This window comes from Chinchilla lanigera, unplaced genomic scaffold (assembly GCF_000276665.1).
Source record: "Chinchilla lanigera isolate Chin_1 unplaced genomic scaffold, ChiLan1.0 scaffold00148, whole genome shotgun sequence".
Lineage (NCBI taxonomy): Eukaryota > Metazoa > Chordata > Mammalia > Rodentia > Chinchillidae > Chinchilla > Chinchilla lanigera.
This window is the reverse complement of record NW_004955549.1, coordinates 821,941-966,119: the sequence shown is the minus strand read 5'-3', so window position 1 is coordinate 966,119 and position 144,179 is coordinate 821,941. Positions and strand designations below refer to the sequence as shown.

Genomic DNA, 144,179 nt, shown 5'->3' with positions numbered 1-144,179 from the left:
ATGTGGCAAATTCTTAGTAACCTGAGAGTGAGTGAGTGAGTGTGACAGAGAGAGGCAGAGAGAGGGAGAGGAGGAAGGGAAGAAAAAAGAGAGGAGGAAGGGAAGGGATGGGAGGAGTAGGGAGAGGAGAAGAGAGGCCAGGAGAGGGAATATTGTAGAGAGAATGGCTGGAAATTCACTTGATGAAGAGAACAGCGTGGGTGTGACTCCTGAGTCCAATCAGGCATCTATTTCTTCAGTAGCCAGGAATTGATACTGGGTTCTGGGAGCAGAAATACTATTACTTTGAACTGAAGATAACATGACTGGACAAAATGAAAGATTATCAGATCAGTGTGATTCTACAAAATTGGCCAGTAAAGATATCTAGCTTCAAACACATTACCCCTTGTGACCATTAATCATGAATCTTGATGTGTCGACTAGACTTGAGGAAGAAATGTCTAGTAGATCACAAAGCACACTTCTGGGTGTATTTGTGGGTGTTTCCAGAGATGCTTGGCATACAGGCCAGCAAGCCAGGAGGGAGATGATCCATGCTGATTATGGGTGTCGCCATTCAAGGGGCATCCTGAATAGAATGAGGAAGTCTGCTGAGTTTTTGAGAGCTCTGCTCTGATTGAGCAGGCATGTGTTTGTTTTTGCTTCCTGTAGATATCTGATTCCATTTTCTTCAGCCTTCCAACATATTTCAGTGACTCTGCAGGGAGCTTACAGGTCCTCTAATCTCAAATAGTGCTGCATCTTTGAACTTTCTTATTCTGCCACTTTAGTCTCTTGTACTAAGCAGTAACCAAGTCCTCTGCCTCTCCAGCCTGCAGATAGTCAAGGTGGACTCTTCTACCTCTGATTCTACCTCATAACTTTACCTAGTCTGTAGATGTTCCTCTAGAGAACCTCAAACCCCTAACCAACTTGGGACACTTTTTGTATTAACCATCATTCCCAGTGGTGGGACAAATTACCCCACATCCATAAATTAATAGACAAGTTTATTTCACTCATGGTTTCAGAGCATTCAGTCCATGGCTGTCTGGTTTCAAGGAAGGCGTATCATAGTGAAGGGATGTGGTACAGCAATGATGCTATGCTCACTGTGACCAGAAGGAGAGTAGAGAAGTGGAGGCAGAGTGGAAGTGCTGTAATTCAGATATAGATACCAAGGCCACATGACCCCCCCAGAGACAACCAGATGTATGCTTTACTAGTCCTCTAGTCAGCTCCAAAGTCAATCCAGTTGACAATCTAGCTTAACCTCTGCACATTATGAGAAGGGCAAAAATAATCTCATGAACAGAGCTATTTCTTCTCTTTTCCAGAAGTGAGATATCTTTTCTTTGGAAACTTGCAGCCTCTAAAACTAATGATACTGTTGAAGCCACTCAGTCTCTTCTGCTATTTTGCTATGGCAATCCCCCAAATCTAATAGATTAAATTGTGCTTTCAAGAACAGTTTTTCCAAGTCCAATCCCAGGATCTGTTAATGTGACTTTATATGGAAATCAGTCTTCACAGAGTGGGTTAAAGAACATAGTGGGGTAATATCATACTGAGTAGACCTTAAGCTCATTGAAACAAAGTAAGAGAAGACTCAGAGAGACAGGGCAAAGGATGAATGATAACAGAAAACAGTTGTGTTCCCACAGGCAAGGAGAGCCAAACACAGCCAAAAGCTGTAAGACTCAGGAGGCATTGTCTCCTAGAGAACTTGTACAGACTATGTCCTTACCTGTTCTTGATTTTGTACTTCTGACCTCCAGTTCTACAACACAATAGATTTCTGTTGTTTTTAATTTGTCCCTTTTGTAGTAATTTGTCACGGCCACCCTGGGAAACTAAGACAAGTGGTCTGAGGTTGCACAAACATCTGTGCAAATGCAAATCTAAGTCCTAGTCTATTTGAAATTAAAACCTCCTTCTCATCACTGCATGCCATAGCCTTAGGCTTGGCTTTTGTAACACAGATCCAGGTGGCAATCCTTTAGCTTTCCTGGAGGGAAAGAACGTGGACAACATGAGATAAAGTCCCATTTTTACCTTTATTTTTGGTCAGTCTCACTGCTAAACGTGTGAACAAACAAAAGAAAAAGGTAGATTGTATTATCCTGGAGCTGCCAATCTGGTAGTGAACAAAATATAAGTAAAATTTGATAAATATGCAATTATTAATAGTGATAATTACATTGTTGATAATTGTTCATTGTAAAATATAAGAATGTAAAATAATAATGATAGAATACATCAGGCTATTGATGGAAAATTTACATGTAAGTAAGGTTTTTTCCTATATCATCCAGATTTTTAGATTCATCTTTCAGTCCAAAATTAGCCTTTGAGCAGAAGCTGGCTAGACTTAATAGTTAAAATTGAGATTGGTTTGTACAGCAGGAGTGCTGGAGGCACAGGTTAAGAACCATTTATATTTTATTTTATTAGGGACTAGAAAGAAGGAAATCAAATAGCCCGCACTTAAAATATGTAGGCGTTTCCAGCTGGGAATTGTTTAAACTGTGGATGAGTGAAGCTTAATGATATTCAACTGGGCAGTGCTTCAAAATGAGGATCTGATGTAGAGGACAACAGAAACACATGCTGTCAGAGCTCTAAGATGCCCTCGGGTTGTCCCCAGGGTAGGCAAGATTTTGCTGCTCTCAGATCTCTGTTCTTCATGATTTCCAGAGTGATCGTTCTATAGCAGAAATGTCAGAAGATTTCACCACTGATTAAAACTTTTGGCAGTCTACCTGCTGTCTCTGAGGCAGAGTCCAGTTCTTCTGCTTGAACATGAAGCAGCCTTGTGAGTTTGAATTTTCTCCAGCTGCATTTCCTGCTGAAGCTCCCATGATCATTTTTCCTAAAGGAATGCCCTCCCAAATCATATGAGAACCTGTGATTTTCTCACTGTGTCCTTACATGAATTCCACATGCTGTTATCCCCCAAATTTTCCTACTTCATATCCAGACTCACTGCACTGTTACTTTTCATCCTATGTATTCTCCCCTCAGACTACAACATCTCCAGTATTTGACTTCATATTCTATCAACTACTTCTGTGGGTGACTATGTGATATTTCACTTAAAAGAAGTGACCTGAAGAGTCCTGGAGTTGTGGGCTCCTGGAGTTCGAGTCAAGAGCCCCAAATAACCAGGCAGGTGTATGAGATCATTTTGTGTCATCCATTTGGAACCCAAACCCCAGATGATGGCAGCCCCAGGGGTGACCCAAAGGAAAGTTCATCAGAAGAACTTTCTTTCTGTTTTTTTTTTTTTTTGGTTTTTCTCCGGTACCGGGAACCGAACTCACGACCTTGCGCTTGCCAGGCAGGCACTTTTGCCGCTGAGCTAAATCCCCAGCCCAGAACTTTCTTTCTGAATGCAGCCTGGGTTGCTGTTCATTTTAAAACAACGAGGTGTTGAATTCTGTATTTTTATTTCATATAAAGTCACCAATCCATTATTCTAGTCTGGTTTTTTGGTTTTGGTTTTTTTTTTTTTTTTTTTTTTTTTGGTGCCGGGAATCAAACTCATGATGTGGTGCTTGCCAGGCAGGCACTGTGCCGCTGAGCTAAATCCCAGCCCTTCATTATTCTAGTTTGAAAGACAATATTGCACAGTGGTTATCTCCAGAATCTCTAGTGTATGAATCCAGCAATTTAAGTCTAAATTCTTCTTCCCACAAGGTTATGTGACTTTGCGTAAGTTGTTTCATCTTTCCATGTGTTAGATTTATTCATTTCATCCATAGATGTAGATTAATATCACAAATAAACACTCATAGGGGTGTATTATACACACACAGACATACATGTCCCCCAAAACATATACATACATGCACACACATGTACTCATATATTTGAGGTTATGTTACATGTAAGCACTATGTCTTATAGTGTTTACTATTACTATCACATATTATTATCTATAAATTCTAAAATTTCTGAGATTTTAGAAGGAAGCACTAAAGTACAGTGACTTGATTATGACGGAAAAGAGGTTACTTATATTGAAACAGTAATCTGACTTGCATTATCTTTTGGACAAATTTCTCTTCTCTGTAAAATATACTTTCAGACGGTGAAGCAAATATGGTATTTTCTACTGTTATAAGCCTGATCCATAATAAGTAATCAACCCACGCAAGGGTGGAACAGTTCTCCTAGCATCTGTGGATTCACATAGTTCTCCCCCTTTCCTTGGTTACAGTTCTCAAGAGTAAGTGCAAGATGTCCTGGGAATCCACATTCCTAAGGTAGGGAGGAAAGAACTGCCTAGAACCGCCAAGGCCTTACTCCTTTCCCGCCTGGAGAAGTTGGTATTTTGAGATAGACCAGGATTACTCAGCAGGGCTTGGGCTATGTTCCTCTCTTCCCTCGAAGTAGGAAAGCCTTCAGAGTTTTGCACTGAGGGGTGCTGAACACAGGGTGGGCTGCCCCTCACCGGGTCCTTTAGTGGAGTGAGTGAAGTGGTACAATTAGGGCTCCATTCACTTTGAAGAATGACCCTGAGTCCACCTTACAGTGAGTGCCTGGTGGTTGCCCATCTGTAAGTAATAAACTCATTTCATATAACTTGTGGCATATAAGTACTCTGTCACACTGGACACAAAAATGTACATAACTAGTTATGGTGACTCTGCTTAGCAGTGTTATAGTCAAATATACTCATAACATTATGTTTATGTACTGGGAATACCAGTTCCCAGTCCATATATAAAAGGCACGTGATCACAACCTCTTTTTATTTTCCAACCTATGTCATTTGATTCTGTCTATATCTCTCTAAAGGAAAAAGTGCATGAAACCATTAACTCATTATACAAATAAGAAAAATACAGATGAGGCAGTAGAAGGACATTTGGATGGTCACTGTCTTAGTTACTCTTCCTTAAATAAAATGCCTAACACCCAAAATGCCCAACTAAGGGAAGAAAGGTTTGTTTAGCTCACATTTTGTTTTGTTTTTTGTTTTTTGTTTTTTTTTTTTCCAGTACCGGGAATCAAACTCGCAACCTTGCGCTTGCCAGGCAGGCACTGTGCCGCTGAGTTAAATCCCCAGCCCCTTAGGTCACATTTTGTTGAGGTTCCAGTCCATCATTGGTTGGTTCCAAGGCAGGGTGGCAAAAAAACAATGTCAGGGTGGAAGGCAGAGGGGCATTACAGAGGAGAAACACACCATGGTGGGCAGAAGATAGCAAAGCAGCTGAAGGAGGTCTGTAGCTCTTTTTATCCCTCAGATCTTATCTAGGCTACTTGTGGCAGGTAGCACTCACACCCTTAATTCTAGTGCTCTTGATCCTAGCACTCCACCATGAATCAATCCCAGTATCACACACTTTAGATCCAGCCACTCCTGAAAAAGCTCCACCTCTGGCAACATGAGGCTTCTCTGGGACATCTAAAGACATGTCATAGCAGTCAGAGAGTATGACAATGGTAAAGCTATAGTCAAAATGTCAATTACAAGACTGCTCAGTAGAAGAGAGCTTCACTAGCTTGTGTAAGGCCCTGGGTTTGATCTTCACCATCACGAAAAAATAAAAAGTAAAATGTAGCTCTTTTTTTTATTTTAAAGAAAATAGTACAAAAAAAGAACAATAGCAAAATACAAGCAACAGAAAGCAAAAACATTAAAAATGATACAGGGTTTCAAACCAAATGATAGAGATTAACAGTGGTTGTTATATGACATATAGTTATCTTCAATGAAGTTACTCAGATTACCGATGTAAGAAAGAAGATTGATCAAATCATTGAATGGAATATGAAAATAATAATTTAAAAGAACATTAAAGACAATACATAGTGTCACTCGGCAGAATTGTAGGAATTCACCAATGAATATTGTACTGAAAATTGTTGTCATATCAGTTGCTCAGATTACCAGATACAAGAATACAAAGTTGGTGGCATAACTATACTGCTGGTGTCTGATGGTTTGTTGAGGGAAACAGTTAATGTTTAAAAGATGCTTTTTTTAATTGTAGCTCTTTTCACCCCTAAGGTATATTCCTCTTTGTACCACCAGTTTGCTAAAGTAAACTTCTGCTTCCTGTGACACTGCAGAAATTTAGAACCTAGGGTCTAATGCCTGCATTTATCAATTACTGATTTGGTATCTGAGTTGACATTGTTTAGAATGAAAATTACATGTCATGCAATCAAAGTAGCATTCAGGACCAAAAATCAAAGGATATTATCATGATAACAACTCAAAGTCCAGACATTTAAGAGCTTTAATAAAATTTAGAGCAATGGCCTCAAACTCTGTACATCACTATCTCCTGAGGAATGTTTAAACGCACAATCTGGGGTTCAGTTTCCCAAGATTCTAGTTCAAGACACCTAAGCTGTAATCATCAGATAAAACTACTTCTACTAGTCTCAGTACCATACTTTGAGAATCACTGCCTTAGAAGCAATGAGGTCAATTCAATCCCTTCAAAAATTAAAAAAAAAAAAGTAAAAAAAAGGGATTAAAATAAAAAGTATTGGAAGTTACCTGAAATACTATAACATTAGACTTTGTACATAAGAAGCTTGCAAAGGACTCTTAACAAATACATTAACCTCAAGGAAGTGAAGCAATGGGTCTGAGCAGACCAAAACCTTGAACATAGTGACATGGCAGCAAATGTTTTAGCCCTTTCTTAGCCTAGCTTGGACCTTTAGTGTAGTCTCCCACTGATGAAAAGAGCTATAATTTTGTACAGCCTTTCTTTTCCTCACATGGGCTACTCTTCATGAGGAGATTATCCCCAAAATGCATTCAGAACATCTGGGCACATGGGTGTTTGTATTCAGAGAGACCCTGGAAAAGCAGAGCATGTCAGATAATGCATCTCAGGCTCCAGTGCAGGCAGAAAATTGCCCCATTTCTCCTTCTGGCAGGATTCCAAGAAGAACACAGGAGCTGCATCTGGACATTTGGGCAGGCAGCTTGTTCCTCTGTGTGAGCTACTGGAACTGAGCTCTGAACAGTGAATCTCTAAACAAAATTTAGTGGAACAATAACTGATTTTGATAATCTCTAGTTCTAGATCTGAATTCTCACTCTACCATGTATAAACTCCGTAGCAACAGAGCTCTCAAAGAACCTCACTGTTCTTTTCTAATTTGCCAATGATGAGTATATATTGGTTCCTTTTCTGTCTGGGACACAATACCCCACACTCACTATTTAAAGAACTGATTTATTTTATCTGTGGTTTAGTCTACTGCTGGCTGGCTCCAAGGCCGGAAGTACATGATGGAAGGACATGCTGAGGACAAGTGCACAACCCATGGCAGCCAGGAGGCCGACAGCACAGAGAAGACAGGGACATAAATATTATCCTTCCAGTCACACCCCTAGGGACACAGCTCCTCCACCCAGGCCCTCCTCTTTACAGCACATTCACTTATGAAGTCATCAGTGGATTAATCCACTCTTAAGTGCAGTGTCCTCATGAGCCAATCACTGTCAAAAAGCCCATTGCTGAACATGTGAGACTTTTGACAGTCATCTTACATATAAATAATAACAGGGTAATAAATAATAACAGTTATGGGTTTTTTATGCAAAAGGAGCAGGGTTTAACATTTATTTAGCAAGCAAGCAGAGGTGTTATGTAAATGGCTGTGTTATCTCTAACATCTGTTGCCTAGTGATAAATAAAAAATTATCCTAAGTTTAGTGGCTTTGAAGACATATATTTGTTGTGTCATAATTTCTGACAGTCAGGAATCCATGAGAAGCTTAACTTAGTACTTCTGTCTTAGGTACATGCATGTTATTGCTGTCAAGATGGTGACCAGGTCTGTGGTTACTGAAAAACTTGACCGGAACTGGAGGATCCATACCTAAGATGATTCATTCATATTTCCATAGGGAAGGGACTGTATTTCTTTACCTTAGAAGACATGGCACTGTTCTGGTGTTTCTATGACATGGTGCTTGGTCTTTCCCCTGGAGAGGGAACCAAAAGAACAAGAAATAAGCTGCACTGTTTTTCATGCGCCAGCCTTTAAAATCGTATTCCAGGGGCTGGGGATTTAGCTCAGCGGCAAAAGCGCCTGCCTGGCAAGCGCAGGGTCGTGAGTTTGGTTCCCGGTACCGGAGAAAAACCAAAAAATAAAAATAAAATAAAATAAAATAAAATAAAATAAAATAAAATCGTATTCCATCATGTTTCCAGTCTCTCAAAGGTTACATGGCTCATCCCTCTCCAAAAGGGAAAAGGATTACCAGGAGGTGGGCTAGAAAGCCTCCATGAAGGCAGACTAATAATAGTGCTTAGGATGGGAACATCTTTTTCTCTCTAGGATAATTTACTCCTTCTCTAGATCATCTGTATGTTGATGGGAGGAAAGGAATCTTAGACCGCAGAGTCAGCCATCAGTATACAGTGAGGAAGTAACGCAGAGGGAGCCACTGGCAATAAAAGAATTTTGCCTCAACTGAACAGAGAATTTAGACTGTTGGGGACAGTATCAATTCATACTGGACCTGCCATTCTATAGAATTTTAAATTAAACAGGAAGTCCTTTTTTCTCTCTTCCATTTTACTGCTTATTTATTTTTTTAAGGCAAACCTGAGTCATATATATTTTTGGATATGTTTACTAGTTGAAAATCTTCTCAGAGTGAAAGAGGATTAACTTTATGTGTTGCTGGGTTCACAAGAAAATTTTCTACAAGTCTCAGATGTCATCAGCATCTAAGATCATACCTTGTTAAACACACTTGTTTGGTCTTTTTGGTCAAATCAAGGAGTTTCCTTTAATTTACATCAAAGTCTCCATTTCTACAAGAGATGTGATTTCAGAAGAGGAAAACCTATATAAAAATGCTATTTACCTCATTAATCATTTTTATTAAGAATCTTCTTGTTCCAAAAGGAACGCCTGTGATGTGAGCAAAGGCTAAATGTCTACATCCAGCTTTAATGGTGATAAAACATATTATTCATGTCACCAGCTCTAAATTTGTCCTCTATGTGCATATAATGGTTGTGCTGATCTGCTTTCAAGACATAATAGTCCAGATTTTCCACTCAGCAAGACATCTTATTCATTTAAATTTACTGCATGCATTTAGAAATATGTATCAGCAGTGAATACAGCCTGAACTGCCAGGTTCAATACCAAAAACATCTACCTAAATTAGAAGGGAGGCTAAATGTAAAAGTGGCTGGAATGAATGTGTCCTCCTGCTGTGGCAGAGTAGCAAGCAGAGACCAGGCTTCAATTCAGATGTTCTGAGTTCTGGTTTTAGTCATTTTTTTCATTAAGTGTGTGACAGTAGCTTTGGGGAAAACATTCTATCTCCCTTGATAAATTGCAGACATCTCTTTTAAAAGTAGAATTCTTATGTTTACTAATCCACCTATATTGTCACTACCTGTGGAAGTTCAATGTTTTAGAGCATATAAATATGTGAGCAAATTATTGCATTCAAGATATAAGTAAATAATTTATTCATGGCATTCACAATTTCTTCATTGAAATCTGATCAGCATCCACCATCTTGGATTTAAGATCATAAGAGTAAACAAAACAATCTCTAGTGAACATCATATAACCTATAGAGGACAGTGGAAAAATTAGAGAAGTAATCCAGAGTTCTAAGCAAAATGTGAATGACATGGCATGACTGGGCAACTGCAGGATCAATGAAATATAGGTAGGGTTCAGAGGGATCAAAGTATGTGTAACAGAAAGAGGGAAGACATAAGACTTGGCTGTGAAGGATAGGTTAAGTCAGCAGTGGTACATATAAAACAATCTTTCTTGTCAGACTGGGAAGAATTATTCAAGTATCTGATTATGAAAAGCTCTCCTTGTAAAAATGAGAAGAAACATATCCAAGAAAGAATTAGTAGTCTTTAGATACCCAAGATTAAAGGGCACGAAAACAGAACATGAACCCGTAATTCATCAAGAAAGGCGAAACTATGTAAATTACACAATGTGTGAGAAGAAATAAACCTAAAGGAAGGGTTCAGGTATATATTGTGGACACTTTCCACTTTCACACCACCTCCTGCGGTGTGTGTTGCTATCCATCTTCCCCTTAAATGCTTAGCAATAAAATTAATGGCAGTTAGCTTCATGATCATTAAATGAGGATTTTTTTAAAAATCCTGAAAGTAAACATTTATAGAATATAAGAAATCAGAATTTCTTAAGCAAAAAATTGTGCTCAATTTTGAAACTACATATATATATGTATATATATATTTAAATATTTTGCTTTATTTTGTAAGTAGATAAAACTAGGGACAATATCATTCTTAAATTCAATGGCTATCCTTGATCTTGGTTCCCATTCAAGGTTATTTCCAGTCAAGATTCATCTCCTATAATAGGTGATACTTCAATAGAGTAAACTAATAATGTGCTGCTTATGCTCTGTGATAATCTGACAATGATAATTATGCAACTACATCCTATACGTGAATGAGATACAAAGCTTATAACGTGGTAGCCTACTTATTCATTAAAATTATGCAGTTATTATTATTCTCAATTCATAGATGAGAACATATAAGGAGGCCCAAGGAAACTAAAATGATCTATTTGAGATCTTGGGACCACATTTTGTGTATATGCTTGTATGCATCCATATTCTGAATAGTTAACAATGATGTAGGGATTTTAGTTCAAGGTTTTTTTAAACTATAATTGTTATGATTGTCTAAGTACTTAGTGTGAGAAAATAGAAGGCATAAGAATTATACAATCAAGAATACTTTAATTGAAGTTTTAACACAATTACTTACTAACTGGGTGATTATGGGCCCATCTATTTGCTTTCCTGGGCTTCATACCAACTTCGGTATTTATTTTAAGGATTAAATAGGATAAAGAATATAAATTATCTAGCATACGGCATGAGCACTGGGGTGCAATCAAGGGTAACTGTTAATTTTCAAAGTACATATGCGTTTATAATTTTTAAAAATTCTGTCTCTACTTTTCAGGTGTGTGCTGGGAAGCATATCACAATAAATCAGTGAGGCACCTAACTTTAAGGGTGCACAAGTTTTATTTAAACCCTTTCACTGTGTACTATTTGAATGAACTTGAACTCCAGTTCACATTTATAAATTTGGGTTAGTAATAATTTCTCATTTACAAGTTCATTTTATTATTGAATAAGGCAGCACAGGGAAACTACATGGCACTGTATCTTGAATAGATAAAGTTTTCACTAAATTTCAATATGCTAATCTCATCTTATAGTTGGAGGAGGTATAATTTGCTAAATAAGACTAAATGAGACAGTTTAGAGCTTGAAAGTATCTTTTGGAGACTAGAGTCTAGAATTACAGTTGGATGCATTGCTAGACATCACATAGAAGGCAAAATATTCCTTTCAAACACTTGTCTCTTCACAGAAAAATCAACTATTTGCATAACTATCCATGAAGAAAATACCTTCACAAGAGAAAAGGAATTCAAATAGGGGATTATAGTGTCTGGGTGAAGCTACTTTAAAGAAGGAAGGACATTTTTCTCCTTCATTCTAGCTCAGTCAGGACTGTATAGAAAGATAACTTCCATGGGGAAAGGAGGGTGAAGCAAACACCAGACCTTGATGGAGGCCACCGCCCCAGGCCCGCTTCACAAAACCTTGTCATCAGGCCAGCCTCCCAGTTGTAGGGAGCACTTCTGACCAAGCATCACATCAGGCCTTTTGGTCCCAGGATATGAGCTCTCTTTTGTGATCCTTAGATCCAAACCAGCCCCACAGACTAAGGCGCCAAGCCAGCTTCAATGCCAGCATGTTCTTGTAGACCTAAGCATAGGACCATCCCAGGACCAGACCACTTTCCATGCAAGACCCCGCTCCAGGTTCATCCTTATACTAGGTTAGCTCCTGTGGTCCGTGGTTTCAGAGTGGATTCAGTGGACCAACATTCTATATCTACACATGTGTATCCAATTATCAGGCCCACCTAGTGCACCCTGTTGATAGGTCAGCACCTGAAAACTCAGCCTGCAGGTTTGTGGCTACAGATCCAATTAGAAAGCAGGCAACATGTACCCCAGTGGACTCGGACTCAAAGCCTGACCTGGCTGTGAACTCCAATAACAAGCCCACCAGGGATGAACTATCCCTGCCAAAGTCAGGGTGCAAAAACTAATAGGTGCCTGCTTCATCAGATGTTATGTTATGTCAACATAAACGTAATGTTACAAAGATCACAAATAAAAAGGTTAATATGACCAAAAATGAAAGAGAATGGGACACCAATAACCAACCCCACAGAAATGGAAATTTGAAAACTGCATGGCAGGGTTCAAAATAATTTGCTTGAAGCAGCTTAGTGAGCTAAAAATCAACAGATCTCTATATTTTTTATATCTAACTAAAATAATTAGGAGAATAATATTTAAAAAATAGCAGTCCAACATATAAGCAGAAACCATAAAAAGAGCCTATTGGAAATTCTGTTCTGGACTGGTACACAGTTACTAAGCAGAACAACTCCTTAGATACATTTAACAACAGGATCAATCAAGCAGGAAAAAGACTCAGTCTGAAAAGGTATCATTGGAAATTATCCAGGTAAAGGAGCACAGAGATAAAATATTGACATCTAGTGATGAAAGCTTTTGTGACTTGTGGGAAAAAAAGTGACTTTGTGAACTATTTTATACATTATGGTAGTTTGACAATACACAGAGAAATAAAAAGGGGGCAAAAATTTACTGCAAGAAATACTGATACAGAACTCAACGTATCAGGAAAAAGGATTCAATATATAGATCCATGAAGCTCCACAATGACAAATAGACTAATATGTAGAGATTTTCACTGAAACACGTTGTAGTTCAAGTCCTCAAAAGTAAAAACCAAAAATCAAAAACAAAGTGAGATTTTTAAAAACACAAGAGAAAAACAACCTATCTCGTATAAAGGAGCACTTCTAAGGCTACCGGTCTCTTTGTTAGCAGAAACCTTGGAGGCTAGTAGACAGAATGATGACCAGTTGAAAGCCTTTCCAATATTTTATTTTATTTTTTTTTATTTTAGAAATAAAAGGAGGAAAATACTAACAGACAGACAACATTTTACAAAATAGCAAAGGATCAGTACAGACATTACAGAGTTACAAACAGAGTGGTAGGGAATTAACAATGCTTGTTGTATTACATGTTGATATCTTCAAAGTAGTTTCTCATGAAAACAGATATAGACATTTTAATTAAAGAAGAGCCCCATATCCAGTAAAGCTGTCCTTCATAACTGAAGACATAAAAATATCCTCAAAGGAAAATCATAAAATTTCTTCAGCACTGGAGCTAACTTCCAAGATATTCTACATAAAGTTCTTTAATTGGAAACAAAGTACACTAAGTGAAAACTTGAAAACTTATCAAATAATAGAGCTATAAATGTAATAATGAACTCATATTCAGAATACTGTAATGCTAGTGTATAAATCGCTTCTAAATATAGTATAAAAGTTAAAATGCAAAAATATTAAATATCTATAATAATTTTAAACACATATATAACATTTAAATGGCATAAATTATGTCATAAATGATTTTAAAAGGCACAGAAAAAAGAACTTAGTGTGTAGTATTCAGTTGCACATAAAGTTATTACCAATTTAAACTAGGAGCTTATAACTATTAGATATTTTCTTTAAGTCTCATGGTGACTCAAAAGAAGAAACCTTCAGTAGACACATAAAACATAAAGAGATAGGAATAAAAGCACATTATGGCATAAACTTCTCAATTCCCCTTGATGACAAACAGAAAGAAACTATAAAAAGGTTGTAGGTCAGGAATATAGCTCAGCATGAGGCCCTGAGTTCAATTCCTGGTTCCAATAATAGATACATAATTTAAAAATTTCAAGAATAATAAAGAGGTCATAAGTGGCTACTTATCAATAATCACTTTAAAGGTGAGGGTAATAAAATCCCCAACAACAGATCAATAACAGTTGAAATAATAATAAGACCCAATTATAGAATGCATGTAGAACACTCACTATGAAGTGAAATGGAAAAAAAGATATTTTTATCACAAGAACTGAAGGAGATTAAGATTGCCTATCAGAATCAAATAGACAGCATCACATGTTATCACAAGGGACAAAGGTCATTATATAATTGTAGACTACTGAATTCATTAAAATGCTATAATAATGATACATAAGCAATCAGTGTTGCAGTATCTAAAATTTATACTAAATATTAATGGAACTAAAAAAGAAATATCAATAAAAATATTAGATGGCCTAAAAACTTCACTTTCAATAATGGAGAGATAATTTAGACAGAATCATAAAGGAAACTGGGGACTGGGGATTTATCACAGTGGCCCAGCGCTTGCCTGGCAAGTGCACGGTCATGAGTTCGATTCCCGGTACCAGAGAAAAACAAAACCACACACACAAAAGGAAACTGACTTCAACTACACTATAGAATAAATGGACTCAACGGATATACACAGAGCAGTCCATTTAACAAAAAGAGAAAACTCATTCTTCTCACATATGCACAGAATTTTCTCATACATGGACACTATTTTAGAGTACAAAACCAGTTTAATACAACTGAAAAGATTCTAATTACATAAAGTATTTCATACCAAAAGTATAAAACTACAAAAACTTAAGAGTTTCACAAATATTTAGCAATTTAGTAATGCACCTTTGAACAAATAATGGGATAAAGAAGAAATCAATAGAGAATGATTTAAATTTTTTAGACAAATGAAAATAGAAATAATACATGTCAAACCAATGAGACGTAGCCATGAAATTCTAAGAGGAAAATTTATAGCAATAAATACAAGCATTAAGCAAAAGAAATCTAAATATACCAGCTTACACTACAGCTGAAAGAAATTGAAAAAATTCCCAAAATGCTAGAAAGAAGAATAGTAAAGAAAGAAGCACCAATAAATAAAGTAGACATTAGAATAAAAATCAAAACATTAACAGAACAGATCAATTACACTGAGTTGGCCTACTGTAATGATTCACAGAATATCAAATGCTTAGCTAGACTAAAGAAATAAAAAGACTGAAATCACAATATAAACATAAGATTAGGCATCAACGCTGGAAATGCAAAAGATCATAAGAGACTGTTATGAACAATTATCTACCAATAAACTGGATAAACTAGGAATATTTCTTAGAAGTGTACAACCTAGTAAGCAAGTATAAGACAAAACAGAAAATTGAAGCAAACCACTACTGAATGAGATCATAACAGTACTGAAATACATCTAAAGGAAAAAAAGTTCAGAATGTGATGGATTCATTGGTGAATTCTACCAAGCATTTACATGAAGAAAAGCTGACACAAACTTCTACAAAATCTTCCAAATTTGAAGAGGTGAACAATTCCAAGCTCATTTACAAGAACCACATTACTGTGATATTAAAGGCTATCAAAGACAAAATGAAGCCGGGTGTGGTGGCACACACCTGCAATACCAGCACTCAGGGAGCTGAGGCAGGAGGATCACTGCAAGTTCAAGACAGCCTGTGCTACAAAGTGAGCTCAAGGCCAGCCTGAACTGCATTGGGAGTTCTTGTCTCAAAACAAAACAAAAAAAGACAAAATGAGATAGAAATTTACAGGTCAATATCCTAAATAGTATAGTTTAAAACTTCTCCATGAAATTCTAATAAACTCCTACCTGAAATTCTAATAAATTTTAATAAATCAAGTAGGATTTATTGCCATGTTGCCTCAACATATGTAAATCAAATGAATTATAAAAAATGGAATGAACATTACCAGAAGTAACATTAAAATAATTAGCAATTTTAAAACTTTAAAGGATCATTTCAATAGGGTAAGAGAGAAAAGAAAAACTTCACAGCTACTCAGATAAAAATATGAAAAACATAAATTTATAAGAAATGTACTTCAATTTAATATAACCACATGAGACAAACCCTCAACACACTCAATTAGAATAGCATTATATAGGACAGTGAGAAATTGTATCAAAAACATTAAAATAAGGCTTTCATGGGATGCAGCAAATTTACCTACTGAGTATATATCCAAAGCAAATGAAATCAGTAACTTGAAGAAGTATCTGTGCTCACACATGTTCATAGCAATACTACTTACATTAGTCAATGTATGGAATCAGCCTGAATATCCTTAAGAGATTAATAGATTAGGACAATGTCCATTGATGAATTCCTACCATCTTGTTGAGTGAAACTCTGTATTTCTCTAATGTTTTCTCTATTAATTTTTTAATTCTCTTTAATGGTTTGAACAAACTTCCATTCTTACACCTGGTAATCTGAGCAATGTAGTTGAAGATAACAATATGCAATATAGCAACCACTGTTAATTCCTATCATTTTTGTTTTTAAATGCTGTATTACTTTGAATGTTCTTGCTTTGTTTTGATAATGTTTGCGATGTTGGTATGCTGCTATTGTTCTTTTTTCTTTTTCTTTCTTTTACTACTCTCTTTAAAATAAAATAAGTAAAAAATAAAGACTGGCATATTATTAAGAACTCAAGAAGAAGAAAATCCTGTCATTTGTAACAACATGAATGTACATAGAGGACATTATGCCATACAAAATAGCACAAATTATTGAGCCACTTGTAAGTAATAGTGAAACAGTCAAACGCTTAGAATCAGAGAGTAGAATCGTGGGTACAAGGACCTGGGGGATGGGTCAGACTGGGAAATGTTAGGTCAAGGGTTCAACGGGACGGGAAGTGTGATTGACAGGGGAAAGAGATGATTGTGAAGTGCTATGTTCATGCACCGAGCCCTATGAGGAATGTCATCATCGTCTACTTCATATATATGTGGAGGGATACAAGACATGAAGGAAGAGGGGAAGGTAAGATGTTAAAAGATTAAGAAATGGCATGTATAGGTACTGGCAATGAATGTGATCATTATGTACTACAAATGTGCCAATAAAATTTTTCTAAAAATTTCAGCTCAATATGATAAATAATGCCTAACAATAGAACATACTACATAATGACTATAATACTGACTTGTATACATGAAATTAACTGAGAATGGATTTTAAATATTATTATCAGATTAATGACTGTTATGGTTGATGGCTTGTGGGAAGAGTTCTGAAATGTTCGGAGATGTCACCTGAAAGAGTCGAGCTGAAATGCCTTCAGCTTTTCTGTTTGGGAGATTCAGGTCAGAGCTCAAAAAAGCAGAAGGCTGATAGAAATTCTGCTGGTAGAGACCATGTTCAGGAAGTTTCTGCTGGGAAGAAGGACTGCGTTGGGTGCTGGACTCCAAATGATGTATGTTATGGCTGGACAAAAAGTTTGTCTGCATTTTTCTTGTGTCCAGAGACTTTGCCTAAGACTAAAATTAAGGGCAATAGACTAATCTGGCATAAAAGAATTTCAAGACAGTCGAATGTTGGGGAAGTGGCATGGCTACTGTTGGGAGCTTTTAGCCAGTTTTCTGCTGAGAATCAAGAACAAAGAGCCCAGCAGGATAATTTAAAATATTGTGAGGTTGGCCAGAAAGAAAGCTTCAGTAAAACTGTGGACTACAAAGGTAGACCTGAGGAGACTTTGTTTGCTGAAGAAAAACAAGAAAATAAAAATGATGACCTGAGGATATCAAAAGAAGCAAGTCTCCACCATCTGCAGCCTCAAAACTGCAAAGGTGAAAGACCTTGCCTGGAGAAAAAAGCCACAGAACACGGCAGAGAATGGCAGCAGCAGCTGCACCAGGTTCCAGAATGGCTGCAGCATAGAGAATTTATTCCTCAGAGTTGGATTCAGAATGCCCACTGATCCAGGCACTTGACCCCTATAGCCAAAAGAGAGGAAAGCCTGGCAACTGCTCCAGGTGGCAGCAGACCTTGACATCATCCACATGGCCCTGGCTTTAGGTGCCTGGAGAATTCAAGAGTTCTGAGGTTAAAGAGGCTTCCACCTGGATATCAAAAAATGGCCTGGAAGGCCAGACAATATGCCCCTGAGAGGACACTATGTAAATCTGTGAGGAAGAAACCAGAGGTTCAGTGGAGACTTTAGAAGTTTAAAAAAGCCAGGACCAAGGATCATCTGAGGAAGGCTGCAAGGAGGGAACAAAATGGACCTAAGAGAGAAGCCGTGGGAGCTATAACCACCAGAAGTGAGGTAGGGGTGGACGCATGCAAGCCCTTTGGAGCTCACAATGTGCCACAACTTGCTTCAGAGGCTAGATGTAAAATTATAGGACATAATGTTAGCTCTGCTGGATTTTGAACTTGCTTTGTCCCAGTGGTCTGTATTCCCATTTGTACCTTTTGGAATGGTAATGTTTATTTTGTGCCATTAAATGTTGGAAGTGTTTAGCTTTTCATTGGTATGGAGGCTTGTAACTAAAGAGTTTGCCTTACATCTTGGAGGATATTTGGGCCTTGGACTTTTCAGCAATGCTAAAATTGTTAGGACTTTGACAACTCTTACAGATGGACTAAATGCCTTTTACATAAAGGGCTGTACATGAGTCTTTAGGGGGCAAAATCTTGTGGTTCTAATGTAATATAATGTCTGTATCTGGAAACTGGTTTTAAAAATATGTTTGGTTGCCAAGTTGACAAGGGGTGAATTGCTATGATTGATACATTGTGTCAACTTGAGAAGTCTATGGGTTTGGTTAAGTGACTCAGCAGGGAGCCAGGGTGCTTACTTTGTATTCATCCTGAGCCTGTGCAAGAGGAGGGCATGGAGATTATGTGAGTGCTACATGCCCCCTGGGTGGGGGTAACCTGTTTACAATGTAAGGGAGAGAAAGAGGCTTGCTTTTACCCCCTTTTTGCTCTTGTTGCTTTACTGTGTTCTGCCACCCTCTGCCATGTGCCACTCTGCCTTGGAACCAGCTCAGTATGGACTAAAACCTTCACAAACTGTAAGCCAAATAAACCTTTCCTTCCTTAAATTTGGGCGTTGGGTATTTTGCCCCAGCAAGGAGAAAAAAGTAACCAAGACAATGACAGTACAAATTACTAAGATGATTTTGAATAGGATTATGATAAATAACTTGATTTTCAAAATCATTCCACAATAAAAGAGATATATCAAAATGATATATTGTGCACATAAATTGTATACATAAATGTATACAATTTTTGTTTGACAATTTTGCGTTAGTAAATCTGCAATAAAAGAAAGAGGTTCTATTAAACCTAAGTCTTGCCTCATGAAACAACTTAGTTACCATTCTGATGGTCCCTGCCTCTTCTAAAGCCAAGAATGATGTGTGGGTGGTCTTACATGGAGCACAGGAACTTGTTAAGGGAGAGTTCCTCTCTCACCTGCTAGGATTTGTGAGCAGCTGTTAGGTGCCAAGTACTGAACTTGGAGACTTGTGTGCCAAACAGAGTGAAATACATTTTCCATTTTCAAGAGTTCACAATTCAGTACTGGGAGGAACAGGAAAGAAAAAAACCATGAAGCTATGCAACATACGCTTTCCAGGCATCATGAAAACTGCTACTTTTGTATGTCAAGGAAAGCTGATCACAGGCAACTTCAGGATCTCAACCCAATCTATGAAATGTAAACTGTAGTTGACAGAGCAAACTGTCACAAATTACAAACAATACAGATTTCTTAGCATATTTTTATAGAAAATATATGCTAGGAAACCATAGAAGTGGGTTAGAGTTAACCAGACATCAGGAAAGCTAGAGTTGTTGGACTGAATTCTAGTCCAAATTTGTAGTACATTTGCAAAGGCATCAATCAGAGCTAGTCTTACTCAGCTAATCTTGGACACACGAAGAGCAGGAAAATATACACAACATAGTGGTGTACGTGTGTGTGTGTGTGTGTGTGTGTGTGTGTGTGTGTATGCTGAGTTTGAAACAGGGGAGGAGAGAAGTAGAGGGGATTAGGGCTGCAGTTTCTGCAGTGCTGGTGAGAGATCAGAATGTGGACTTTCTGTTTGACGTTATTTCTAGTGAGAACTGCTTGTTTTTTATTTCTTTATTTTTTTTTTTACAAAGGAGCTATTTTTGAAAATTGCTTGAGGATTCAAAGAAAATGCAACTGAGTAGTTCAAAAAAATCTGAGTGCCCAGGGAGAGGAAAGGTGGAAATGGTACCATTCTCCTTTATGAGTATGGATACGAATGCCAGGTGCTCTCTTGCTCCTGATAGCCTACAGCCTTAAGGGTTTGTAAACAGCTTTCAAACGAGTTATTTTCACATCAATATGATACTGAGGAAGTTTTATTCGTTAAATGTTTATTTATTCCATATTAGAATCTATGGGGAAGTAATACATATGACTACATAGGAGGGTATATTATGGACCCTTAGCTCCTCAGGCAGAAAAAAAATGTTTGTATAAAGAAGATAGTATTTTATATCTATAGAACGCTGGGCACATCACCAGGATGTGTAGACTTTAGCCATTAACATTAATTAAGGGACAGTAACTACCAGTTGGCAAACATCTATATCTCATGTCAGACACAGTATTAAGAGACTTATGTCACTCATGAGCTCACATCAACTCTCTAAAATATGATCACTGTTTTTTTATAAAGGAATTCAGATTCAGCTTCTGTTGATGGCTTAAACCTATGGCATAACATAGGGCCTTTTGCTAACTATTAGTTCAGCAACTGAGTAAATGAATGAATGGGTTAGTAAAAATTAACATTGTTGGTGGTTTAGAAACAACAGAAGCTGGAAAAAAGGTTTGTTAAATGTCACACTTGTCATAAGTGCCTTAGAACTTCTGTAACAAGAGCCCCATAGACAGAGTGGTTTGTAAACAACAGAAAATTGTTTCTCAGAGTTCTGGCAGCAGGGAAGTCCAAGATCAAGACTGGAGAGTCCAGTGAGGACACTCTTCCTGTGTCATAGATGGCCATCTTTTTCAGTGTCCAGTCAATAAATTTTCAAACAAAAATTTCATAAGGCTAAAATTTTCAATTTCCTCAGTCAAGTGAGGTACAAAAAGGCTTCATGACTCTCTGAAGGACATGCAGCTAGCTTGTAATTACCTAATTGGCAATAATATGCTAATGATATTCATTAAATTGAATGTCTGTGTCAAAATGAAGCTTCAGATCCTTGTGTGTTTATGGCAAATTTACTTACATAGATTTATGAGACTTTTATGGATCATGATGATAGATCTAACAGTGAAAGAAATAAAAAAGCTAGGAAAATGTTTTAAATGGCATGCCTAGGAGGGGAGGTAGGTTATCTTTTCTGTAAATGGAACACATGGACATAGAAGAATTTCAGGAAGACATTTATGAGTCCAATTTTAGGCAGCTCAAGTTTGAAACACTGATGAGCTATGCAGGTGTTGATGCTTAGGAGGAAGGCAGTCCGTGAGATTAGTGGAAAAAGAAAAAAATTAGACAGTAATAATCTCAGTGACAAAACAAGAATTCTCATGGAAAATCACATTAAATTTCTAAGAGAGAACATATAGAAAAGTAAATTTTATAATTTACTGTGTTTATTTATTGTACTACTATTACTTGTACTATTTTATTGTGTCTATTACTTGTACTATCATTTCTACTCAGCATGCTGATATTGTTAAAGGAAAGAAGTTAAACACACCACACCGATAAACCTTTGTGTGTGCATGCATGGGTATACATGCATCTGTATTTACATATATGTATCATAGGACAAAGAACACTATATTCAGTGTGATGAGTAACAGTGTATGGTATAAGTGGCTTGTTCATATCAAAATTGGTTTTCCCGAAGAAGGTGAAATACTGCTTTACACAAACGTAGAGATTTAAAGCTACCTACTTAATTTACTTCCAAGCTTTAAAAATTGTCTCTTCCAGTGATAAATATCCCTCTGACATCCGCAGGTAACAGTGGGAATCTGCAGTAAGTTTGCAAAGAAGTTTTCAATAAGCACTCATAGAGTAATAGATGACTCAAAGGGTTTACAATTGGCAGTCCCTTGCTCTGTGAAGTCCATGGCCCTAATTTGCCCCTAGGTTGATTTATATGCAATTAGTCTTTTAGCCTTACCCGCACTGGCATTTTAAACAAAGCTCAATTCTGAGTTGAAAAATACTGCTACCAGTGCCTTAAAAGAGGCAGCGGTACCCTCACAGAAGAGTGGTGCATGGTACTTAAAAGAGTATATTTCAGCAAATCTTGTGTGGTAGCTCCAGAGCTGGCAAAACAACCAAAGTCTTCACATATTCATCAGTAGATAAAAGGGAGATAATGTGATATTAAGACGTTATATTATGTGAAACAAACCAGGCACAGAGAGGTAAGTGACAGTATGACTTCTTATAGCTGAGCAACTCTTAAATTGGTTAGATCATGGAATGCACTTCTGTCCTATTCCTTAATAGCACATGGAGCTCTAATATGTCCCAAACCATAATTTGAGAAACACGATCAAACGCTAGGCTGTGAGCCTTTTCAGGATAGATTACATATTATTTTGCTTTCATCTCCAGAATTTGGTAGTACCCCTTTTAAAATACATACATTTCCAACCCATGAAAAGAACTAGGGAGTGAGGGGTTTTGTAAATCTACCAATGATGTTTCTGTTGTGGTTTGATTAATGGGAAATGTGAATAAGTCGGCAATTAATGCAAACTTTACTTTAAAGCAGGTTTCGAAGTTTCTGGAAAATAAACAATCTGCTTGCGCAGTGAAAGAAGTCGGAAACACAAAGATGAGAAATTTTATTAAGAAGATGTTTGGAGTCGTCCTGCAGAGCAGAACCGGGGGTGGGAGAAGATGGTTAAAGAATGCAGGTTAATGAGCAAAAGGAGGCACAGCGCATAGCAGGCAGATGAATTGTGATTTGGAATCAATTTACATCTCCTTCTCCTTCCACATGCGGTTTCCAAGGTGAAAACACATATTTAGAAAGTATTTTTAGCAATTGTCGCCACTTACCAGTGGACACCTTTCAAACACATTAAGTTCACTTTACACAGCAGCAGTGACTGCTTATCTAATGCAAGCACAACATGCTTTTTGTTGAAAAATCTATTTTTTTTTTTTCTGGAATTGGGAATTGAACTCACGACCTCACTTTTGCCTAATTGAAAGACTTACACTGAATGAATTTTTCTTCAGTTCAGAGAGCCATCTCTGGTGTAATGTACATGAAGTATAAGATAAGAGGGAGATAATGTATTATTTGAACACCAGTATTTCTATCACCATTTATGTTTACATTTCCTCTTGAAGTATCCTAGGTATGTGAGCTTTGAAAAATAGAGAAGCATACTTGGGTGCCACGGATTTTGAAGTACAAAAGGACACAATTAACATAGCACAGGTACTTATCATTATCAATGACGTTCACCCAACAACATATTTCCCAGCGTTCTTTCAATGCAATTTTTCATGCAGATAGTCTCTGACATTCACATCACTGTTGCTTTATATTGTGATTCAGTGGGTTCATGTATCCATTCCCACCATTGTCCACCCTCTTATTTTTTACTTACTTTTTGTTTTAAAAATGTATGACATTTAAAAATATGCACTGGAAATGTCTTAAGGAAATTAATATTTATTGAATTTTGTATATTTTAAGTGCTTTATTCAAAGTGTCTCATTTAATCATCAGAAAACACTATAAAGAACTTTTCAAAGGGTTACTATAAGTTTATCATGACTTTCTTAGAGAAAACTGTTCATCTTCCATTCTTGGCAATGTGGATTCAGGCAGGTGCTAGGGAACTGTTGCTCATCTCCCTGAACCAGAAATATTTCTTTTCTTGGTGAAGAGTGTGGTTCAAGTTGGGACACATGGACTAAACCTAGTGAATTGGAATCTACTTTTGAACAGCTGAAGTGGGGAGAATGTCTTCATTTTCTCTGGAATGAGGACCTGTTATTTTACAACAGAACTGGGGATAAGTGAGAACTTCTTGCCATGGTTATTTAAAAACACTGTCTAAAATGAGAAAAAAAATACAGACAGGAAAATGAAGAAAATATGAAAATTTCATGTCAGTATTGGAAAACATGAATAAAAATATGTCTGTGATGGACTTTGGCCTTCTGTTTTCACAGTTACATTAAATCAACATTTTCGTCTTTTGTTTGAACTAATTTGAGCTGGGTTTCCTCCTGTGAGATGCAAAATATTCTGGTTACTACAGATTATAAAACTCTAGATTCCTCTTCTGTTAATTTCAATGACTGGTGCAGCTAATGTAATAAAAGCATACGTTAGTAAAATCCTATAATGTAGAATTGAGGACATAGAGGCAATTGAGGAGGTACAGAAATGATTAATAACATCATCCCTACTACTTGGCAATTTAAAACTCACTTGTGAAAGAGAAATAAATATAAAGACAAACACTGATGATATGAAGCAAAATGCAGTAAGCCTATACCAGTAATTTGCTCTGCACAACATTTTTCTTATATATTTCATATATTCAAGAATGTTTTCTAAACAAATTAGTGATGTTACTAGGGCTTGGTAGAATGCATATGACTTAAATAGACCGAGATTGTGAAGGAGTATTTTTGATGGTTGAAGGTATGTGACTGGAAGCATACTAGAGCACCTTAAGGCAATGTTTAGTAGGTTAATATCAAATGAATTAAAATGAGGGTAGTACGGGAATTTCAGAGGAGCTTGGGAAAACCACTTGGCGTTTCCACATATTATGAATAGCTGAGCCCATGTATTCAAGTAATTCTACCTTCATTAAAATATAGTATTATAGACAAATTCATAAGGAATATAAATGTAGGACTTTAAAACACAATTGGATGAAATTATGAGCATCTTATTCTCAGATGTATGTTGTGGAAGTTCTGATGGGAGATTGTTTTCCTATGTTGATATTTCCTTCATGTCAGGTAGATCTCCCAGCAGCCCTCCCAGCTTTCTGTAAGTCTAAACTCCTTCTAAAGGCAGATAGATTAACTGTGACTTTCAGGAGAATAACTGTGCATACTCAAGTTCGTCTGTTCCCATTTTTAGAAGTGAGTTACCTTCTGAGAAAGGAATTCTCTGACTATGGGTGCTCCACCATTTTCCTAGACAAGCCTCTGATCTTTGGGTACAGGTCACCTCCAGTTTTTCCTGTGACTGGAAGAAAATTCTGGACTCTGTTGATATAGCTTGACTTGCTATGGACATGCCTACTTCAAGACTGCTTTCGTATAGCTTTTATGGTAGTAAAGGTGTTATTTTACTTCTGTCATTTCTTTGTTGTGTTTCATACCATTTTTCCAATCAAGCAGAGAGGACCAGGTCTGCTCATTGCACTACTTAAAATTCCAGATAGTGGGTGAATAGAAACAATGTGGAAACAAACAAAGGATGAATGAAAGACTGGAATGAGGTGTTTAGCTGTTTAAACTTTGGAATTCAGTGACTTTGCTGGACACCTTAACCTGGGTGATTTGTACAAACACATGTTAGACTAGGGAGATTAGTATAGTTATACTTTAAATGCAAAATGTACCTAAGAGTTATTAGTTAGGTTTAGGCTGCTTTGATTTGGTGGTGCCTGGAATCGTAAATGGCTTCATCTAAAAAAGATGGCTGTTTCCCTGGAGGCAGGTCAGTACCTGGTTGAACTCTGTACCTCCATCTCAGAAATACCTGTGGGCTCTATGACGTCTCCAGCAGACAGAGTGGGTGTAGATGATAAACACTGATTACTATGGCCATGGTAAAATGTAAGATAGTAGATAGGTTACCTAAGATTAATCAGAGTTTATTGTACTGAGGCTGCCTTTGAACTACACTTAGCTTACATGGGTAGGCAGTGGTGATCTCAGCAAGGGTAAACCTAAGCAACAGCTATAGCAGCAGCAAGCTTGGTGTGGGGGTGGTGCTGGTGCTGGTAGGGGTGGTGCTGGTGCTGGCAGTGGTGGTGGTGCTGGTGGGGCTTTTGATCAAGGTATACAGCACGGGACAAGTCTTTTCTAAACATTGTCACAAAAACAGTGATTCCACCATAGGGGTGGGAATCTTTCTAAATGCAAGACTTGCTGCTTTAAACTTCAACACAATTTCTGAGGCTTTAGCAATACACTAAGTCACATCACAAAGTGTCCAGGTGAGGCCTAGGTAGACAGTGAATGACAATTACATTAAAATGAAAAGGGTCTGAGCACTTTAAAGTGGCACATTTTATACTTACAGAGAGTTCATATTCATCTCAGTGCTGAGGTGTCTGAAACCTAGTGCACAAAAGAGAAAATTTGATGTTAAAAAGAGTGTACGTGTACAGACCCCTCCCCAAACCACCTGATGCCATGTGAGATGGCTCATGGTTAGAGTGCAATGCAGACACCCATTGGGGATCGACCTCAACTGACCTCAGGTGTGTTTGCTCTGGACTGTACACGCTGGCGGAGATTGGCAATATCCTTGTGCTCTGAGATGTGGTTTGAGAGTTTCCCTCAAAGGCTCACGCACTGGAAGCATGATCCACATGTGGTGGTGTTGAGAGGGTTGAACCATGAAGAGTGGGGCCTGATAGAGGTGGTTACGTCACGGGGTCACCACCTGTGGAGGTGAAGAATACTGGTCTGACAGGTGGCTTAATTCTTACAAGTGTGAGGTGTTATAAAGCAAGGCCACTCCAGGTGCCTTCGTTGCTTTCCTCTCATTGCTGAGACAAAATACCTGGCGCCCAAAGATAAAAGGGGCAAGATTTATTTAGCTCACAGGTTGTAGAGATTTCAGTCCCTTGTTGGATGGCTCCAAGGCAGGGTGTCATGGCAGACAGGATCACAGAGGAGAAACAGCTCATGGTGAGAAGAAGGTAGCAAAGCAAACAAGAGAGATTAGCAGCTTTTTTTCTGCCCCGTTTGTACTCTATCTGGGCTCCTGGTGGTGCCCAAGCAATCAGTGGAGTGATTTAGCAATCACACACCCTAATCCCAGCATCGTATACTCTAGACTCACCCACCTCTGCAAAAGCCCCACCTATGACCACATGAAGCTTTGCGGGCACCTAGCCACAAACCCCTACACTGTGTGTTTGTTAGCTAGCTCCCTTTTAGTTGATTTACTACTTGGCAATAGAATCCAGGGACTTTTGTGAAGGTGCTAGTAACATACAGTTTTGACCCATGTACACCAGAATCATGAACCAAATAAATCTTTTTTTTACTTTATAAAATATATAGTATCAAATACTTTGTTACAACAGCACAGATGGGACTAAAATCCCAGGTGAGGACAGAAGTAAGAAAACTTCCCTCCCTAATCATCTTTCTTTTTTCAGATACCACTGAGGCTCTGTTACAGTTTTGTTCAGCTAAATACAGGTTTGCTTCTAAAAGGACAATTTTTTCTTAATAGCTGTTTTCAGAATTGACCATTGTTTTCTAAAGTTGGTGGATGTGGAGCCAATACTTGTGTCTTCATTGGTACCCATTTCACTCCTACAGCTTATTGAAAGTGATGTTCCTGACAGCTTGATGCTAATCTGATCACTGGAGCTGGGAATATCAATCTGGAAAGAGAGAGAGCTCAGGTGCTATTCACAAGGAATCCAAACTATCCAGGTATTGGCCACCCTTCTAGAGGAAGCTGAAGAGAATAAGAAATTGAAGAAAACTCCAATTTAGACTTCTTTAAATTTTAAAAAAAGACAATCTGATATTAGGCTTTAATGCCTTTACACATGGATGATTTTGGATTTCAAGTACAATGAGAAATAATCTCTGAACTTTAGTTTTTTGGGGATTTTGTCATTACAGGCAGTTTATATTAAAAATTGAGTATGCTGTTACTTAGCATTTTATTATTTCAGTATCATTATGAATTTTTATGGTAGAACTTTAAATTTTCAGTTTAATTTTAGGAAGATCTACTGAAATACTATTTTAAATAAAGTGACTAGAATAAGTGAGGATTGGAAATAGAATAAGGAATGCTTCTTAGATATGTGCAAAGTGACTGTGAGTAGTGTAATGAGTTTTCTGTCTGGCGTATATGAGAGTTTTGGGGAAGGGTGGCAATGTCTAGGCAAGTATTCCAAGAAAGGGGATTTCTAAGGTGAAGTGACTGTCATTATATTTAATACTCAGTGATAAAAATATGTTGTTGGTCCAGCAACATATGTTATGTAAGTGGGAATGATTTCCCTGACAATTCTACCTCTGTGATTTCTTTGTCTTAATGCTCATCTTTTTTTACAACTTGAAGAAGAATGTAAGCCATTTCATTGATGCTTCAGGTTCAGACCCCAATATTATTATTCAAATGACAGTGACATTCAGAATCAAATTCAAGAAAGCTATACTAAAGTAAACACTTTGAAATTGTGAAATCAGGTAAAAGAAGTTACTCTAGGAAAATTAGTAGAAAATGGTAGAACTATGATGTTGAACAGTTGTAAGTTGAATGTAAACAATGACATTTATGAAGTACGTCATAATAACGAAGCTGAGTTGCAGACATTTTCTACAAGTTCCATGCGAATGCAGCTATTCTATTATCTCACGGATACCTGGTCCCTACTGTGGCAATAAAAATGGGTGACTGGACTGGGTTTGGAGATTTGTGTTAGATGGTCGTTTCAGTTACTTCAAACTAACTGCATACAGGTAGAAATTTGTGTGTGTGTGTGTGTGTGTGTGTATGCCCTTTCACACACACATTGTACACATGTTTATGTGAAGGAAAGAACTACCTGATGGTTTTAAATCTCTTTCTCTTTCATCACAAGGGAATTTAATTTTTTATAATTTATTTTAAAATTAAAAGAAGGAAAAACATATTAACAAATAGACATCCATTTACAAAATAGCATAAGAACAGGGTCAGGCTGACTTTTGCATGTAATTAGGTACTTTGGGTTCTTATCTTGTCATTAAATCAATTGAGTCACGATTTAGCTTAATTTTTAGAAAGTTTTGTATTCATGTCAAAGTCAAAACAAATTTTAAAAGTATCAGAAATAATCTGAGTCTAGGTAAACAAAAAGAAACAACAGCAAAAAAACTAACTGCAGTCTGATTGCATACATGATGCAAACATTAGTGTTAATCCAAGCGTGTATATATATATATAATATATATGTTTTATATATATCAGTAACTTATTTACTTTTTTACATATACATATATAACTGTTATGTAGAACAGTGTTGTCTAATATAAGTAGGATGTCTACTTTAAATCTTTTTAGAAGCTACACTAAAAAATGAAATAAATATATGACCCAGCACATGTAAAGTATAACCTTTGCAATATACAATTAATGTAAAATCTTTTAGCCTCACTTTTAAGTAAGTCTTCAGAATATGACATATATTTTCTAGAGCATCTACATGTACTTGGGGTATTCCCATGCCTCCTGTGGCTGGTAGCTTTTCTATTAGACAGTGCAGATAGAAAAATACAGAGAAACAAAAGGAGCTGTCTAAGGAAATAAGTACTATCTGCAGTGACTTAGGAATAGTCTCTAGTTTCCACCATGGTTCACAATTCCTATATTCAGTTGTGAGAAGCTCAAATCACACAACGCTCACAAAAGTTTAGGCCTTGGAGAGACAGGGGTGGCACCTAATGTTAATCTTTTTGTTTCGGTAGCAGAAACTGGGCTAAGGTTATATGGAGAGTTGACAACAGGGCTGGAACCCAAATGGAGACAGTTGCTGTCCAGCTGAGGCCACGGCTTCCAAAATGCCACCAGCCTGCCTCTGTTCCTCGACCCTCACACAGGCTCACTACTGAGTGACAAGGAGGACTGTTGTGTGTATCTGATATACAAAGGATGGAAAAACGTGGTTAATGTTTTCTTTAAACAATCTTATTGCAGTAAAGTAAACATTGCTAAGAATGATGGTATTACTGTGTGTGATCCAAGGTAGAATGTTTTGAAGGGGATTAATAACAATGTGTTTTTTACTGCAATACGTTTTTACAAAATTGAATCACATATAATATTTTTATCACACTGCATGTACTCATACAGCTTAGTATTTTATACCTGGTTTAATAATATATTAAGCCCTCCAGAAAGGGTAAAACTTAGATCTTTCCTTTACAGTGTGTTATTCACAACGTCTAGGTTATAGCAATGATGGCTTACCCTTATCATTCATCCTGGAAGTCAAACAGGATAAATATCACACTTGTATATTTGAGTAAAACATCTTTCCATTTCCAGATTTTTAAAGTCTTCTACTTGACAGCCTCAGTGTTCTGTTACCACCGACCTTTGTACTTCCTTTATGCTACAGAGTAGGTTTGCAAATACGACTTGTGGATTCCGTCTTCACTCTAAACCATGGCTCCCTCATACTGCATTATGTTCCTCTGCACCAAGTTTTAAAACGTGGAAATTAAAACTCAGGGAGGGAAAGTCATAAACACTGTCTTTAACCTCAAGAATTATAGTAATATAACTCACTCACTAGGTAAATTGTCAACATTGACAGAAAGTTGTAAGGCAGATTACAGTGTGAAATGTCTGATAAAATGGAGGGGTGTGTGAATATAATGAGTGTTTTTGGGAATGTCTAGAAGCTTTGAGGTGTAACGGAGGATTTAAAAGCCTCAAATGACCAGAATCCTCTTTCTGGCAATGCCATAGTCTTAATGTGTGACCTTAGGCAAGTCACTTACCCATATGGTACCCATTTTCCTAGCTTAAAAATGATGCTCATAATCTACATTCAACTCCACAGTGTTTACAGAAAGCTTTGGGATACACGGATGAGAGGCAGCATTTACATGGAAAGTAGTGTTATTATTCAAATCCCCCTCTGCTAATTACTCTGCAGCAGGTGTATTGAAGGAGAGCAAATGAGCAAAGGAAAAAGAAAAATCGGCTCTGTAAGTGATGAAAATCTGATTATGCTAAATCGGTTCATTCTAAGATAGGGTGGGGTACGCTGTGCTGTATGTATATGCTGTATCCCTCCAAACCTCTTTTTTGGATGAGCAAACAAGCAGAACATGCCCAATCTAGACTCTTTGCAGTCACGAGGGAAAAAATCTGCGCTAAGAATAAACATCAGATTTGAAGCTTATTACCCAGAACTCCCCACTGCATCAATGTAGATTGCATAAATTTTCAGCACTACAAAATTTAGAAGATACTTGTTTTACCATTTTCATCTCAACTTAAGATGTATTCACATATATGTATATGCATCCATGTAATTAAATTAGCAATGATGTTATTGTTTTGATGAATTGAACATTGGTGGGTTCTATGACCCCTCCCCAGTTTTTAGCACTATTGATTCATAATGATACACAGCCTTTTAACAAAATCATCTGTGAAATAAATTATAAGTTTTGGGATGTCTTTTTAAAAACCTAATAAAGATGACTTGCTTGGAGAGAATAAGCATACCTTTGGTATCCTAAAGTATTATACTTTGTGTCCTGCAGAATTTGCTGGTAAAGCACAAAAGGTTTGAGACATTGTCATAGTCAATCTGTTACCTCTAAAATAATGGATTTTTACCCAATCTTCTAGGATTCTTTTCATGACTTACATTCTGTAATTATTTGTTTTTTAACATACTCTTTGCTGTTACTGTTAGTGTGTAACCTTTCCTTATATCTATTTATGCAGATCTGTGAATTGACTGCTGAAAATCTTGCAGGAACTCTATTATGTAGGTGTTACTTTCTCTGGTACTGCAGATGTAGATTATGAGCCGGGCAAGGTTATGTTACCTGGTCAAGGTCACACTAGGTAAGTGGTAGAGAAATGAATTTTAATTTGCTGTAAATGACTCCTCGGCATACAATTTTCTCACTCTACTAGGCTCATCTTGAAATCTGTAGCCCCTCAGGTTTCTCTCCTTGTGCGCACTTATTTGTCATCTCTCACCTTGCCACTTTCTTTTAGCTGTTCCAAAACAACAAAACATGTGCGTATAAAATTTACTAGCGTCGAAATAACTTCTTTGAAGAGCTTGCTGAAAAGATCTTGGCCTGCCTGAATAATTACTGCTGAAATTAATGTCATCCTGCTAACCCCTAAAAGTGCCTGACATTCTTTCTTTGTGACTAATTATTTTACAGACGGTGCTTTAATTGCAGGATGTAGGAGGCACTTTCTGTAAATGCTTAACATTAAGAGGGGACATGATCTGCAGTCCTCAGATCATTAAACCTGGTACTAGGAATAAGCACACTTTGGGGACCAGTGACATTTGTCAAAAGAAGCCCATGTGTTCCATGGAGGGCAGGAGGCCGGGCTCAGGAAAGACAGACTCATAATCATCCTGTGCTGGGTGCATTTAATTATTTACTTGTAGGACGATATGGGCGATCGGGGCCTTCTCCAGAGAAATGGCTATTCGAAGAACAGGATGCATAAAATCACTGACTGAACTGAAATCAATGTCTAAAATAAATTCCCCAGGACAATTTATACATGGTTGGCAACCATCACAAAATAGAAGCTGAGGAAGCTGGCTGAAGATCTGTGAAGGAAACTGCAGGCTGGGTCCCTGTCCCTCAGCTCCCGTCTGTCTCTCCCACACTAACAAAAGCTCTGTGAGAGACGTCCACTACCCCCTTGCACTGTTCTGAGATGTATTCCGGCTCCTGGGATGTAGTCTCCCACGTTGCATGTCTTTATTTTTTTTCCCTTTTATAATGTTTATTTTTAGGACATGTTTGCAGTGCATAGCAATTGCATTCATCATGGAGGGTTGATTCATGGAATTATTTTTTCATCCACTCTCCCTTCCCTCCCTCCAGCTCTTACTCCCCTTCTCTTTTCAAATGATCTCTCTGTTTCCAGTTATTTTTACTTTGCTTTTTCCTTTGCTTATATTTTAAGAAACAAAGATCATAGAGATTAAGAGACAGAAAATCTTGTTTTTACATACACACCCAAAAATTTCCTTGGTAGGTAGTTATAGGAAGTTTTTATGCAACCAGTAGAGCCCTGAGTGAGAACATCGGTATTTTCAAAATATGGTCTGTGGCCTGCATCCTCCTACCAAGGAGGGTAATCAGTAACACACACATTTTTACACAGTGAACTCAGGATAACTGCAGATGAAGTCTTAGGATCTCAGCCATAGATTCTTAAACAGACTCAGTTTCAAAACTAACCACTGAACTCATCCTATTTCTTCAGTTGACACAATTTTACTCTCTTATCTATCCAAATTTACCATTACTGACTATGTTTCAGGGACTCCCATGAAGACTGTAATATCCAAACTAAAAAACCCCTCCATAAAAAGGCCCAGATCATACAGAATTGTGTTTCTCTTAAATAGATACAAAAGGCATCCACACACAGACTGAAGAAATAGGTATTCCACGCTCAGTGTTGACATGTTTGTAGAAAAGGAAAATTTATAGAGATAAAATTGCATCAGTCTATTTTCTGTACTAAAAATATGATGCTACACACTTGATAAATTATAACAAATTATGTTTTATTTTGTCTCACCTTTCTGGAGGTCCAAGGTTGAGAGGTCTCACCTGGCTATGGCCTGGGTGAGGGCAGCATCCTGAGATGGCCTGGGTCGTTACACAAGAAGGAGGCAGGGCCTCCCCTCAAGTCTCTCTCCTGGGTTGATTTCGTTTCATTTTGTTTTTTGAGGGCAATGGGATTCAGTAATGGGTATTTCTCTCTGATGAACTTAACTATTCCTGATCAGTTCCTGAAAGCGTCATTTCCAAACACATAGTGGAGTAAATCCCAACTTCTTGATATATCAATGTGTAATACAACAAGCATCGTTAATTCCCTACCACTCTGTTTGTAACTCTGTACTGTCTGTACTGTTCCTTTGCTATTTTATAAAGTGTTGACTGTCTGTTAATATTTTCCTTCTTTTATTTTTAAAATAAAAAATAAAATAAAATAAAATAAAATAAAATGAAATAATAAAATAAAATAAAAAATATATGGGTGTTGATTTCAGCTCATGAAGCCTTGGGAGACCAAGAAAACCAATTCCAGACCATGGGACAGTTTTTCTTGACTTTCCCTTGATACCTGGTGTTCTGTTTGATGAGATGACATTTGAGGAGAAATAATTATCTATGAAGATATGTAATCAATCACTATAGGCAAAGAGAGTAGAAAATGCAGAGACCCAGAGAGAAGCAGGCTTGACATGCGTGAGGAGCAGCAAAGAACCCAGGAGATCTGGTGAGAAATGAAGGAGTGGAGAGAAGAGGGCAATGGGGCGTGAGAGGTAAAGAGGAAGGAATAGGTAGGGTCAGAGTGGCAATTTGTATTCTTCTCTGAGTGAAAAACCATGGTGGGTGAAAAATGACACAAAGATACCAAAATAGCTATGGAAAAATATTCCTCCCTGAATACAACCATGGCCTCTGAATATGGCAGGCAGTCACTACTACAGATGGGTAACATTTTGTGGCATAGACAATTTTTTAAAAGGGAGATTATGCTTAATGGGCCTCCATAATCAGCAAGCTGGTAGGAGGGGTAGGCTGCTCAACAGATTTGAAAAGTGAAAAAAATATTCTATCTTGGAATCAGATTGAAGATGCAGTGACTTCTACAGAGGTACTGAGGGGAATTCTGCCAACCAGTTGAGTGCGTTTGGAAGGGACACTGAGCCTCAAATGAAACCAGAGACCTGGCTATAGTCTTCATATCAGCCTGAGAGACATCTAATCTAAAGCTCTTGGTTATACAGATCCTGGATTTCTGACCTATAAAACTGTTAGTTAATAAATGGGTGATTTTTAAGCCATTGAGATTGCAGTGATCTGTTATGCAAGGAAACAAAATTAATACAAAAGGTGAACTTTGACACGTTGAGTTTTGCATAGAGGCATGGCAAAGTTTGTCTTTTTGGCAGAAGATAATGTAGTCTCCCTTGAGGGAACCCCCTGTGGATCAACAAGGTGGAAACGGGAAACCCCATGCAGGCAACTGTAATACCAGGGAGAGAGATGGTGTTTTGGCTGGAGTGGCATTTGCTGAAGGTCTGTGAAGTAGAAAGGTTATTCTGACCTTAGAAACAATTGTGTTAGCTGATTGGCTGATGTGAGTATGAGCAAAAGGAAAACTGAAAGTGTCTCACCACGGATGAAGGCTGAAGGAATGGAAAAGTGATGGATGGGCTGTTGTCCAAGAAGACACTACAGGAGTCAGGATGAGAAGAAAATCAAATGCTCATTTTGGGATATGATGAATATGATTAGAGTGAGGTGCTCATACTAACATACAAAAAGTGGTGGCAAAAAGATCAATGGAGGTAAGAATTTAGAGTTCAGGGAAAATATATGAGCTCTAAAAACTTATGAGGCATCAGCATAAAACTTATCCAATGACATGGAATAAAAATCACTGAGCACTGCATCAACACAGAAGTGTGATTAGATCTTGTGTTTGATGCCTAGTGAACACCCACTTACTCCAATCTAGATACAACTGGCACCTTCACTTTGAGATTCTGGTGATTCTCTATCAAATCTCTCAAGATGACTGAGAAAAAATTCCAAAGAGATAGGATTATGCCAGCAAAACAACTGACCACAGAATCAAGGAAAGGGCCATGTTAATGGACAAAGTGGTGGAAATCTACATATAGTTCAACATACATCAACTGAGAAGTGACCCCAAGACCCAGCTCATGGGAGATTAGTGAGGTCACTTTCATAGGCATTCTGAAAGTAAAATTTGAAACACAGCGGATGCAGGGTGAAATGGAGATGGGAACTTACATACACCAATGTAAAACTGGCAAAAGCTAAGATGTGAGAGATCAAACAGAGAGAGTTGTTGACTGGGGAATGATGTGGAGATAAAGTATTTCAACCTACTGTAAATATTACTGATGCATCTATGTCATTCCCACCCATGGCATAGACCAACCTACAAAGAGAGACCTCCACCCATGGTCCTTGCTCTGCCTGCACAGCTACCATTCCAATCCCACTTAGATGTCCACTATTTGGCTTCCTTACAAACTTTCCTCTCTACCTGTACATACTCAACCAAAAATTATAAGTTCTCATAGCTTTACTGGAGTCTAAAATGAAGTTTTCTTATTTGTAGAAGTCTGTGTTTTGGGTTTTTTTCTTGCTTTTTTAATATTCCAAATAGATCTTAGAAATATTACCGAAATCAGCTCATAGAGTATTGCTTTTTTGTGTTTTCCCTTTTTTTTTTTTTTTTTGTGTGTGTGTGTGTGTGTGTGTGTGTGTGTTTCCTGGTACTGGGAATTGAACTCACGATCTCGTGCTTGCCTGGCAGGTGCTGTGCCACTGAGCTAAATCCCTAGCCCTCCCTTCATGTTATCTCACTGTATCATCTATTATTTAACTAGCTCTTTATTGATAGGTTTTCAACTTGCTCCCTATCTTTTTCTATCGCCAACAGGGTTAAGAAGGACAACTTTCTTCATGCATCATTTCCCACCAGTTTATGTGTATAATAAATTCCCGAAGTGGATTCCTGGAACATTGTGTTGTAGCTGCTGTTATAGTTTATTTTGTCGATGGCCTTTTTGTTTGTTTCTTCGGACATTAAACCCAAACCAAACAAAATCAAGTTGAGTGAGCTAATTACAAAAGGGAGGGAAATAGGAGTAAATGACAGATTGAAGGTAGTTTCAGAAACAAACCTCAAATGTCTAGTAAAGACTCAGCTCTCTCAAAAGAAAGGTGTGGTAGGAACACAGAAGAAATAATTCCAATAAATAAGCAATCCTTCCATCTCCTTGGCAAGAACTTGACTGAGTTCTTTTCCAATACTTTTTTCTGTCTCTATGGATCTCGAGGTTAGTTCTCCTGTTAAGAATGAGGGTTTTACAGTTAATAAGGGAAGCGTGAGCTGCGTGGAAGAATGTTGATCTAGAAACTGTGGAGAAATGGAAATAGAAGGTTATGGAAACAGAAGAATTGCTGGGCAGTGCTTTGGGGCTAATCGATCTCAAAGAGTGTTGTTGATAACCATATAGAAGACATCATTATAAATTCAAGTTTTGAAAATGTAGGAGAACTATGGTTAATTGAAATAAAATGAAATTTAAAAAAAATAAGGACAAAACTCTCAGAACTTCAGCTCACTTGCTTTTCCATTAACTAGAAGGAGCTTGATGCTGTGGTTTATATTAAAATGTTCCCCCAAAGGCTCATGTACTTACAGGATGGACTTCCATGAAATGATTGGATCATTCAGGATCTAACTGCATCAATGCATGAACCTATTGAAGAAAGCATGATTCATTACTGGGAGGTGAAGGAAGCGGGAAACAGGATCTGACTGAGCAGAGTAAATCACGGGACCTTGTCCTAAGGGACAGTGTCTGCGCCCTGGCCCCTTCTTCTTTACATCATTTTCCATCTTTCTGCTTCCCAGTCAGCACAATGCCCGCCGGTTTCCTCATCCAGGCCCTTCTACCCAGATGATTCGGCCCTGCCTCAAGCTCATACCAACTGGTGAGCCAGCTATAAGGCAGAAACTCTGAAATTATGACCAAAAATAAACATTTTGTCCTTGAAGTGCTTGTTCTCAGGCATTTATTCCGAGTTTAGGAAAGCCCAGCCTGTTTGTAATGCAAGTAATCTTCATGGACTCCATCACTGTCCATAGGGAATTTGTTCATCAGCAGTTTGGGGTGACTTTTGTAAAAGTTCGAGTATATACAAAATTTAAATAAGATATGAGCCAGTGGTACTCATCTTTTGAAGAGTCAGTACAACACTATATAGAAAAACGCTCTTAGAAATTTAGAGACATAACATGCTACGTCTACATTGCGATCATCACCTCAGAATAATTACTTCATGTCTGAAGTTATGCAGTTCACTTGTGCAACATATAAACAGTTTGTTCTCCTGTATGTGCACAAAATTTCTGATGATATCGTAAATTATAACTATCAGAACAGCATTTGAAAAACTATATACTTCTATTTTATTATGACTATTTGGGGAGATAAATAAATGTATCTTATCATATTTCTAAAGAGAATAACCATTTATAGAGAAAATATTTTAATTTTTCCTTAAGATATACATTTTTTTCAATTTTGAAACAACTGTTTACCATCCAATAATCTATTATTTTCTATTTTTCTCACACTCATGGTAAGATAGGACTTCAGGAAATGTATCTGGATGCAGTTATTTTTGGTGAAAAAATACGATGAGTACCGTTATTAGTACTAGTTAGTGTCAGCTATCTGTCCCTGGCCCTTCCTGGTCTTAGTCTTGAAAGTTCCATGTCCAAGGAAATGCAAGGCTCCAGCAAACTAGAACAGATTATCACACTGTCATGACTCAATCTTAGGTACAATTTAATTCAGTGAACAGATATTTGATAAAACCATGTTTCATGTTAGTCACTGAAGATGCTATAAAATGCACTAGTGAAGAGTAGAATAGAAGTATCTAGTGAAACAAAATTAATGATTCAAAAAACTCAGGTCTTACCACTCCAGTTTGATAATTTGCTGTGAATCCTTGGTCTCGGGAAATATTTGAATTTCTCACTCATTCGAGATATGGAGAGTCAGGTGTGGTGATGCATGCCTGCAATCCCAGCATTCAGGAGCATGAGGCAGGAGGATCGCTGTGAGTTTGAGGCCAGCCTGGGCTACATAGTTAGTTCAGGGGCATCTGAGCTGCACAGTGAGACTCTGTCTCAAAAAAAAAAAGAAAAGCTAAACAAACAAAAAAAGAAATATGGAGAAAATTACAGTATTTCTTTAAAAGTCTCCTATGACTACTAAATAATGTTACATATATTTATATTCATACATACATCTAGAACATAGACTGGAAATTAGCCTATCACTTCCCAGTCTTTTTCTACCAAGACCACAAACTGACCATAGAAGTAGTAAATTGGTAGGAGAGTGAGAAAAAGGCAGGAGAATTGTACCTGGAAAGGACTTGAAGGTAAAGACCACTGAGAAAAGATTCAGAGATAACTTTGTATGTTGGACCAGCTCTACTTACTACAAGCTCATGATTGATAAGTAATTACAATATGATCAGATTGGGTTAAGTATAATACATGAGAGTACTGCAAAGGAGACGGGTCCTACCATATAGTCATATCAAAAAGGCAGGAAAATAGTAAGAATGTGATTCAACATGTTTACCAGCCAAGAATAGCGTGATGTGTTTTAATGTACTTGTATTTGTATGTGTACATGTGTGTGTTTTCAGCCAATTTAATGACCTCTCATAACTTTAACTCAGGTACTGAACAAGTTACTGAAGAAGGAATGGTGCAAGCAGCGTTCTTTAGAAATTCTGGTAAAGTCTCTGCCAATTGAAATGACATATCTCAAAGGCAAGAATCAGCTTGTGAGCCGGGCTGTACTGGATAGTAGCAATATAGAGACTGCTGATGAATACTGAGAAGTCAATTTCAGAATATTTGATTTTATAAGCAGCACATAAGATGTAATTAAACAAATCCCAAGGGTGACTGAGGGTAGCTTTGATGCTTTTGAAGAGTATGCATCATCTCACAATGCTAAATACATCCAGCCAGGCTCTGGGTAGGCAAAAGACTAATATATTGATTAGAAAGCAGAAGTCTGAAAGCTTCTGATAGCCCTTCTTTTAAACAGAAGGGTTAAAGTATCAGAGCTGGTTTTATACTTTTTCAAAAATAGGAAAAGTTCAGGGATATATTTTAATTGGAACCTTCTGCCAAAATGAATTATAATGAAATACATTTTTAAAGTTCAGTAAAAAAAAAAAATCCATGGTTTTAAAGCCCCTCAGAAAAGATTCTGAATATTTCTAAAAGCATAGGTCATTTTTCTTTTGCTTTGTCTACACTGAGGATGTTGACGGATAGGATCTGGAGATGCAGTGATGAAGAAGATAGAACCATCTCACTAGGAAGAGAGAAATAATGAATGCCAATCACAACATAAGAAATACATGATAAATGTTGCAGATAACACATAAATATGTGCAAAGTGGAATCAGGGGACAGAGGTAAGGGTAGGGATAAGGACCAAAACATATATTGATGAAAAACACTGTGACTTTGGATTTCTTTCCCAGTAGGAGTGCTATCATTGTTCAGAAATATCAACATCCTAAGAATTTCATGGTCAACTACTAGAAGGTCCAGTACTCTTTCACTGTAGCCAAAGCCACAGGTTGGTCCCATCCTGTTTTTTATCATGGCAAGGGGGTGAGTTTAGATATGGTAAGCTTTGCATGATGTGCATTTGTACAAATTTTCACAGGCTTTTCCCCAAACCATGTTAAGCCACAAATATCTCAGTGGATGGAAATAATTTTAATACAGAAGTCACAGAGCTAAACATAACTATCCTATTTATCTTTTGAACATTCTATAGCTATCATTTCCTGGGACCCTGTCTGAGTGCCCATCTTTCAAGTGAATTTTTTTTTCACTACATTGCATCTAATAAAGCAAGATATTTTCCTACTTCAGAAACTGTGCTTAAATATAGCCCTCAATTTGTAAGTGGCTTTGGGAATTTGTAGCTATATAGTTTTAGGAAAATCACATATCCACTAGGGGCTTCATCTTCATTTCTTGCAAAATAGGGAGAAAAAGCACTATTATATGCACTTGCCTCATAGAAATGACTTTCTCTCCTTCTTCTCCTGAGAGTTACTGACCACTTCTTACTGGTCAGGTACATTTTTAGCCACTGGAGATACAGCAGCCAACAAAGAAAATCAAGGGCTCTACTTTGATTGGACCGATAATCTCGGGATCAGAAATTTAAAATAAAAATTTAATTAGGAAGCATGCTAGAAAGTGCAGGTGAAGTAGGAAAAGCATAGAGAAAGACAAGAAATTGTCATAAACATCAAGTTGACGTTAAAGTGAAAGTAAATTGCAAATAGTATATAAATAGAATAATAGGACCTACTTTTGTGGTGCCCAGGTAACGCCGGAACATGGTAAATGATACATGAAGCACTTTTGGTGAATTATCTTTCTTCTTTCTCCTTGTAAAGCTAATAAATCCTACTGTGTTTATAACTACTGGATAGAAATAATAAAGATATGCAAAATTAATAGTATTATACTATTTGTCAAAGGAAAATTCTATGCTAGTGGAAAAGAAATCATCAGCTATATCCTCCCAAACTTAAACATACAAACCTGGACACACACATATACCCAAAGGTGAAGTACACAAACAACCACAAATCCTCCTTTAGCAGTTAAAGCATCAGATTAGAACATACTTGACATCTCCTGAACTCATTCGGGAATTGTTCTTTGCCTTACTGGATTTTAGTAGGTAAATTAAGAGTAGAGAAAAAGGTGATTTTAAATAGCATTGGATGCTGGGCATATAGCTCAGTGGCACAAACACCTTTCTGGCAAGTGCAAGGTCCAGAATTCGATTCCTGGTACAAAAAAAATAAGTAAATAAATAAATAAAATAGCTTTGGAGAGAAGGAAGGGGGAAGCCAGCACTGTAGAGATACTCTTTTTCTCATCCTGATTATTACTGTGGCAGACAGACTAAGGAGTCAAAGTGGGACAGCTGAGATCTGGGTCCATCATTCTGGTCCACCTAGCTCAAATAATATGGGGTCTGTGGTTCCATCTCCTATGTCTGAACTCAGTGCATTAGTAGCAGGGACCAAAGAAAGAAATGGTGGAGGAGGAAATAATGTGGGAAAGAATGAGTTGTAATAACCCTAAGCATGTTTACAAAGATGGCCATATTAAGAGTGTTGAAGGTGAGCTTTACTGGGGCTTTTGGTAGCCTTCATCTAATTTATGTTGTGACTGGAGACCTCAGTTCCAATTTAAAAGGACATTTGCAGGAGGACATTGCCTGGAGTAGCTGGCTAGTCATCAGGGAGATCTGCCAATGCAGCTAGTAATCTGGAAATGTCACCGATTTCCAGGGAATAGTTATCAATGCAGTAGGCTGAAAAAGTTGACACATTTTCAGGTGTCAGTAGTGCACTTGAAAAGGAATGGCCTTCAGAGGTGTAACACACTAAATTCTTACAGGAGAATCTTGTATGAAAACCAGAATTGCCATTTCTAAATCAGTATTTGTATTGAAAATTAAAATGGATAAAGTGGATCATGAAATATGGTACTGTTTGCTAGTCAGCGGATTTATTCTCTGTCAGAAAATCCATAGCAGAAATAAAATTATAATCAGAAAGATTTTTTTTTTTAACATGAGCCTTGACCCAGAGCAGAAGGAATTATTTCCATCAAATCTGTGGATATTGTTGAGACGTGCTGGTTTCCTGTGACCATCTCAACCACATGCACAGACTTGCTGTCGTAGGGGGAGTATTTATTTTCAAAGGATATGATATGACACTGTCTTCCTGACAGTGTCAAAAACGAATGGGAACATTTGTCTCGGTGGCTGTCCTTCCGTGGGTTTTTAATTGTTGTGACTAATTGTACTTCTTAGGCTGAGGGGCTGCGTAAGTAGTATGAATGCTAACACAGCTGAAGTATATAAAGATCACACAGATTTACAAGTCAGAAATGCACATTTTAGGTATAAATGAAGGTTTTGGCAGATATTTTAAATAAATAGGTCACACAAAATATAATACTACCTATAAGTGAAAGCACAATTTTTTTCCATTCACTTTAATTGCTATAATAGCTTGAGAAGTAATAGTCATCATGGTATGCTTTGGATCTGAGTAAATTAATGGGAGAAATATTGATAAAAGGCTCTGGAACCCTTGTCCTTAGTTATGGGGACTGCCTGTGAGTGTGTGTCCCCTCATTCTAACTGTGACAGACCAATCCTTTCTGCAGCTGGTGTCATGTTGCATTTATTTGGTTTATTACTATAAGACAAAAAAAAAAAGAAACATAAACCAGTGTCACTTTTTCCTCTAGCTCAAAATCAGGGGGTGGTGTTGGAATTGTCTTTTCATTAATGCATGTCATTTTCAATAAGCATCTGCCAACCTTTCTCACAATTTGGAAGAGCCATTTCTCCCCTAGTCTAGTCAGTACAACTGTACATTATGTAACCCATATGATCAGGAAACAATCATTTCAGTTGCTGTGATAGAAACAAATTAAAGTCATTAGTATATCCTCCTCATCTCAGCACCTAACTTCCTCAGAGACTATAGTCAGATAGGCAGGTGGTTGCTGACTTAGGTTTTCTGAAATCCTCCTAAGACAGTTGGGTCAGGATGATTCTAGACATGTAGATCATCAGGCTCCCAGAAAAACTGCCTTCGGAGGGCATTTCTCATCACTTCTTCTCTCTTGAATACTTATCTCTTCCTTCCATTTAATAGCTAGTGCAGAGTTTTACTACATTAGTGTTCCAGTGACTATCTCTTTAACTCTTCCTTTGTTTACATGAGCAATATATTAACCTATGTAGTAGCCTCTTTGCCCTGATAATCCTATCTTAATAAAAAAACACAATTGGATAGGTAGGATGAAAACTTGGTCTCTTTTTATCCAACTATAAAACATCAAATTTTGAAATTGCAAAATTTTACAGTTGGAAAATAATTTAAACAAAGTTCCTTTTCTAACAGATGAAGAAAATGAAGTTCTAGGGCACAGTGTTTTGTCCAACATATCTCAATAAGTAAATGACAGAGCTCAAATTCAAATCAAGAGTATTAAATACCTGACCAAGAGTTTTCCTTGTTTGCATTCATGGCTAGGGATCAGATCCATGCTTTTGGGGCCTTACACATGTTAGAAAAACACTCTACAACTGATATACATCTGCATCCTCTTCAATCAAAGCCAATCAGTGTAAGTAGTGAACTCTTACTGGTGTTTTTGTGGAAAATTGTTTCACTACTTTTATCTGGAAGCCTTCATAAATTGTGTGTAAGTTTTGACATCTGTTCACAGCCTGCTTACAAACATGGCCCATTTTTCAAAGGAACAGAAAAAAATACTGTTTATCAATTTACTGAATTCTGAGATTTATGTTTTTGTGCGGGTTGTCATATTGATCATAAACTCTGATTTCCACAGGGAAGTTTCAGAATTCCAGGTTATTTCACTTCACAGTGCCTTCAGGGAAAATTATTTTGAAAAGGTTTAAGAGCAACATGAAACCCTAAAGAACACAGGAAAGCTACACTGTGGTGCAGCTTTAGGTCGGCAGGATGAAGATCAGAGAGGCTTTCTGAACTCTGGGATTTACTTCCATTCATTACCAGGAAGCTGGTAAAGGAAACAATCTGGGACTCTGGAAACGCATGCCAACTGGGATGTGCTTCTGCCTTCATGGAGCCAAATTGTGCAAAGTAAAGTTCAGGAAAAAAAAGAAAAAGAGGTCATGCCCTGGGTGTGTTGAGCCACTTCTGCTACCAGAGCATTTTGTCCCAATTCCTTCCTTACTTCCAGGACTTGACAGAATGGTGGACACTGCACAGTTTCTGCCTCCAGGTTCCCCTCTTTAGATTCTCCTTTCAGTCAAACCTGGCTTCCATCCTTTGCACTCCCCTGAACTTCCATTTGTCAGGGCCTCTAATACTGTAATTCGCACACCGCTAATCAAAGAACCCCCATTGGCACCCATTCGTGTTGGCCCTGCTTGGGGGTTTTACGCCTGTGGCAGGTACTCCTTCATGAATGTTCTCTCTCTAGCTTTACAGCCTCTTTGTTTTTCTCTTTTATTTACCAACTATCCTCATTGTTCTTTACTAATTCATCGTTCTTCATTTCCTATTAAATAAGTGATTGCCTTAGGCTTATCTTAGACACCTCTCTCATGCAGTAGTCTTCTTTGGAAAATTTTCCTCTTATCTCAAGTGTTTTAATCTACATATTTTTATTATGTTGATTCTCAAATGTATATCCTCTGTCCAGACTTTTCACCTGAGCTCTGTGTGTCTGATTTTTCCTTGAATTACACATTTGTGTGACTGAGGATGAGGAAGTAATATGTCTATAGATGAAATTAGTATATTTCTCAAAGAAAAACTTTTTCCATCTGTCATGTTTATTTCCTATCCTGGTCCATAACTTCGTGGCAGCAGAAAGACAGGATTCATCCTACCCAGCTCCTTTCTCTCTCTCTCCCTCTCTCTCTCTCCCTCTCTCTTGTCATATTGATCATAAACTCTGATTTCCACAGGGAAGTTTCAGAATTCCAGGTTATTTCACTTCACAGTGCTTTCAGTGAAAATTATTTTGAAAAGGGTTAAGAGCAGCAAGAAACCCTAAAGAATATAGGAAAGCTTCTACACTGGGGTGCAGCTTTCTCTTAATTTCCTATTAATCAGCTTCATAAATATGTTTTAGAAATATGTATTTTTCTCTATTACAAGAGCAGGGCAGTTTGGAAGGACCCGAGTATGGAGACTAAAATAGGAGAGCAGTAGAAGATCTCACAAATAGTTCCCGATGTTGAAAGACCCAACTAAAATTTTACCCCTTCTCTTTTGATGGTATCTTCATCATAACATTTAATTTTCTTATAAATCATTGAACACACTTACTTACGTGTCCATCATCATTATGAAAATAAGAGTTGCTGTAGAAGTAAAAGGGGATTTATTCACATCTTGTTTTAGGAGAAGTCCCAATGCACCTACAGTTATGACCATGTCAACTGTGAATTGAACAGGTGACAGATACTAAAGGAGCTGGTGTCCTTCATCCCATCAAGGTCTAGTACAAGAATAGGATACAAAGTTATACATTTTTAGATTAGGAATCTTCATCCTAAACTAAAATTCAAGGAAAAGTCTGTTCCAAAAGTGATTATGTATGTGAGCACCTAGAAGCATTCCTGTAGATTATCCATCTTATGCAGTTGGTAGAGGCTTGGGTAGATTAGGTGACTCAGGCTGAATTTGATTCTGAACAGCTCTCATGCTCAAGCCCCTTGCACTCTGTGTGCTCATCACTCAGGATAGGTTCACCTTCTTCTAGGGTAACCAGTGTAACACAGAAGTTGCTTTATATGCATGCTAAATTGATGTGGGCTGAGCAACTCTCCCTCGTATCTGTTTTCAGGCTGATGACTTTCCTGGGAACTCTTCTTTTATTTGTGTACCACCTCAGCATATAGCCTCTGGTCAGTTGATTCCCAAAATGAAGAAAGAAATAGAAGCCTAGTGAGATGCATTGCCCTGACTCACCCCAAACTGATGCAGATCACTTCTTTTCATAGCCTGTAAGCCAGAACATGTCATATAACACTGCCACCCTACCAAGGTCTGGTCAGTGCATCTTATGTGCTTCATGAATGACTATCAAATGAGATTGTGTAAGCCCACATATCCTAGGTCTCCCATACCCAACTGGCTTGCTAGGGATAAGAGCATTGGAGAAGAAAATGTTAACTTTAATTAAAGAATAAACAAATATTTACTGACTTGCTATCACTTGTCAGCCTCCGTTGTATATTCTGGAGGCATAGTGGTAAATAAATCATAAAAAATTTTTCAGTGCTAATGAAGTTATATGTTAAGAAGAAGGGAAAAACAAAAGCCCTAAAAGATAATAATTTTAAAAATTTAATAATTATGTATACTGCCCATATAGAATTATTTATACAGCACAAATTTCTCAGTGGCTAACTTAGGTTAAGCAGTCAGCAAATACATTTTCATTTAAACAGATATTTAAACAGAAACCTGAATGACATGTAGAAACAGCCACATAACATCAGGAGAAAAAACACTCTTGACAGCAAATAGCTCAGTTCTGCAGCTGAAATAAGGTCCGGACTGTAGCAAAACAGAAACTGAGTTATTATGTATGGATGGAGCAAAGTAAGAAAGAAGAATCATACTATCAGATACCAATGTAGGAGAAGGAAGATCAGCTTATACAGGTTTTCATTTTTAGGCAAGACAAAAAGTTTTGAGTATGATGGAAGCCATTGGAGGGTAGTAAGCAGCGGATGACAGGATCTGATTTATGTTGATTACTAGTGCAGTGCAGTCTTCCAAAACCTGTGCATTCCTGAACCCCGAAAATAGAAGCTACAATGACAGGCGTCTGTGTGAGAGCCAAAGGCAATATCAGAGTTGAAAGGTGCTAAGCTCGACTTGCTTTCAATGGGGCTGTCAGAAAAATACATTGTTACTGAAAAATGCCAGGGTTGGCAAAATCTAGGCTTTTCTGAAAATCGGAAAGAAAAGTGCAGGTGTGTAAAATAGTCTTCTAGCATTAGCAAGCTCAAGGAGCTCCAGCTGCTTTTTAAACCAGTGGCACCTGTCTTGCCACAAGTCTGACATGTAGCATCTCAGAAGTTCTTCAGCGAGTGAGAGATTCAATAAAGGTGAGTCAAGGTCATGTTGATCCTTGATGCTTTGCGCACCAAACCTTCGAACAAGATAGGAGAGGAAAGGCAGGTGGGCAGCACTGTGGGAAGTTGTGCTAGGGAAGTGGTAATGTTACCAAGAGATGCAGATGGAAAATTCATCTCCACCCAGGCTTTCAGAACTGCTTCCTGAGAAAAGCTTCCACTGCAGATGATTTTGTATGTAAATGTATGTGGCAATGTAATAAGTTGAATGGTTCCAAGGCATTTATTTCCGGGAGTGCTAAGATTCAAAGAAAATGCCTTCAGAAGCTGTCATGGTTGTGGAGGGTAAGGAAAAGAAGTGATAAACTGGGGTTCCTTCCTGTAATTCATCCAAAGCTTCTCTTCAAGTGTTTTATATTTATCATGTTGGGGTCTCACATAAAACTTTTTTGAAAAAGAAATAGTCCTACTACTGAAAATTTTATTATGAATGCAGTAAGAAAATAATTAAGAGTTAGAAACCATATAAATCACATGTATTTGTTGAGAATTACACCACTTTATTTAACCATTACACATGGTAGGGAGAAATGTTTCCAACCCTATCTGATGTTTGGAAAAACTGACAGTAAGAAATGTAACCAGTAAGTGATGGAGGTAGAATTTGAACCTGGATCTCTGGTCTCAGAGGCCACGCACCTTTTGAATCATTATCCTATAAGTCATGAATGATGGACCCATGTCTACCATTCACTGGCTCTGTGATGTCTAGTAAATACCATGCTTAGAATCACAGCTTCTTCATCTAATAAGTCATTATGAGAAGAAAGTAGCATGAGCCAAGATGGTGCTAGATACACTTACAGATATTTGTTCCCGTACACAGCCCGGGGACACTATGATATGACTGATGACACCCAATAACAGAGATAGGGAAATCAGTTGCTAAGAAGTTAGGGTAATTATCTGAGTTTGAACAGCTAGGAATAGAAAGAGTTATGGGTATTTGGACCTGGACTTCAATCTGCTCAGATGAACAAACTTTCACCTAACTTTTTCTGATCAATAAGGAAACATTGTAATTACACTTATTATATATTCAAAGAACTGTTCATCTATTAGCAAAGAAACCATAAACACATATGTTATGTGCACCTCTATTGACAAAAATATCATCAATATAAAAATATATGTAAAGCTTTTAAATGATTGAAAATCAACAGTAATCCAAAAATTGCAGAGAAGAACAAATTTAATTATTATTTTGCATGGGTGAGTAATGTATTGATGAAAGCATAATGATCAAGTGATTGATCAAAAATAAATACATATTTTTTATTATTTTACAATTTAACCTTAGCAGCAGCGGTATTCTCTATAATCAAGATTTTTACATATATTAAATTAATGCTCATTATCTTGCCAGATAAAAATAACCTGTAAATTTTCTTAAAGATGTTAATGCATTTTCATCCAAAATGTACATTTCCATATAAATAAATTATAAATGCTAGAATTATTTTATATCATGAGATGCTAATTAGAGAAAAGATTATAACTACTTTGAAGATAACTGTGCAATATCAGAACCACTGTTGATTTCCTATCATCTTGTTTTGAAATTCTGTATTCTTTTTAATTTTTAAAAATTTTTTTATCTCTGTAAAATAAAAAACCAAATAAATAAATAAATAAATTATATGGTGAATATTTAAATTAAATTGTTACATGATACCTTGTCATTAATCACTCTCAAAATTCATACCTTGCTTCAAATACACATATCCAGTTTTCTTGTCATTTTCTCAAGTACTGGAAGTACTATTTCATGAATGTCCTTGTAATTGTGGTCAAATATACTGTGAATGTTAGTGAGTGCCATCAAGTGAAAAAACCTGCAGTAGTGTTTTTATAAAAACTCTGCTTCGTGTCCTCATATATCTTATTCACCAGATCTGGTATTATGTGGATTCTGGCTCTTTCCCAAAGTAAGAACGTCCAAGAAAGGTAAATGTTTTGAACAGATTCAGGGTATGTTTAACCATGCCAAGCAACTCATGAAAGAGGACGTTTAGAAATGCTTCCAAAATGGCACCCATGGTGGAATAAGTGTGATCTGATGAGAGAGAGTATTTTGAGAGGAATTAAGGTAAATGTGTCTTTTACTGAAATATTTTTAAAAACTTAAACATTTATCAAAGGTTATTATCACATTTCATGAGCCAGGCATTATTCTAAGAGGCTTCAGTTAAAAAAAATAATAGCTCATTTAGTCAGAGAAACATCAGTCTGTAATTCTCCAGTGAAAATATATAAGTATAACAAATATAAATACATAATTTATAATATAATAAAGAATTACCATTCTTTAATATCCACTCAGTAGAATCTGGGCTCTATTGGCGATAAAATCCCTGTTGAGGTCACTCATTTCATATTTATGAGATACAAGAGTCTTTTGTTTACCTAGTTACAACAAAAATAGAGACTATAAAATGAGGCAAGGTTTGCAAAACACAGTTTCAGAACAGTGTGTGTACAACATCAATATTTTAACTAAGATATAATCTTTCTACTCCTTTTCTCGATATTTCAGCTGAGTGGGAGTATATCTATAATAATTGTTTGACCATATCTCTTTTGTTCTTTCTGAGTTCTCTTGAAGTAAGAATCAAAAAGGAATAATGTCCAATAGCCTCATGATCATAGAACCCAATCTATGTTGCTTAGGAATTTATATACTTTGATTTTTTTAACAGCTATTTGTTTCTTGTATTGCCTTTTAAAATGTGGCCTTTCAGGATGCTTTGGCATCAGCTTGCAATATGTACTTGCATTGTGTGTTAATGTACGTTAAATCTGTTCCAAGTTTGGAAATAATCCTTGCTGATTTGGACGTAATATATGGTACATGTCGTCAGCAGTGTGTGTACAGGTGCACGGTATGCCAACAATGGGCAATTGGCTTCTGCATTAGTCACAGATTAGAATTTGGCAGATGCTAAATTTTACAGCAAGTATAACCTAGTATTGCTGCAAAAGGCAGTTATAAGACTTCTCATGTCTTTTCTGAACAACAAATTACAATGTAACAAGAATCACAAGCATTAGAAACTGTGTGTATGTAAATGTGTTTATATGTATGTGTGTTAAATTTAATTTTGTCTTTTTATAAAACTCCAGTGAATAAGTAAAGCTATCTTAAATTTAGTTTGCTTTATACATGCATATTCAAAATACATTCTGTTCCTAAATAAATCGCCGAAATTACCACAATGTTGGGTGTTCTTTAAAGCCAGAAACTATATTATTCATTTCTGTATTTCTGTTGCTAATTCGTGTTCACCTTAAAAAGAATAGTAATATCTTCCTATAAGTCAGAGGTGGGTTTTTTCCTATGGACTTCTTGTAAATGAAGGCTGTGTAATTTCTCTAGACATGGAGTCCCATTTAAATACATATTATAATCTTATAACATTTCATTTGATTACTCAAGAAACCAGATAGATGACATACCAAATGACAATATCCAGAGTCTGGTAAAATTTATCCATCCAGCAAGCTCAACGATTACTGACTGTCTATTATCCTAAGATTTATACTGGCAAAACAGTGATCAAAGAGAAGATACCCACCAACAGAAGTTGCAATCCATTTATAAATTTTAAGCCTGGCTAAGATATGAGTTTAAGTATAAAATCAAAGTAGAAGCAGCTAAATGTATAGAACATTCTATGTGCTAGGAATTGAAGTATCTTATATCTATTCTAAAATATGCTCTTTAAAATAACCCTATGGTGGTTATACAAAGAGGTAGTATGTACACAAAAGTACAGTCACTTCTTTACAGTGTGTAAATGTGTTAATCGCAAGTCCAAGTGGGTTAGCTAGGGTCGACATTCTTTTGACTGCAGTTAATTGTCTCACTCACAGATTTCTTTGATCTAAAAATGTTAGGCAAAAGTACAGTGAGATAAATGACTGATATCTGTTTTTATAATTATTATTTCCCATGACACAGCTTTTGATATGTGCTGGAAGTGGAGAGTTCAAGGAGGCCTGTCAGAATGTAGAGTCTGGTTATTCTTCTATTTTATTGATATAGTATATAACCACACTCTGGAAATCAACTAGGTCAAGGGCAAGAACTCTATATGCATAAAATCTGATGAACAAAAGTTGTTATCAAAAACTAGTTATCAAATTATTTTTGGATCAGCCTGTAGGTTATCAGGACCAGAATTTCTCTCATGAATTATCGGACTTCAAGACAGGAGCAGATATCTGAATGAAAAGGTAAGCAAATATTAACTCCTGGTAACAGGGCATCCAAAATATTTCCAATATCTAATTTGAACTTCCAGAATATCCTGTTCTTCTTTTTTGAAAAAGAATCAACTGGCAAATTGCGTACTGTCTGGAAAGAAATCATGAGTTTACTCGTTCTTGAGATTGAAGGAACTTTGTCAGAGGTTGTGATTTTTATCAAATTAGATGATCACCAGCTACATATGGCAAATGTATTTTAATAACAAATCTGTTGATTGATTCGTCCTCACTTAGCACAGCAAAGGTGTGTCTTTGGTCTAAAATTCATATGCGTTATTAACAGTAGATGTGGGGACTGCATTTGCACTTGTAATTATTTGTGAAGGAAACATGATCTGATTATTGCATTTGTGGTATCTGGGCACACGTGGTTCAATTCAGTTTTGTGGGGAAGGAAGAAAATGTGAAAAGCAGTAGCCAAGAAACAAAAATTTAAAAGCAAGTGATTTCCTTTTCCCTGGCTTCAGAAATAAAATAGGCTTTAGTGTGTATATTCTTACTCTGTGAGGGAGAAACAGGTAAGTGTGTTTCATTACTTTGCTATCATCAAATGTCAAATAGATAGAATTCTTATATGGGACAGTCTTGCTGTGCCACATGTACCTCAAACTCTTAAGAACATGTTTAATTTGATAATACAGCTGATTTTTCATCCCCATCTTCCTGATTGATGCATCTCTCAACTATTTCCAAACTTTGGTTGAAAAGTAGGTTACTACTCAATAGAATTCCTGTCAAGTTCCAGTAATAGCTTCAAGCCTGAGATTACCAGTTTACATTAACTGGCTCACTAAGAAGTGAAAGAAAGCTAGATATTATTTATATTAAAATCATTTTGAAATGATAAGGAATCATCAGTACAATGATGATTTGTGAGAATAGATTCTAAGAAAGAGTAAATCATATTTAACAATCCTCTTTTGATGGAGACATTTCTGATTCCTATAATATATGCAAAGAGTTTCATATATGAATATATTAACTTTACATTATGAATTATATATAACATATATATATATATTAGCTTGACAAATAGTAATTGTACCTTCTCATGAGACACAGGGTGACAATGCAATACACTTTTATGATATGTGATGATCATATCACGTTCACTTTCACATTAACTGCCCAAACCTATTTGTAAATTTTTGCTTTTACTCTGTACTTATAGTGTCATATCTGACATGTATTTACCTGGATAATATCCTGATTTCACATGTGTTTTCTTCTAGTAGTTCATATATTTGTGTCTTACATTTGTGCCTGATTCATTTGGAGATATTTTAAACATTTGGTGACAGATAAGGTTCTTCTTACTTATTTCTCTGTATTGATCACTGGCACCTTTTTTGAAGAGGATTTTCTTGCTCTGAATCATGGTCTTGATGACTTGGTAGAAAGCAAGTTAGCTATTGTATTAGTTAGCTTTCCCTTTAGTAGGATAACACAACCAATTTAAAGGAAGAAAGGTTTAACTTGGCTTGGGGTTTCAGAGGGTTCATTCCATGGCCAAATGGCTCCAAAGAAGAAACATAATGGTGCAAGTGTGTGATGGAGCATAATTGTTCAGTTCATGGCAACCAGAAAGCAGAGGCATTTGATAAAGTGCCAGAGAAAAAAGGGCTATGAAACAGCTATAGTCCCCAAAGTTTGTTCCTTGGGACCCACCCAGATACATCCAGACATATACTCTACTGGTTTGCTAGAGATCTCTTAATCCAGTCTAGTTGATAATTATTGGTCACAATCCACTTCTTAAAAGCTCAACACTCAAAACAAATTTCCTTAAACCAAACTTAATTTCTGAGTAAAGGAAATAATAAGTTAAGAATTTCACCTAAACTGTAATTAATCTTGTATAATGGAAAATACAATAATCTTTACCCAAAGCCTCAAAATTTTTAAAATAAATTCTAGAAAGCCAATTTATTAGGTGGTCCTTTGCAGAGAGGAAGTACTGGATATCTCTTCTCAAAGAAAAGGTTTAAACTTTTGTAGCTTCCATTATGAAGTGGGTGTATCTTACTGACTCCTGAGATCCCCTCAAGGCATTTTTCTTCTTTTTCTGTGTTAAAAGTACTTGATGTATATTTAACGGCCCTAGCTTTTTCAACAACCACACTTCTTTTGGCCCTAACATTACATGTGTTTTCTTTTGAGCTGAAATTTAAGGTTTTTGTTTTTGTTTTCAAATTTTCATGCTTTAATTTTTGTTCTGAGTTCTCAATAGATATTCTTGTTTTAAGACTGAGTTGTTTAATGACTGTTTTGACTTATGACCCACCACAGAGACTTAGGACCGATTTTTGTTTGTTTGCTTGTTTTTAGGGTTCCATACATCGTACTTATAGAGCTCCAATGTCTTTTTGTATAGTACACCTTGCTTAAACAGCACTGCAATTTTTGCTTATCATAGAGTACAGTACTGCAGTTTTATGTTCTGCTATACATTGCAGTACTGCCCAAGGGTGACGCAAATAAAAGCAGTCATCTAGTTGGAGTTTCTTTGGACTATTCCTTTGTTCTGAATATTGTAATGTACACATCATACACAATTCCTCATTGAATGATCAATTTGTTTAACAACCTAGTTGCAGAAACAAAAGTTGGTCATTAAACAACGAATGCCTGTATGAAACAGCCAGCAGTACCTATGCCCTGGCCTGAATGCTATGTTGCCTTGAAGTTATCTCTGTTAGACTGATTAACCTGATATTCTTAAACTCCACCTTCCACAAAGTCTCAGGTCATGCACATTATAGACAAATGATTTGCCTTAAAATAATAATCATAGGCTCTAATCCAATTCCCAGGAGCATCCATATCTGAAAACTTATGAGCCTGGCCTTTAAAATCTACATTCTTATCAGTGTTCTGGTCTGCTGAGCTTTGATCAGAATTTCTTGTCAAGCTCTGTTTGAAGCATTCTAGATCTTTTCTAGCCCTCATCTCCAAGCCTTTTGAAGCTCCTCCCACAAACCAGTTCCAAAGGCTTCTGAACCACATTTTCAAGTATAATCAGAGCAGATACACATTTGTTTGGTACCACTATTCTGTATTACTTAGCTTTCACCTCACTTTGGATAAGTGAAAAACACATATTTTAAAGAAGGTGAGGTATCATTTGACTGATGATTTCAAAGGGTTCAGGCCCTTGTTATTTGAATCCAGGTCAGAAACATCATGGGGCAAGTTCATGGCAGCTAGAAAGCCAGATGAGCAGGAAAGAATACCAGAGAGGACAGGACTGATGACCAGCTATACTCTCCAGTGTCACACCTTCACACACAAACCCAGAAGTGTGCTTTGCTGATAATCTGGGTGTCTTTTGATCTAGTTGATTTAATTACAATTAATGATCTCAGCTCTTGAAATGTGGATTTCTTTTTAGGTTCTCTGTTATGTTCCACTGGTCAAAGAGTTTGTTTTTATGTTCATTCCAAACTGTTTTGGTTATATTGCTTTTCAGTATATCCTGAAGTCAGGCATTATAATATTTTGAGCTTGGTTTGTCTTGCTCAGCATGACTTTGGATAATTCATATCTTTAATGGGTCCATATAATTTTTAAAGGATTTTTTTCCTATATCTATGAAGAATGATAATGATATTTCCATAACAAACACAGTGAATATGCACATCCCTTTGAAGATTTTAATATTATTACTTTTTCATTCCATGAATGTGGGATATCTCCCTTAGTTTTTTCCTATTCCACATTTCACCAATGCTAAATTTTCACTGTGATGCTCATTCACTTCCTTGATTAAAATTAGTTCCAGCTATTTTATTCTAATTATTGTAAATGGCCTTACCTTTTATTTCTTTCTCAGCATTTTATTATTGCCGTGTAAAATAAATACTCTGCTTTTATATTGATTATGAATCCTAGCAGAGCTTTTGAGATCCTCACAAGTCCAGTACAATAAAATATATTTCAGTGTTTAGGCACTAGCACAGCACTGATAAAATGTTATATCCTAGTTGAAACTCAAGAGAGATAAAACTCAAAGAATAAGAAAATCCAGAATGGGGTCTATACTCATAGACATGCAAGTGCAGCTATACATGGTCTCAATCCCTACTGAGATTAATGTGATCTGAGACACGTGTCTGTCCTTCCTTTCCTCTCAGAGACCGTTGGTTGCAGAAGAGCTCATCATACAGAGATTAGCTCAGTAGCCAAGCACACAGTGAAAGCATATGTCAGTGAAAACCAAGAGAGATGTTAGACTGCAACCTAGTCTTCAAAATAGATATGAAATATCAATCATTAAGAGAAATTGTGGGCAACCAGCCAAGAACAATAAATGATCAAGAAATCATGATGTGTATTCTACACTCAAAATATCACACTGCACTCTGTTTCATATTATCAATAAACATATAAAAGATTATGGCTCCAAAAGGGGAAATGGACAAAAGAATATATAATAAATTTAGGATGCCTAAATTATAAAATATATCATAAAGACTGCAAAATAAAAAACAAGACACAGAGACAAAATTAATTACTAGCAATGTTTTCATAGTTCTCATGTGCAGGATATATAAAATTTTCTTTAAATCAATTATAAAAGCTTAATAGTAATATAATGATAAGCACATTATTTGATCAGGAAATTCACCAAAGACAATATCAAAGTAAAACATTTGTAAAAATGTTCAAACTAATTAAACAAAAGTAAAATGCAAATTGAACAATACAGTGTAATAATCAGTACACATATGTGGATTCAGAAGGTCAAAAAGAATATAAATATTAAGTAAGGATAAATATATGCAACAAGTGACATTCCTCATATGGTGCAAAATAAAATAACCATTTTTGGCAATTTTCTAGCAAAATTTACTGAAGCAACATCCACACAACAGAATACAACCCAGAAATTATAATTCTAAGCCTATGCCCTAATTGGATGTTTGTATAGTTATGCCAATGAATACATGATGTTTTATAATATTAGTTAGAATGTTCCAAACCAGAAAAAAATCCTCAAATCTATAAAAGTTGAATGAATAAGTTAATTCATGAATATGCAGATAATGGGCTACTATAAATCCATGAAAATAAGCAATTTGCAAATAAATACAAAAATATGGGTCAATAGCATAAACATAATTTTATGCTAAAGAAGCCAGACACAACTGATAACTGATTGTATGATTTTAGTTACAGTGTGTAAATTTTAAAAATGAGTAAAACAAAGCTACTCTCTCAAAAATTAGGATAGTGGATGTGTTTGTGAATAATAATAAGGCTTTTGATTAAGAGGAAAGAAAAGCGATCACTTGGATATGTTATTCACAGCTTATATACTCAGTGGCATGGTGTTCTTCTGGCTTGTTCATTTTTCTGAAATGTGTGAAGCTGTATATGTGTGATTTGCAGATATCTTTTAAAAGAATATGTTGTTCCGTGGAAAAATATTCAAAAGCTTAGAAATGTTTTTAATTTTCAAAGTAACAAAAAAATAAATCCATTAATCACACATCCTTATTTCATCACTTCACTGTTATTTTCTAGTCTACCAGAAGGCTTATTGTGCCGACTCAGGCTGTCCAAACAGTATTAAGGTTATGGCTCACACAAACTTCAGTGGAATGAGGATTTATACTTAACACGTGTAGCTTAACTCTAATGTAATCCATGTCCATGAAATTGGCAGTCAACAAAAGATCAATAAAATAAACACCTTATGTTGGCTCTGCATCACTTTTATCACAGTATCATAAAGAATACAGCCATCTGTAAATATACATTTTCCCCAAGAATAATATTAACTGCAAATGTTTAGGCTTGAATTTTAATTTTAATTGGACCATTGGTAAGAATTTTGGGGAAGGAGTTGAGAAATGACCTTCGTGGTGAAAATAATATAGCCTTAGTGACAGAGCCATAGCACAGACAAAGGGGAAATAAATTGCAAAAAAATGAGCACCTGCATTTTGGAGACAGTTTAAAATTTGCTAGGCTATGCTGCTTTTCTTAATGATTTTTTGAAAATACAAAATAATAGATGAGAAGGCATATTTGTTCCATTTTCAGGATGTACAGAGTTATGTAGAATCAGATCAGTTAACATCAGCCTAAAAATCACGGAATGCTCACACAGTGCACGTCTTTTTGCAAAAATCAGCCCTCGCATTTCAGATGAGAGGTCCTCATTCCTCCAGCTCCTGCAAAGATGGCCTGCTGACAGATCACATCTGAATGCTTCTTCAGACATTGCCCATTGCAGAAAGAAACTGCTTTTCTCATGGCTGGGAACCTTGTATTAATCAGTTTTCCTGTCACAGGAAAACTAGCTAACACCCACAACTTCAAGAAAGAAGGATTTATTTTGTCTCATGATATAAATGAGACAGTTACCAGTTGTGGCTGTCATGAAAGAAGCAGCATGTAAAGTTCATGGCTGGCATGGAAGGAGCAGCATGGTGAACATGCATGGTAGAGAAAAGATGCTCACAGAATGGTGGTGAGGAAGCAGAAGCTGAGAGGAGACACAATTCCAGTGGCACCCTTCTTCCACCAGGCCCAAACTCCTAGCCACACCTTTAGCTTTGAACTCATCAATGTATCAAACCACTGATGAATAAAATACCCCCATCATCCTATTACCTACCATTAGCCCCACCTCTGAACATCTGAGACTTTTAGGGATATCCTAGATCTGAACACAACATTCCCCAATCTGTAGTGTATTTATGATGGTAAGTGTCAAAGAAAAATTATATCAAACAAATTAAAAGAAAATGAAATAGTTTATTGAGGATGATTTGATTCTGGAATAAAAGTATTACAACAGGGGACAAATATTGAATTGAATTCAAGTGAAATATGAGGAAGGAAAGTTTTAAGCACTGGTAATTGGTAAGCTGTCAAAACCAACTAAACAAGTTTAGGGAGGAGATCAGTCAGTGCAACACAGCCAACTATTGTATTAATTGGTACCTATGAAAGTTAGGCTCCTACCCCCTCAGAGTCTGAGAATTAAGGCCCTATCTTTCTTGATGATTGCACTCTAAAGGGTGACTCTCACATCTTGAGAAAGACATTCCTGGGCTATTCAACTGACAACACAGTGGAAAAGATTTCCCTCTCAAATAGACAGAGAAAGTATTTGCTTTCTAAACCAAATAAGAAAGGAAGGCTAGAAGTCTGCGGTAAAGAAGAAGCCTGTTTGTAGCATAGCTATCCTCAGCAAAAAGGGTTAGGGTTAAGGTTAGGGTTAGCCATCTCAGTCAAATGCCCCTGTGAAGTCAGCCCCATGCTGCAGTGTGGGACATGTCTATAGGACTATTAAAACACCAGGTGCCCTGTGGAATTATCTGAATCCTCTTTGGAACTGTACTCCTACATTGTCCCTATAACTCCTGTTTTTTACCCCTCATCTTAATCTTCAGGACACTTCTGACTTGAAATATTATTTCCTAATGTTTATGTTTTTTTGTCCTCACTAACATTAAACATTTTGGATGATATAACAATTCATATTGGATTTACTGACTTTAATATTTATAGTAGCTGTACCTGGATTAAGAATATGCACTTTGGAAATACCAATTAACCATTTTTTTTGAAACTCCTCAAAAGTAATGAACACCTGATATAAGGGAATAGTGAAAAGAAAGAAGGGTAAAATTATGTATATATGTGTACATAGGATAGCTAACATAGTTGTACTACTGACTTCTATCACTTTATTCAAAGGAATAGTCAATGATTAATTATTTGATCAGTCTTACATGGCTATATTTGTTTTCCTGAGTCACCACTTTGAAGATATCAATATGTACTACAACAACCACTGCCAATTTCCTATCACCTTGTCTGAAATTTAGCACTGCTTGTATTGTTTTTGTGTTATTTTGTAAATGTATGTTTGTTCATATGTTTTCATTCTTTTATTTTTAAAATAAAAAAATTGAATTACTTAATATAGAAAAAGAAAGTGAGTCAGAATTCTACCTACCGTTATTACCTTGGGTAATTTGATTTTATTTCTGATTTAAAAAGTAAGACATTTGTATATTTATGATGGCTTAGATCTAAAATGTCCTCCAAAGTCTCAGCTGTTGATGCAGAAGTTCCTTGGGAAAGTGATTGGATCCCAGGGGTTCTGTCCTCATCAGTGGTTCGATCTTCTAAGGAGTTCATAGTGCAATGCAGTGTTCAGAGGTGAAGCCCGGTCAGAAGAGCCAGGACCCTGGGGGTGTGACCCAGAATGTCATGTTCTTCCTCCCAGCTTCTCCCTGTTGTTGCTGCTTAGCAGCTGCCAGGGGTTGATTGGCCCTCCTCTGCCATGTGCTTCCAGCATGCTATTTCTCTCTTGGAGCCGGTCAGCCATAGACTAAACTCACTGAAAACAATACGCCCAAGGAAACCTCTTTATTTATTTATTTATTTAATTTTAAAGATAAAAGTAGGAAAACATATTAACAAACACACATACATTTATAAAATAACACAAAAACAATACAAGCAATACAGAATTTCAGATAAGATGATAGGAAATTAACGATTGTTGTATTACATACTGATATCTTCAAATTGATTACTCAGGTAAAGAAATATAGGCATGTAAGACTGATCAAACAGTTAAACATTAACTGTTCCTTTCAATAAAGCAATAGAAATCAGTAGTACAACAATCTTAGCTATCCTGAATATGCATACATATATAAGTATTTTTTCCTTCTTTCTTCTTTTCTGTTTTCCCTCATCCCAGTTGTTCTTTCCTTTTGAGCAGTTTCCTACCCTTTCATAATATCTATTGTGCCTCCTAGATTTTATTCACTCTTTTAGGTTCTTACACTAGTGAGACAATGCAGTGTTTACACATGTGGGTCTGATTTATTTCACTTATAAATATGGTCTCTAGTTGTGTCCATTTACCTATAAAATCTTTGAGTTTAAACTTTCTTTATAGCTGAGTAATATTCCATTGTATAAAAATACCACAACTTTTTTATCCAGTCTTCTGTTGATGAGCATTTGGGTCACTTCCACAATTTAGTTATTACAAATTGTGCTGCTATAAACATAGGTCCACATACATCGCTGTGATATATTTTCAGTTCTTCTGCAAAAACACCCAAAAAGGAAATAGCTGGGTGGAAGGGGACCTGTAGTCCTAGTTTACTGAGGAATCCCCAGACTGATTTCCACACAGGTTTAACCAATCTACACTCCCACCAACAGTGCAGAGAAAGCAGGTAAAAATCTTGAAGACATAGAGGTAGGCAGAGAGTTCATGAACAAAAACCAAACTGCACAGGAAATACTTTAAAGAATCAACAACTGGGATTTCATTCTACTGAAAAGATTCTGCACATCTAAACAAATAACCAGCAGACTAAAAAGAAAACCCACAAACTGGGAAAAAATTTTAGCCAACTATCCCTTCGACAAAGGACTTCTATCTAGAACATATAAAGAATTAAAAAAAAAATCAGCCCCCTTAAATTCAAAGACCCAGTACAAAAATGGGCATCTGAGATGAACATACATTTCTCAGATAACGAAATACACATGGTAAAAAAATACATGAAAAAATGTTCAACATCATTAGTCCTTTGGGAAATACAAATTAAAACAACACTGAGATTCCACCTCAGCCGAGAAAGAATGGATATAATTAAGAATTAAGCCAATAACAAATACTGGCATGTCTGTGGAGAAAATGGAACCTCTCCTTCTTTAAATTTTAGGTGTCAGGTATTTTGGGCACAGTGATCTGTGTATTGTATTAATAAATCTGATTAATGCAATATTCAAAAAGAGTTTTCTCTGGCAAATTAATGAGTGCAGATGTGTTAAGATTTTAACTCATGTAATGGGGACAGTTGCATTTTAAAATAGTGGGATTTTTGAAAAAGTAATTTTTTCTATTCATTTTTTAATCTTATAAGATTCAAGAAGATTGTTCCCTTTCTCTGAAATACACTTCAAACTGAATATTAAAGCTATTTCAAAATTAAAATCCAATTTTAATTCACTGGTAAATATTGAGGGTGGTAGTCATTTTCTTTTTCTTTTTTTTAAGACATTCACTATCAGGTCAAATAAGAATAAAATAGTTTTTAAATAAATATGACCCAGAGAAGAGTTGAGAAAGACAGATGGATTTACATGAATTTTAAAGGAGTTCAAAGGGTAGGTGCTCTTTGTGGAATATTTACAGCACTAGAAAATACATATCTTGAAAAACTAACCCCATGTGATGGGGTTAGAAGGTGGGACATTTGCAGTTATTTAAATCCCCAGGTAAGGCCCCTTTGAATGAGATTTTTGTCCCAAAAAGGATGAGTCAGAAAACCAGCCTGCTCCCTTTCCATTACTTGAGGGTGCACAGAGGATGTCAAGCTGCTTTTCAAGAAGGCCCCTATTTTTAAAAAAAATTATGTGTGTGTGTATAGAAGGATAGTTGGAATAATTGTATTGCTGATATCTATTGGTTTATTAAAAGGAAGACTTAATGCTTAAATTTATGACAAAATTTGCATGCTTATATTTGGTAATCTGAACAACTGCTTTGAAGAGAAACATATGCTGTTTTTTTTTTTGTTGTTGTTTTTTGGTTTTTCTCCAGTACCGGGAACCGAACTCACAACCTTGCGCTTGCCAGGCAGGCGCTTTTGCCGCTGAGCTAAATCCCCAGCCCCCGAGAAACATATGCAATAAAACAACCCTTGGTGAAGTCCTATCACCTTGTTTACCAAAATTCTGTGTCATTTCTAATTTTTTAAATTATTTTTTGTTCTCTTTAATGGTTTGATCAATCATGCATTCTTTTTTATTTAAAGATAAAAGAATAAAAACATTAACAAACACACAGACATATAAAAAACAACATAAGAACAATAAGCACAATACAGAATTTCAGACAAGGTGATAGTAAGTTAGCAATGGTTGTTGTGTTACATATAGTTATCTTCAAATTGGTTACTCAGATAAACAAATATAGGCAGGTAAGATTGATCAAATGATTAAACATTGTCTGTTCCTTTCAATAAAGCAATAAAAATTAGTAGTACAAATATTCTAGCTATTTTGTGTATGCATATATACATATTATCCCTCCTTTCTCACAGTCTTACATCTGGTAATTTGAGCAGTTTCGTTGAAGATAACAATGTGTAATATAGCAACCACTGTTAATTACGATCATTTTGTTTTGCAGCCCTGTATCATTTTTATCGTCTTTGTGTTGTTTTGATTTTGTCTATGTTGTTGTTATTTTATTATTTTTTATTTTCTTTAAAATTAAAAATTAAAAAAGTAAAACTAAGGCACCATGATATACAATTACAGCTATGAAAAGTAAATTTCTGTGTCCTATAAGCCATCCAATCTATGACACTTTGTCACAGTGGGCAAATTTAAGAAACAAGGTTTAACCTTATTAAAATCTAAGAATCAGCCCATTATAAATCTGTAGGAGTAAATTACATTGATAAATTAATCAACACATAATGTACATGAACTTTGCAGCTTGTAGAACAAAGAAGGGATGATATTGATGATCTTGGTCTAGACTGCTACACTGAACTCCTTGGAACTACATCTACTACTTGGGAATAATCTTTGCAAATATAATGTTGAGTTCCTTCAAAATAAGTTTATACATAAGGAAATTTGGAATGTTAAGAAATCACAGTAATATTTTAAAAGAATTATGAATTAAAATATATGTTGTCATAAAAATTGAATATTTAGAACTGAACAGTAATGAACTGATTATATATTTAACTTGTGGGTTGCCGTTGAAGTATCAGTTAGAATGAAATTTATGGCCATAACGAACATTTTGGAAAATATAAAATAATGAAAACTAATGCTGTAAAAAATCCATTTTATACTAGTAACAGAAAGTCACATAAATATAAATATGAAGGAAAAAATAATAGGAAATGGGCAAGAAGGAGTAGAAAAATAATAATGAATAATGATCAAATTACTAAGTAGCTCACTGAAAATGCATATCTGTAGCAGCTTTGATTATAAAAGTAAAACAAAAAGATAGGAATGGCCCATTTAATAACAAAATTGAGATGCACATTGCAAACAATTTATATATACATATATAATTATATAATATCTTGGATGATAAAGTGAAAGGGACAATTACCTAGAAAGCTCATCAAATCATGTAGAACACAACACTTAAGTCCATATGACTAGTATGAATTAACAAACTAACACTGATAAATAAATAATGACCAGTCAAAACAAAACACAAGTGTGAAAAATAAAAATAGGACTGCTTAGGCCATAAGCATATTCATATATTACAAAATATGCGTTCACCACTCAATAGAGATAACTGTGAAATAAACTATGGCAAAAGTAAGTAAATAAAACTAAAAACAATTAAGCTTCTGGAAAATGGTACATCTATCTGTCCAGGAAACGTATGTCATGAATAAATGTCACTAGAGCAACACATTCTTCATTAGACCCTCTTAATTTAATGTACAATTCCATCTATTTTTGACAAGAAACTTAGATGTAAAAGTAAAATTCTTAAATTAGTCCAAATCATATCTTATTAACTTACAGCACGGATAATTTTGAACATAAAGCAAACTTATTTCACAACTCAGTAAGAGTCTTTTGGTCTTAAGGAAACTGCAGTGTCATTTATTAGGTTGAGCTCACTGACCTCCACATGTTATTTCTTTACTTTCTCTGGTGCAAAAATGACACTGCTGTATTGGCCATGAAAGCAGCACTAAGCTCCACTGAGCTGTGTTAGGGAACTGCATGTACACTTTGTGCTTCTTCGGCGTAAACATTCAGGCAAAATCACGTGTTTGTGTTAAGTGAGCTATTTTAGCACTATGAATTGTTCTACTTTCCTGCCAAAGTTAATAGACTAAAATATTCTAACACATTCCTGGGAAGAAGCTTTGTGTAGGATTCAACAGGAGCTAGGTTGGGTTGCTCAACGACAGAATATTGAATTGTACCCTCTGTGTGCCAGTGATGGCTTTTCCCTCCCAAGTATTTATTCGTGCCAAGGTAACTAAATAAAGTGTCCTTTCCTCTCTCGTTCCTTAGTAACACTGTTATATATCATGTGAAATGCACGGTTGTAATTAAATAACTCTTACTCTGTTGCTAGTGCTGTCAAGTCCATGTTTATACACTTCTCAGTATTTTCAGGGTCCACTGATTTTTCCTTACTTCCTTTCATGAGTATCAATCCCCCACTTTTAAATCAACTGCTGTCCTTTCCCACCCTAGGCCTGTGCCTACTGCTCTGTAACCTGCAAATTCCTTCTCATTTTGTTTTTCTGATTCCCCTTGAACACGTCCTTGTAGTCCCCTGGCTGAGTGAACCCCATTTCTCTTACTTCTGTAGCACCTTGCACAGGCCTCTCAGAGTATAGGGATTATTTGTAAGCCTTAAAGTTCTGCACTACTGCAGAGAAATATGTATAGTGCATATTAATAAATATGTATATTACACTTAACATGTATATACGTATATTAATCTAATTGTGGTGTGAAAGACTTAATGCCACAGTTAGGAACAATTCATGCAGCCTGACTTCCACTCTTATCACAGCCATAGGATGCCAGAGAAGCTCTGTTGGCTCCTGAAAAGAAAGGAAATTGAAGAGAAGGTGAGTCTTTTCAAGTACCACCATACATACCAAGAGTTGTCTTGTGCACCACCCAATACATAGAATGAAGCAGCTTCACCTTTGACTATCTCAGCTGCATATTACAAGTAAGAAAATAAAGTCCCAGGTTTCTTTGTTTACTCCAGCCCAATAACTTTTTCCTCTTGTAGAAGAAAATAAAATATTTTTCTTTATAGAACAGTTTCTTTCTCAGATCAAAAATCTCTTTCTGACCCAAAAACAACTGGATCAGCAACTTCTCAACTAAACCTTCATTTTCGTTTTCCCCTTTCCTTTTCTTTTAAAGAAACACTAAAGAAGAAAAAAAATCTAAAATAGATATGCTCATGAAAAGCAAATTTAGATACCACAGTTTTTAGAGACTGTTCAGAGTGAGGGACACCAGTAACAAGTTAGCTCATCTGGCTGAAAATCTGGTGCTTGGGTAACAAAGGAATAGATTCAGTTCATGAATACACATGTCCTTACTTCGACTTCAATACTCTGTGTTATCAGATACCTCCTGAATATGAGGACTATAAAAGGACATAGCCTGCCTGGCAAGCGCAAGGTCGTGAGTTCGGTTCCCGGTACCGGAGAAAAACCAAAACCAAAAAAAAAAAAAGAATAAACAAAAGGACATAGCATGGCAGACTCACTGAGCTGTAGGGAACACTGCAGTGTTCAGAGTCTACTGGCAAACATCAAGCAGTGTCATCATATCAATGAGGGCTGGGGATGTAGGTCAGTGCAAAGGCCCTCAGTACAATCCCTAATAACAGAATTGGGACAAAAAAGACTGCACAAGATTGTTAGAAGAAGGTCTATATATTCCAGGGGGCACAATTAGTTTGTTGTACTTGAGTTATGTCATGTTTAAATCATTCTTTGCAGAAGTGTTACCAGGTATATAACCCAACATGAAAGTCTATGGTTTCCATTCAATACTTCTAACCTGAACTTTTAAGAAGGTAATAAACATGACATCATTAAAAATTGCTATATTATGTGCTGAATTTACAATGATTATAAGTGCTTAATAAAAGCCCACAAGATTTTGTAATTAGAAACATCAAGTTTTATACTTAAATCTCAAATTTTAAAGGAATGAATTTTTATCAAACATTCAGACTTGCTGGCTTAAAAAAAATCTTCTAATGACAGCTTATAGATCCCAAATATGTTTTACTTCAGTATTTATGATATGTTATAATGAAAATTTCTGCTTAAAATGAGTTACATGGAGAATTAGAGAATACTAGAGCACACAGTTGTTACAGAATTTGTTAGTATAAGTTATTTTCTGTTAGTGAAAATGCAGGTGTTCTAACTATGTAATAAAGCCTGTGGAAATTACTTATTTTTTAGCCTTAGGAAAAATATTGCAATAAACTTAACTATGTATAATATGGGGAGCAAAGTAATTCTATCATGAAAAGCGACTGTGAGAAAGAAATGACTCAATTGTTTGACTGAGCAGGAGATCTTAGCACAGCACTGAACAATTAGCAATAATTAGAAAGGTCATTATTATAATAACAGCCATATTTTTCATTTATGTACTTGAATTCCTTCATGCACATTTACTGAGCTTTTGCTTAGCATGTGTAACATGGTAACATAAAGATGTAGTGAGCAATTTGTTTTCATGGCGTCCACAGTTCACCACGAAACATCTTTGTTCAAAACCAACTTCGGGGGGCTGGGGATTTAGCTCAGCGGCAAAGCGCCTGCCTGACAAGCGCAGGTCGTGAGTTCGGTTCCCGGCACCGGAGAAAAACCAAAAAACCAAAAAACAAAACAAAACAAAACAAAAACAAAACAAAAAAAAAAAAAACAACAACTTCGCTGGTGTTGTTCCAGCTGTTGAAGAAAAGTGTCATGGGGGATGGAGGAAGGAGCGTCATCTTCATCCGACCTGTGAAAGGGAGGGCACTGCCTAAGGAAACCCTGAAGAGCGTAGGCACTTCAGAGATGGATGGATTTAAATAAACAAAGCAGAAGGAAGACATCATGAATAGAGGAATGGGGCAAGGAAACTATTTTGAAATTGAAAGTAGCCCTCTATAGTTGAAACACGTCATGTCCTGGATTCCAGTTTTGGCAAAGAGATTACATCATCGTTCACCTCGTGCAGAATTTGAAGGGGTTGTCTTAGTTCAGCCTATTGAAAATGAAAAATTTGGAACAGCAGGAGAGGTTTTGAGGAAGGGAGAATAATCACCTACAAAAATAGATGCCAGAGAGATAATTCTCGTTTCAGTGCAAAGGACAAACAGGGAAGATTAAAAAAAAAAAAAAAAATGGAGAAAATGAGACTGAAGAATATAGATCAAATTCTCTTCTCCAGAAAAGTAAAAACCTGGAGATAAAGAAAATAGTGTGAGACAGACATTGAAAGATTACTAGAAACAGTCACTTATTGAGGTGATTTCTGACATGAAGAGAAAGAGCACAATGTTTTTATCAAGTACAGATGAGGAACTTGACAGGTTAAATAATTTTTCCAAGGTCAAATGCCTCCTTTAAAATATCACATCTTCTCTCTCATTGAGCACTTTTTTTTTCTCTTTTTGATGTTCAGTATGGAACCCCTTGCTTCACACATACTAAGAACTCAGCCACTGAGCTGTATCTCCAGGCTTGCCTTACGAATTCTTATTCCCACACCTGTGGAGTTCTTTTTCCACAGTGTCCACATCCTTTCTTAGGGCAACGAAGATCACGTGCACAAGAGTATCTGATTATATAAATGTCCCCTTCCCTGCTTCCCGGGATATAGTGCTAATATTTAAAATAAGCCGTAGGGATGTAATGAAGCTGGTTTTGCTCCACTTCTGGTTTAGAGAATGTACCACAAAAGGAACAAGCATACTGGTGAGTTCTGTTCTCATCTCTACTATGTCAGGCACATTTAATTAGTGGCAAAAATAGAAAGGCATATTTAGCTCCTTATTCAGCAAGAACTGAAAAGACACCAGATTAGAGGCACAGCAAGATACAAAGATTGACATTCTGACAAAGCCTTCTCTCTGAGACGAACATCCGAAAATGATGACTCAGGCAAATTATCTGCTAATTGCTGACCAGGTTTTAACTAGGTCAGCTCCAAATAAGGACATACATTGAGCTCGATAGAAGAAATGCTTGTTACCTGATTTGGTTTAGATAGGATCGGCAGAATTGGGGTTAGATGACAAGAAACATTTAGGGCTGCACTGTGACGCAAGTTTAATGACTCAAGTTTTTAAAGAAAGAGGCATTTAAAATGAGACATTTTTCCAAGAAAACTGAACATTTTTCCCGATATGTTTATTTTGTTTTTTTGTTGTTCCACAACAACTTACCACGTATTTTGCAGCTTAAATGTAATACAGGACATTATCTCATAGTCTCCGGGGTCAGGATTCTGGACTTCGGTTACCCAAATCCTCTGTTCTGGCCTTGCCAGGATGAAATCAGTCTTGTTGGAGATCTTCCAGGTTCCTAGCTTATTGATATAATTCAGCTTTTGTTTTAATTGTAGGTCTGAGATTGAGCTCTTGGAGGTGAGTCTCTTTTTCCATAACATGACAACCTTCTTAAGACTAGAAAGAGAATATCTCTGTTGCTCTAAATCCATCCTTTGTTTTTCATCTCTGATTGATGTATTCTGTTTCCCAGCTTTTAGCAGATCAGGTATGGTCTACCCTTTTGTTTAAACTCAAAGCAACTGTTGAAGAGATTTGATCAAATTTTTGAAACACCTTCACCTTTGGAATTCAAAATACCGTAATACCCAGAGGAATATTCATCATACTCATTGTTAAGTCTTCTACTCAATATACAACAGGATACAGCAGAAAGAAGAAATCCTGAAGTCAATTTAGAATCTTGTCTGGCACAATACTTATATGTAGATGTACTTCTAAGGTGTCTAATATTCACCGTAACTAATACCAGATGTGGAGAAGTCCAAAATTATTCTACTGTGAGACCGGATCCAGAAGCTGACCTATATTCTACTCTAGAATCTAGTTCTAAATCCTAGACTCTTCATCTCAAAAGGGAAACAATGAATAGTTACAGTGTTTCAGTGTCATCAGTGTGTAATGGCATTAAAATGTCTCCTGTCAGGGGCTGGGGATTTAGCTCAGCGGCACAGCACCTGCCTGGCAAGCGCAAGGTTGTGAGTTCAGTTCCCAGTACTGGAAACCCCTCCCCACCTGCAAAAGAAAGACTCCTGTCAGTTCAGGGCACATATGAGGATTGGATAAGAAAATTGTGGTACTTTTATGTAATGGAATATCACTCAGCTATAAAGAAAGATAAACTCGAGGCTTTTATAGGGAAATGGTCACAACTAGAGACCATACTCATAAGTGAAATAAATCAGACCTTCATGGGCAAGTACCGCATTGTCGTACTAGTGTAAAACCTGAAAGAGTTAATTTAAACTAGGAGGTATGATAGACATTGTGAAATGATAGGAAAACACTTAAGGGTAAAGGGCAACTAGGATGTGGGCAAAGAGAAGGGAAAGAAGGAGAAATGTTGTATGTATGTATATACAGGGTAGTTAACATAGTTGATCTACTGTCCTCTATTTCTTTGCTGAAAGAAACTATCAATGAGTCCTTGATTGATCAGTATTGCATGTCTCCATCTGTTTTCATGAGAAACCACTTTGAATATATCAATATGTAATACAAGAAGCATTGTTAATTCCCTACCACTTTGTTTGTAACTCTGTATTGTCTGTACTGTTCTTTTGCTATTTTGTAAATGGTTGTCTGTCTGTTAATGTTTTCCTCCTTTTATTTTTAAAATTAAAAAAATCATATTTAAAAGTTAAAAAAAATGTCTCCTGGTATACAGTAAATGCTCAGAAAAGTTGGCCAATTAGTGATCCAGTTGTAATCTCTGACTGTAGAGGTGTGAAGATAAGTCATGTGAAGGACATATGAATAGACAAGGATAGTCAAGCCATGGAAATGCCATCTCAAAGATTAAGCAATGTGACACCCTAAAATTAGCTAACATCACTCAAGAACACTTTTGATGACCATAAAGATACATATTATACTGATATAATATATGCCATTTTAAGTAACATAACATATGTAGCTGTGCTCATTTGTTGAAGAAGGATACGGAGACTCAGTGAATGGTAGGAAGAAGACTCTTCACATATTGGCTCCAAAGTCTAGTGCTTTACACATCACCAAACTAACTCTGAATAACATTAATCAGAATGAGGTCAGTGAAGAAAATTTGCCAGCACTAGTGTGAATATTCAGAGATTCACAAAAGAGGCAAGCTTGTCAAGAGGTATGCAAAATTTAGCCTACTAACTTAGGAATAATTTTTTGCGGAGGAAGGTCAAGTAAAGATTTTATTTTATTTTTGTGGCCCTTTTTCTATAACGTGGCAGCTGAAGAAAAACCTGCCCATAAAAATAAAATAGCTTCAGATACTTTATAGCAATCTACTTTCTACTGTTCTGTAACAAATTAATTCAAACTTAAGGATTTTACAAAGACACGCTTCTTGTATCACCGCTTTTATGGTATAGAATATGGTTATGGCTTGGCTGATCCTTCTGCATATGGTCTCTTCACAAGACTAGAAGTAGGAGATGATTCAGGCCTACATTTTCATTTTTGACTAGAAACAGATATGCTTTCAAATCAATAAAAATTTTGACTTTTCATAACACTAATTTCTCAGTCTGTTTCAGGTTTGAGGACCTGAATTATTTCCTGAATTCCTGAAAGATGAAATTCGCCATTGGTTATTCACCTGCTCAGCAATTCGCCATGTTGGCTGTGCAACATGGCAGCTTTGCACCCTCCAACTGATGGAGCAGATATAACAAGAAGGGGCACAGGACAGAAGTGACAATCTGAAGTCATTTAATCCCCGAAAGGGATATAACACTTAGCGTATGCAGTTAGATAAAAGGAAGTAATTAGCTAGAGCCCATAGTTACGTGGAGAGACTACAGAGCCTATCTTAGAGAATGTCTGCCCTAAGATGCATAGCTTCAGTGTTGCTGACACATACTTTCAGGGCCAGCTACCTGGGGTGAATGCTTGGCTTTTTCCTTTAATAACTGTGACGTTGGTGAGTTTCTTTTCTGATGGTGCATATTCACCATCTGAAACAGTAGTATCTGTGTTCATTAAATGAGATAATGAATGTAAAACACTTACCACAGCACATCTGACACAATACCTATCATCATGGTACCTCAGTTCAGGACCTGAATTCTTTCCATGATTCTAGTCACAGAGTGAATTGGACAAGAACCAAATGGAATTTTCCCATAAAGTCAACATGAAGCCTAACCCTTGAATTTGATTGGTTCTTGTCCAATTTGGTCTGAGACCAGAAACGTTGAAAGAATTAAGTTCCTGAAGTGAAGTACCACTGTTCCTGTTATGATTGTGGTCAATAAATTAAAATTTAAAGAAATAACTGTTGGCATGGTATTCTTCTTATGTGCTTATCTTATTTTTATGCTGATGCTAACATACAGTAACATGATGTTTTTGTTTTACCTTGGTCCGGTTTCATCCCCACGTCTTTTCATCATCATTAATGTCTTTAATACACTTGACCAAATATTCAGAGATGTCAGTTCTTTGCAGCATTACTCAGTGTTGAATTTTATACTTCTAGTTAGTGTGTACCTTTCCTCCTAGGCTTCACGGGGCTTCCTTTGACCAGCAATTGTACCAGCAGTTTCACGTGAGCACTTGTTTCTTGATCTGACAGCACCTAGAATGATGCTGCGGTCATACAAAATACTCAGTAAAATGACTAAATGAATGACTATGTAAGTGCACTGCTGGGTTAACTGGAAGAAGGAATTGATAGATACATGGACACATCATATTTTTTATTGATAATTGAGCAGCTAAAGCTTTCTCTGTATTATTTTATCCTGGTTGAAAACTTGTTTTGATAAAAGAGAACTTGTTTTGAAAGTTCTGAGTTAATGAGTTGTGTTCAAGTCTCTGCTGAAAGTATGGCATAAGATGAAGTCGGCATCACAGAGCCACGGGTAGCCAAAAAGCAGAGGGTGAGATAGAGGTATAGTCTTTTGGATCTACGTGTATCACATTCGTGAGTGACTTGGGCCAAGCAAGTTACTTCTGCTCACCACAACATTCAATTTGGAATTGGAAACAGGCTGACCTTGTATGTGTTCCCTGTGGGACAGAATCCTGACAGTTCTAATAACTAATCTATCAATCTGAATCCAGTAAAAATATCTTAAAAATAAATAGAAAGGATAGGTAAATGGATGCAATTTGAGACCCTACTCATAAGTGAAATAAACCAGACTCACATATATAAGCATTGCATTTTCTCTCTAGTGTGAGAAGCTAAGCGAGTAAATACTATCCACAATGTACAATAAATATTGTAAAATGGGCAGAAACTGCTGAAAAGGAAGACAAACTGGGATGGAGGAAAGGAGAAAAAAAGGAAGAAGAGAGCAATAAAACAGTGTGTATATATATATATATATGATAGTTAAGATAACTATACTACTAATTTTTCTTAGCTCATTGAAAGAAAGGTTTGTGCTAATATTATTTGGACAATTAAGCCCCTATATCCTGTACTCTGAATAACTAATTTAAAGATAACAATACACAATATATTAACCATTGTTCCTCTCTGTAATGGTGAATACATGGTGTCAACTTGAGAATTGAGTTTAGAAGCTTAACTAAGTGACTCAGCAGGCGGCCAGGGTCCTCACCTTGTAAACATCCTGAGCCTGTGCCAGAGGAGGGCATGGAGATGGTTTTGGGAGGGCAGCCTGCTTACAATATAAAGGAGGAAAAGAGGCTTGCTCCCCTCCTCTTGTGCTCTTGCTGCTTTTACTGTCTTCTGCTGCTATAAGCTGTTGTCTCTGTGCCACACCAGCCTGCCCTGGAGCCAGCTGATTATGGACTCAAACCTCCACTAACTGTGAGCTCAATAAACCCTTCATCCTTTAAATTTGGGTATTGGGTATTTTGTCTTAGCAATGACAAGAAGATAACTAAGACACTCTCCTATTGCCTTGTTTTGAAATTTTGTTTTTTCTCTTTAAAATAAAATTTAAAGAAAAAAATAAATGACTTCTTGACAAAAAAAAATAATAACAGGAAGGAAATGAAGAGAATCTATTAATACCAGGTTCAAAATGCAAGAAACACTAGGAAATACCTTTGAGGGAATGTCAAAATGACCCTAGTAGAAGCCTAGGAAGCATAAAGGGGGCACATGAAGGTCAAAGGCAGAACAAACATACGTGTCCATCCTAGTGAATGCTAACTGAATGACTCCAATACCTGTGATCTTTCAATTCCCTTTATAGAATGAAGATGTACTGTAGCATAAACAATTTCTCTAGAGTTAGCAAGGTTAAAATATTTCCTGTATACCTTATATATTATGCCTCAACTTTAATATCAGAAGTTTACCTAGTAATTTATTGTGTAGCTCCTAAAGGAAGATGAAACACAAAGAGATAATAGAGAAGTGGAATAATAAAAATATTTATTTTAAAAGTAGAGAACCATTTACATGAAACAAAAGTTTGTAGAAAAAATAATAATTTAGTTTGTGTGTCATCGTATTTACATTATCTCCTCTTACAGTGTGTTAGGATTGATAATACAAGTTTCTCTTCAAATACATTTTAATAGTTTTGGAACACTTATGGTTTCTATATTTAATTTAAATTTTTTCATGAGACATGAATAAAGTCATGAAATTTTTAAACTTTTTAGTTGACTACCCAGTTTTAACAGTTTTTAAGCAATTTATATTTTCTGCATGAATTTGAAATGACATCTTTTTTGTGTACTATACTCTGATAAGAAATTTGTGCTTTGAACTTTCGGGCTACTTCATAGATCTTGGTCTATGAATGTGATAAAAATATACTTTACATTTTTACAGCTTGATTATGAGTTGTAGTTACTTGATCCTCCATTATTACTTCTCTGCTGAAATATTTTTTCTGAATCTTTATAATCATTTTCATCTTCCATTTGAACATAAAAATACTTATTTAGTTCCCATAAGATACTATAGTATTTTTATCAGGGTATAAAAAATGAATGCTTTCTTAAGAAGAACTGACATCATAAAGATTCCACGTCTCCAAAATGAAATTACTGGCTGCTTTTTTATTCTGCTGAAGTAAGTTGTATCTCCCAGTGGCAGTTAGAATATCTTTTGGTAGACCTGGGATGACTTCTTTTGCTATTGTATGTAGAAAATCTATAATAGTCACAGAATATATTTAGAATGATTTGATTCTTCATTTACATTAATCATAATGTGGTGCTTTTCTTATTATTTACAACTGAAATCAAAAAATTGAGTCAAATGTGATTTTAAAAGAATAAAAATATCATTACCATATAGAAATCCATTTGATTTTCCGAAGTGGTATTAAGAGTTTTTCGGTAGTTTACTGTTACAACTTCGGTGTGATTCAAAAACAAAATATATCAAACATTGTGGCAAGAAACCATGGTGCTCATGTCAAAGGTCAGGAGAAGGAAATTAGATGCACCTGGAATGGATGTTCCTGGGTAGCTTCTGGGTAGCTGCTGGAACTGCCCTGGAGGAACTATATTATGTATATCTTCAAAGACATTAAACTTCACTTAAGACTGTCACCAAAGGGACTGAATCCATAAAAGAAGGGCATGACCTATTCTTTGAGTTACTGACAATACTCTTGTGAAAATCTGTGAACCACTTTGTGGATTTGCCAAGAGGGGAGATGATTTTACTAGAGTGATGCATAATCACTCTATGTAATAATCACTCCATTACCAAAAGGAGTGATTATTAAGCATAATAAAAACCAGGTAGACCTGGTTAAAGGTATCTGTGATAGAATAAACTTATTTTTGCCCTAACACCATGCAGAGTACACTCTATTACAAAGTCATGTACAGACATACCATATATGACTAGGTACATATTCCACATTAAAGACTGTGCTATAAGTTTCTTTGTAGGGAAAATTAAGAAGCCAGTGCTCTCCCAGTGCTGAGGTGAATATATTTATTGGACGGTGTAGGCTCTGGTAGAACCCTGCTTGCATTCACAATCCTATTCACTGTTTATTCTCACCTCTAACCTCTGACATGTGAATGTATTTTGATGGTCTCCTTGCTTTACAAAGATTGCATACGAATAAGTATTTGGGAAAATTAATAAGGCATAGTAGGAGTCCTTACTCAATTTCTATTTGGAATTGGTGTACAGATACTCCAGCTTCCTAGTGAGTTAATGCTTAGGTACAAGGAATTATACTTCAGTTGCCCACTGCGATAGTTGGATTAAGGCTGGACCCTGAATTCATCTCCTAAGGCTGCCACCATGAAACACCACACACCGGCAGATGAAACCACAGATATTTGTTTTCTCACAGCTTTGGAGTCAAGAAATCAGAGATAGAGGTGTCAGCAGGTTTGTTTGCTGGTGATGCACCACTTCCTGATTTGTGAACATTGGTGATTTCTCACCGTGTCCTCCTTTGGTCTCTCCTCTATGGACATTCACACACACACACACACACACACACACACACACACACACAGCAACACATATGGAGTGAGGATGAGAGGGAGAGCTGTCCTTGGTGTGTCTTCTTTTTGTAAGGACACCAGCTCTATAGGATTCATATCCTGTTTTTATGATTCCATTTAATTTTTTCCTTTATGGTACTTATCTCCAAATATAATGACCCTGAAGGTTGAAGGTTTCAAACAATGAATTGGGAGTGGGCACAATTCAAAACATAATATAGTCTTCACTAGGTATCTCTCATTCTGTGTGTCACAAATAAGACCTCAGAGCCATTACCCCCCCCATCCAAAAGAAACCTACCTCTATTAAAATCATTGAATATGTTGTTTATGGAAAAACTCAGCTAAAATATTGACCACACATTATAAAGACAGTGACCGGGGTCAAGGCCAGTGTTTGCCCATAGGAAAACTCACAGATAAGTTATTAAACATAAGATTTCTTATTTTCATCAGTCTTATTTTCTACGTGTATGTATAGCTATCTACTTTTCTATAATATAATCTATCATCTTTCTATCTTATAGCATTACTTTTGCAAACATCAAAGCTACACAGAATTCTCCAAGAAAGTTCCCTTCAAAAAGATTCTTTGTAAATAAATTATAGGCAGGAGGCTGAAGTTTCCAACTGTTATTAAGGTTCAATTCAGAGTAAAATTTGATTTTTTTTTTGTTTTGATGGCAGTACCTCAGCAGGGTTCCAAGGCACTGGTTTTTGCAGAGCCAAATCATTATTCAGGAGCCAAGTTTATTTCGAAGGCGCACCAAGAATCCTCAACTGTGAGCGGTGGCATATCTCACTCCAATTAGGGAGGAAAGAAGATTCATTCCCCTCATGGCCATGGAAAAATGGGATGATTCCAGGGGTAGAGAAGAAAGAAACTGGACGTCCAATGTACTGGTGGCAAATTTCTGAGGAAATTCCTCATATGAAGTTGTAAAGTGACATGTCTAATTAGGACCTAGTGGTTGGAAATGAAGGAAAATGCAGAGTTCACATGAATCTCTTTAGGACACCCTCAGGTTATGAAGTTCTCAAGATTTCACAGCAAACTTTGTAGAAATGTCTGTGAGTTGTGGCCCTGAAGACAGACCTGGGAAGCAGACATATTCAGCTAATGAGTTATGTGACTGTCAGTCTATCATTCAGGGCCTGAGTTTCCTTAGGTGTAATTATAACCAATATCATTATGTAAGTGGAAGATTGACCATGCAGTGGTAGAATAAAGAATCACACACCTGAGTTTTTATATCACAGCTTCAAACACTGGCTTGGTGACTATAAACTTGCTAATGATGTTGTCCATATGAATTCCTATTTACTGTTTGAAAACTAGTCCTAACTCAGAAACATTTATTGCCTCTGTGATATCATTTTCAAGGCTACAAGACTAAATCAAATCATGAGAAAATTTCAGGTGAACTCAAACTAAAAGATTTTGTATGAAATACCAGACAGTCTTGTAAACATCAAGACGGAAGGAAATGTCCCTGTCTTAGTTACTTATCTCTTGTTGCTCAGACAAAATACCCAACATACAAAATTAAGGAAGGAGAAGTTTATTTAGCGCACAGTTTGTGAAGGTTTCAGTCCATAATCAGCTGGCTCCAAGGCAGGGTGGCATGGCCTGGGCAACAGTTCAAGATGGCAGAAGACAGCAAAAGCAGCAAGAGCACAAGGAGCAGGGCAGCAGGCCTCTTTTCCATATTGTATATCGGCCATCTGCCCATGGCTACACCATCCCGGAACCCTCCTTTTCCACAAGCTGAAGATGTTTACAAAGTAAGGCCTCTGGCCATTGATCACTTAGTTGAACTTTTAGACTTTTCAAGCTGACACAATAAGCAGCATACTAGAGGAGGAAGGGCATGTCCTTTTCACCGCAGGATGTACAATTGCTGAGTTAATTAAGCTTCTAGATTCCTCATGTTGATACAATGTATCAGTGATAACAGTCCCAGCTAGAAGGTGCTGGGGAGACACAATCACTGGCTACTGTGTTGGACCCTGGATTAATTCCTACAGGATTAAAGGATATGAATGGAAAAACTAGTCAAATCAGAGGAAGTTTGTACTTGTGTTGAATCTTTAAAACAGCAACATAAGGGCAAGTAAAGTAAACAATTTTCTTTTATTTCTAAAAGGGAACATGTGATCAATCTGGTTTTGTCCCTGTAGTCCCAGGAACTGTGGGGACTCTTATTTTGCTGCATAATTTCTGTGCAGCTGTGGACAGCTTCATGCTCACTATCTGAACTCCTATAAGCTTCTTGATGTGTCCGTGTCATGGATTCTACTTCAAGCATTCTTCCTCAATAAGCATTGCCCATTAAGCCCATCCTAGATGTGTGAGTGTGCAAAGTAGTAGATTTCATTGGAATGTGTTTCTGTAACAGTTATCCTGGATTTAACTCGCCTGGTCATAACATGCCAACATAAATCATATTCACACTCATCGGAAGTGTAAAATTTCAAACATGGACTTTACAGGGTGAAAAGCCAGTTTATCCCTCTGTCTCTCAGTGCCTTTTTTGGAAATCAGTAAGTTTCATTGATAACTGTGCATTGTCTCCACCATTCCAGAATTATTTACCATGATTAGAACCAGCCAGCATTTGTGTTCACATGTATTAATTTCAGCTGCTGCTTCCAAGCACCCATAAAATATGCAATATGGAAGAGAAATGAGGGCAATCAGAAAAAGACCAACTGAGATTCACTGTGATTCCCACTGCAAAGTGTTTCCTTTTACTTAGAATTTCCTGCTTCAATTTATAATTAATTTCACCTCTTAAGTTCAATTCTCAAAGTGTCCATGACCCAGATGATTCCAAAGAAGATGAAAATCTCAACTGGAAAATCCAGTTATAGGAAAATAAATTTAAAAAGTGCATGTGAAGACAATTGTTTCACCACTTGGCTTTGTTTTATTTTTAAGAAAAAAGTGAATATAAATGAAAGATGTATTTTTAGAACTCCTTACATTTTCCACAGCCCATCACTGCCTTTCACTGGCTGTCTAACAACTGAAGATGGAAGAAGTTTGAAATATTGTGGCAGAACCCACTTTTAAAGCAGTTATGTTTCTGTTCTAAATTAAGAGCACAGCTGCCTTTTTCTTACTGAAATGAAATTTTTATGTTATTAAGAAAACCTGGCAACATTACAGGAGAAAATACAGAACATTTACAAGTGCATGGTGCCTTTAGAATTAAAATACTTTCTTAAAAAAAAGAATAGTTCTCTAGTATATATTCTAAAATAAGTATTCTTGTCCTTAAATTTCAAAGCTGTGTTTCAATATGTTTGCCTCAGGCAAACTGAGAAATTACACATTATTTCTATGTTTCCTGTTTGTATATAAGTCATAGAAAGATGATCACAACTAACTTAATTTATGTATTCATATATGATTTACATTATGTTGAATTTTCACTTCATATGTGCTATAATAAACCATCATTTTCACGGAATGGTGTTTATTAAGATCAGTCTGCTCTGCTGAAGAAATGATTTTTCATATTAATAACAGCTTCTCTTTTAAGATGTAATTAAAAAACAGACATGTAAGGGAATAAAAGTGAACAAAATGGATCTAGTCCAAGAAGAAAAACATGAAAAGAGGTAAAAAAAGAATTTGCTCAGGCAGTGGCATTCAAGCTGGTCCCACAATACACAAAACACTAGGTGTTGAGATATGTAATATTTTTTAAAAGTACTCTGTCACTGACTCCAATCTGTAGACAGAGGAAAAGAGTAAAAATTTAAATTGAAAAGCCTGATTACAAATCAAGTCTTTTTCTTCAATTAGTTGAGTTGCTGCAGGAAAAGCTACTTTCTTTCCCAAAGTAAGCAATCAGTACAGGTAGAAGAAGTTGGAAACTCCCTGAGTGATAACTCTTGTGTATTTTGAGATAAATCAGAAGATGAGACATTAAGACTCTATTTCATCCCCATGAAACCCAAAATCCTGTGGAGTTTAAAGGCATACATTCTGATACTGAATGGATAAAACATGAGATGTTTTTAACTTGTATCCATGTGTGTTGGCTTGCAGAAAACCAGGCCCAAAGAGCGATCAGCTTAAAAAAATGGTGCGATTCATCTACAGCAGAATTAGCTACTTCCTCTGTCCCATGCATGGTTCTTAGTGAATGGGTAGAGTATACCATCCTCTGTACCCATATAGTTTCCATTCCAGCTGATTGAAAAACAGATAATAATCACATTCACAAACAGACCTGTCTTTTTATAATAACTGGAAGAAAAATCATCCATCAAAGTGCAATAAAGATCTGTTTATTGCATGCTTGGAATGTGAAGTCATTCAACATACAGTTTTAAAAATCTTAACACTCACAAGAATTAATATCATTTATATTTTATGGAGGATGAAATCAGGCCTCCTAAGTCTTTCTAAAAATATTATTCTTTTCCAGTGTAGAAATGTAAAGTGGGAATTGCTAATGTTCTTGGCCACAGAATCTTTTTTTTTTTTTTTTTACATTATACAGTCCTATAGACCTGATAAGTATTGGGCATAATTATTTTTCAAGGAAAAAATACCCCTTAACCTCACTTGGCTTATAGTGGAAGTGGGTACTATAGCAGATATTTGCTAGGGAGCTAAGAATTGTTTTGGAAAGCACATTCATAAATTATCAATGTTATGCAGAGAAAATAGCAGATGGGCAGAATATTTAATCTACACTGTATTTAACAATTATGGAGGACCCCTCTACTCTAACATTAGGTACTCCCTCAAATAAGTATGGTGCCTCCATACATGAAGTATCCACAGTACCTCCTCTTACTCCATGTGAACTGTGGAAGTGGGAAACCACAAGGAAATGGACAGAGAAAATGGCATGGCAATAGCTGCATTGGAGGAGGTGTGGGGCATTACGGGAAAACATTGGAAGAACACTCAGCATGGATTGAGGAATCAGGATTAGAATCACTAAACCTACGTGTGAATAGAAATTTTGAACATTTCTGTGTTTGCTTTATCAGTATTGATATGTTACTCACAATATTTAAATCCATTTTCTAAAAGATACGAGGCAGCCAGACGTGGTGGCACATACCTGTAATCCTAGCACTCAGGAGGCTGAGGCAAGAGGATCATTGTGAGTTCAAGACCATCCTGGGCTATACAGTGAGCTCAAGGCCAGCCTGCAGTGCATAGGGAGACCTTGTCTAAAAAAGGCAAAAACATTAAAAAATTTTAAAAAGATACAAGGTAATTCAAAATAATAATACCAATGACTATTAGCAAGTACTATCTGGCTGTGAATTTGAGTAACTAATGTTTTCTTTCAATCACAGGTCATCACCTGTTTGATAAGACCAATAAAACACATGCCTTGCATGATGGGAGGCCATAAAGGAGTGATAAATGTAGAGAAAAGTGATATTTAAATAAAATTGTAATTTCCCAAAAATCTACCAGGTATGATTTGGACAATTAAATATACCAATGATTGGAAATAAAATTAGTCATGTAAACCATCAGCTGATTTATACCAAATACACAGTGTTAAGGGACAGAACAATGTGAGAGCTATCATTCCATAGCAAGTGTTCGGTGGATGGAATCCCAAGCCAAATATAGAATATACTGAGCTGAGAGCCACTGGAAATTGTTGTGTGCACTCAGTTCTTGGACAGTACTTCGTGCTCTGGACAGTTCTTTTCTTCTTGTAACAAAAATCGCATTCCCTCTTACCTCGGGATACCTTCAGTGATGATAATATTGTAGTTGGATAGTTAGATCAGTTAGGTATTATTTTTTAAAAATTTTCTGGATAGACTATATTTCCCTTCGAGGCTTACCTTCTTTTGATGTATACATGCTGAACTGTAGAAAAAATATACTGTAGATTATTACTATAAGTAGCATAGACACAGCATTCACGGAGTTAAACTTAACACTTGGTCCACACTTACTAGCATCACATTCCTGATTATCTTGAATTCCTGTAGAGACAAGTCCAAGACATGGGGATGAGGGCCTGTGGTTTAATTTGGAAATGTTCCCAAGAAACATAAGTATAATAGTGGGATAGTGGGGGCTGGGGATTTAGCTCAGCAACACAGTGCCTGCCTGACAAGAGCGAGGTCCTGAGTTCAATTCCCAGTACCAGAAAAAAAAAAAAAAAGAGTGGGATAATGAGCAGGGAAAGAGGAAATGCCTATGAAAAGTAAATTTCCATAAAATTACTCTGTGGGCCTGGTACAGAATATGACCATTGATGTGATCCTCCTCAAAGAAGACCATCCTAGATTACTTAACTGCCAACTCTGAGCATTCAGAGTGCAGACCTCAGTTCTTATCACGGCTGTGATAGGAAACATGACACTTGTCCCACTTGCAGTCACAATAGGTTCAGCAGCCAGTTAAATTCAACAAAGTAGGAATATGTGTTAAAAGCTGAATTTCTACAGTCATGCACATAAACATTAGATATAGATTCATCGCTAGCAGTAAGTCAACATTTATTATACCATGAATGCTATTATTATTATTATTATTTTTTCTGGTACTGGGAATCGAACTCATGACGTTGCGCTTGCCAGGCAGGCGCTGTGCCGCTGAGCTAGATCCCCAGCCCCCCATGAATGCTATTAAATCCATGCAACCAGTACAGTATCATAACCTTAATGTTATGAATATGGAAACTCAAGTTCTGAGGACTTAGTTAATTTCTTTAAGGTCGCATAGCTAGTAAACAAGGGATCTCAGTTCCATATCCCAACACTCTTGATTTCAACATTCCAAATCAAATTCTCACATGTGCTACTTATTTGGTAACTATTCATTTGGAAATGTTGGTTTTTCTTGGGAAACATTAAGGGGGTTCCAACAAAAAGCTGTGAATAAAAACATTTTTTAAACTTGAAAAAATTTAAAAAATTATAGAGGAAACATGAAATCCCTGAAGCAAAATATAATAATCATCTGACTTTCTTTCCCTTGCCTTTTTAGTGTGTCAATTTCTGTCATATTTCATATTTTTGTGTATGTATGTCTTGTGTACATTTTAAAGGGGCATGATTAATATATAAATATATGTATATATCTTAATATAGATTTATTATAAGATAAATTTTATTATGAGAATCAGACTTAGATGATCTCAACATCTCTTTTTTGTATACTAATAAATACTTTGAATTCCATGGATTCTGTTTTGCTTACACAACTTAGATTAAAATTTCACAGTGGTTCTTAGGGAAGCCATGTTTCACAAGAAGGAAAAATTGAAATGAAGGTAAAATGTAGTACTACAAAAGGAATTGAGGAGAAAGAAAGCCATTCCAGGTAATAAAATTTGATATTTGAGGGAGCAAGACACTGCCACATGCATTCTCAAGATATGAGCAAAACAATTTTGTAAAATGGAATTTGAGGCCTATTAGACTAAAGGTCAGCATGCTATACCAAAGCTAGATTGTGGGTGTTCCTGAATTCCATGCTTAGAAGTTTGTGTTCTATTCTCCTTTTCAAACTGAGAGAAGACCTTTGGTTTTATAAATAAAAGCACCTTTCCTGCCTAGTGTTCATCATAGCAAACTTATTGGTTCTATTATATCAAACTTGATGCTCTATTTGATTTATTTTGCTGTTTCATGTAAATATTTCATAGCAAACAAATATTACAATCCAGAAAAATCCAAACTGCACAATCAATATCCTTCATCTATCTACCCCGAAAATTGTAGTTTGGTTTATTTTCTATGTATATGTGTTCAAATATGAATAACATACACATAGTCTTAATAACACATTATGCTTGGATAATTATATATTTCTTCTCTTGATAGAACATGCAAATATTTTTGTGCTGACATAAATTTTTCTCATCACATTTCATCATATATTGTGAAAAATTTTTTAAACTAATGAAAAATTCACAGTTTTACTGTGTTACTCAATTTTTTGTTTTGTTTTGTTTTGTTTTTCTTCGGTACCAGGAACCGAACTCATGACCTTGCGCTTGCCAGGCAGGAGCTTTGCCGCTGAGCTAAATCCCCAGCCCCTGTTACTCAATTTTTAATCCCTGTAAAAAATACTGTACATAAATGAACTTAAAGGAGGAAAAGTTAAATTTTACTTACAGGTTCAGGGATTTCAGTTCATGGTTACATTTTTCTTTTGCTGTGGGCCTGAAGTGAGGCAGACCAAGATGACAGAAAGTGTATTGGAGAAGAGCTCCTTTCTCACCAGCAAGCAAAGAGTGAGACAGCTAGAGCTTGAGAAAAAGAAGCCAGGACCAAACACAGTCCCCAAGACCACACCACCATGGTGCCCTCTCTTCAACTCAGCCTTCCCTCCTGTTTGTATCACCTCCCACAAGTCCATCAAAATATGACTACAATAATGCATTACTCTAGGGCTTGTAGTCAGAGTTCTTATGATCAGCTGACTTCTCAAAGGCCCATCAGCAAGAGAGCCTTCAAGACAATGAGCCTTTGGAGAGACGTATTATATCCAACCCATAACCCTCATCGTGGTTAAAAATATAAAATTTATACTAATGGTAGTAAAGTTCACTCTGAACTACTCCATCTAATCCTGGTAAGGTATTTTACTGGCAACATATAGACTTGACTTAGTATGCAACTGTTTTTCTTTTAAATAATGTAGTGGTTCCAGCAGCCCAGCAGCAGCAGAGATGCCAGGGGGACCCTGTCTCTTGAGGGGTCTCATAGAGCCAGCAGGTAAAATCAATCTACCAAGGGGAAACTCATTGCACACAAGTTCCTGGTACATGTTGAATTTTGTTATATAACCATATAGCTTGCTCCTATGGTTAAAGGTACCAAATTAATAGTTACTACTGTTGGTCAGTTGCAAGGCTGTGCTTGACGCTATCATTACTGCTAATAGTAGTACTTTATCCAGGATGCCATACATGTTATAATCAGGTTTTCTCCCTTGTATATGTATATAAATGAGCACATATACACATGGACCCTCATACTTGGAAAGGAGGACTAAAACTTTGATATGAGGGCATAAACGTGAATTTATCCATATATATGTGTGTTAATAAAATTATACTCTTGTCATACTTACAAACCTACCACTTGCAGTTTTCATTTTCTGCATCATAGAAAATATATGTCTCATTTTTGCGCATACATATATCACTAGCCTGGATTTATTCAGCTGTTTTTTGCATTGTTGCAAATAAAATAATCTTTTACTTCATATAATTTTGAGTGGTTCATTTTTATGAATTTGTGACATATATTTTAGCTATGATTTCAATATGGTCTACTTGTTTGCCCAAACCTCCAGACTGTATTGTATTTCAGAACAGTGAACTCTCTGAATTGTGTTCCATCTGATTAAATCAGTACCACATTCTGTAGCCTGTCACTCATCTACTTAGGCACTAACTATTTTTGAAAAATAACATGCATAGAATGTATCAGAACCTTTCACATTAAAGACTCAAACATGTTTAAAATTTAGTCACTCCTTTCATGTGTTTTGGTATTAAGTTGAGAACATAGCAAAGTATGGAGTTTTGCTTTTAAAAAGACTTGTTTCTGTCCTTAATAAAATGTAGATGACTTATTCCCTATGACTCAAATATATGTGCAGTTGTTGCCAATTGCTAATTGGTATACACATGCCATATGCTGTACAGAGTTGACAGACTTAAGTTTTTCGTTATATTTTTGTTGTTGGTTGTTTCTGTGGAAAACTCTACCCTCAAACAAGACCTGCAGAGAAGAAGTGATTTTTTGAAGGTAGTAAGATCAAGCTGGAATGTAATTTAAAGATAGGAAAACTAACCTCTAATATCAAGATGGTAAAATTTTTGCTTGAAACACCAAGTTCATTATATTTCACTTTAGATAACACTTTAGATAGTGTTAATGCTGTTTACTCCTTAGTTTCTCCAATTAAATTTATGATTTTAAAGTGACATGCCTCGTAGAATTGTTGTAAGAACTAAAGGAGAAAGTATAACCTAAGCACTGATCATAAGTCCAAACTCAAATAAATAATAATTACATAAATATATGAATCAGATTAACCAATCAATAAGCTCAGTAATCTTAGCTATTATTTTATTAGTACTTATTTTACTTATTTTATGAGATCACATTTAGTTTTTCCTCACATGTGCAATTAAAAAAGTAGAATTTAACATAATAAAATTATGATAATCACCAAGACCCTTAAGGTATTAAATGTCAAACTGAATCTGTGGTGATTAATGAGCTGCCTTTGTTTGGTCAGTTTTCCTCTTACTGGGACAATTTATCTGAGACTCACAATTTGAAAGAGAAAGGTTTATTTTAGCTACCAGCTTTAGAGAGTTCAGTCCATGATTAGCTGGCCTCAAGGCAGTAACGTCATAAAGGAAAAATGTGACAGAGGCGAGTTGCTGAACTCATGCTTTCCAGGAAACAGAATGCAGTGCAGGGAAGAGTAGGAGTATAAAGGGCAGGGACTAAATATACTTTCCAAGGTCACATGCTCATTACCCAAAAAAATGTGACCTCCTACTAGCCTACTAGCTAATGGCTATTCAGCTATTACCTGTTAATGAGGCTAAGCCTTCAAAATCAAATTACTTATCCAGGAGTCTCTATTGACAATCAAGACTAATTGGTACACATTTATTTGGCAATCAAGTCAAGATTCCCTTCAAATACCCCTGATTCAACGATTCACTAGGAGAACTCACAGGAAACACTGTAAAATCAAACTCATGACCAGGATCTATTGAAACAAAAGAAAATCAATGAAGGATAAATGAATATAGAACAAAGTCAGTAAGAAATCAGGTGTAATATCCAGAGGTTTCTTATGGTATAATTAGTAACACAAGTCCCAATTAATTCCTCAAGCAATGAGTTATGACAATGAATGAAAAAGTCAGCTACCAGAGATATTCATTGGGAATCTTTGCCTGGCATTTTATTCATGACTGCTCATGTAGGAAACCTGGGACTTACACGAAGACTCTAGAAAGAAAGTAGGTGTTTCACATAAAGCAGAGTGTTTATGTAAAACGTAGTTTAGGTATAGAGTACTACATTTGTCAGTGCTAGAACTGTAGGAAGTTGAGGTTATCAAATGCCAGCCAAGACCAACATTTCAAGGAGGGCTTCGTAATGATAACAGTCTCTGTTATGTTATGCTAATGACTTACTGCATAGCAATGAAATACAAAGTATTGACAATAACCATACGAACGCATATAATCACAAGACACAGTGGATGTTGCGCTGTTTGCAACAGTAGTGGTTAGATGCAGTGTGTAAAACATGTGTTTATTCTAGAGATATCCCAAAACTCATTTCACCCCACTGATATGAGGTAAGCTTAAAGTGGGTAATTGGCCAGTTCATTAATCGTTAGTGATCCCATCTTTGAAAATTTTAGAAATCCCACAGCAAGTTTGGGCAAGGATATTGACAGCTCTGGAGGCAACTTCCTTACGGTTTTTATTTTCTTTTTGGTTTCTAAAGCTGACAGCTCTATCCTAGAAACCATCCTAGGAATGGCAGGCAGTATGTGAGGACTAGCAGGAATGCCCTTGAACATGCATAGTTATCAGGGATACAGTCTCACATGGGAAGTGTTCTGGACTGACAGCTGACACTCTCTCTCTTCAATAACAAAGTAATATATTGAAACCATAACAGAACCCACAATATAATGGTACATGAAGGTGGGGTTTTCAGGAATGAGTTGCATCACCAGAGTAGAACCCTCAAAAATGAGGTCAGTTCCCTTACAAGAGACCCAGAGAGTTTCCTCAAACCCGTCAGGTTGTAAAGATCCGATGAGAAGATGCATGCCTAGGAAACAAGAAACAGATTGTCACTAATTACCAATTCTGTCAGCACCTTGATATTGGACATCTCAGGCTCCAGAAGTATGTGAAATAAATGTTTGTCACTTAGGACACCATTTCCTGATAATTTATGATAGTAGCCCCAAATTGCAGACACTATACAAAATATAGGAAAATGTGGCATTCCAGTATGCTGTGGAGCTCAGAATGAAGAAACTCTTTAGAAGTTCTATGATCAGGTAAGCTTCACCTGAAGTGAGTGATGGTCCTGAAGAACCATTCATACTGCCTTTCCCCAATATTTGTGCATTTATACCAACACAATCATTTTGAACATGTCTATCAGGTGCATGTTTCTCTAGGACATGGAAATAAAAAGTGCATCAGGAAGGAAAACATCTGGCCTACATAAGAATATACAGTTTGGTAGAAACAGATTTTAAACCTGTCCCAAGTTTGTTAAATAGATCTTGTATGCCATCATTCAAATATATAAAATTCTCAGTGGAATGGAACTACGGCTATCAGTGAATTCTTTCTCTAAAGAATTTCTGTCTACCTATGATGACAGAGTTGTCAAACCAGCTTCAAATCCAATGAAAATAATATGATCCTGCTTTCATTACACCGCATTCATTCCGCAATGAAATATTTAGTTACTCAACCCACAAAAAAGAAGAGAAAAAGAAAAAGCCCTGAGAAGTTTAGCGAGACTTGCTCTTTAATGGCCCATGCAGGTCTCCAGGCACAAGAACTGCATTTATTCAGTGAGAAATCTGTTAACAGGTATTTCTCAAGTACCTATAATAAAGACATTGCATAACTTAAGTGTTTGAATATAACATTAATTTAATTGCATATGCCAGAGAGTGAGAATTATTAGCAATTTCTGATAAGAATTATATTCCTCCCTTTAAAAAAAACTGGGATATTTTTTCACCTTTATACCTTCTGGCACTTTTCCTTTCCTCTAGGATTTCTCTTTCTGCAATGACAGCTGCTCAGATATCACACTGGCAGATTCGTTGAGCATCCTGAGATGCTACTCCTGACTATACTGTATAAATTAATGTGGGAGTGCAGACTTCCTGTAGCTCTGCCATTCAGAGACATCACACTCCAGACATTCACTATCATTACCTACCAATGAATTTAATCAGCAGCATCTCCTTGATACCTTTGCTTCACTCAAGACAGACTTTTTCTTAATCCCTCATAGGATGGTCCCATAAACCTCTAATTCACCATCATGGCCATTTAATTTGTTTTGCTCTAATAGTTGTTCTGAGGGGAGAGGGATGAACGTTGAAAGTGTAATTTATAGGTGACATGCTGAACTAAGTTGTTGACAGGTTTTTACAAGGACACTGTCAAACATAATTGGAAGAAATGTGGCAGAGCTGTTGATTCTTGGGAAGTGACAATCGCAAAGAGGCTATGTGTCAATCTCAACCACATGGTTCTGCTAGAGAAGGAAAAATCAGAACTTCCTCTGAAATAGTAAAGTTTTTGAGAGGAGGAGTGGTCTGAAAGTCACTTTTCATTGGGGACAATATTACAGACACACAGAAAACAAATATCTTAGGATCATATATACCCATGAAGTCCATGGATTCACAGACACTGATATTACTGAAATGTTCAGAAGAGTAAGATGAATACTGAGCAACTGCCTTTCAATGTTATGAAGCCATGCACACATACACACACACACACACACATACACATACAACTTCAGAGTATGAACCTAGGACTCTAATTGGAAAACTGCATAGTATACTGAAATGTCCTGATCAATAATGAAATATGAGTTCTTTTACTGGTTTTTCTATTTTGTTTTGTTTTTGTTGTTTTGTTTTGTTTTGCTTTGTATTTTGTCTTTTTTTTTTTTTGAGACAGGCTCTTGCTATGTAGTTCTATCTGGGCTTGAACTCATTTTGTAACCCAGGATGGCCTCAAACTCACAGCAATTGTCCTGCCTCAGACTCCCAAGTTCTGGGATTACAGTTGTGTGCCACCTTGCCTTAGTCTGGCTTTTCTCTTCGTATGTGGGAGAATCTCGGGGAAGTCATTTCATCTCCTTGTATCTCACTTTCCACACCTTAAGGAAGATATTGTTTGCAATATCTAAATCTCCTACCTGTTTTTCTGGTCCTAATATTGAGTAAATAATTCTAGGCACAATATTAAGATATAAAAATTTAAATTATGGGATACCATATAACACATCCATGCTTTCAACTCCTTTTCAAATAAGACATGTTCTTAAAGTTTCTGTGGTGGAGAGAAAGACTGGAGCAGACTGAGAGGGAGAGAAACAGAGAAACAGAGAGAGAGAGAGAGAGAGAGAGAGAGAGAGAGAGAGAGAGAGAGAGAGGAGAGAGAAAACGAAAGTGTAATGGATTGACAACTGGTGGTCAACTTATAACCATCAGCTGAACTGAGCAAGTGTGGTGCTGGGTGTGGGAGCTCCACCTGGGGATTGTTGCCAGCAGCATAAGAGGCAGACCTGGAAAAAAGAAGGAGGCTGTTGGGAGTTGAGAGAGGTTGTTGGGAGCTGATAGAAGCTGTAAGGAGCTGTTGGTTGTTTTGGAGGAGCTCATCATTCTGCCTTGATGAACTTGGCTGTTTTCATCCTGCAAGGAGTTTGAGACCTTGTTGGTACTGAGAATGGCTTTGGTTCACCTTGGAGCTCTGGTCCTCACTTTGATCATCATTTGTTGGCTCTGAAGGGGAAGATGGTGCACTGCAGGCCTCCTGAAGAAGTTTGCTGCATTAGATTCACTGGTGGGAACTTGGCCATCTTGATCATCGGAGGAGCTTGGGACTTCACTGTTGCTGAGAATGGCTATGTTACCTTCTGGGGGAGCTTTGATTCTTCTGAGCATTGCTTTCTGCCTGCAGTGCAGATCCCTCAGCCTGCTAGCACAAATCCTTCATCCCGCTGGCATAGACTTGCTAGATTCCACCACTGATTTTTGGGCTTTTGCATGCAGATCCATGAAAAAGGCCTATGTTATGGGTTCATATTATTATGGGTTCTGGGCCTCCAGCTGGATTCGTGGGAAGCATTGTTATGATCTCTAGGTATTCAGGTATTATGCAGGACGTTATTGTGGGATCCAAGCCCTCAGCTGGTTTCCTTGGTCTTAGTGTGTGAACAGATTTCCTGCACTCTTTTGTATATCATCCTTTGAGTGACTATTATAAATAATCTCACAAACTTTGTGTCCTGTTTTATACTGTTTCACCTTGCATAATATCCTCAAAATGATAACAGAAGGAGAGAGAAAGGAAGGAAGAAAGGAAGAAGAAAGGAAGAAAGTGTGAAAGGGAGGGAGGGAGAAAAGAAGAAAGGAAGAAAGAAAGGAAGTAGAACAGTTGTAAAAAAGAAAAGCAGAAAGAAGTCAAAACTTAAAAATTGTTACTATGAAATTACCTGGCATCTAGTAAGAACTCTGTAAATATTCAATGGAGTATAAATATATTAAACCATTTCTGGATTTTAGGTGGGAGTGAGATATCACATGTTAGAGAAAAACACATTTAAAAGTTTATGCATATGGCTTATATTAAATACAGAGTAGAATGGATTTAGCTTTGGATTCCTTTTCACTGTTGAAAAATTCTGAGCCTTCTTTAAGTGCAATTAGTAAGTGTAGCCATGAGAAAACAACAGCAAAGAAAACTTCTCTTTGGATAAATTATCATTAAAGCCATGATGTACACAGGATGATAAATTGAACCTACTCCCTTACCTCTCTGCTTAATAAAAAGCTATCAAAAAAATCGAGTGCAGCACTATTTTTTGGATTTGTATATGATAATATTAATGGTATCACCCCCACCAAGTCCATGCATCTGTTGAAAGATATTTTTAAAGCGGGTATATGACTCTCTCTTTGTTATTTGTGCTTGGTGTGTTTAAATTGGCAAAATTCACTGTTTGGTTCCAACTAGATAAATCAGACCCTCAAGTCTCAGCATGTACTAACCACCATGTTTCTGGTGCCTGTGGTTCACAAGCTGACTTGCAGTGTGACCTTAGCTCACCCCTTACTGGGAGAAGCAGAAGGAAGGGAAGGAAAGAGAAAGACAGAAGTGGACATGAGAAGGATTGGATTTCTAGTGGCATTCAGGCCGATCTTCAGGAAGGGGTTCAGATCATTGATCAAATTGGTGCTGAGAGAAATTTCAAACAAAGCTTTCATGTCAAAATTAATCATATAATAATTAATGTAGATTGATTTTAGCTATTTTGAAAATTAAAATAGGAAAACAACTTTGGTTTTTTAGTTATTTCTCTTTTATGTGCATATAGGTTTGCACAATTTCACAGCAGTCTTTATCTTCATTAGTGGATAAATGGATAAAGAAAATGTGGTATTTATGCACCATGGAGTACTACTCTGCCATAAAGAAAGATAAACTGGACTCATTTGTAGGAAAATGGGTGCAGCTTGTGACACAATGACAAATAAAGTCAGTCAGACACACATGAGTCTCTTATGTGAGAAACCCAAATTTTAAATCCAGAATCAAATAAACAATAGATAATAAGTATGGAGATAGATCTTTGTCAGTTGTAAAGGGGATCAAGAGATGGAAGGAAGGGGAAGGAAGGGCGGAAAAGGGAATGAAGGAAGCAACTAATATGTGTTTTGTGTATTTACCAGCTCCATGCAAGGAATGTAAACAGTGTGTACCACAAATACATGTGAATAAAAGACAGAAATGGTAAAAGAAAAAAGACTATTACTTTTAGCAATTGCCCAATATGTCAAAGGCCACATGAAAACACCTTTCTCTCATGGTGTTTCCGTAGACAGTGCATGTCACACACAGCACACAGTTCATTTATTATATACATTTCAAAAGAACTGCTCACTCTAAGACCTATCTTCTAAATTCAAAAGAGACAGATATTTCAAGGATAAAAGCAGAACTGATACACATTATTTTTAAAAGAAATATGATGATGCTATACATAGTTTGTAATGTTTTTCTTTGCTCATATTTAATTGTCTCAGATGATTAAAACATGCTGCAGGCTTGAAAGCAACTCAGGGAACTGTCACGTCAGCCTAAAAGAACAGAATAAGATGGCTTCTATCAGGAGTTCTGGATACATAAGATGAATAGAAAAAGACTTACATTATTGTTCATAAGATCATATCTTATACCTTCATTTTTAAGCCATTAACAAGGATCATCAAAGCAAACAAAATAAAAAAGTTTTTGAAATAGAATATGATAAGATGCAGGAGCTGCACCCATTTTCCAGGTTTTAAATAATTTAGGTGCTAATTTTTAAAAATTTAGTATTTCCTTCCTTTTTTTGTTTGTTCATTCTATTCTACCATCTCTGCTATTATAATCAGGTAATCAATAATTTTAATTTAAAGGAAAAAATGTGAAACAGAATTTCATAACACCATAAGAGGAGAATAACAAGATTTAGTACATTGCATAATGTCATCTTCAAAGTAGTTTCTCAGAGTACAAGATATGGAAATGAAAACATACACTCAATATTAGCAAGAACCTTCTTTTTCAGTGAAGTAAGAGATCCTAATTGATTATTATGTGTCTGGGTGTAGACTTATTTTGGTCGTGGCTAATTGAAGTACTATATGCCTCACTTGACTGTGTGTCAGCTTCTTTTCCCATGCTGGTGAAATTTTCTTCTATTACTTCTGCAAATAGACTTTTTATGTCATTTATGTGGATTCCAGCATATTTCTTGACCCCTATTGGTCTTATATTATTTTTCTTTGCATATCTTGCAGATGCTGAATTATTATTTCCTGATCCCTTGTTATTTTTAAGAAGGCTTTCCTTTCTTGATTATTAGCTGCACTCCTGTCTTCAAGATCTGAAAGTCTGCCTTTAAGTTTCTTCAAGTGATTTTACCAGTTTAAGAGAATTTTTGATTTCTTGGATATCTGTTTCAATACATTTCATGCATTCTATTTTTTTTTGATATTTTTCATTCAAGGTTTCCGTCATTTTGCTATATTCTCCTGTATGTCTGCTGTAGATTTGCTGAGCAATTCCTTCATTATGATTGTCATTTCTTTTTTTAACTGAGAAATTATTTCTGATATGATTTCCTCCATAACCTTATGTATTTATTTCTTTACTTTGGTTGTTATCATTTCAGAAATTTCAGGTATGTGTCTTCCATTTTCCCTTATCTAGATGTCTCCTGGACTTGTTCTGGGTAAGATGGAGGTCTGATGTTGCATTTTGCTCCTGCATCTTGTCATATTCTATTTCAAAAACATTTTTATTTTGTTTTCTTTGATGATCCTTGTTAATATTTGCAGTAGATAGCTATAGCATTAGTATCAAGGCCTCTGTAGGAAAAGCCTGTTCTTCAGGGATGTTTTCTGTGTGCAGGATTTCTTGGTTTGTGTGTGTTCCGAGATCCTACCTTCTCAGTTAATTAAGAGTGAGATGTTGGTTTCTGTTTGCTTGAGTCCCCAGTCTTTTCATGTTGGCCTGTGGCAAAGTTGCTACCCTAAAGCTTCCCGGTATTGTTACAGAAAGGAGAACTAATTTCAACTCATTACATTTTCACTAAAGTGGTATAATTAGTAATAACAATAGCATAATGCACATTTTAGAAACTGATAAACTGCAGTAGTTATTAATTTTCTGCCTTATACCATAGGAACAAAATTTACAGTTATATAATAGAATTAATGGTAAATTAGGAGTTTATATGTAACGGGTTTCCCCTTGGTAGAGTAGTTTTGCTCTGTGGCAGGGAAATATAAGAAGGATAGTGGATGAAATGAAGATAACTGAAAAGGAAGTAGAAGTAAGCCTGGAAGACAATAATGATCATGCAAGCTTTGGAAAACTAGAGAAGAGGGCAGAAAAGAAGGAATGAATGTGTAAGCAAGGGATTATCTGAACTTGGTCTCTGGGTTTAGGGCATGGAATTAGTTTCTGTGGCTGGAGTTCTATGCAGACAATTAGAAAAAAAGAAAAGAAAAAGCAAAAGAACAAAGGAAAAGAAAGGTAAAAATAAAGAAAAAACGAAAAAGAAAAGGGGCAGCCCCACTTGCCTACTTCTATTTCGTGTGTCTGTGTCCCCCAGTCACAATGCTGGCTCACCTTACTTACCACTATTGGCTCCTATTCTTAATGTTGCTTCAGACTTTTCTGTTCAGCTAGTCCCACCTGTCTATCCCATGTGACTTAGTCAGGGTCCTAAGCATGTGGCTGGCATTACCCTTGTCACCTGGTCCCACCAATGTAGTGGGGAGGAGACAGTCACCTGGACTCTTCCTGCTAGGCATGTTTCCAGGTCCTGTGGTGCAGGAGGAAGAGCCAGTACCAGGTAATCTATATTAGCACCCTCATTTACATTCGTCTGTATAATTTCTCAAAATTTCATACTCATATGCAAATACAAGAGGTTTTAAAAGTTTACAAAAATGTTATAATAAATAATGGATTAATATTGTCAGATATTATTTATAATGTAGAGGAAATGGACATACACTGTTGAAAATAATATAAACTAAGACAATATTGTAATAGGGAAATTTGAAGATATACATTAAAAATTTTGAAGTGCATACAGTCATCCAAGTGAAAATTCTCAGCATAGATATGTGTACTGAAAAATATCTACTTCTAAGCCTAAAGATGAGAAAGTTCAGTGTGGCAATGCAGCACATTTCAATAGTGAAAAATTTTCCCTGGTAGGGACATTTTAAAATTCACCAACTGAAAAGTAATTGTGTAAAGTTTGAGTATTCATATTGGGCAATACCCTTCTGTGAAACCCATCTTCAAAACTAGGTTCAGTAGTCATAGTTCTTAGAGTCCACAGGAGTGTTTTAATTTTAATTTATTTCAAAAGCAGATAAAATTTATTATGATATATATCATCTAATAAATATTTTACTGTGCATTATATTCACTTTTGGATTTTATTTATTTATCCTAACCAAGTCATAAGAAGAACTTAGTAGGAGGAGGAGGAGGTGGAGGAGGACTATGTATTTTAATTATGATGGTGTGTATGAAGAAAAAATAGCATTAAATTCCATGAAACTCAAATTTCATCTCTGTATACAGTTGTTCAAAACAATGACATGTATTTATATATGCTGCAGTTTTAGAATTTCACACATAACCTTTTAGGCTCAAAAGGTAAATTTTGAACTGACAATTGTCCACACGTCACTTCAAAAGATAGCCCTTCTCAAGTATATACAAAGAAAAAAATCTGGAAGAATGAATACCTAGCTCCAAACAGGAATTATTTTTGCTAAGAGGAGTGGTTCAAGGGTACAGGTAAAGGAGGCTTTACATTTAACTTTATAATCTAAGATACCTGTAGCAGTAGTAAGGAAATGGATTGGAAGAATCTTGTAATAACTTTCTCTATAAAATGTAGTGTTTTGGTTATTAATGTGCAAAATAATGTCAGAAGTTGGCGGTTTGAAGCAACCCTCCTCACTATGTTCTCACCATCTGACAAGAGCTTGCAGAGTGTCCACAGTGACTGTGCCTCTTCCATGGTTCCCCTTGAACATATCAAAGCCTTGCTATCACCTGATGGCTAAGGGATGAAATCATTTTAGGACCTTTCATGGAGATTCAGATGCCCAGCTTGGACAAAGTGGGGGCTGGTACTGCTGCTGCACTGCCCACAGATATATATTTCACCTTAGTAAACTAACATAAAGTTGTGCTATTCTACATTAACATTTAAGTGGTTAATACTGCAATGCAGAAGGCAGAGAGTAAATTTTCCCGAACTCCTCCTCTTCCTAGGCTTTCATAATCTTCAGACACTGAGTAGAAAGCTAGCAGGAATTTTGCTCAGATTTTCACGCCAGGTATTCTTCATTTTTTAAAGGTTACAACATGTATTTTTTTAATGTTTCTTAAATTAAAACCTATCAATTTCAGGTCCCACAGGATCTTTCCCTCCTAACAACATTAGCGTTTGCCAGTGTGAGATTGCCAATGAAACTGATACATGTTTCTTACTCTAATAGGCATATTTACCTCTTGGTGAGTGCACATTTATTCACCAAATGTTAATGAGGCTTATGTATCTCTCTTTCCAGGGAGACAGTGACCTCAAACACTGGGTACAGATGCACAAGGAAGGCAACCTGCCCTTTCTGCTGGTTATGCTACTGAGTTTACTCTTTTCTCATGAATCCAGAGGTAGTTTTGAAAGCCAGGTGGCCGTGCTACCTCTCAGCAGAAACATTTCCTTTCCCACTGTCTCCTTGAGTAATGTGCTAATAGAAAACAGCGTTATGGATCTCCAGGACCAGGAAAATAATAAAATCATAATGATATTGTTAGCAATCTGGCCCTGGTGCTCGTTCCTTCTCTCAGAGAAATACTGTCATGGAAATAGAAAAACTCATCAATCACAAAAATCACAGAAGAACCAAGCCAGCCTGCTTAAATAGAGACACAGCAGCACAGGTAAGACTGAATTTCACTGCTGGGGACCAGTTTCCTTTTTAAAAATCCAATTAGCACACTAATTGGTGTTTTTTTTTTTTTTTTTTTTTTTCTCATTTTCTGAGTAGGTCCTGGTAAGTCTGAATTTAAGCCATTTTCACAAGGTCACACAGATAGCAAGAGGTGAAACAAAGATTAGAGTTTAGTTCTGATATCAAAACCATGTTCCCTCTCTGGCATGGATACCTTAAGAGTTAGATGTTCAGTAGAGAGATAAACCCCAGATTTTGCCAATGGAAACATTGTAACACAAAATGCAAAGACAATAAAATAGTCAAATACTTCATTGAGGAATACAATAACCCAGTGAGGCAGCTCTAGATAACCCAGAATCCCTAGCATTTAAAAAACATCTTACCCTTTATAGTTCTGTAATTGATATAAGTGAAAATGGTGATCTTTAAAAAACAAAGGGAGATTAGGACATCTAACTTCCAAATTGTAAATAGCGCACAGCATACTCAATTTCCATGAGATTTGTACTCTTAGGAAATAAACTCTATTGCTAGTGATGTTTTTTATTTCCCCCAACTTCTTATATCTTCCTCACTCTGTTTAGCTGCTTGACTCACAGAAAGTTGTGAATATTTATCATCCTCAGCTAAAGGAGTACTGTCCAGCTTCCCCTGACCTTTGTTCTCACAGTTCACCCTCTAGTTCTAGGTGAGCCTCATATTTGGTGTTTGTACCAAGAGGAAGGGTTAAAAGGAGCCTCACAATTCACATGGGAAGCAAAGAGACCACATAATCAGAGACATTGTCCAAATTGGCTATGCTTCCATTCCATCACTCTAAAATGTACATCTTCAAGAAGGGGATCTACTGAGATGCTTTTGATTCCCTCATTTGTCCTTAGTAATGGCAATGCCTTTCTCTTCCAGAGTGTTGTGGGACAAGAAATAGAGCACCTGACACCTATGTGTTCTTGTATCATTCTCTGCCATTCCAACTTTCTTATACAGAAGTGACATCATCAATTCAGTCAAATCTGTAAAATCCCTCAAAAAAAGAAAATTGGGTTGATGAGAACTTCATTAGACAGAAAGAAACAATAATTGGATCACTTACAAAATGTATAGATCTAATTACATTTCTCCTAACATGACCACAGATTAAAAAAATAAATCATGTTGATAGTGTTTGTTTTACTAAAAAACTTGGTCAGTTTTAGCAGAAAGATATTTATACAATAAGTAATTTTAAAAGAATTTATAGTGCATGCAATTTTTATTAAATAAATATTTGTTAAATGCTTTCTCCATATCAAATTGTGAACAAATTTCTGTTTCTTCACGATTTGATTTCAGAAGCTACAAAATAATAAAGATGAAAAATATAAGATGTTGTATATGAAAAAGAATCAGAGAAGAGAATGTTTACTAGACTTTGATTAGTGTGGTCAGGGTAAATCTTACCATTAAAATGATATTTAGACAAAGTCTGAAAGAAGGGAATAAGAGATCAACTCTTATGGATATCTGTACTTAATTATTAACATGACTGCAGTGACATTTCTGGAGAGGTGATTGGATTATGGGGGTTCCCTTTGATCAGTGGATTAATCCACTGATGTTTATAACTAAACACGCTGTTAACAGGTAGCACCCAGGTAGAGGAGCTGGACCTTTAGGACCAAGCATTTGGAGAACATCCCTCTCACTGGTACTCTGTTACTGGGTTCTATGTCCCTGCTATTTCCAGCCCCTATGAAGAAAGAAGTTTGGTCTTCCAGGCCCTTCCATGAACATGTTTCTTTTTTTTTTTTTTTTTTTTTTTTTTTTTTTTTTTTTTTTTTTGGTTTTTGGTTTTTCTCCAGTACCGGGAACCGAACTCACGACCTTGAGCTTGCCAGGCAGGCGCTTTTGCCGCTGAGCTAAATCCCCAGCCCCGAACATGTTTCTACTTTGCAGCCAGTTAACCATGGACTGAATGCTTGCAAACCTTGAACCAGATTAAACTAGTCCTTTTTTTAAATTGTAGGTCTCAGGTAGTTAGCATACCAATGGGAAAAATGAACAATGCATGAGTGAACAGTATTCCAGAGAAACCGTGGAGCAAAAACTGAAACTCTAAACTGTGAGGATCTGGAATGCTCTACAAAGAACAAGAAGATTGGAACATTGTTGAAAAAAAAAAAAGGAGAAAACAGATGATTCAGTGGTATTATGGGTGCCTTTAAATTCTTGCAAATTGATTTTCATGAATTTGGATGCCATTTGTGACCAAGGAGTAGCATGATATGATTTGCATGTTAACTGGCTCACTGCAGTTCCCTTTTAAAAATAGACCAAGAAATAATTGTCAGAAAAGAGATCAATTAAAATGCCCAGTATGAAAACAAGTGGTGATAGTGTCTTGGATTAGGAAAGTAATGATGTTGACCACATGTGGTTAAATTTTAACTATGTTTTAAAGACAGAAACAAAAAGCTTTTTGAAAGATTGTCTATGAAGTAGAAAAATAAAAAAGAAGCACAAATAGAAATGCCAAGTTTGGGATCAGCTAGAGGAGTGGAGTTTTCATTTGTCAAGATGGGAAGTACAAGAAAGAAATAGGCTTGTTTAGGAAGGAGATGGAGGAGGAAGTAAATCTTATGGAATATTTTGAATCATTAGGCTCAGATATAGGAATAAAGTTAGTGAAAGTAGAGTGGGATTGGTTTAAGAAAAGTAAACTTGGTGTATGCTGAAGTTTTTCTCAAGGAAGCTTTCTTGAAGGAAACTATGCTGGATCTAAAGAAGCCTAGCATGGTGGGTGACAGAAGCAGGATAAGCCATAGCCCATCAAAACACAGTGTGCAGTAGTGCTTCTTTGGAAAGGTATTTTTCCAAAGCAATTGATCACATCAGAAATATACAAACACTTTGCATTTTGCTTTTTCTTATGGATAACTTTCTGAGAAACACTAATGAATGAATGAACCACAGCAAGCTGAATCAAACAAAATAAGGACAAAAATACCCTTTGCATCACCTCCAATGTCTACCTGCCACCTAGGTCCATGGTAGATTATAGGCCACACTCAATTTTTTCCATCCAGCATGACAACGTTCTAGATAATTTCAAATATTTCTTTGAGCACTTTCCAATAATTTACAAATTGCACCATTCCCATTTTTCTTGTGTAAATAAATCTCAAGTCTTTTTAAGGCCAAATTCCATTTTTTTTCATATTGCTATAGGAGAAATTTAATTTAGAAGCAGTAAGATGTCAGATGTGCAGAGTTCCTGCCCTCTAAAATCAAAGAATGAATTTGAAGAGACAGTGGAGGTTAAGAGTAGGATATTATTATGAGATAGCTCCTGAGAGACAGAAAGGTTCCTGAGTGGATTGCCACTGAGGCCCTTTGTCAGGGGTAATTTATACAGTAAAGTCACAATGAAGATACAACATAGGTCAAACTATGATTAACCTATAGCATTACAAGTATAGCTGATTAGCAAGTATTTATCCAATAGGGAAATGGAACATGCAGCAAAGGTATACAGTTTACATGATTAACCTTGGCTTATCCATGACATCTAAAATAGGAACACTTTGAAGACGAGATGGGTCCAGGTGTCCTGGTCACCCACCTGGATGTCTGATGCATCTCCTGACTTAGTAGGCTGGATGGTACTAATTCCAGCATTCTCTGAAGTTCTGCTTATCTCTTAGGGAAGTATTCAAGTCTGATCACTGTGACTCTATCTTGAGGTTTTGCCTTTTAGATGTACCTGCAGCCACAGTTCTGATGTCTTTATTTCTTAATTCCTTGAGAGCCCAATTCCTCTCTGACTATATATTAATTTTTACCTAACTTGGCTGCCTATAATATAATATTACTTATGCATTCATTAACCCTTTAGCAATTATAATATAGCACTTCTACTTTTACTACCTTACTGGCTTCTTTTCATGTAAGAACATAAGAACATTTTGAGTGTCTTGTGCCACAACCCCGCAATATTTGGGGTTTGTATAACAAAATCTTGCACTGTCTAATGATTTTATCAAGACTTGTCAAGATAGAAGGAATGACTATAACTGAAAGAAATCCAGGGGTTTGGGGAGGATATATTTCTGCAAAGGGCAAGGATAGGAAATCAAGCAAGAGGAAGAGTAGATAGAAGTGGGAAGCTAGGAAATTTCAGGCCACTGAGGGTCTCGCAAGCCAAAATCAGTAGTTTCGACTTTGTCATAAGGTCCATATAAGCATGACTGATAGTACAACTTTAATTCAGAAATAAGAGAAATTGAGGGGATGAGATAAGAGAAGGCTGACACTGTAGGTCAGAACCTCAGCAGGGGATCACTGAATACATCTTAGGATGGTGACTTTGATGGACAGAAGCAGACGACCTGAATCAGTTCTGGTTATTGGCATTCTAACTATTTTTGGGGAATATATGCATGACGCATGCAAAAACAGAACAGTCAATTCACAGATTCAGAGGAGCCTGTTATACACTCACCTCTGCATACTCACGTAGGCCCCTTTTGTTCCACCGTACTTTTTCACTTAATGTTTTTGAGAAGGAATGAGATTATGCAGGGTGTGATTGAAACATATAGTGTAGTGAGCGTTTAACTTTTGAAAAGCATAATAAAAGACACCTTGTCATAAATCACTTTCAAAATACCTCCCATTACTTTGAACACACGTATCCTATTGTTTTTTCCGCCTTCTGAAGTAGTAGTGGAAGCTCTCTTTTGTGAGTGTCTTTATTTACACGGTTGTGACTGTCTTGATGTCCTGAATCAAGTCAATACACCTGCCTTCCGGTGTCAGTTTGATTTTGGAGAAGAGCTACAAGCCCCTCAGTGCCAGACCTGGCGAACATGCAGATGAGGAAACGTTAATGGTTTCAGGACCCTGCACTTCCTTGGGATGGCACTGGACAGTCCTCATCAGATATTTTAATCTCGCCACATGAAGAATAGAAATCTCAACCATATAGTAATATTACGCACATGATGAGAGTGTGTAATTTTCAAAACATTTTGGTGACTGTTAACTGTGTCACAGGAATAATACAACATTACAAGTCTGCTATTTGTTGAGATATGTTATTGCCTATACAGTATAATAAGCACTGTTGGAAATATATTATTTAAAATGTTTTCATATGTCCTGTATAGTTATATCTAATATCCTCTTAATTGTTGCATTGTAATCCCAGTTTTTGAATAAGTAAATGGAGGGTCAGGGAGTTTAACCAATTTGGTCAATGTCACTGACAAGCAACAATCAAGATCCTTAGACCAGTGGGTTAGCTTCATCCTCATTTGCTACTCCTTCCGCTCCGCCTAACATAAAGGACTGAAATATAAATGAACAAGAAGTGCTTCTGATAGCTGTGCTGCACTCACCCTGGGCTTATCTTCTGCTTCCAGTTCCCTCAAACAGCCCTACTGCAAAACCCTAACCAGGCCCCAAGATCTGTTTCACCATTTTCAGGTTTCACAAAATTCAATTTTGTGAATTTCTTTCAGGAAAGTTCCTAATCCTTCAGTTAGTCCTCTGCCAGATTAATTAGCACAGAGTGGAATTAGGTATGGCATTAAGATTCTGGAATGATTTGATTTTAACCCACATTTTATAAAACCTGAAGCAGATTTCCTGCAATCTAACCCCCACATAATTTTGCTTTCTTTCTCTTCTTTCCTTTTTGTCTTTCAGATTCAAGTCCAGAATAAATAAGAAACTTTAAAACCCCACCATCTTTTCAGTCTCTAAATCAGAAGTGTTCGTTTTACTTAGAGGAATGATTCACACCAGAGATTCAGTATTCTGCTTCCAGTATAATTGTGTCTCATTCATGAAGGAAATCTTTTTCAGGGACTGTCAAGATTCTTTATTCATTTCATATTCTAAACAGCTTCTTAATCATTTTTCTAGTGGTGAAAATATATTTTTACTCCACAGTTCTGATATAAACAAAATTTTGTTCAGGAAATAGTTTCATATGCATCCAGATATTGAACCCTGAGAAATAACAACTTCAATTACAAATGCAATCTGGTGACTAAAACAAAGATACAGGGACAGTTACTTTTATGAGTCAACATGAATGAGCTAACAGATACCACACACAGCTTGTAAAACATTTCTGGTTGTTGTGTTTGCAAGATATCTTTTGGAAGATATTAGCGTGTGAATTGGATGACAGAGTGCAGTGCAGGACTCTTCCCCAACACGTGGTGGACTAATTAATGGTCAATTTGAGTGGGAACACCCAGCCAAACTGAGTCAGCATGGTTCTGGGTGTGGAAGATCCATCTGAGGATTGTTGTTTTAAAATGACATAAAAGGAGAAATAGAGGGGAAGACTTCAGAAGAAGCTGGTTTTTAGTGGTTTTCCTTCAAAAGAGATATCTTCCTTCTGGGAGAGCTTTAATCCTCCTCTTTATCTCAGGCACCATCTCCTGGCTTCCAGTCCAGGTCTCTCAGTCTGCTGGCACAGATCCTTCACCCTCCCAGTGTAGACTTTCTAGTTTCCACCACTCACCGTTGCACTTTTTCAGTGCAGATCCTTAATATAGACTTACATGGGACATTGCCATGTGCCCCAAGCCCTGATTCGATCCTTCATATCTCCAGCACACAGACAAACATTTTGAACTCTTCTATATCTGACCATAGTAAGCATAGACTAATGCCACAGGAATGCTCAGCATCACCCCATCTAATTCTGTTGACAACCAAAACAGAACAAAAGGTAGAGCAAAGACAAATTCTTTCTTTCTTCTTTAGATGAGAGATCCATTATCCTCTCCTTGTACATTGCTCCTGATCATGATCCTTTACCCTCAGAATGGAACTAACACCATTGACTCCCCTGGTTCATGGTGTTGGAGCATGGATTACAATTGTACCCTCAGCTTGTTTTGGTCTCCATCTTTTAGCTGGCAGACAGTAAGACTTCTTGGGCTCCACATTGGCATGAGAAAATACTTTTTACTAAGTCTATTTCTACTTGTTTGTGTATCTACCTACTTAATGTGTTCTCTGGAAAGAGCATTACACCTTGAACACACTATTTGTTGCTATTATTCTCACAATATTTCTAGAAAGTGCTTACATACGTAATTCTTCTATCACAGCACTTTATTATTTGTTGATTATCCTGAAGTAAATTAACTACTAATAAAAAGTGGAGGTTTTTATTAGTAAATTAATGGGGGCTGGGGATTTAGGTCAGTGACACATAACCTGCCTGGCAATCTCAAGGTCATGAGTTCGATTCCAGGTACTGGAGAAAAAAAAAAAGGATAATGAAAATTATGAAGTAAACACATAACTAGTTGGGAACAGTTCAAACATACTGGAAATTTCCAATGTTTTCATGTCTTTCCCTCTTGAAGAGATACAGGTAATATCAATTTAGTGTCTGCCTAAGTGCTATGAAGATCAGGAATTAATACAATGGAAAAGTCACCAGTCTAAAGCAAGCTTTCACCAGGTTGCTAGAAGATCATATTTAGTGATTCAGAAAAGAAAAAGCTCAACAGAGTTTCATTTCTTTGATGTGTTTGCTTGATTTATTACTGAAGCTTATGATGCTGGGCCTAAGGGATTTAAACAGAGTTTAACCAACACCAGTAACTATCCTTTCAGCCAGAAAAATCCTAAAATCATGGAAATGTATGTCTTATGTGTCCTGCATGAGAACTGAAGACCCAGTAATTGTGGACCAGGGGATGACCTCCATGCCGTTTATATTGAGTTTAGGTTATGAATTCCTTACTCCAGAAGCAGCAGGGTGAAGCCAACCTGAGAGAAGCAAGGAGACCTGCTGTGTTGCTGTAGCAGAGGCGGCAGGACAGGTGAGATAAGCCTAGGGGTGGAGGGGAGGCCCAGGACCAGCAGGGTCACTTCTACAGCCAACAGGTATTTATTAGAGCACTTGAAATAGCAGGAAGGAAGGTATGATTATATTGAACACTTCAGGTTTCCTATGTATTTGTTGTACACAATGTTTGCATTCATCCTAGGGTGCAGGCACATGTACTTAGCATATCTTAATCCTCCTCTCCTTCCCCTCATATCTGTCCCCTCCCTCCATCTCTAGATCCCTTCTCATTCACAAAAGATGTATCTGCCTGTTTCCTATTGCCTGTCCTTTGTTTGGTTTTAAAAATTATTTATACTTTGGGTTTCTCATAGAAAAGAAGTTGTGTGATATTTAAGCTTGCCCTCATCTCTGCTCCTATATATTTCCTATGTCTGTATCAGTTTCTCCTTAGAGTGATACCAGTCATATTCCACGAGAGTCCAGGCTACACGAAGAGGACCTCATTATGAATAATTAAATTTTCAACAACAGTTTTTACAAATAAAAGCACATTTTGAGCTAATCAGAATTGGGATTTTAACATATAAATTTGGGGGAGGGGGAAATAACTTAACCCATAAAATGTATCCCATAAACAAAACATGAGTATAAAACCAGAGAGGAAGATAATCTCACACACATTTTGTTCTCTTAGAGAAACAATAAAAAGGAGTAAAAGGAAAGGAGAAAAAGAAGATGGGAAGGGAGAGAAGAAAGAGAGGATCCTAACAATTACAGTCACTGTCTAATATCTGTAAGATATAAATCAGAAAAATAATCAAATGCATACAAATATACATGAACACATAAGTTGTATGCACACATTTATATAGACATTATATATATTCATACACATACATTCATGCATTCAGTGTTGTCTACAGATAGGGCCTCCCTATCTGCAGGTTTGAATAATGCTGTTGAGGCCAACATTAAAGATGTTGCTCTCTGTGCCTAAGAAATAACTTTGAAGTTATTGTTCCCTGCTGACCGGGAAGGCTGACGTCTGTGCTGTGCATGTGCTGCAGTCTTCACATCCCAGACTTACTTTTCCTGCATCCCACCCCCAACTGCCAAGAAGACATAGGTAAGAGAGGAATGACGTGACTACAGGACTCTCTTTCTCATGGCCCTCCTGTGCCTCTGCAGTTGGTTCATTACATTTATTTTATTTTAAGTATGTATTAGTATATCTTTGCACTGTATAGTGCTTACATTCCTTGTGCAGCACTGGTATACATTCTTGACACATTTTAATATTTTTTAATCCCCATTCTCTTCTCTAGCTCCTAACTCCCTCCATCTCTTTATCCCTGTCCCATTTGAGAAGGACTATCTTCTGACTTCCTATTAGCTATATCATATTTTATTCTCTACCTATAATTTGGGATTTTCATTTAAGCAAATCTATGTGGTGTTTAAGCGTGTGTGTTGTTGCATTTAATTTGTACCCCACTCTGATCTCTCTGTTAGGATGAGTTCATACTCAAGAAAGTGTCTCTATGTAATGGAGCTAAACACTACAATAACTCAAAGGTTCTCCAGTGCAGTTCCGTACTCTGGAAACTAACTTTCAATTAAAATAACTCAAAAAGAGAGAGAGAGAAAGAGAGAAAAAAGGAATGAACACTGCATAGTATGAGATATGAGAGGGAGTTTTAAAGTCAAACTTGGAATTGAATCCTCACCCATCTGCTTGGCCTCTACGTGGTATCAAATGAAGCATTATTTTAAATAACAATGTAACTGCGCAAAGAAAGATGCAAAAGTGTTCACTACCCAGGAGCATGGTGCTATGGTTTAGATATAAGATGTGCTCAAAGAGTCTCTTGCTTTCAAAGGTGGGGCTTGGGGAAGGTGATTGGGTCATGGAGATGTCTCAGGGAAGGTGATTGGGTCATGGAGATGTCTCAGGGAAGGTGATTGGGTCATGGAGATGTCTCAGGGAAGGTGATTGGGTCATGGAGATGTCTCAGGGAAGGTGACTGGATCATGGAAATGTCTTGGTGGAGGTGATTGGATCATGGAGATGCCTTGGGAAAGGTGACTGCATCATGGAGATGCCAGTTTGTGGCTGAATACTCCATTATGAGGTGTGGCCTTCTAGAAGCACTGGGCCACGTAGAGTGCAATTTAAGAGGATAGAACTCTCCTGTTTCTCTTGCTTTCTCTCTGCTTCTGGCCACCACGAAGGGAACAGCTTTCCTCAGGCCCTCTGTGTGATGCTTGTGCCTTGTTGCCAACTGTGGACTGAAACCTCTGCTATCGAGGCCCCAAACAAACCTGTTGTCTTGTAAGTTGTGTTTCTCAGGTACTCTATCACAGGAATGTAATTGTGAGTACACATCTCTAGTTAGGAAATATTCTTGCGGTGTTTGTTTTATAGTGAAATCAGTCAGTTTAATACTGTGTTCCTGCAGCTCCACACCTTGCCACTAGCAGTCCTGGCTTCAGTTAGGGATGGGAGGTAAGGAAGAGAGAGGAATGTGAGAACATGCAATGGGACTGTGGTAATATGTCTTTGTCCACTGTGATCATCAAGGACAGATCTCCATGTGCCAACTTTAATATTGACGGCCTATACTAAAATATAAGCCCTGAAATTATCAAATTACTACAAGAAGGCTTATGAAAAATGCACCAGAACATTGTAGTGGGCAAGACATTGTGAGACAAGACCCTCAAATCACAGGAAACAAAAGGAAAAAGACAAACTAGAAGTTACATGAAACCACAAAGTCTCTCTCTGTAAAACAGAACAATCAATTGAGGAAAGAAACAACCTATAAAATGTGAGAAAACATTTCTATGTTATATCAGTGATGAAGTATTAATGCCCAGAGTATAATAAAACTTTTGTTTCCTGGGTCACAGCGTTTTTATTATTCTATGCACAACAACAAACACGTTGTCACCTGTGTAATAAATATTTAGCATATATTTGTTGGTTGATTTGATGAAAAGCATAATTGTTAGTAACGACAAAGACTGTTTCAAAAGTTCTCACAATTGCCTCTACATTATAAGTGTGGATAGAACACTGCATTCCCAGTGGTAACATCTGAGAGTGGGTCAGTTTGAATTTGTGAGGAGAATCAATACGGGTGTGAATGTTTATGTGTGCACATGTACATCGAAGATTAAAGACTGGTGATAGTGAAAAGGTAGGAAAGATGGATTGAGAGCATGGAAAATATCACACAAGACAAATTTTATGTAAGTAAATTATTTTTAGAATGTAATTTTACAATTATTTTGGGAATGATGCTCTACCAGATATTATCTATCTATGTATCTATCTATCTATTTATTTATCTATCTATCCATCCATCCATTCCTCCATCCACCCATCCATCCTTCCATCTATCTATCAGGGACCAGGCAATATTAGAGCAGTTGAGACTTTTAGAGATTATTTTATTAAGCAATCAGTAAACTGCCTCCCAAAGGTCCATTGGCCTACTGTGTTCTTGTCAATAAAGCTTTAAGGGAGCAGAATTATATTCTTTGACCTACATATTGTTTATGGTTGTTTTCACATTAAAAGGGCAAAAGAGACCAGTGGCAGTGAAGAAGATAATGCCTACAAAACCTAAGCTATTTACATATAAGGATGTTGGCCGACCCCAGATATAACCCAAATGTGCAGTGTTCACTTAGAGAAGCTGTGTTCCATGTGGATGACAGGACATGCTGAAGGTTACACATACACACACACACACACACACACACACACGATTTACAGGTATGGCTGGAGGTCTGTGTCTTTGCTCCTTTCTATATCACAATGCACTGAACCACCTGACTCTGAAGTGCTACCCTGATTCACAAATAAACAACTTAGCTTTATTTTCTTATAAAATCCATTAATGTTATTTCCTATATATGAGGTTTATATTTTCTATGCAAACCAGCACCTTCCAGCTGCTTTGTAACATCTGCCACACACAAACACCTGGGACCAGTAAAGCCCAGGGGAAACTACAACACCATTAACTGGGCTTATAAAAACTGAGTTGGGAACTGACACAAAGCCATGCAAAATTTCATAGACAGTTGATCTGATAAAGAAAAGCTTCTGCAATAACTCAAAGGCCAATTTTATTAGGACACCAGCTGGTTCCTTTTCTTTGAGGGGCCCTTGATAGACATAAATGATAAGCACATATTGCCCAATAGTAGGACTTGCAGAACAGGGGGGAATAGGTCTGGACTCATTTGATCTCTCCCCTCCATTTGTGTATGCCTTGCTCAGGTAGTCATGGGGCAAAGCAGAAATCATGTAGAGGTGGTAGAATTTGGGAAATCCAGAATCCCCTTATCATAAGAGTATCTATAAACTCAAAATTGCAGAAATGATTTGTAATGGTGCACTTGACACTCCACAACATATTATTTAATTCTCTTGAAGAAAATGTTAGGTAGAAAAATTTATCTTAAATTTATAACAGAGGAAACTGAAAGAGAAATTCTGCAATGTAATGACACAGAGCCAATAAACAGCAGCACCCGTGGTTTGGGATCAGATTCTTCTGAAGCCAAGCCTAATTCTGCTGCCTTATACCTTGCATCTTAGGTAGGATTTGGAGACACACTGTGACTCAGTTTAGCATAGAAAGCAAATCATTGAAAGTGCTCTGTTCAGTCTAGAAGTAGCTAAAATAGATGAAAATCGAAACATCCAAAAGTAACCATGGGACCATTAGAAAGATGAAGCTGAGTCTGTCTCTCCAGGATGGAGACCTAGTGACCAGTGGATGGAAGTGGGGCAGACATTCATCTCCTACTCTTGATGGTTGTGTGGCCCCTAGCCCAGCAGGGAAACACAGGCAAATCACTAATGCCAGGCATCTGCAGTTCGTGTCCTGGTTTGCCAGGGAGGGAGGTGTCTTTGTTTTCTTTTCTGTCTTTGCTGAGACAAAATACCCAACCCTCAAAATTAAGGAAGGAAAGGCTTATTTAGCTCACAGTTTGCAGAGGTTTCAGTCCATGCTCAGCTGGCTCCAAAGCATGGTGGCACATGGCACAGGGGCAACAGTTCAAGGCAACAGAAAACAGCAAAAGCAGTGACAGCACAAGGGGGGAGGGCAAGCCCCTTTTGCTCACTTATACTGTGTATCGACTATCTGCTCACATCATCTCCCTGCCCTCCTCTTCCACAAGCTCAGTGTGTGTACAAAGTAAGGACCCTGACCCCCAGCTGAGTCACTTAGTTAAGTTTCTAACTTCTCAAGTTGATACAGTGAACAACATGCTAGAGGTAAGGGCATGTCCTCTACACCCCAGGATGTAGAACTGCTGAGTTTCTTAGTTAAGCTTCTAGACTTCTCAAGTTGGCACAGTGTATCAACCATAAGAGGAGGAATAGTCATCAGGGTAATAAGATGATTCCTGTGGAAAAGGAACAAAGGATGTTCTTTTTTAGCCTCCCTCTCCTAGCCAGGATTCTCCAAAGAAATAGAGTCGGTCATGTATTGTACATACAAAAAGATTTATATTAAAGCATTGGCTTACTGTGGGGGCTTGGGAAGTCCAAACTCTGATGGGAAGAGCCAACAGGTTGAAGATCTGGGAATGTTTTGAAGTTTGAGTGCAAAGGCCATCTGCTGGTAAGCTAGGCTGCACATACAGTCCAAAGGCCATGTGCTGCTTTAATTCTTTCTTGCTTAGAAAGGGTCAGTTTTTATGCTGATCTCAAAGCCATCACCTGATTGATGAGGTGCACCCATATTATGGGGAACAATCTGATTTATTCAACATCCATCAGTTGTTATGTAACTCTCTCCCATGATCCCCCTCCCAGAAATATCCTGAATAATATGTAATGAAGCATTAACAATGTGGCCAGGTCAAGTTGCCATATACAGTTAACTGTCACTCACACTGTCTAATGCTGACTCTCAAGCATGTTGAGTTTTGCTTTTTCTGGACTCCCAAGGATTGAATAGCTATATTTTAGTCACAGAGTGGATAGACTAGAAGGCTGTTAGAGCAACACCTTTATACTAATAAAAATAATGTTAACATGTGTTTAAATCCTCATGAGCAGGTCCTCATTTGAAGATAGGGTGCTATTATACACAGGTGCACGCATTTTGGACCCTAAGAACTGGGGATCCAAATTATGCACATCAAATTTGGATACATTGAAGATTATGGCTTAGTCTGAATAGGAATCTTATTTGCTAAAGTAAGTTCAGGTCATTTTTTAAAATTTTATTATAAAAAGAATAGCAAAAAAAAAGCAAAATACAAACAAAACAAAGCAAGAACATTAAAAATGATGTGCGGTTTCAAACCAAATGATAGGAATTAGTAGTGCTTGTTGTATTACATATTGTTATCTTCAAAGAAGTTGCCCAGATTACTAGATGTGAGAATGGAAGATTGATTAAACCATTAAATAGAATAAGAAAATAATAATTAAAAAAAAAATAGTGACAATACAGAGTTTCTTTGAGAATGAGGTGGATAACAGTCACCCCTAGTTGGAGTTGTTGACAGACATGGAGATAGTTTGAAAAGATTAAAAGTTGCCCCCTTGACTCTTAGGAAGCACACGTTACTGGCCTGATCTTAACTGTTCCTGGAATTCACTTTGATTACACTTGCATGGTTGGGTGAGTTAGGGATTACCTGGTAGGCAAAGAGTCAGGCTAATGTAGATGTCTTACTAAAGAGTTGTTTTAGGTGCTGGAGGATGAGATGATGTCTGCTTCCATCATTGGTTTGTGTTTACTGGCCACTCAAACCCAAGGTCCAGGCTAGAAATATCTCCAGAAAGCAACATATTGATACTGAATACATAGATTCAGCTTGGCTGGGCTTAAACTATGGGATAACAGTCCAGGTTTTGCTGTCCTAGAGAACTAGGATCTATAATCTGAATGAGAACATCAGAATTCCATGATGTAGCTTCACCACAAAAAGATAGAAACTTTTGCTAATGAAAAAATAAAATAATAATGAAGTCCTTAGTTACTACATAGAATATAAAAATTGTCTTGGATTGGTGGAGAGAATAACTCAGTGAAACAATGACCAACTCAAAAAACAAGATAAAAGCATTAAAACTTGTCCCTCCAATAACCATTCAACCTCAAGAAGCTGAATTTGCTCAAGAAATTAAATATATATGAATTATTCTTCTTTCTACTACAATGGAGCCCTGGAGGAAAGCATGTGTGTTAAGAAGGCAACGTGCTTGCACAGAAGAAAGGCAAAACTTCTGCTCCAGGAGGGTTTGGATCCCTGAGTGAGGGTTTGAGAAATGTGTCAGAACAAGGAAGATGGACATGGTTTGATTAAGGCTCTTGAAGAGAGTTTAAGAAAGACCAAGTGTTGTAATTAATACAGATCAGATACCTCTGTTCCGACTCATGCACAAAAAGAAGGGTTTACTTCAGACAGCAGAGTATAAAGACTCCCCCAGTTGTGAGGCCAGACACAAGACACACTGGATGCTGTTAAAAGGTGTCATAATAAAAAGAGAAATTTCCACAAAACTCTGAGCAGCAATGTCAAGTGCTCACAGAGCCCTTGAACTGGCTGCAGAAGGAGAGAAGCAAAAGGACACTAGATCCTGAAGCCATCCAGAGTGTGTTACAAGCATCCTGCTCTTGCTGTAGTCCGGGATGCAGCTGCCATCATGCACTGGGTGCGACACGGATAGGGGACAAGGAAGCCACGGGGCACAGACACCACTCCAACACCCACCACGTAGAGCCATGAGAAACTGGGGCAGGCTTGACTCAGAAGGAGGCTGCCGCAGGGATAAGGCTGTCCTCCCTGGAAGACTGAAAGTGGACAGTTTCTTGGATAATGGGTCTTTTCTTTTTTTTGAAGATCCATACATCGTTTAGCTTGTGCCTCTTATTACGACAAAAACGTATGAGAGTTTTCTACTAACAAATACTTGAGCCACAAAAGAAAGAGGAAGCAAAGAAAGATGGTGATTAGACCCAATACATTGTGTTATTTTAGACTAAGCTATTGAACTCGACTCAAGTAGCAGATGCGGAAGGCACATGTCTAAAACATGGCTTCTACTGCATTCCACTGAAAAAGATGTAATAGAAATTCTACTCCTCACCCAAAATGTTCACAAACGGATAAAGGGAGGATCTTGAGAAGTTCACCACAAGACAACACTAGGGTCGGATAGAAAGTGGCTGAAATTAATGTGCTCACTTAGCTGTCTAAGGCACAGGCATGTTGAACACTGTGGAATGAGGCTAAAAATGACTGCTCACCAGTGAGGTCCAAACCCTGGAGGGGCTCACACGCAGGGCTCAGGCAAAGCACCAGACGTCCAGATCTATGAAGGAAATGAACTGTAAGTGCTGTCATGGGACTAATCATAAAAATGTAGTGAACAGACTGACAACAAACCTTTCTAGGAAATAAGAATATGACACAATCTGCCTTCACAAGGCTTTCATTCCTGAGATTCTGATGGTTCTTTATTATTATCTGCACATAGTAATTATAAAATTAATGGCTTTCACAGTAACATTTTATATGTGGCTTTATAACACCTTGATTGTTTCCAGTGGGCTTGTTAATGTGTAACTATATATTTCAGCTATTACTAGATTTTGACATAATTTTACTTGGAATAGCTCATTTTAGCAATGAATAGTTTTCTCCTTTTCTATCCTGGATGCATAGAATTGAGTTAGTCATACTCTTCAGTTCATGCCACACTAGCTTTTTTAGGTACTTGTAAGGACATTTGTTTTCCTTTTAAAAATATGTACTTCTATAACTTCCTTTTTATATGCCCCACTTTTCCTCCTATTTCTTTCCTCCCCATAAGCATCTGTGCAAATGATTTTTTTTTGATTTTTACCTCTACTTGTATGGTTGCTTTTCCTTTATGGATGGAGAAAGGAGTGCCGCCCTGAGTAGAAAATCTAAAATCTCATTCACCTCCGATCCCTAACATACTTTCTGATTCCTTCCCAGCATTGTGTAGTTTTCCTTTTGGCAGGGTGAACATCAACCATGCATGTGTTTTGCTTGCTTATGTATCTTTTACATTTTAAACATGCTCTAATTTAATAAAAATATCATGAGCAAAGGAACATCTTTCTGTTTCATTTATTGTTGAGCCCATAACTTTTGGTAGCTACTCTGGTGTATAGTAGGCTCTTGTTAAGTATTGTAAAAATGAAGGGGCAAATACATGAAACAGTGTTGGGAAAGGACATCGTTCACCTTAGCTAGTGTATGGCCAATGGAGCTGAATATGCAGAGCAGCTGTGAGGAGCTCTATAAGGTCCTGTTTGTATGTGAGTTCTTAAAGTGAGGTGCAGAAGGAGTTTGTGTTGAGTGAATTCACCTTTAGCCACTGGGGCAGCTCCACCACTCTGGAGATCTGAGGAAGACTGGAACTGAAAGCAGGGTAATTAGAAATGATAGAGTTAATTTAACTCGTAGAAAAGGATATTCGGTCTTGAAACTTTATTTCTTGCATAAGGATTTGAGAGTGGAAAGGTGTTTACATACGTACTTGGAGATCATTTTGTGAAAATACATTAAATGCATGCTTTTAACATGTCATATGAAATTGCTGCTTACTCACTGAATTGTCAGTGGGTCATAGATATACATACATAGATATACATAATAGAACAAGGGACACTTTTAGGGCCTTGAATACTAAAGATTTTTAAAGATTCTATTCATTTATTTACTGAAAAAAAATACAAAACTTCATAACAAAATAATAGGAGAATAGCAATAGTTAGTACACTGAGTATTGTTATGTTCAAAGAAGTTAGAGTATAAGACATGGGCATAAAACATTCTCCAAACAATATTAGAATAAACCCTTTTTTTCAATGAACTAAAAAAACTAGTAGTATAACTCTCCTGTATCTTTTTTCCTTTAGCATTTAATTTAAAAGAACATTCATCTCTTTTGGTTTAGCAGAGAGTGTAAAAGATAAACTTCCACCTAGTGGTTCCGAAAAGAAAAACAAAGAGTAACGCTCAGAAGGGGCAGAAAAGACTCCTGAAGATAGAGAGACCATCCTTTGCCAACTGCTGCTTCAACCTCTGAGCACACCCAGTGCCTGCCCAGTCCTAGAGGTACCAGATTAACACCGACATTTTAACTTCCAAGGTTGAGCAGTCATGGGAGAGCACTTACCTCTCTTTCCAGATGTTTTTATAAAGTAGAAGAATAGTGTCCCCACCTGGTGCTGATACTCTCCTACAGCGCTCCTTCAACCTTCTCGGTAACGGGTGGTTTAATCTTGTCTGTCTCTGTGGTTGAACACAGTTCTGAATAGTTTACACTCAGTTCCAATCCCTGGCATCTTCTCATGTGGCCCGTCGTCAAGTAACACCCACTTCTGTCCTCACTTCTGAGAGATACAACTCTGAGAATCTGAAGATTTGTGAGCAACATTTAATTTCTTGAGGCAAAATCATGTTGATTGTGATTACCTATTGAGTGACAGTTTTGAATGAGGCTTATCAATAGTAAAGTTATTAGCAGAATCTCTATTCTTTCTTCTAGTTCTGAATAAGATTCAAATGCTGGAAAGAAAACTGGTGTTCCTTGGCTTCTGGAAATGCTAGCATATACCGAAACAGATTCTGACTTCACACAGGAACGCTTTGTCTCATAAATTGGAAGATGCTTGTAAAGATATTGCTTTATAAGATATTGAGATTCTTCATCACTAGTGGCTTAGCCAGCATCTTTCTGCATATTGTTGAATGGCTGTTTTCCTTGGAAAAGCATCTGTCGTACTATGAGATTATTAACCACCTCAGAGTTTACAAGGAACTTCAGATATATCATTCCCTGTATTATTAGACCATGCATATTTATTTTTATATTATTAATGTACCAAATTCATTTGAAATGATTTATTGTTCTAATTTAGATGTTCAAGTGAGTCATCTTAGAAGGAGACTCTTGAGAGTATACTGGGTTTTATGAGGCAATAAACCTTGTTAAAAAGTTTATAAACTGTAAATTAATAGACATCAGTTATTATTATCAATAGTAGTAATAGTGTAAGGTTAAATATGTTGTCATAACTCAGAGCATTGGGATATCCTCATAGGGCCTGTAGATGTTCTGTAATGCCTCTTATAATAAGAAATCACCAACTTTAGAGGACTGATTCTATTTAACTTTAATTTCACATATTCATCAAAAGTGATCTTCAGCTAGTGTTATGAATTAGGTGAGTGATACAAGGAGGTGATCTACTTTAATACATAAACAAATATTGTTTATTTGCTTGTTTGTGCTTGTATACTTAGCGTCCTTTGCCCCATCCCATCTGGTTTTGTACAGGGTCATGTACAATAAATTTTAACACCAAGAACAGTATCTTAGAGACAGAGACAGATCTCTTCAGGTTTGAGCTACCCTGAACATTGTACTAACTTATTCTATCTTTATGATTTACTATTTCATTACCATCCCAAGTTGCTTAAGACATTGCTAAAGATGGGTCTAATAATACATAGCTACCATTTAGATTCTGTGGTAAGAATGATACAAAAATAATTGGAACAGAGTAAGTACTTACAAAAAATTAAAAAGTACACATTCCTATCTAGGCATTCTGTCCTTCCTGGAAGACATCTTAACAATGCAAAACTTCTTTTGACAAATACATTTATCTTATGGTTTCTTGATTACATGGTCAAACTCTTTATAGCAGTATCATACCTGAGGCTCAGCAGAACATATCTTGGAGTTAGGTAGCTGGCTTAGAAAACTATCCTCAGCAACAAAGAGAAGCACTCTCACGGGGAGAGGTATCTAAATTTTTCAAGACACGCTAGGCTGTAACATAACGCTACAGCATCGACTTTCCCCGGAGATATGGAGATACACTTTGTACTTCCTGGTTCTTTTCTGCCACTCTTCCCTTTATTACTCTGCTCTTGGTTTGCCTTCAGCTTAATTTTAATGCTAGACAGACTTCAGTCTTGAGGATAATGGCCTCTGGCAAATTACCTAAGGCCTTTCTCACTGGAGGATTTTACTTTGGGTTCATTGCTGTCCCTTCAGGAGTGACAGCTTGCAGACCATGTTTCCCGTGCTGTACAAGTTTCTACATACAGTAAAAAGAGATGTCAAATGGGGATAGCACATCGGGCTGTGACTTTATGGACCCATAGTCTACGGCAGCATTCTTCATCTACGTTTGTGTTTCACCATTTAGAAGTGGTGTCAAAGTCTGGGAACATTTCAAAGAAGTAAACAGTATAAAAGGCCTACACAATAAACTTTTGAAAAGATACCAAGAGACATGTAGGTTATAATAATCCTGAAGAAGGCACATAGCATTTGATATTCTGCATTAGGAAACCCGTGGCATAATTATGCATCATCTCACTAAGAGGCAAGGTCTTAGTGATCACAGTAAGGGGATGCAACTTTATTGCCTTTTCTACAACCAATGAAAATTTTTGAAAAATCCACTGAACGACTGAATACTTCTTGAAACTTCTTTCTTAGAAAAAAGTGTCCATCTTATAAAGATTCAAATCTTTAAAAAATGGAGAATAATTAGCAATATAAATAATAAACTGCTTTTTGCTTAAATAAAATATGTTTGGTGATACATTAGAAAAGGAATTGTTCCCTGCTGGTAAAAATTATGTGATAATACTTCACCCAAGAGATGCAGTCAATCCTAGATATCTGAATAATTTCTTAAATATGCTTCTTTAGAATATTTTAATTAATTTCCTAGATTTCTTTCCTAGAAGTAGCCTGTTAGCTCTGTAATGTCAAGGAACCTATCTTTGTGCTTTCATTAATGACACAGAGAACCAACAATAGTATTTTGCTGGCTCACTGAAAAGATGGAGAGATGAATAGATAAAAGGATAGAAGCGAATGCAATGTGGGGAAGGGGCATGAAGAATCTACTTACTGTTAGATGAATTGGAGTTAGTATCCTGACTGCTTCTTATCTTAACTGTTCTACATTTTGATGTTTTCATCTACAAAATATATGTAATAACAGTAATTCTATCTAGTAAGATAATGTATGCAACATACTTATTATACTACCGGCACAACAATTGTAAGTGAATAAGATCTTTACTACGTGTCTATCTCACTATCTGTATCTGTCCATCTGTTTATATGCCTATGATGACAGTCATCAGCTTTATCTTCTTACAGATTCTCATTAAGAGTTAAGAGTAATAGTGAAAGATGATGACAGTGTATTTAGGCTCTACTCTAATTTGCGACAGGATTACAGGCAAGTCACTAAATCATTTTGCATATATGATCTTCAGTTAGAGAACAGAGCTAATGATAGCAACTCTGACTCCACACCCTCTTTGTAGAAGCACTGTGTTTGCTCTTCAACATAACTGGAATCTGAATGCAGTCCACTTCATACACTTCCAGCTCTGGTTCCCTCTTCAAGATTTAGATTTTTCTAAATTTAATCATCTCTGTAATATATCTGTTTAAATAACTCTAAAACTCAAAAGTAACATGTTTAAAGCAGCACATAGCTTCATTAAATCATGCCTATCTCTATGTTTTTTTGTTCTGCATTCCCTCCTTTAGTTATTACTCTTCCCATTGACACAGGAAATTATGACAAAGCCCCACAAGATAGCAAATATTTCTCTCTCTTATTCATTCCTCATACCCCACCACTTACAAAACTATTACTTTTGATGCTGTTAGGGCCAGATGTTTTAGGTTACAATTTAACTCCTTCTGCATTATTTAAATAGCTGAATACTTCTTTTTCCTAGGTCCAGCTTCGGCATGCAAGTGCCAGGATAATTACTAGCACACATTCACACTGGATCAGAAGACCTGTATCCAGTCCTGCTTTTCCACATTGAGACTGTGTCCAGCAAGGCTGAGCTCGATCTGTCTAACTCACAGTTGCAACCTTTGCTCTCAGTGCAGTGCCCCCAAATAGGTGTTCCACCTTAATTAGACAGAAGCGTGTTAAAGGGGTGGGTGTTGAAGGACGAGGGAAGACCAAAACCTAGTGAATCCAAGGAGTAAAAAGAAATTCTTATCAAAACAGGAAATTCTAGGCCTAAAGAGTCTTCATTATCTAAATGTGTTTGTAGTAAAAGGTTCCAATAAGGTCCAGACCTCCACTTAAGTGAGGAAGAAGGTAATATTCTAGTCTGGACAAATGAAACTTCAGGGTTTCTAGGATCAAGGAAATTTTTTGTCACTCACAGAAAGTAAACTGTTGGCTAAAGCATATTGGTAAATACACAGCAAATTTGTTATAGAGGAGAATCATGGGCTGCTTTGTAAACAGAAAGTACATCATAGCTATAATTTATGAGAAACATCATAATTGAATTTACTTGGGCAGCTAGTACTTCATATTGCTAATTCATGTGTCCCATAAGTCATCAAGTGCATGTTTTTCCAATTATACACTTGGACAAGTCAGATCACCAAGATAACTTTATGATTATCAGAAGACATTTGGAACATGATTTCTTTAGCCCCATCAAAAATGTCAGGGATGAGAAGACACGTATCAGCTGAAGGAAACACACAGAAGAATGCTGACTCACACATACACTACACACACACACAAACATACTATTATTCATACTTATGTATTTGGGCAAAGTAAAATAATACAAAATGCAAAACACTTTTAATGTTGATATCCTCCTTTGAAATAACTGTAAATGAGACCAGCTACAAGAGACTAACTCACACAGAATGCCATCACCTCACAGGTGGAGTGCAGAACCCTGCAGCTTCAGAGGCTACAGAAAGACTGGGGCAGGGAAGACCAGATGTTTGGGTAAAAAGCCTGGGAAAACAAAGACAGAACCTACTAAATTGAAAACTCTTGCCTGAAACTGGATAAAATGACCAAATCAAGGAAACCCTCTTTCATCATGAAATTAGGAAATTGTAGCTCACCCTCTGCCAGTCTAGAAAACCATTCATGGAGACACCAAATGGAAGATCTAAAGGAAGTGCATTCTCCAGTACAGATCTTCACTGGTGTGAATGATACTGAAGAGGTGAGGAAAGTTAGACTGTCCTATGTGTTCCAGATTGCTTAGAACTATGCAGAATACATGTTAAATGTTTTATAGACCGAGAAAGATGAACTAAATTCCTAGTGTAGACTTCCATCCTCTCATGTCAACATTTCATCATAGTTTCACTGGTTGAGTGGCTCAACCTTCAACAAGATTGAGTCAATGAAACAGGCAGTACGAAGCAGAGCCTAGTTCTCTGCTATACCTGACAGTTGTCAGCCTTCACTCTCATGTTCTGTAGTTCAGAGGGCAGACAAATGCTTAAAAGAATTCCTCCCTGCAGCCAGGGTGGTGCACATCTGTAATCCCAGCACTCAGGAAGAGAGGCAGGAGGATCACCACAACTTTGAGGCCAGTCTGGACTATATTGTAAGCTCAAAACTTACTGGAGTACATAATGAGACATCATCTCAAAAAAAAAAAAAACCTTCAGACCCCACAACGATTAAAACAAGATTCATAGTCATCCAGGTAAACACAAAGAGACCCCAAAGAAAAGTAATTACAAGTGGTGATAGTTAAGCTGGACAGTCAACATGGTTGGCATGAGGGTGCCTAGAGAACTTGAACAGCACATTCCTGGGTGTGTCTGGGTGGATCATGGAGGGGTGATCTTGGGTGCTATGTCTGGTCCCTGGCTCCTTCCTCTGTGGCTGTCATATGCTGTTCTGCTTCCTGGTTGCCATAGGTTGAGCAGCTTTTGTTTGCTGGGCTTTCCACTCCATTTCTACTTTGTAGCCAGCTGAACGGGGACTGAACCCTCTGGAACAGTGAGTACAATAAACCCCTTATTGTGGAAGCCAAGTACTTTGTTTCAGTGAGGAGCAAGTTAACTAAGACACTAGTGTCATTTCATTACAGTTCCAAATTAATGACATCATTAAATTGCAAGTAGAAAATTTAGTATAAAATGTGCCACATTTAAAAAATCTGAAAAGAGAATAGCTAAGAAATGGATCCACTAATTTTAATGAATAATCATCAAATATTTTGGAATAGCTTTTGTGAATCTGGGACTCATCTCCACAGAAGCAATAAAACAAATTCATACAACTCCAAGTATAAGCTGCCAATTATAGTACCTATTCCTTAAATTAAAGGACTTGCAAAAGTTAAATATAATAGAATGTACCACATTATATTATTGTAATATATGATTAATTTGAGGTAAGTGGAATTCAAGAGTTTACAAGAAGAAAAGACATTACATTGATAATTGTTGGAAATTAATTAGTAAATTTTACTTTATAAGACAAAAGTGAACATGAACTCTCATAGACAAAATAAATTCAATCTAGTACAAAATCTGGGGGTAGAAAATTGGCTTAAAGGGCAGACAGCTACTGCAAGTATTGATAAGAAACAGAAAATACACTGCAGGAAATACAAGCAGGGAATTACTGAAATACTGTTGATGTTGAAAAACAGTAAATTTATCTCTTAATCCTTGATGTACAGTGAAAGTGAATATGCACATTATCACTAAAACTTTAGATATAATCTTGCAAGCATTGATAGAGGTTTATGTATGTCTGAATCTTTGTTTTCTTATGTTTACAGAAAACTTACAAAACTCCATTACACATCAATACAATGGACAAATCTCAGTGCATTAGATGAGACTGGAACAGCAAAGCCTACTTGTTCCACCCTTTTAGCAACAAAATCATGCTTTAACAATAATGATATAAGGGGCTGTGGATTTAGCTCAGTGGCACAGTGCCTGCCTGGCAAGTGCAACATCGTGAGTTCGATTCCTGGTACTGGAAAAAAACAAATCAAAACAAAACAAAACAGAAAAACAATAAAATGAAACAATAATGGTATAAACATAGAACCATTTAAAAACAAACAAATATCTTCTCCTTCCTACATCACTTGGTAAAAAAAAAAATACAATTTAATAATACTTAGAAGCAACGAAAATGAAATCAGTGTGTATAACAATAATGGGAGGTCAATGGGGTACTTCAGCATTAAGAAAGAAGGAAAATATATGATTTGAAATTTGATATCAAAATATCTCTTTTTTTGTTTTTGAGACAGGTTTTCCTTATGCAATCCAGGCTGTTCTTGAACTCACTTTGTAGCCCAGAATAGCCTTGAACTCTTGCAATCCTCCTACTTCAGTCTCCTGAGTGCTGGGATTATAGGCATGCGCCACCAATTCCAGCAACATAAAAATATTATATATGTATGTATATATAGTGGTAAAGAAATAAAGAAAAAAACGGTGAGGTATTAGTGAAAAGTAAAAGTTGGAAAATCCAAAGAAATATGGTAGAATCAATAAATTATGAATATGACACTTTGGGATAAAATGTTTAATTTACCATTTAATTGCTGTTTAATTGAGAAAACTGAAACATTTAATCAAATGGAAGAAATAATATTTTCTAAAAATATGAAACTGCTCTAAGTTGCCCAAAAGATGGATGTAAGATATAAATGGATGTGGAAAATTTGGAGAAATCATACAAGAACTAACCACCAGAAAGGTATTTGAGTTATCACAGTTGTGTAACAAAATGACCAGTCATGTAATAGGTAATGCTTATCATCTGCATAATTACAGTTATTCATTTCACATCCCATGTGTCTCATAATCGCTCTGTGTGAACATTTGTTTATGTAGCACCCAATACTAGCTTCTGCATAAGAAGGATTGACTTATGCAGACATCAGTGTTTAAGGTTAATTATACATTAGTGTAAAAAACTTTAAAGATTAATACAAATTAATCATTTTGATTTAAAAAATTATGAGGCACAGTTGAGTAGGCACTATTGGCTTAAATGGCCAAAAAATAGAATAGTGAACTTATAGTAACATAAAAATGCCATTTATAAAAGCCATAATATCAGAGCAATATCTAAATCACACCAATAAAACATAAAAGTTTAGAAAAAAATGACGGACTTGGGTCTGGGGATTTAGCTCAGTGGCACAGCAACTGCCTGGTAAGTGCAAGGTCTTGAGTTCAATTCCCGGGACCAAAGAAAAAAAAAAAAAAAATGACACACTAGTGACATTACAAATAAATTTAAAAACAAGACATTGAAACATGTTATTAACATTTTTGTATTTGTTTTGAAATGATATTTAGAAAGGGATAATCAAATAATACATGAAGTTTCAGAATTAAGACACATTAAGACACATTTTATGCCAGTCAGGGAAGAAATATAATTATCTAAAGAAATAAATCAACAAAAAGTAAAACTATATTAAGAATCATGAGTGTTCAACAACTCATGCAGGTGGGCAGTGTGTGTGTATAAACACATCTGTGTGCACGCACATGCAGAATCTCCACTCTGATTGAGTCTGACACTTCTCTGAGAACACTTCTCATAGAATTATTCTATATTATTTTCTCCAAATGTCCTTCTCACATCTAGCATGAAGACTTGCCTTGAAACACCTTCCTCCAGTCCCTGCTTTCCCACATTACGAGATCTCACTGACTGGACAGTTGCTTCCTCAATTTTCACAGCCATTTCTGCTCTTGAGTCTGCTTCTCAGAACTGCTTCCTTCTTTGCGCTCTCAGTAGACCTGGTCTAATTTACCTTATGAACACCGCTGGGGTGGGCATCGCTTTCCGTTTTATTAGCCCAAATCCATGGCCCTGACTTGGCATTCAGGGGTGGTATACAGGGAGGATTTCACGAGCATCTCTGCTTCCCCTATGTGCTTAGCAGACAGTCAGGCGCACACGCTGTTAACTCACAGTGTGGTACGTAACTTTGGCTTAACTAAAAGTCAATGGCCTTCACAATTTCCCAATTAACACATTTACTTTTATTTCATTACAGGAATTAATTTATGAACATTTAAATTTATAAAACAGAAATATACTGGAGAAGACTTTCTCACAATCTAACTTATAAAGTGCTATCTTAGATATTTAGATTCATTTTATGAACATTTTAACATAATTTTAATCATACTTTATATATAGTAAAGTATCTGTCCTGCTGTTTCCCTTAATAAGGAAAATGCTTATAATTATGATTTCCTCTTCATCAGCATTTGGCTTAAATGTCCTATAATACTCCAAGGAGGATATACACTGTAATTTGTATAATCATTTCAATTTGTTGGTCATTTAATTTTGTTCAGTTTTGTTGGTTTTATAAATAATGATGCTAAATGTTTTTAATGATACTTCCATCTTTGGAGTATTTCTTTAGCATTGAGTTCTAAAAATGTATTTATTGGGTTTTAGCTTATTATGCTTTCACTTTTCTATTAATAACTACCTCTCAAAAAATTTGATAGGCATTATTCTAATGTCATCACCACACGTATTTTATATTATCCTTGGTAATATGATATTGATTTCAAAGGCTATGGTCATACACAGAGATGTTACTCTTAATGCACTGATTCATCGCCCCAAAGGTATGATTATTAGCAAGACAATATAAAATAGAATCACCATAGCAAGTTTATTGCCTTCCCATTGTTTGGTTTACCTTGGCAGCTGGAAAATGAGGATGGTTTAAGGTAAGAAAGAATTAGGAGAAAGAAGAGAAAGAGACAAAAAAACAAGAATAGACAAAGACAAAAATAAAGAGACCTTGTGATTTCTGTCTTGTAAAATATTTGTTAAAATATTAGAAGTTTATCTTTTATCATGTTGCATTGAATAATAATTGTTATTAAATAATTCCTTCAGTGTATTTTATTATAATCATAGTATTTACAAGCTTGGCATAGTATAATCCATTAATAACTCCAGAGAATAAAAGAAAGCAATGATATATTTTGTTCATAAAATGACATCATACAGAATAAAAAAAAACCAGTTTGTTAGTTTTTTTAAGTAGAAATATATTTATTTAGTTAGTTTATGGAAAAAAATAAAATTTCAAAACAAAACAAGAAGACAGCAACAATAGTTAATACACTGAGCTTTGTCATTGTCAAAGCAGCTACTCAGAGAACAAGATATGGACATGAAAAAATTCTCCAGGTGATATTAGCACAAATTTTTCTTTTCAATGAACTAAGAGAAACTAGAATAACTGTTGGATTTTTTTCCTTTTCCCCTCCTTCCTTTCCCCCTTCCCATACACTAGTTCTTTTCTTTTGAAATAAAGAGATATTTGGCATAGTATTATAGCATATATTATAGTTCATAATTATAGTTATATCAAAAGTATTATCACTATAGTTAATGTAATTATAGTTACATAATAATTATAACTATAGTTAATATAATATAATTATAGTTATATAATTATAGTTATGGTGTAGGAAAAAGAACTCTAGTTCTTTCCAGTTTCTTCCGATTTGACAATACCTATCATATATTTTGGACCTTATTTATTCTTTCAGTTTCTTAAACCAGGGAGACAATATGATGTTTACACATGAGTCTGATTCATTTTACTTAAGGATATGGTCTCAAGTTGCTCCATTAACCTATAAAAGTTTCACATTTATCTTTCTTTATGGATGAGTAGTACTCCATGATTTAAAAGTAGTACTCCATCTTTTTTTATCCATTCTTTGGTTGATGGGCATTTGGATTGTTTTGAAGATTTAGCTATTACAAATTGTTCTGCTATAAACGTGGGTGCACATACATCACTATGGTATGATGTTTTTAATTCTCACAGGAATATACCTAGAAAGGGAATAGTTTGGTCAAATGGGATCTCCAATTCTGGAGTTTTGAGGAATCTCCACACTTGTTTCCACATTGATTTTACCAGTCTACACTCCCACCAACAGTGGAGAAGTGTTCCTTTTTCCCCACAGCCCCTATAGCATTTGTTACTGGCTGATTTCTTGATGATAGCCATTCTTTCTGGAGTGATATGGAATCACAGTGTTGTTTTAATTTGCATCTCTCAAATGACCAATGACCAATATATTTTGTTTATAAAATTACATAATATAGAATGAAGAAAATCAGTTTTGGGTTTTTTTTTATTCTAAAAGTACCTGTCTTTTTCACTAAACAATTAGTTGCATAATACCACCTTGATTAATCTGAAGAAGAATGAAATAAAGGTCATAGCATCTAAGTCCATTCAGTACAATTTGAATACTAAACCTTTTCTGTTTTGTGGAAGAGGAAATCTTACACTCAGATTCCATTTCCAGGTAGTTTCCTAAACAAACTTTTAGTTTTCAGAGAAGCTGCCATAGTTTATTCAGTTTTCTGTTCCCCACATTCTTCCCCAGCACTGCCATAGTCCCATCTCACACACTTGTGTATATACTTGTGTAAATCTCAGTGCTGCACTTATGTTTCTTTGATCTACTATATTAGGTTTCAAGACCTGACATTTCCCATCTTTTGCATTTTTTTATTTTAGGAAAAAAATTAATGAAATTTCATAACAAAATACTGAGAGAATAACATTAGTTCGTACCCCATGTATCATTATCTTCAAAGTAGGTACTCAGAATACTAGGCAGGGACAAAAAAGATTCTCTCTTACAAATAAGAAACAAATAGATGATAGTTCAAACCCTTCTTTTACTTTGATCATATTGGTGCTTTCTTTTTCAGTTTCATTCAAATATTGAACATGCTAGCAAAGGGGATCTAAACATCCCCTGAGAGGGTTCGAGAGATCCATGGAGAACAGAGAAGAGCAGGGTAAGACCTGGAGAATCTGATGTCAAAATTAAAACAACACTAAGATTCCACCTTACCCCAGTAAGAATGGCTAGCATTAAGAAATCAACCAATAACAAATGCTGGCGAGGCTGTGGAGAAATAGGAACCCTTCTCCACTGCTGGTGGGAATGCAGACTGGTGAAACCACTGTGGAAATCAGTTTGGAGATTCCTCCGAAAACTAGGTTTAGAGGTCCCATTCAACCCAGCTATCCCCCTGCTGGGTATTTTCCCAGAAGATCTAAAAACATCATATCACAGTGATATATGTGCACCTATGTTCATAGCAGCACAATTTGTAATTGCTAAAATGTGGAAGCAACCCAAATGTCCATCCACCGAGGATTGGATAAGAAAATTATGGTACTTTTATATAATGGAATATTACTCAGCTGTAAAGAAAGATAAACTCGAGGCCTTTATATTTAAATGGTCACAACTAGAGACCATACTCATAAGTGAAATAAATCAAACATACATGTGCAAGCACCGCATTGTGTCACTAGTGTAAAACTTGAAAGAGTTAATTTAAACTCGGAGATATGATAGACACTGTGAAATGATAGGAAACAACCGAAGAGTAAAGGGCTTCTGGGATGTGGGAAAAGAGAAGGGAAAGAAGGAGAAAATTTGTATGTATGTATATACAGGATAGATAACACGGTTGTTCTTCTATCTGCTGTTTCTATACTGAAAGAAACTGTCAATGAGTCTTTGGTTGACCAGTATTGCATGTCTATATCTGTTTTCATGAGAAGCCACTTTGAAGATATCAATATGTAATACAACCACCATTGTTAATTCCCTACCACTTTGTTTGTAACTCTGTATTGTCTGTATTGTGCTTGTGATATGTTGTAAAATGTTGTATGTCTGTTAATGTTTCCCTCCTTTTATCCTTAAAATAAAATAAATAAATAAATAAATAAATAAAAATGTGCTATTATTATATGATGTGTGATTGAGTCAAATATAGGCAATGAAGAAGCAGGAAAGGTTTTTAAATAAGGGAGGAATATAATCAGAGCTTATAATAATTATTAGTGATGTTTTACATGAAGTAGTAGGTTTCAGAGAGACTGAGACTATAATGTGGTAATGTATGCTATATCCTGTCTTTTTTAGGGGCCAACTCAGTTCCATACACTGAACAGACCTTAATTTTAACATCTAACACCATATTTCTATAACATCTCCAGTTATCAACTATTATCTTTTTTAAAAAATCACAATGCTAACAAAGTTTTCTGAAACAGAGTTTATACAGTGGACAGATAGTTAACTAATTAAGATCACCTGACTGATGTCCAAAGGCAAGATAATTAAGTATCTGCTAATTCAGATTATATTAAGTGTAAAAACTTGTGAACTGGGTGATTGGAAAGAGTAGAAATTGAAAAGACCAGGTTTGTCAGAATGAATTACAATAGAGTTTTCTAGGTTCCCACGCCAATAAATTTCCACTTTGATCACATTTCCCTTCAGCAATCCAGACTTTGTTCCAGTTCTATGGCTTTATATTTCTCTAGCTGCAAGTAGATCTATGTCCGTAGATTAGCTATTATTGTGAAAGCATTTGGCCAGTGAAATGTTTCTCTTGTCTGCAGGATTTACCCCTATAAGTACTAATACATCAACATGGGTGATTCACAAAAATAAAATAAAATCAGATTGAAAAGTGTTCAATGGAAAAGCCCAATTTTTCCATTAAAAATCAGTTTTCTGGGGCTGGGGATTTAGCTCAGCGGCAAAAGCGCCTGCCTGGCAAGCGCAAGGTCGTGAGTTTGGTTCCCGGTACCGGAGAAAAAACCAAAAAAAAAAAAAGAAAAAAAAAATCAGTTTCCTTTCTAAGGGACTTGGTAATCAGGTTTTATCAGATTTATAAGATGAAAAACTATTGTTTTCTAAAACGTTCAGAAAGACAAAATCCATTTCTTGTCTACTAATAAGGCTTGCCAGAACTATCTGCCATATCAGATAAAAGTTAAAATTTAAGTCAAGTAATAATACAGTGCCCAGAAGATGAAGAACAGCTTCATGATGGGTCTGTCTTAGCAAAATGAAAACTTCAGTTCCATCAGATGTGTTTAGTTGGAGATTCATAAACTCCAGAGATCACAGCTGACGACAGTGTAGGTAATGCCTCATTATTCAAACAGCATTTCTTCTTGTGTCTTTCCACAGTCCTCCCTCTCAAGTTAGGATTGGCAATATGTGATAGCCAAAATTTCTTCTGCTTTGAAGATAATGAAACAGTATATTAGAGGACTTAAAATATTTGCCTCTTCCTTTCTATATAATTTGACAACAATGTTTGTATATTAGGCCCTAACTCACTTCTTTCTAATGGAGGATTTTGCCATTAAACTTTTGGCACAAGTACCCCAATGCGGTCTGGGTTTTCTGGAATCCTGGTGTTAGTAGAATTCCCTACTTCTAGAAATGGTAGGATTTTTTTCTAAGTCTAAAGTAATAGAGCAACTATTGGTTAGAAATAAATTACAAGGGTCTGTGATTGACATGTTTTTCCTATCAAATATGAATATCCACCTTCAGAACCTATCAGTGAATTTTTAAGTGTATGTAGCTTTAGTTGGAAAGAACATGTCACCCAAAGCCCATGAAAGCAAGGAATTCAAAACTGAAAATCGGGGCTGGGGATTTAGCTCAGAGGCAAAGTGTCTGCCTGGCAAGCACAAGGTCGTGAGTTCGGTTCCCGGTACCGGAGGAAAAAAAAAAAAAAACTGAAAATCTATATAAAAGAGGTGACAATACTGGAGTGGTAGGGGACAGTGAATCTTAGCATATTATCTTAGATAAAATGGTTTTAGTAAGGGCCTAAGCTGTGCCTTGGGAAGCCTCCTGGGACATTGTAAGAGCTCAAACTTTACCCTGGAATGTCTCCCTGAGATAAGAAATACCCAGGCCCAGATAATCCTCCATGACCCTGGCTGGCTAGTTTCATCCCTTTCTCTGGCCCTAGGTACCCATAGTAACACTAAAGAAATGTATAGGTTTTAAAAAGGGAAACAAGTGGAACATAACGGGAGAAGCATCTATCATGGTTAGACATGCGAACAGCAACTGACCCGGGGTCCCGCGGGTCCCCATATGAGAGAAAAACCATATGGCCACTTGGGTCAGCAAATGTAACATCCCAATTTGTAACAGTGGAGACCCAAAATCTATTTAAGATCCGAATCAGAACTAGCAGGGGCCAACGTTTTCCCGACTTGTTAGTTAGGAGACTCTTGGTGGCTAGCTTGAAATGTAATAAACTCTGTTAGTTCTAAATAGAGTCCTTCGGTGTCTTCTGGAATACAGCCTGATTTTTGCCGTTACAGAGTCACTACTGTTCACCTGGACCTTGGGCCTCCAGTGTTGACTGTGTAGAATCAATAGGTATAAGATACAGTAGGAGAGGGAATCGGCAAGGACATGTGAAGTGCTCTTCTCAGGAAGCCCGGGGATCTCAAACTCAAGGAACTGGACCACGGCCAGTCTTAATTATTCCCTTAGGGCATAGCTCCCAGTTTCCCAGATTCAGCTCATTTTTGGCTAACTACTTACTCCATCATTTTTATGAATACACATATTTCTGGGCATTCCATATGTTATATGTCAAGCTTAGCAAAAAAACTTGGGTAGCACTTCTACCACATAGAATGAGACATAATGTAAAAAGTCTGTGACCTTGACAGGATTTGGGGATGTTGTGCTCTGGACCACTGTCTTCTTTTGTCAGAATCAAACTTCCCAATGACAGAGCTTCCCAGGTCTTTTCTTCCTCTTTTTCCCTAGCTCTTTTCCTTTTATAATCCTCCTCTATCTTCATTTAATTGGCAAAGATGAGATTCTTTGTGTCTCATAATGCACCTACTTCATTGTGTCAATTAGGATTTAGATCTTCGCTCCAATATGAAATTAAAGTATGCATCTTAACAAAGTTACCCTCACATGGCATTTGAGGAAAAACTGATTTTAATCTTAGTTTCTCTACTTGCAATACTAAACGTATTATCTAATATCACCAATTTAAAATTTATCCCTGGAACAGTGTGAATCTTCATTTCTTTGAAGGTTATTATTAGAAACACATGACATAAGGTTCATGCAGGTGTTTTGAAAAGTCTAACCAACTACAGTGAGTAGTAATCTTCATTTCCTTCTATTGATAGGAAAATCCCCAAAGGAAATTCTCTTACCTGCTAGATGTTATTTCTAGAACAAAAATATATAAGATTTAATAAAAAACACCTCCTGTGCCTCACTAAGTTGTATACTTCTCGAGTCACACTGTTTGGTGACCCTCAGTAAAACTTGAATGCATTCCTTGGAATACCCTTCACTAAAAATGATTCATCTTTGGGGGAAGAGGTAGAACTTTGAAACATGCCGATTTTAATTTTGATGTGTTTGATATGAAAGTTAATAAAATTTTTTCTCATATAGATTGGATCTAAAATGTCTACCCAAAATATCATGTGTTGAAAACTGGAGTTTGCAGGAGTCATTTTGGATCATAAGTTTGCTAATATTACCAATAATCAATTTAGTCAGAAGTTCATAACCAGTGGCATATTAGAAGCTGGGGCCACATCAGAGGAGGTGAGTTACTGCAGGCACTTTCAAGGGTATAACTCTCTGTGTCTTTGGCTTTTCACAACTCTGTTTCCTGGCTGCTGTGAGGTCAGAATTCCTGTCCTCCACTATGCCATTTCTGACTTGGACCTAGCTGAACATGTACTAAGAAACCGTGAGCTAAAATATATTTTTTTTCCTTTAAATTGTATGTAGAGATACTTTGTCCCCTTATTCTTTGACATTCTTACCATTGAAATGTGCGTTTGATGCCACCTTGTCCCCTTCCACTTCAGTTTGGAACCTGTAATTTCTTGACTGAAAGGATACAATGGAAATGACAAATTCTCTGGCCCTAATACCTAGGAAACAGGCTGTTTCCACTTCCTGTCTTTTGGGATTCCTACTCTCAGAGTACAGCTGTCATGATGTGAGGAAACCACAAGCACAGGAGTACTTATCAATATTTCCAACTTGACAGCTGCGTCCACTGACTGACAGATGAGTGATTGAGTATTTGTATGATTCCAGCCTCCAGCCATTTGATAATCCCCAGCCTTGAACTGCCTAAGCTGGTGGCTCAGGAACAGAGAAGCTGTTTTGCACAGCCCACAAATATATGGCAAAAGACCAGTTGTAAGTATGCTAAGCCTCTACATTTCAGATTTTTTTGTTTAGAAATACAAAATCAGAACAATCAATAATAAAAGGAAAAGATCAACAGAGGTGAGTGCTTGCTTTGGAGAGGAAGGGCTTTTCTGTTATAGCATTTACTTTGGGATTCTTAGAAGGCTCGGGAGCACAGTACAATAATCATATGTATTTGTATATATGAACAGAAGAAATAACCAAATCATGTTAAAAGCAACAATACTGTGGTAAAAGTTGAGGAAGTATATTTCAAGGAGAAAATTAAGAAAGGAAAAGGAGTCAATTTTTAAATCCAAGAGGCCTTCAAATCTAAGTAAACCAGAAGATAGTGAAAAAGGTTAAAAAAATCTGATTGAAATACTACTTTATCAGAATCATTTGGTTTTTACCCTTAGTTCCATTGCATATGTCTAGTGTCTTTTATCTTGGCAGGATTGTTCAGATATATATGAAAATTCTACTAAGATTGCATCACAGTTCAAGACAGGTTATAATGCATACAGTGTACAAATATGCATCTTCCTAGGCCCAAATTTGTGATATTGTCAGAAAGAATTGCTCTTTATAACCCAAGCCGGATATTTCAATAAGCAAAGCAGCAATGTTGACCTATGAAAGTGTGTCTCAGAGCGAGGCAGATTTACAGTGAAAGGACAAGATGCACTCTACAATGCAATACATACAGTTCTCAGAGTTACAGGTTGCATCAAAATAGAAGATACTTCACCTCATCATGGTGATAAAAATGTACTTCTGAGAAATATTTTAATAGGATAAGGACTCCAAAGGCAGAAGAACGATATTGTTTATTTAAAGCCCAGGTTCCTGAGAATCATTGTCAGGAGTTGTGACTTCTTCAACTTTAGAGAATGATGACTGGAATCTACATTTCTAACTTTCTCATGGTGATTTTGACAGACAATGATGTTTAAGAACCAAAAATCTAGCAAAAGAGATAGTGAGCCTCAGAGAATGCCTGGAGCTTCAGTGAGCTGCTCAGGAGGGGCAAACTCTGCCCCTCACCATGCTACCATTGTGGGAGTGACAGTGAGCATTGGGAAGCTTGATGAGCCATATGGGAAGGGAGTAACACCATCTACCACCCCTCTGCCATCCAGGGATCCTTGTTCTGTAGGAACCCTGGGGTCTGTCCCATACTCCTACAGTGTGGGTCGGGCAGCCAGCAAAGGCAGTTCTCAGGACATGGCAACTGTCTTTTCTGGAGAAACCCAGGGTAAATCCATTCTAACAAGGGGAAACACTTTGTATACAAACTCCTAATTTACAAATGATTTCTGTTATATAACTATAGACTTTGCTTCTAAAGTACAAAATCAATAGTTACACATTTGTCAGTTTCTAAATTGTGCTTATTACTAATTGTACTACTGTAGGTAGGATGTCATATCTGTTGTAATCAGTTGTTTTCTCTTATGTAAACATATTGGGAAACTCTGAGGAAATAATCTCACTACAGCCCTATGCCAAATGACTGGGGATTGAGTCAAACAGAAAACAACATTTTACTCTCAATTAATAGGGAAGGTAGCATCTTGGAACAGACATAAACCTAGAACCTCCTACCCAAAGAAATAATCCTGAAATACAGACTATTCTTGGAGAGGCCTTGATATTAGTGATATAGCTACCTACTACCAAAATTCACAAAGGTTATCAGAGAACACAAAACAAAAATTATTTTGAAATAGAAATATCAATATAAAGAAGCCAGTTGAAATCTCAGAACTCCATCCCACCAAGAATGAGTTCAGGAGACATCAACAGAGAAGAAATTAAAAGTTACTCACCTGAAATTTCTCAAACTATAGCAACTGAGGTAAAGAAATAAATCCATCAGTTTACAGAAGAAATTAGATCAGAAATAATCCCTCAGGTAAAAAAAAGAAATGACAATCATGATGAAAGGATTCCTCAGCACATATAAAGAAGACACAGAAAAAAACAGAGGAGCACAGAAAAATGATGGAATCCTTGAATGAACAATATAGGAAATGCATGAAAAAGATTCAAAGAGACATCCAAGAAATTAAAAATTCCATTAAAACCTGGCAAAACCACTTGAGAAAAACTGAAGATAGACTTTCAGACCTTGAAGACAGTATTGCAGGTAGTAGTAATACAATTGTAAGGGGGAATTTTAACACTCCATTATCACAAAGAGATAGGTCAACTAGGAAATATATTAGCAAATAAAGAACAGAACTGAAACAGAATGACAAATAAATGGACTTAGTAGACATTAACAATGTTCCACCCACCATCACAATACACATTCTTCTCAGATGTACACTAGACATTCTCTAAATTACACCATATACTAGCACATAGCACATTCTTAAGTGAATGCAAAGGAATCGAAATTATCCAATGCATATTATCTGACCATAGTGCAATAAAAAGAATTTGCTAAAACTCCATAAATGCATGGAAATTAAATAACACCCTCTTGAACAACCAATAGGTCACAGATGTTATTAAAGAAGAAATTCAACAATATTTACAATCAAATAAAAATGCAGACACAACTTACCCGAACTTGTGTGATGCAATGAAAGCAGTACTCAGAGAAAAATTTAGAGCAGAGAAGTCTCCCATCAGTAAAGCTGAACAAGCATAAATAAGCAATCATATGCTGCACCCCAAGCTTCTAGAAAAAGAATAGCAAGTCAAGCCCAAAGCCCAAAGAAAGGAGGAAATTATAAAGATCAGAGCAGAAATTAACACAATGGAGACTAAGAATACAATACAAAGAATTAATGCATCAAAAAGTTGGTCCTTTGAAAGAATAAATAAAATTAGTAAAAACCTCACCAACCTTATCAAAAAATGAAAGAGAGAAATCAAATTCATGCATAAGGAATGAAAAAAATGAAATCACTGCAGATCCTGCAGAAATTCAGAAGGTCATCAGTATCTACTTTTAAAATATCTATTCTCATAAGATGGAAAATTCAGAAGAAATGGAAAGACTCCTAGATACATGTGAATTAGCAAAGCTGAACTAAGAATACATAAAAATCCTGAATAAACCAATGTCAGAAAGAACTATTCTTTATAGAGCAATTTAACCCAATGAAACTGAAAACATAATTAAAATCTTACCAGCAAAGAAAAGATGAGGTCCTGATGAATTCACAGCTGAATTCTACAAGAAATTTAGAGAAGATTTAACACCAGTATTTCTCAAACTCTTTAATAAAATTGAAATGGAAGCAATTCTCCCTAACTCATTACTGGAGGAAAGCATTATTACCCTGATGTCAAAATCAGAGAAAGACCAAAACGAAAGGAGAACTACAGGTCAATCTCCCTAAGAAACATAGATGTAAAAATCCTCAATAAAATATTCATATATAGAATTCATCAAAACATCAAGAATATTATACAATATGACCAAGTGGGATTCATCCCAGGAATGGTTCAATATATGCAAGTTAATAAATGTAATACACCATATCAGCAGAGCCAAAGATAAAATCACATGATCATCTCAGTAGATGCATCACAGCTTTTGATTAATTCCACACTCATTCATGATAAAAAAAAAAATCCTACAGAAAATAGGAATAGGTCACTTTTAGCTCAATCTAATAAAAGCCATCTATGACAAACAATTAACATCATACTAAATGGACAAAAACCAGAAAGCTTTCACATTAAAATCAGGAACAAGAAAAGAATATCCACGTCACCATTCCTACTCAAAATAGTTCTAGAAACATTAGCCAGAGCAATCAGACAAGAAAGAGAAATAAAATGAATAGGATAAAAAAAGAAGAAGTGAAATCTTCATTATTGCAGATGACATGATACTCTACCTAGAAGATGCAAATAACTCCACCAAAATACTTCTAGATTTAATAAGAAAATACAGTAGCTTAGCTGGGTATAAAAACACTCAAAAATCAATAGCATTCCTATACAGGAACAACAAACTCACTGAGAGAGAAATTAGTGAAACCACACAACAGCCTCAAAGCAAAAGAAATACTTAGGAATCAATCTCATAAAGGAAGTAAAATATCTATACAGTGAAAATTAAAGTACACTGAAGAAAGAGATCAGAGAGGATTTCATAAAATGGAAAGATACTCCTTCCTCATGGATAGGAAGGACCAACATTGTTAAAATGGTGATAATCCCAAAACTGTTACACAGATTTAATTCAATCAAAATCAAAATATCATCAGTATACTTCATAGACCTGGAGAAAACATTCCTAAAATTCATCCGGAGCCAGAAGATGAATAGTAAAAGCAATCCTGGACAACAAAGCCAAGGCAGGAGACATCACAAACCCTGATTTGTAATTATACTACAAATCTACTGTGATCAAATCCACATGGTACTGGAACAAAAACAGACCTGAGAATGAATGGAACAGATTGGAAGATGCAGGCACAACTCCAAACACACTCAGATACCTTATCTCTGAAAAAGGGGCCAAACATATTCACTGGAACAAAGATAACCTCTGTAAAAAAATGGTGCTTGAAAAACTGGCTTTCTACACATTGCAGACTTAAACTAGACCCATGTCCATCACCATGCACTAAACTAAAGTCAAAATGGATCAAAGATCTAAATATTAAAACAGAAGCACTAAATCTTCTGGAAGGAACAGTAACTAGAAACCTTGAAGATATAGGAGTAGGCAGAGAGTTCATGAACAAAAAGCAAACTTCACTGGAAATATTCCAAAGAATTAACAACTGAGACCTCATATTATTGAAAAGTTTTGCACACCACAAAATCACTAACAGGGTAAAAAAACAACTCATGAATTGGGAAAAATTTAGCTAACTGTCCAACAAACAAAGGACTTCTGTCTAGAGCATGTAAAGAATTTAAAAAGAATCAGTCCCCCAAATTCAAAGACTCACTCCAAAAATGGGCATCTGAGATGAACACACATTTCTCAGAAGAAGAAATATAAATGAAATAAATACATGAAAAAATGTTCAACATCATTGGTCATTCGAGAAATGCAAATTAAAACAACACTGAGACTCCATCTCACTCCAGATAAAATGGCTATCATCAAGAAATCAACCAATAACAAATTATGAAGGGGCTAAGGGGAAACTGTTCTGCACTGTTGGTGGGAGTGTAGACTGATACAACCACTTTGAAAATCAGTGTGGAGAGTCCTTATAAAACTAGGATTACAGGTCCCATTTGACCTAGCTATTTCCCTTTAGGGTATTTTTCCAGAAGAATTGAAAACATCACTCAATGGTGATATATGTGCACCCATGCTTATAGTATGCAACGTGTCATCGCTAGATCTTGGAAACCACACAAATGCCCATCAGCTGAGGTATGGGTAAAAGAGATGTGATATTGTTATACAATGGAGTACCATTCATGTATAAAGAGAGATATAACCGGAGCTTTTAGAGATAATGGAAGCAGCTAGAGACTATACTCATCAGTGAAATAAGTCAGAACTGCATATGTAAACATTGCATTGTCTCGCTAGTGTAAGAACCTGAGGTGTAAATAAAATCTGAACAGTTCAGTAGATATTGTGAAAGGGACAGAAACTGCTCCAAAGGAAAGAGCAACTGGTATGAAGCAAAGAAGAGAGAAAGAAGGAAGGGGAAAAAATATATATACATACACAAGATAGTTATGATAATTGTACTACTAATTTCTATAGGTTTATTGAAATGAATATTTAACACATAAATTTTTGATGAATTTTGCATGCCTAGATCTGGTTATTTGAACAACTACTTTGAAGAGAATAACATGCAATATAACAACCATTGTTGAGTTTCTATCATCTTGTTTTGAAATTCTGTATTCTTTTTATTTTTTTAAAGTGTTTTATTCTCTTTAAAATTAATTTAAAAAAAACTTTAAAAAGATCCAAATATCTTGATACTGAATTTTTCTGAGTTCAATACCTAGTTATTCAGAATGTGTCTGAGTTTTTATAACAATATATATATATAGCTTTCATTGAAAGCTAACAGTAACTCCCTCCCCTCATTTTCCCTTACCCTGCCTAAGAAAGACATAAACACTCAACTATCTTAGTAACTTTTCTCTCATTGCTGAGACAAAATACCTGAAACCTATAGTTAAGAAAGGAAAGATTTATTTAGCTCACAGTGTGTCAAGGAGCCAGTCCATAATTAGCTGGCTCCAAGGCAGGGTGGCATGCAGGAGGGCAACATTTCAAGATGGTAAAAGACAGCAAAAGCAACAGGGGCAAAAAGGAGGAGAACAAGCCTCTTTTCCTCCCTTATATTGCAAGCAGGCTACCCTCTCTAGGGTAGGTCTTTTATACCCACACCATCTCCCTGTCCTGCTCTTGTACAAGGATGGGGATGTTTACAATGTGAAGAATCTGGTGCCCTGCTGAGTTGCTTACTTAAATTTCTAAGCTTCTCAAATTGCCACATTATATCAACCATTACAATCTACCCCTTTCCAACTTGGTAACCAGACACATTTCTTTAAACAAGTTTTCAGATACAAAAACATGTTTATTCTTATTTCACAACTTGAACATTATAATTCAGATTTAATAATCCTTAAAAACTAGTATTAAGTATATTAACATTATATTACATTAGAACCATTACATTTTGTTTCTGGCTTTCCAAAGACTCATGCAGACCCTTTTATGCAAAAGGCCCTTAAATTATCTGCAAGAGTTGCCAAATTCCTAAGGGTTTCAGTATTGCTGTAAAGTCAAAGCCACAAGTCTCCTTTGTGATGTAAGGCGAACTCTTAGCTGCAAGCCCCTGTACAAAGGTAAAGTTAAATACTTCCAACATTCAATGGCACAGTATAAACATTTCCATTCCAAAGTTTACAAATGGGTGATACAAAAGATTGGGACAAAAGCATGTAAAAAGTCCAGCACAGCAAACACTAAGTCCTTTAATTCCATGTACAGCATTCAAAGCAATCTATGGCAGTTTGTGAGTGCCAAAAGGCTTGAGAAGATTCTGCCCCTAACACACTCCTGTGGATTCTCTCTTGGATTGAACTTGCTCCTCCTTGCCGATTTGCTCAGATGATCCATGTTCTTGGCTTCTCCAAAAGTTCTAGGTTCTCTATTGCACCTCTGGCTTCACCTACGCAGGTTCAAACACTGCATTCTCAGGAGCACGCTGCCTGGCCTCCCAAAGTGGGAACCCTTCTTAACCCCACCACTGTGGCATTCTGCATGAGTCTAAAACCAGCACCATGTGGATGATGCCAAGCTCTGATGCCAGCTGGATTTTCTATCTGGAATGTAATATTGGCTGCCTGGATCACTGGGCATTCTGAATCCAATTCTGTGAAACACATTTTCTCTGCTGCCATTGTCCTGGAACATGGTGCAATCGCTGCCATTCTGGAACATGGTGCTGTGTGATTTTCTCCTCAAAGCAAAGTCTTTCACTTTTGCAGGTTTAGGGCTATAAAGCATGGGAGACTTGCAGCTTTTGTGATGCTCTCAAGCAATCTTTTATGTTTTCCTATTCCTTCTCAGGAATTGAGATCTCATCAGCTCTATCTTTGCAGTCCACAGCTTTACTGGAACTTTTTTCCTGGCAAAATTTGCAACATTTTAAATAATTTTGCTGGGCTCTTTGCTCTTGATTCTCAACATAAATCTGGCTAAATGCCCCCAGCAATAGCCATGCCACCAGCTCAACCATTTAAGTGCCTTGAAATTTCTTCTGCCAGATTAATTAGTCTGCTGCCCTTAATTTAAATCTTAGGTAATTTTGTGGAGACAAGCAAAATGGAGACAAATTATCTGCCAAGCCATAATGCACATCATCTGGAATCCAGCAGCCAATGCAGTCCTTCTTCCAAGAGGAAACCCCATGGGCCTTGTCTTTATTAGTTTTCTGGTCTACTGAGCTCTTGTCAGGTCTCCAATACAGAATATGCTAAGACATGTCAGCACTATTCTTTCAGAGGACATCTCCAATCTTTTCCAAATTCTTCCCATAAGCCATTCCCAAAGGCTCTTGAACCACAGGATAAGGTATAGTTACAGCAAGGACCCAACTCCTGGTACCAAATTCTGTCTTAGTTACTTTTCTCTTACTGCTCAGACAGAATAGCTGACACCCAAAATTAAGGAAGGAAAGGTTTATTTAGCTCAGATTTTTGTAGGGGTTTCAGTCCAATACTAGCTGCCTGTAAAGCAAGGTAGTATGGCAGAGAAACAACTGTTCAAGGCAGCAAAAGACAGCAAAAACAACCAGAGCAAAAAGCGGGAAAAAACAAACCTCTTTTCCTCCCTTATATTGTATGTCGGCTACTGCCCTAGGGTGGGTCCTTTACACACACATCATCTCTATGTCCTCATCTTGCACAGGCTTGGGATGTTTACAAAGTGAGGATCCTGGCCCCCTGCTGAGTTAATTAGTTAAACTTGTACACTTCTCAAATTGACACAATGAATCTTACATAACAGCAACTCTCAGATCTATCTTCAAGCCTGAATCCGTTCACAGGCCATGAGATATATCTATAGGTAAAAGTCACCATCTGTTATCATTTTCATTTCCACCTCAGATTTTTATTTGAGATCTACAATGAGGAAACTCGCTTTACAAGGGCCACACATAACACTACACTCCCTCCAGGCTGCTCTCTGGTAGGGTAGAGTATTGGTATAATAGCCTCACAGTCTTCCTCACAGGGCTGTCCTTACATCTCTGTTCATTGAAAATGCTTCCTAAATTCATGAATATATGCGTTTACTTTATAGAGATAAATAGCATATATTAATGTATTTATCATTTTGTATATGTTTGTAAGCATGAGGGACATCTCAAAACCTCTTTCAACTTTTATCTGCAACACACACACACACACACACACACACACACACACGAAGAAAATCAGTCTAGCTCCAGCAACACCAGGAACTTCTGGAAAGTTTTCATTCTCACACTTGGAATACAGGAGTCTGCTCCTAGAGGTTTTGAAACTATGAAGGCTTTAGTGATTGCTTCAATATGTAGAATGTCTGAATTTGTAGGCTAAGACATAAGTGGAAAATTTTCTTTTTCCTTAGGAACATTCACATTTTTGTGATAAAATGATATAAAAAATTCCTTCTTTTCCACAGATGGGGATTCCTAGCATCTGGATAGTATGTAGTGAGGAAGCCCGGGCCTCCTTCAGGTGTCCTCAGTGACAGTCAGTGACCCCATCCACAGGCACTATGAGCCACTTTCCATAGAGGTAAGTAAAGATTTGGATGGTCTAAATCTTGCTGACCAGACACCAGGAAAATGGGGACGAACTATGACAGTCAAGTGTTGTCCCAGATTGCAGATTTATGAGCAAAATGAATATGATTGCTTTAAATAAGTAATTTTTCAATGGTTTATTACGGAGCATTAAAGAACAAAGTTGTCAAAGTATCTGTTTTAGACTTTGTTTTTCCTTCTGGATACCTACAAGGTATTCAAAATAGGGTATAAAGGGAATGGATTCAGGTGAGGTAAGAAATTTAAGAATAGATATAAGAAATCTACTGAATAATTTTGTTCATTTTAATGCAGTAATAGTGTTGGGATACCATTTCTAAGACATTTGCTGCTGCTATAGAAAAGAGAAAGATTTAGAATGGAAAGAATAGCAGAAATGGATAGCCCATTTGGTAGAGTAGAGAAATTTTGTGAAGAGATGATGGTCACTAGAACCAGAATGATATGAGCTCATTAAAGAGAAGATCCAAGAGGACTTCAGCGCTGTGTATGGGCTTTTTTTTTTTTTTCCAGTACCGGGAATCGAACTCATGACCTCGCACTTGCCAGGCCAGTGCTGAACCACTGAGCTAAATCCCCAGCCCCATGGGATAAAATTTACAGGTCAATATTTGTACTTCTTCTTTTTACCCCTTTTAAGCATATAGGTGACTGCTGGTCATTTATGACTCTATATTTTGAAAATTTCTTGATCTATGGATAAAAATTAACTTTTAAGATATGATTACAGAGAACTAAAATGTCATGATTATTAAAACTAAGATTAGACATGTTAAGTGGTACTAGTCATCTTTGGCTTAAAAAAAGACCACCAAAACAAATATCAGGAAAACTGAATTATATTTTACCTTCTTCCTTAACCTCTTTGATTACCAATTCCTACATTTTCAAAACAGAAGCAACATTATTTGTCTAATATGCAAAGACAAAATAAACCGTAGAAGCAGGATATGAATGTGCCTGGAATAGGAATTTCACCTTGTGTAGGAGTGGATCTGAATTCTGGGAGCTCCATGTATATGACAGAATGCATGATTGGAAGGCACAGATCTCAACCTCATATATTTATCTGATGTTATTGGTTCTCCTGCTATACTAGTCTTTCAATCAATATCCCATCAGGATCTCCTCAGTACTGAAAGCAGCTTGGTTGACCAGATGTCACTGGGAAGGTAGGGCCCATCAGAGGATGACAGTGATGCTAGAGCTTATGTTAACAGGAGAGACACACACACCATTCTCTTAGTTCTTTCCCCAGGCACGGAATAATTGTATTTCAAAGCTGATACTTGATCTGCTCACTCACTGGGTCCTTCCCACACATCTTGGCACCTGAGAAAACCATAAAAATCTAATCTTCCACAATACTGACTCCCTCAGGCCAAGGTCTGCCTAAAAATCCTTGCCTGGCCACTTTGCAGGGATTTGGATACCTACAGAGATAAAAGGCAATCTCTACAGGAAAATTAATTACATAAACCTACTTAATAAAGAACAAAAAAGAATGTATAGCATATCTCAGCTTCTAATCCCTAACATAAGATTTGGAAAATTGGGCCAAGAGGTAGCTATTTATCTCTATCTTATAATGCTGAAAATTTTACCATAAATCAACATAGCTGAAATAGTCTTCCAAATTTATTGGATGGCATTTGCTGGCAAACTGGCCTTTGTGTCCATCACAAGCAAAATACGGAGTAATTTTTGTCTAAAAGAATTATAAAAAGTGCTCAAGCAATGATTCTATAGTAAAGGTTGGCAAAATCACAGAAATGTAATTTCCTATATTGGTTTAGTAACTACTTTAATCATTTACTTAAAGTGTTTAATATTTTCCAGCTACTTTACTAGCACTTAAGATCATGAACTAGAAGTCATCGTGTTTCTCTGGATGGTAGTCTAGTTGGAGATGAGGCCAGAATATAAGGATAAATTCATATACTAGTGTTCTTACACAATGGGGTATAAGTTTAAAATAAAATATTTCAAAGCAGTCTAAATAAATAGATTTTAAAAGAGAGTGAATATGTGTTATGGTCCCTGGGAGGATAGTCAATGGATTCAGCCTGACCAACCATCATGATTTGGATAATCACCCCACAACAAGTGTGTTTGTTGCCTTCCTTGCGTGGGAAGTGTTTCCACAGCTTCTCAAAGCAGGTCACTGATTGCAATCCCAGTTGTGTTGCTAGTTTGCTGTGATCACTGGAGCAATGCCCCTGGTGGTGGGCCTCCGTCTCCCAGTACTCACCAGTAAGGCACTTCTGCACAATCACTCCAAAAAGAGGCATGTTTTGTGAAGTCAGATACGTTTCATATCTGCAGCCTTCATTTTTGCCATTCAGACCCACATCTCAACCCTGTAAAATTCAATGATGGGAAGAAAAAGAAGAAAAAGAAGAAAGAAAGGTTTAGTTTCCCTTTCTTAAAATTCCTGCAGGGGACACAGCAGACACACACACACACACACACACACACACACACACACACACACACGCACACCACTTGTCAATACTGCTTACTGGCTGCTAGAGTAAATGCAAATTTTGACGTTTTCCTAGGCAGTTGCCGATGGCTTTTCATGGACAATGACATATCCCTGGACTCTTTGACATTTCATTTTGTGCTCTTGGGGCTGCCGGCTCTTTTCCGTAACTGCATGTCAAAATAACAAGACCTTGCCTGCTTATTTAGCACAACCTGCGCAATGACTGACAGTCTAATCCTGCTGTAGACTTTGAGTCATGCAGCCAGACTTTAACAGCAAGATTGGAATATTTTGTCCCTAGAACATAAGGTGCACACTTAAAATATCTTCCAGGGTACTGGCCTAGAATGACAGCTCTGGAAATGGAAGCTTTCTTATTGTGTGAAATCACTATTTTGGTATCCTCAGAATTACACAGATACAAATAACAAACACCAATTGTTTAAATAATTATTACCAGGCAGACTGAGATTAAAACACATCCATGAATTATTTGGTGGATACAAATAAACTTTTCCCTACTTCATTCACCTAATACTTTTTTGAATGATTATCTATACATAGTGTTTTGTTACAGAATTTTTCCTTTGGAAGGAATGTAGGTTTAGCAATCACTGAAAAGAAATGAGGATTTGAAGTCATACTGGTGGAGATCTCTTCTTCACCTCTTATAAATTTGTGGACTGATTGATTGATTTTGT

At 36.6% G+C, this 144,179-nt stretch overlaps 1 long non-coding RNA gene across 6 annotated transcripts; it reads left to right on the top strand.

Moving 5' to 3' along the window:
- The first annotated feature begins 46,977 nt into the window (after nt 1-46,977).
- LOC102009425 lies at nt 46,978-141,542 on the top strand. 6 transcript variants are annotated; one of them, XR_001232257.1, is made up of 5 exons: nt 46,978-47,129; nt 51,316-51,392; nt 131,611-131,715; nt 140,846-140,961; nt 141,504-141,542. It is a non-coding gene; the product is annotated as an uncharacterized LOC102009425 (long non-coding RNA). The 6 variants fall into 6 exon arrangements; XR_001232253.1 differs by lacking the exons at nt 131,611-131,715; nt 140,846-140,961; nt 141,504-141,542 and adding exons at nt 65,002-65,059; nt 68,586-68,607; nt 70,779-72,331; XR_001232254.1 differs by lacking the exons at nt 131,611-131,715; nt 140,846-140,961; nt 141,504-141,542 and adding exons at nt 65,002-65,059; nt 66,923-68,607; nt 70,779-72,331.
- The last annotated feature ends 2,637 nt before the right edge of the window (nt 141,543-144,179 follow it).